The 112,329-nt window shown below is 37.0% G+C and overlaps 2 protein-coding genes across 4 annotated transcripts; both read right to left on the bottom strand.

Annotated features, from left to right (window-relative positions):
* Window positions 1-14,987: 14,987 nt before the first annotated feature.
* Window positions 14,988-24,285, bottom strand: LOC139129048 (uncharacterized). The gene is made up of 4 exons (XM_070694722.1): window positions 24,253-24,285; window positions 23,781-24,054; window positions 22,591-22,742; window positions 14,988-19,816 (listed from the first exon to the last, which is right to left on the bottom strand). Exons 1-4 carry the CDS (start codon window positions 24,283-24,285, stop codon window positions 19,655-19,657), a joined length of 621 nt encoding a protein of 206 aa, XP_070550823.1. The 3' UTR covers window positions 14,988-19,654.
* A 21,778-nt stretch (window positions 24,286-46,063) lies between these two features.
* LOC139129820 (granulocyte colony-stimulating factor receptor-like) lies at window positions 46,064-109,352 on the bottom strand. 3 transcript variants are annotated; one of them, XM_070695502.1, is made up of 14 exons: window positions 109,051-109,352; window positions 87,313-87,475; window positions 86,302-86,559; window positions 85,575-85,715; window positions 84,771-84,964; window positions 83,850-84,019; window positions 83,079-83,227; window positions 82,366-82,451; window positions 57,473-57,596; window positions 56,706-56,804; window positions 55,972-56,107; window positions 52,350-52,495; window positions 50,151-50,329; window positions 46,064-46,300 (listed from the first exon to the last, which is right to left on the bottom strand). In XM_070695502.1, exons 2-14 carry the CDS (start codon window positions 87,392-87,394, stop codon window positions 46,079-46,081), a joined length of 1,986 nt encoding a protein of 661 aa, XP_070551603.1. In that variant the 5' UTR covers window positions 87,395-87,475; window positions 109,051-109,352; the 3' UTR covers window positions 46,064-46,078. The 3 variants fall into 3 exon arrangements, with proteins under 3 accessions (XP_070551603.1, XP_070551604.1, XP_070551605.1); XM_070695503.1 differs by having other exon boundaries at window positions 87,313-87,470; window positions 109,051-109,186; XM_070695504.1 differs by lacking the exon at window positions 46,064-46,300 and adding an exon at window positions 47,490-47,669.
* Window positions 109,353-112,329: the final 2,977 nt, after the last annotated feature.

The raw sequence follows: 112,329 nt of genomic DNA, 5'->3' as shown, positions 1-112,329 counted from the left end.
ACATACATACATACATACATACATACATACATACATACATACATACATACATACATACATACATACATATATACATACATACATACATACATACATACATACATACATACATACATACATACATACATACATACATACATACATACATACATACATATACATACATACATACATACATACATACATACATACATACATACATACATACATACATACATACATACATTACAACATACATACATACATACATACATACATACATTACATAATACATACATACCTACATACATACATACATACATACATACATACTACATACATACATACATACATACATACATACATACATACATACATACATACATACATACATACATACATACATACATACATACATACATACATACATACATACATACATACATACATACATACATACATACATACATACATACATACATACATACATACATACATACATACATACATACATACATACATACATACATACATACATACATACATACATACATACATACATACATACATACATACATACATTACATACATACATACATACATACATACATACTATGTCAAATGATTATGTTTTCCTTTCAATCTATTTTCCTGTATAAAGTGAAACACACGACTTATTCTGCATCCACTTGTCTTAAATCAATATTGCTGACTCTGCCTCCACAGAAATCACATTGGATTTGGCCTTCAATACGTTAAGTATTTGGATTAAAGTAGCGTATGGTTCATAAAATGTACAATAGTCTACAAAAAGGCCAGACGGAAATCTCTTATAGAAATACAACATAAACATTTTTATCCCGGCACAGTAATCAAAATTATCAATTAAACGTTTTTCTTCCGGCCATTTTTGTTTTCATTTCGAACGATTGTGTATTCAAGTGAGGATGTCAAATTGGTCTCATCATCTTAACTGTCGACTTTACAACGACAAATATAATTTCATTGAATTATTCTGTCTTTAAAGCGTTTAGGTTCCAAGACAAGAAACGGCTGTTTAAGCTAACAATTCTCTAGTGGTTAATAAGTTCAGAACCCCCGTAAATTATATATTTTTCGGAAAATCTAGATATAGGGAAACATTTGGTTACCATAGCGTCACCATTGTTTGCATAACTATCACTTGACAGACAATTTACATAACCTTTCAAAAATCGGTTTTCTCTATGTTTTGTTAACATGCTTGAGATACAATGCTGAAATGATTGTGAGTGCAATCTGTCCTAAGGATCTTCAAAGAGTGTCTCACAGTATTTTTAAGCCTTCTAAAACAATTTTTATGCCAGAAAACTTTCCGAGCGGTGAATATAATCCTACTTGATTTCTTTAAAATTGGGCTCCAAAAAGTAAGCAAGATATAAAACATCTGAGACACGTTTTGGAAGAATGTTGCAACAGCTTGCATTCCAGAAAATTTGAGTCATATATTTTGAAAAATTTGAAACAAAACATAGGGAAAACCGATTTTTGAAGCTTATGCAAGTTACCTGTCACGTAATAGTTATGTAAACAATGGTGACACTGTTGTTACCAAAATGTTTCCCTATATCCAGGCTTTCAGAGCCTTTTCGGAGCTTTATGAGCTTATTAACAACCAGAGAATTGTTGGATTACAGAGATCAATTTCTTGTCTTGGAAACTTAAATGCGAACGAGTTCTTTCATGTTGAGTGCATCCCCTCGATAGTGAGCAATGGGCTTTATTCGTAAAACACACGAATCGAAGCGGTATCCTCCACGCCAATTACAACACAGGACTACGTATCAATTCAAAGTCATGACAATATGCAGATTTGGAAACGATTAAGCTGCAAAATGTCTGGGCACTTCGCAGCTCTTCGCACTCTCACTTCGCTCAGACACAGATATATAGACACTATGAGACTTTGACGAAAAGCCCAATCCGTTTGACAGTGATAGACCACATATTTGTAGACATGCCTTTCTTGCATTGTAACCACGTCAAAATATCGTGATTAAACTATTCGAATCAGGGTGTATTACTCGCCTATCTGTGCGTTATTACCAGGTCCTTGTAGGAAAGCAACGGCCGTCAAAAACAATTTACTTGAATGTCCGGACCACTCCGATAAGCCACGTGGCAAAACACTCAATAGCGGGTGTTTAAAATCTGTAACGGTTGTTTGCGTTTACACTATGTGGAGCCGATGTGTTGTCAATGTCGTTCCGACCTGACCGATGTTTTCGCTGCCTTGAAATATTAGTCCATATACGAGGAAATACGAGAATTTACTACGGCGTAATAACATAAAATTTTATTCAGCAGTCTGTCTCACATTTAAGAAGTACATAACTTAGGATTAACAGCAGGGTCGATTTTGTTTGATATCTATATGTTTTACAGAGTGTTTTAATTACTTATTGATTGACTTGTTAATATTTTGCTATTTATTGTAGGCATCATTTGGAGTCTTGCAAACTACGTGTGCTGGCAAGCTACAATCGATAAGTGCAAACATAATTACTGCTCTGAGCATGAGTAGAAATCAAAGGTTTTTTCAGGCGAAGCGACAGGCGACTGATCGCCTGAAAATACATGCCGGTTTTCTAGGCGGCGTTGCCTGACCTCCTCGGCGACGCAACGTTACTCATTCACTTCAGTAACTAATGCCCCCCCCCCCAAAAAAAAGTAAAACTGATCAAGGAAGTCATTTTTTATAGTATGTAAAGTTCTGTACATGTTCTTGACATTTTGTAGACTTGGTTCAAGTGTGTGATTTGTGAATGTGTGAGTGGGGTGAACACGATGATTTGTGTTCTGTTTCCATATGAAACGCCTGAGTGGGGTGACCGCAACGAATTGGGTGAACGCTATACAGGGGAGTTTCTCCCGGAATCACAGACTTGGCTTTGTTGCACGATCTGCATTGCTGTAAATATTGATGAGATGACGTTTGTATTTACTGATCTATAATTCATTAGATCACATCATCGTATTTGGCATATTGGGAGGAGTTACCTCTCGATCCCCCAAGATATGTGCATAAAACTCACATGGCGTTGTTGATAAAATGTCGAGTGCGATCAGTCAAACCTAAGTCAGCATGGCCTCTGTTCATCAGCGAAAACATAATCGGACCAGCCTTCCACAGCGCAAGTCATATCAACATTCTGGTCGCTGATGTAGCCTACGCAGTTTTCATTCTGTCTGTTCAGTCCTTTTTCGTTTAACTTTTAGGCTTCTTATTTCCCCGACTATAACTTCCGACGGCTTTTCTCTTGTAATATCGCATGGTTTGCAATGGTCAACCGACCAGTTTTAAAACGCGGCCGATTTGCGAACTTTATGCCATATTTGCTGAACGCGTAACATACTTGATGTTGATCTGGACGCCAGAACAACCGGGGAAAGGTTGTCAATCATTTTTTATTTGCCTTACGTCACTGTGTGCAAAGTCCGTCTGGCCACCGGTACTTTGCAAGAAGTACTTTGCAAGAAGTCCAAGTCGGTGAATCCGGCTGAAACTAACTCACTATACTGCGCAGACTCAAAGGTAACGCGTTCAATTAATCCCCAGGAAAACTGGCCTTGGCTGCCAAATTCCATATAGGTTTGTATGAAATAGGAGAGACACACGACAATCTATTACAAAAGGTTTTTTTTAGAAATTCATCCACTTGAACCAAGTCTATACATTTCAGTAAGAATTGCTTCAAAGTTTCCGCGAATCATAATTGCTAGAAGTATCAATTCATAAAGACAATTATGCATTGATAAAGGAGATTTTGGCTTACACATTTTACTGTGAGAAGCCACGCTCCCCCTTTATAAAGGGTATAAAAGTTGTTGATATCATCGCCTTTATCAATATTGAAAATCAATGAGCTTGGGAATTTCTGGTGATATTGCTAATTATCAAATAAGCATGGCTTTGAGACCTGTCATGTTGGTGCTGAGGTCAGGATCAAACAAGTGCACCATTTTCAGGCGTTCTCCCTTTTATAAAATTCAGCGTTTCATTTCATGATCAGTGCACAAAAATATGTTTGACATTTCAACACTATGGTAACTTTTTTCATTTGTAACGAATACTTGCTGTGATGAGAGGCTTATATATATATATATATATATTATATATATATATATAATATATATATATATATATATATATATATATATATATATATATATATATATATATATATATATATATATATATAAGAAACTGTAGGAATTCAGGTGATCCCCAGTGGAGCGTGGAGTGGGGTGAAGATAGAAGAAACTTGGGTTGAAACACACTACCACACCTGGTTGTTAGGTTCCAAACGTATTTATTATACCTCAAACACAACGTTTCGCTCTAAATTTAGAGCTTCTTCAGGTGTTTTCTACAATAAGAAGTACGAACATGAAAATTACAATGGTTGAATTGTGTCGGAAAACGAGCAATGTAGAGTTATAAGTCTGTAAAAATCTGGAAATGTACATGAATGACAGGAGAGACTAAAAATTACAATGGTTGAATTTTATAGAAAAACGAGCAATGTGGAGTTACAAGTATCTGAAAATCTGTAAATGTACATAAATGAAAGGAGAGAGACTAACCTCGAGGTTGTGACTACGGTCAAAACTGTCTGGACCTACGCCGAGAGCTGGAAATTGGCGCGCTGAAGTCCAGGAGGGGTCCCTTAAATACTCAAAAGCTGGTATGTGGGGGCGCTGTTAAATGCTATGTAAATTTTGGGCGAATGTTTAGGCCAGCTGGAGACAGTGTGTCAAGTTTTTTGATCCATTGTGATTCTAAATGTTTGCGTAGTTTGTCATCCTGTTTATTGACTTGGATGATGCCAATTATTGAAACATCACTGATACTGTGTTGATCAGAATTAAAATGTATGGCGACCGGGGTATCTTTTTTATGACGCACTGAGGAGAGGTGGTTATTGAAACGAAGTCTGAGAGATGTTTTAGTTTCCCCGACATATTGTTTATGGCAGCGTTGGCATGTGAGGAGGTATACGACGTTTTTGCTGTTGCAGCTGATGGCATTTCTGATTGTGTATGTTTTCTTGTTGACTGTGCTTTGAAACTGTGATGTATTAAAGGTATATTTGCAAATATTGCAACCCCTCGTAGATTGACATTTGGTGAAACCGGGGCTGGATTCACCGGCGTTGTTAATATTAGAGCGGACAAGGAGGTCTTTGAGGTTGACATTGCGTCGATATGATATAATTGGCATGTTAGGGATGGCTTCTTTACATCTTGATGACTTATGGAGTGTTGGGAGGTTCGAGGACATGATGAATTTCAAGTTAGGGTGACGGGGATTATAAGTCGAGACTAGTGGGATTCGACAGTCTCCCTGTTTGTTTTTGTACTGAAGGAGAGCCGGCCTGGGGATTGATTTCGCTCTATTTATTTGTTCTTTGACGAGGTTGTGAGGGTAATCCCGTTCAATCAGCGATTGTTGTAGAATGTTGAGGCGTGCATCACGCCATTCTGGCTCCGAACAAATGCGACAAATGCGTATTGCCAGGCCGTAGGGGACACCTAGTTTCATATGTCTGGGTGTGCTGACTGAAAATGTAAATATGATGGGTATCAGTTGGCCTTTCGTACAAGTCTGTCATGATTTTGCCATTGTCATCGGTGTGGACTCTAACATCTAAAAATGGAATGGAAGTTTGAGAGTACTCCATGGTGAATTTTATTGTTTTGTGGAATGAATTGATGTAATTAAAGAATTCTATGATAAAGTTCAGATTTGCCGTAAACAAACTGTAAATATCATCAATAAATCTATGCCAAAACCAGGGTGACACTGTACTGGATGCCTCCTTAAGTAGTTTGCTCTCCAGGTCACCCATGAAAATGATTGCATAACTGGGGGCCATTTTCTGGCCCATGGCTGTGCCGTGAATCTGCAAATAATGTTGACTGTTGAACACAAAGTTGTTGTTATATAGAACAAGTTTCAAAAAGCGTATTATAGTGGAAGTTGGTGGAGTTTTGTTTTCTCTTTGATCGAGTGCTCTTTGACATGCCGCAATGCCTTCCTCGATAGGTATGTTTGGGTACAGCGATACAACATCGAAAGTAACCATGGTACTACCGGGAGGGATTTGTTCCAAATTTGAAGTAACTGTAAAAAATGGGTAGTATCTTGACATATGATGGTAAATTAGCAGCTAATGGTTGCAGATGGTAATCGATGTACTCAGAAATACCCTGTGTAGGATGGCTTATTGTAGAAATAATCGGTCGAAATGGAATACCCTTTTTATGAATTTTAGGTAGCATATAAATGTTCCTGGGCGAGGGTCACTACAAATTAAGAAATCACGAGTCTGTTTGGTGATATTACCTTGTTGATACTCGTCATTTATAGCAGCTTTGATAGCAGTGTTGATCTTATTTGTTGGGTCCGATTTGAGTCTCTTGTAGTGTTCTTTATTGTCCAGAATCTTATTGGCTTCTGTGATGTAATGCTCTTTATCCATGATCACTATGGCTGAACCCTTGTCGGCCGGTTTTATTACCCAGTCATTCCTGCTTGTGATGGATTTGAGGGCTGTTCGTTCAGATTTGGTGAGATTGTCCTTCACTTTGGGTTTGTAGTTAGAGTGATCCGAGATTGCTTCGTTTGTAGTGGTGATAAACATTTCCAGAAACTGGTCCCGATTAGGTGGTGGCATGAAAGAGCTTTTTTTGTGAAATGGATTATCATCGTAGGTAGGTGTTTCATCATCTCCGTCGCTATGGAAAAACTCTGCCAGACGGAGGCGACGATGAAAAGTGTTCATATCAGTTTCCAGTAAAGTCTTGTTTATTTTTGTAGGGTTGGAGAGAAGGACATATGAAACTAGGTGTCCCCTACGGCCTGGCAATACGCATTTGTCGCATTTGTTCGGAGCCAGAATGGCGTGATGCGCGCCTCAACATTCTACAACAATCGCTGATTGAACGGGATTACCCTCACAACCTCGTCAAAGAACAAATAAATAGAGCGAAATCAATCCCCAGGCCGGCTCTCCTTCAGTACAAAAACAAACAGGGAGACTGTCGAATCCCACTAGTCTCGACATATAATCCCCGTCACCCTAACTTGAAATTCATCATGTCCTCGAACCTCCCAACACTCCATAAGTCATCAAGATGTAAAGAAGCCATCCCTAACATGCCAATTATATCATATCGACGCAATGTCAACCTCAAAGACCTCCTTGTCCGCTCTAATATTAACAACGCCGGTGAATCCAGCCCCGGTTTCACCAAATGTCAATCTACGAGGGGTTGCAATATTTGCAAATATACCTTTAATACATCACAGTTCCAAAGCACAGTCAACAAGAAAACATACACAATCAGAAATGCCATCAGCTGCAACAGCAAAAACGTCGTATACCTCCTCACATGCCAACGCTGCCATAAACAATATGTCGGGGAAACTAAAACATCTCTCAGACTTCGTTTCAATAACCACCTCTCCTCAGTGCGTCATAAAAAAGATACCCCGGTCGCCATACATTTTAATTCTGATCAACACAGTATCAGTGATGTTTCAATAATTGGCATCATCCAAGTCAATAAACAGGATGACAAACTACGCAAACATTTAGAATCACAATGGATCAAAAAACTTGACACACTGTCTCCAGCTGGCCTAAACATTCGCCCAAAATTTACATAGCATTTAACAGCGCCCCCACATACCAGCTTTTGAGTATTTAAAGGGACCCCTCCTGGACTTCAGCGCGCCAATTTCCAGCTCTCGGCGTAGGTCCAGACAGTTTTGACCGTAGTCACAACCTCGAGGTTAGTCTCTCTCCTTTCATTTATGTACATTTACAGATTTTCAGATACTTGTAACTCCACATTGCTCGTTTTTCTATAAAATTCAACCATTGTAATTTTTAGTCTCTCCTGTCATTCATGTACATTTCCAGATTTTTACAGACTTATAACTCTACATTGCTCGTTTCCTACACAATTCAACCATTGTAATTTTCATGTTCGTACTTCTTATTGTAGAAAACACCTGAAGAAGCTCTAAATTTAGAGCGAAACGTTGTGTTTGAGGTATAATAAATACGTTTGGAACCTAACAACCAGGTGTGGTAGTGTGTTTCAACCCAAGTTTCTTCTATCTTCACCCCACTCCACGCTCCACTGGGGATCACCTGAATTCCTACAGTTTCTTATATAATATATATATATATATATATATATATATATATATATATATATATATATATATATATATATATATATATATATATATATATATATATATATATATATATAAGCCTCTCATCACAGCAAGTATTCGAAACAAATGAAAACAAGTTACCATAGGGTTGAAATGTCAAACATACTTTTGTGCACTGACCATGAAATGAAACGCTGAACTTTATAAAAGGAAGAACGACTGGAAACGGTGCACTTGTTTGATCCTGACCTCAGCACCAACATGACAGGTCTCAAAGCCATGCTTATTTGATAATAGCAATATCACCAGAAATTCCCAAGCTCATTGATTTTCAATATTGATAAAGGCGATGATATCAACAACTTTTATACCCTTTATAAAGGGGGAGCGTGGCTTCTCACAGTAAAATGTGTAAGCCAAAATCTCCTTTATCAATGCATAATTGTCTTTATGAATTGATACTTCTAGCAATTATGATTCGCGGAAACTTTGAAGCAATTCTTACTGAAATGTATAGACTTGGTTCAAGTGGATGAATTTCTAAAAAAAACCTTTTGTAATAGATTGTCGTGTGTCTCTCCTATTTCATACAAACCTATATGGAATTTGGCAGCCAAGGCCAGTTTTCCTGGGGATTAATTGAACGCGTTACCTTTGAGTCTGCGCAGTATAGTGAGTTAGTTTCAGCCGGATTCACCGACTTGGACTTCTTGCAAAGTACTTCTTGCAAAGTACCGGTGGCCAGACGGACTTTGCACACAGTGACGTAAGGCAAATAAAAAATGATTGACAACCTTTCCCGGTTGTTCTGGCGTCCAGATCAACATCAAGTATGTTACGCGTTCAGCAAATATGGCATAAAGTTCGCAAATCGGCCGCGTTTTAAAACTGATCGGTTGACCATTGCAAACCATGCGATATTACAAGAGAAAAGTTGTCGGAAGTTATAGTCGGGGAAATAAGAAGCCTAAAAGTTAAACGAAAAAGGACTGAACAGACAGACTGAAAGCTGTGTAGGCTACATCAGCGACCAGAATGTTGATATGACTTGCGTAGTGGAAGGCTGGTTCGATTATGTTTTCGCTGATGAACAGAGGCCATGCTGACTTAGGTGGGACTGATCGCACTCGACATTTTATCAACAACGCCATATGAGTTTTATGCACATATCTTGGGGGATCGAGAGGTAACTCCTCCCAATATGCCAAATACGATGATGTCATCTTATGAATTATAGATCAGTAAATACAAACGTCATCTCATCAATAATTTATAGCAATGCAGATCGTGCAAGAAAGCCAAGTCTGTGATTCCGGGAGAAACTCCCCTGTATAGCGTTCACCCCACTCATTGCGTTCACCCCACTCACGCGTTTCATATGGAAACAGAACACAAATCATCGTGTTCACCCCACTCACACATTCACAAATATATATATATAATATATATATAAATATATATATATATATATATATATATATATATATATATATATATATATATATATATATTTGTTTGTTATCGAATACTTGCTGTGATGAGAGGCATATATATATATATATATATATATATATATATATATGATATATATATATATATATATATATATATATACATATATAGTAGATGCTATTATAAAAAAGGTTTTGGAAAACAAAATGAACAATGAACAATGAAGTTTTGTCAAAGTTACTGTAATAGCAGTTCGCGAACTTAAGACTGCATTTTCTTTTAACAAAACGTCCAGTAAAACGTGTATGTTTCTCCTTGAATGCAGACGTAGCAATGTTGGCATCGAATCAGTCAAAAAGGTCATTGTGAAATTGAGATTAAGTACATATGTTTTGTACTGTGCCAAGTCATGTATCTTACGATGTTTAGCAGCCGTCCATTGTTCGCAGTGTTTGTAATATTTCCTATCAACTCTATCGGCCAAAAGCTATGCAAAATCGACAACATGTCTTGTATGTCATTGTCCTCTTTCCAAAGACGGGATGTAGGAGGAAAATCACAGATTTAGCCTTGATCTGGCACGGAGACTAAGTTATCCATGTAACTACCGAGATCATATATTTCGCTACAATTGTGAAACAACACAATTCCGTTCGAAAAACGGCTTTCCGTTCCGACAATTTTGTCAGATAATCCCAATTTCTATCTCGCGCTGTGCTTCAACCGACATAAAGACGAAGCAGTCGGAAATTCTGAAGGTGGCTGAAAGAAATTGGGCGTTTATTTAATTTTAACGTTATTAGTTAGTCAATACGCAATCACAAGGCGTCTGTGTTTTGCGTACGGCGATTTTGACGTCATTATATCTTTGCCATACCTCTTCTACATAGTATCCAATAATTGAACCAACTCTTGCGCAATACAACTTAAGTCAGGCGATTCGGTTGGAAGTTTAAGTGTAATAAAGTTACTTTTTTTTCAATTGTCAATCACGCGATATATCGCCTCGGGTACCAGTTGGTCTCCAGTGGAACGGCAACGTTTACTTTACCTGCGTTCGGAACTTCATGATTACGTTTCGCTGTCAAGCCAGCATTAGATATTTACTGCTATGAGCAATGCTGGTATGTATTACCTCTATAATACCTAATACCCTCTCGCACACTTACTCAACATTCCAGCCCCGCGCCCCACAAAAAACGACCACTTTGGGATTATGGCCCGTCAACTAATTATATTGTTCCCCGACGTTTTTTCACAAATGTTGGGCTACTCCGATGTACTTGACACCTTTCGGGAAACTTATACCTTGTTGGTCTAAAGGGCTCTTACGATAATTTTGTATGGCCCCCTGTGCTGTGTTTTATTGATTTAACAGTAGCCAAATAAATCATTCAACGGACCCTATACGGAAATACCGTATTCGTCGTATTTGGCCTTCGTCCGGACCAAGGCCGAAACCGACGAATAGGGTCTAGGCTAAAACAGAAACTGTTCGAATTACGAACAATATAATTCTCGCCTCACTTGACGTTGTTTCTATGAACACAAACACTATGCACGATGAAGCAATGAAACAAAAACGTTTACAAAATAAAAAGAACACCCACGGAGCATATGTTATCTATGCTAACACTCATAATCAAAGGTAACTATCAACAAATCCTCGGATGGGCTCCCCACCATCCCAAGAAATAGCCGACATTACATTCTACGATCTGGAAAGGAAAATCATCCAGCAGAACGAGACACGAAGAGCTCTCTGGTACAGATGCAGAGACGACATTTCCATAATCTTTTACGGAAGTCAACATGAACTAGTCGAATTCATTGCCAAATCATTAAACTACACCTGACATTCGAATTTTCGTATGAAAGTTCGACACAAGAGATAACATATCTTGATCTAGTCATTCTCAAGGGCCAGAGACAGCAAACAAATTCTTGACACTAGAACACACTCAAAAACACCATATACATTCCAATTCATACACAAAGATTCATGTCACCCTATAGCCATGTGATGTCGTAATTATGTTAGTACCTAATGTGACAGTAGTATAACAGTAGTGTAATAGTTTACAGCTTGCCATTTGCAAAAGTTAATGCTTTTTCTTCCTTACAGATAGTTAAATACAATGGGATTTTCTTACTGTCCTCTTAATAAGTATCATTTATTTTCTAACACGAGACGGGACATGAATATGCTATAGATTGGGTAGTCCTCTGTTGGATTTATTTATTTATTTATTTATTTATTTATTTATTTATTTATTAACGAACTAATAAATTAATTAATAAATCAACGAATAGAGGTTTTTTAATATGTCTTGCATATATTATCGCTTTGGTTTGTGGAGAAAAAACAAGGAAAAATCCCGTTTCTGTTATTAGGACTGGTCAATTTCTAAACAGCAATTTTTATTGTTTATCACAAAATAGAGTATGTATTTGATTTTAATTTCGTTTTTTTTCAACAAAGTTGCCAGTCTATAAAATTTACTTATCCGAAAGCGATTTCCTGGCTGGCCGACGGGTAATATTTTGTTTTGGTCGGCTGCTCAGCGAGTGAACTTGAATCGCCAAAGTGGGCAGGCAGGGTTGATAATTAAGTCGCTGATTGTTCCCGTACTCTCATGAAGCAGAATTTATCCAGATTTTCGTCAGACAGATAAAGGTCTCTGTCGCTATAGCAGCCAACCTGACTTTCAGGTATATAGATGGTGTCATTTCTTTAAATAATTCTAGGTTCATGATCAGCTTACTGATGTATCCCCTTGTATGAGAGTAAAGAAATAATTACACAATCAGATTCTGCAGCTTATTTTCTGACTAATTAATTTTCACTCTAACTGCCACCATTCTACTAGGCTGTAAAATAAGAGAGTTGATTTCAACTTAACTATCATCGATGTTCAGCACATTGACAGCCATATTTCACAGTCACCCTCCTATGGATTCTGTGGAGAGATACGACCATCTCTCTCGCAAGCTTGAAAATCGGGGTTAATAAAAAATGTGTTTCTATAAATTCAAGCGCTTTTTTGCAGGTGCCATGAACTGATAAATAAGTATGGTTTACCAGTTAATACTTCTACGGTACCTCTGTGGTACTTGTTTGTCCTGTAATTCTGCTACACTGTCTGTGTTTCTTATATCGAGTTGTCACAATTGAACTTAATGACTATGATGTAAATTATGCCCTAGTATTGTCGTTCTGAATGGTCGCTTACGATGTATTGGTTTACGATGTATTATGCGCTGAGGACAGTTAGAGCTTTTGAAACCAGGATTTGAACTATATGTAGACATTTACAATTTGAAAATTAGAAAGGTAATTACTACAAGGTCTGAAGGCATTTATTGTGCAGGTGAGCTTAAATTAGCTTTTCTTTCCCTCCAAATATGTTTCGGTGAAAATATGTTTCAGATTTATGTTTACATGTATAAAACACCTTGAAAATTTATTGAAATTTATTGAGTTTACAAACTAAAGTTTACGTACTACGTGATGGAAATTTCATATTTGTAGCCAAGATGAAACTATCTTTTGAGTGTCATTTCCGAAGAAATATGAAAGAAAATGTGTCCGTTCAGACTTTACTCAGAGTTTCACGTTACGCTATGTGTCCTCTTGTAGCGACCATCAGAATAACTGCTTAACTAATCTTATATTCGGAAATTTCCGTTGCTTTCATCCTACCCCCGTCTGGTTCTGCGTATTCTTGCTTCCATGCGCGAGTTTCAACACAAGACAGGATTGCCCCATTCCCGATGAAGGGGCGTGGTAGTTGGAATGGCAGTATCTATTCCATGGCGGTATCAAAAATGATTGTTGATCGTTTGTTTACTAGAACGTTAAAAATCTTAAACATCGATAAAGTTTAGAAATCTTCACGAGGCAAAACAGTGCTCAATACACAAACAACTTTCCTAGAGCCGTATAACTTTCTATAAGGGGGGGGGGGTAATGAGCAATGACGTAATTGTTTTGAAGAGTGCCGCCATCGGCTCATACGGACAGGTTTTGCTTGTCTTTGAATCACGCTCGATTCTGAATCAACAACTGGCTGAAAAACATTCTGCAGATGCGCAAATAGCAAGACAGAAAGACAACCTTGTAAACAGTGAAAACCCGGTGAAATTCTGTAGTTTCTTTCGTAAGATACATATTTTTGAAAAGTCGCTCTCAAAAATTTGTGGTTTTCTGAAGTTTTCTGGGCATTTTTTCTGTCCTTTTTAGAGGACCTGAGAAGATGAATGAGATTTTTTCATGTGGAAACCGCTAATTCTTCAAATGACCTGAATACATCACCTAACATTTCCACTCACAACCAAGTCGAGAACGCAACTGTAAATGTAGGGAACGGGATTTTATGCATTGCCTATTTTCGTCTTTTGACATATAGGATTGGCTTGTTTGACCTAGGAAATGGAGGATGTGAGTGGTGATACACCCTCTGAGGAGAGGCATATCTCCATGCTGACATGTCTATGCCGTGTGTGTGGCACATAAGGCTAAAAAAGCCTGCAATGTCAACTTGTATGCCAATGAATTCATGAAGGTATGCCAGCGCCACCACCATGTTGATCACGTCCGCCCTCCCCCTGGCAGTACGTACGTACGCGTTCGGCAAATCGTCGGCATACGACCACAAAATTACCTCTGAAAACTGTTCCACGCTGCACAATTCGATGACCCTCTGCTGGGAAGTAGTTATCCGACTGCTACAGTCTTTTGTTGAGGCTTTCCGTTTGTTGTCTATTGTCTTTATCAATGGGACAACGCGAAATGTTTTGCCGTCGCTAGCCATTGTTTATACGTATTGATTTTGAAATTCGCTGGATATCGCGAGGTCAAGTCAGGTCGTAAGCCATGTGCGCATGAGCACAAAATTTACCCAGCAGCCTCGGCGAAAAGTTATACGGCCATAGGGCTCTATGGGGAATGTTGTTTGTGGCAATACCTGGTTGGCAGAGCATTTTACTTTATAAGTTTATGATAATCATGAGTTTGGTAAAGGAGACAAGTCCGGTATTCTACGGTTAAGCCTTTATTATAAACCAACGTTTCGACCACACGCAGGAGGTCTTCTTCAGGGTTTAAAACAATAACATGAGCGGATAAAAAGGATTAAACATAAAAACCAACAACGATAAAACACAGTAAAATGAAAAGAGAGATATTGCGTACAAGACATGTAAAAGTAAAGCTGGGCTTTGCGCGTATCATAGGAAATAATATGATAGGTTGACACCCACTGGGCTAATGGCAATCTACCATCGAGCCCTCAGCTAGGGCAGATCACATTGGAACCACATGTGATTTCAAACGCCATCCTTGATTTTCACAAACCAACAAAAGGGTGCCATGGACAGTAAACAGCGTATAGCACTTATACATTTCCACCTGTCCCGACAAAGACCTTAAGCTATTACCTTACAACTGTTGACTCAATATTTTGTGACTGATTTCCAAAGATTCTGACTCAAACTTCAGTCATGTGAGCTTCAAAATAGTGGTAATAAATAAAATTGCTATAGCTCTACGAGGTTCTCCCATAAGCTGATTACACACTTTCATAAATCAACAATTAAATGTAGACAGTTCTAATTATTCAGGGTCACATGGACCTAAATCTAGTTTGATTTTTAATATTACTGAGCTTCTTTCTTAAAGACACTTTATATCTGACGAAGAAGTTTGTTAACAGTAGACTTCAAAATATGGTGCATACAGTTGCGTTCACTTCGTTGTATGTGAATATACTCATCAAGTCAAAGATTCAAAAAATTCTGACTATCGTCATGAAAATATTTAAAAATATTATGATCTGCTGATTATACAAATTAGAGCAAATTATGCAAGCGGGTGGTCACCAATAACTAATAAACAGTAACTCCAGTATAGAAGTGGTAGGTACATAAGAACCAATTTAATGGCGACCTTTTATCCTTAGGCAGTACCTACAGAGTTACCTATCACAAACTTAAAAGATGCGCTATTAATTCTATGATGCCATTCTCACAAGGCATAGTCTCTATGTATTACCGATATGGCTCTCTACTTAAACACTTGAGGAGTGTTTGCGTTAAATACCTCGGGTCCTGTACTTTCGTCTGCGTGACCTTTGTGAGTTATGCACTCTATAGGTAAATAAATTTCACATTTACACCACTCTAGTCACATCATCGGTGCAACGGTCTGAATATAATTATGCGTTTTACTCCACGTTATTAATCCCCTTATAAGTATTTTTTTTGGAAAAAAGGCGACTTAAGCTCACGTTATCACGTGCCTTCATTATTACCGTACCCGTTTTGCTTAACTCATTTCATACATTTTGTTTTGGCGTTTACTTTGGGGTTATCAAAAATGCTCCTGTTAAAAGGGTCAATATCTGCAAGCGATTTACTGGAAGGACGACTGGTATTTGGCGACCATTTTGTTCTGTAGTTCAGCATGCAGCTGTGAAAGTGGGACAGACATGGAAAGGCATAAATCCTTTGCCATGGTTTCCAGGTCTTGTATGGGGAGAGGGGCGTCGATGTTATTATAACAAATCCATAGCCAGGGGGGAGTTTTAGATGTGACAACTAAAAGCTAGTAATGTTTCTATTTTGTGAGGAGTTCAACAGCTTTCCTCCCCTCAATGGTCGGAATAGTTCACTAACATAGCTTGGAGCGAGATCACTTTAAGCTTGGAAAGTCATAATAGCAGTAAAATATACAATAAGAATCAGCCAAAACATGAAAATGCATTAAAATTGAAGACAAGAACAAAGCCTTTTTAAGTCAAACAAGGACACTCCTTTGAGAAAGGGGGCGTAGTCGTCTTAAAAAAAATCAATTCTGAAGATAAATTCTCGCATAAATTATCTACTTGATCATTCCAGCTTAAAACTGTCTTCCATTTAAATACCAAGTACTCTGTGAACAGCAATACTGTAAATGAAAACATTCCAGCTTTTGGCCATACAAGTTTTGACGTGGGCACTATACGGTCAAGGCCCCGAGAGCCATCTAGTGCCCACGTCTATGAATATTCAGCGTGAATGGGGCGATAAAACTACAAAGACTGCTTCGGATAAGGCTGGCAGGAACGCAAACAAATTGTCTCCACTGAGTCCCAAATTCTACACTTGGCTCTTTAAGTATTTCTCTGCATTCCCACCTGGCCAGTCCACAGCAACTAGATTTTCGGTAGTTGAGAACGGCGACACCAAACGATGTGAGTTGAAACGGATACTAGCAAACTTTTAAAAGTGCATTTTATGTTGTAAAATACCAAAGTCACCATTTTTGGTCAAAAATGAAAAGAAATGCGTTGCGACACACGATAATTTCGAGTATTTAAGCTCCACAGTTCCTCAAACCACGGCCATACTGAACGCGCTCGCTTATGTCCGTAAGCTCCGAGTGCTACGCTTGCGATCGTGTCGATCGGTACGACGGTATGACATGTATCAATGGTCCAGTTCAAGTGACTTGAATGACTACAAAACTTATGTTTTCTCCGTTGTTAAGGATAAGGGTCTGGTATCCACAGACACAGAACATTTCGGCTAATGGATAACAATTAAACAAAAACTGACCAACTTCGCCTGTTTGTAAGCACTAGAGTTCCCGGGGACAAGGATTCGCCCAGCCCGTACCCGGGCCCGTACCTTGATCCCTGCTTTGTACTTTCTATCTTTTCTCTAGTGTAAGCCTAGTATATCCATGTGAGATATATATGTGGTCAAATTTTGATATACTGTAGTCTAATTTTGATATGCTGACTTATTCACTATATTAAATCACAGACAAACTGAAAAAATGCTCACATGTCGGCTAGCCCGTGTAACGTTGGGAACACTCGGAGGCTGTACGCAACTTACGGCTAACATTGCCGGTCAACTTCAAGAATCATGGCTCAATTTTTTCATTTCTCCTCCAATAAAGCCGAGACAATTTTACTGACGGTATTACGCTATTAATAACCAGTCTTGTTATGAGGAACTGTGTATACACTAAAGTTTTCGATTTCATAAACCAGAATTCCGATCTCTCTGTTCAAGTGACAAAGTTTCTCTTAAAACTCAACCAACAAGACTTAAATTATGATGATCGTTCTTTCTCATATGTCGCCGTAGCAGCAGCCATTGCTAGCTCTCGTACGTTGCGACGGAAAAACTTTTTTTTTTTCAGTTTCACGACTCGGAGTCTCCCTTTGCAATCCATATTCGTCCGAGAAAAACGAGAGCTACGACTACACAGATGAAAGCCGCTACTTCCTTATGGAATAGACTTTCTAGTCACATTCCTTCAGCATCAAAGACCTGCTTCTTTGAGAAAGCATAGTCATGCAACACTGTGTAAAGCGCCCGTGAAAATTTTCTTTATGCTCTGTCTAGAAAACTTAGAAAATAGCGTTTAGGACCCGATAAACAAAATGTTACACTGGTGGGGGTGTTCGTGATAAGTGGAACGGCGTTTCTATCCTATCACTGGCCATGCTTGGTTTAGGCGTCAAATTTAAATTCATTGCTATCAGTCAGTACATATTGACACACACACACTAAGTCATTAAGCTGGCAAACGCTCTCGCAGAAATTTGTATGGCAAATAGCTGTCATGAATATCATTGATGTGAATGTGAAATGAAATATCAGAGTTGTCTGAGCAAGACATTTTTTATGCAAAACAAATAATACTACTTTCTTTTTGTTGTATTAATTATCATGCTATTTTTGAGAATCTAGTTAGAGATGGAAACGAGATCTTCATTCATTCTCCATTCAAATTGTTCAATATCATCTCCGGAAACATAAAATTGGTTATCTGCAAACACTTCCCTGTAATGAAGATCAAATACTAAGTGGCCAAAAACAGATCCCTAAAAAGTTGAATGTACACCTAAACACTTATCAATACTGATTTCTTCCTGACAGATATGAACGAAACCAATTTAGTGACAAATCAGAAAGCCTGTACACAGAATGTTTGGTCAGCACAATGTATGATCAACAAGGTCAAAAGCTTGGCATAATCTAAAACATAATACACCGTTATGTAATCTGTAAAAGCTGGTTAGTTGACTTGACCAAAGCAGTGTCACAAGAGTCATGTTGTATAAAACCTTATTCTGGTTTGACAATAAAATTGCGTGTGTGCATAAAATTGAAAAACACTAAAATATCTTGCTTTTCTAGTATTTTAGAGAGAACGGGTTGAAGGGTGATAGGCCTAATTGTGTCTGACACCACTCTCGGAGCCTCACTTATAAATTGGAACTGCTTTAGAACATTTCAAACAGAAACGTACCGGTTTCTGCCATTGTAGTAATACCTTTTTTCCAAAAGCTTTGGTACAACAATGTCATTGCCAGCTGAATTACTTCATTCAGTAAGGAGAACTGCTGTCTTACAAACTTAACTGAATTGGGGAATGTGAAAAATTAGCCAGCGTATCACACATTTTGAACTAACCTAGTTATTATTGATCCATGTCAGGCGAAACATTGAGACTGAAACTATACCTATACTATGCTAAACTTATTGCCAAATGCATCAATTATTCCTACACTGCCTGGCATTAAAATAATGTCTTGAAGAGAGGTAATGTTAACATCTTCATATTGAAAATCACTGTTTTTGTTCATGTCACTTCCCGCTGATATATGATGTAACTTTCAAAGTCGCCCAAGTCCGAAGATTCATCAAACGTCCGTTGAGACCTGATGTGTATCTACAACAACATCATTACGACTAGCACTCAAAAATCTAAGTGTTGCATAGGCAAGCACGTCATTTGGACTGTCATTTGATGATCTTAAATTTTCACTACTGCGACCTAGAAAGAATACTTCTCTCATTTCTATATCTGTAGAGCCAGAGTTGTCAGCGGGAGTTGGTGGTGATAGCAGGATATCTTCCAATGGTAGTAAGGAAACATCTTGTGACGCTCTGGTCATGGTACTTGCAGGAGTGTGAGCAAAGTTATTGGTTTTACACTCTAGTAGTTGAAAGTGAAGACTCTGTTACACTAGCTACAGATACGCTTGCATTGACGTGGTATGTTGATGTTGATATTGATGTATTGTTGAGTGTGTCATACAGGAAAGATTCATCATAGGAGGGAACAGAAGGTCTGTCATTGAGCATACCATCCTAAAAAGACAAAATAAAGATATCCTTTACTTGGCATAAGCGGAAGAAAAGTACATTACACATAATGCTGACATTATCACTTGAAGGAAACGCCATGTTATTCGTGATTGCTAGTGGATATCAAAATAGGAGACACATTCAGATATTTGAAAAAGTAATAAACTTGAACACAACTAAAATATTCTCTGTTTTATAAAAACTACCCTCCGTTGTGAAATCACGTTTAGATATTCATTAACCATGTGACACAACCGTTGTCACTGTGAACATAAATTGCAAACAATGTAAAAATCCAATTAAAAACACTGCTATCGAAAGTTATCTGAGTTAATCTTGAGTTAAATTAAGGGATACCTACTGAAGGAAAAAAATAAGAAGACTGACATTAAACTTTATTCTGCTTCTATTCAAGTTCCTTCACATAATATTATAATAAAAGAAAGTTCAGCTGCTTTAAGGAAGGACTTAACAAGAGGACACTGTCAAAAATCTACAGACCAAAATAGGGGTGTTAGACGGGCAGCTTCGAAAGATTGTATTTTACCCTCTAAATTATAAAATAAACGTTAAACTTCATTATTACATCATATGTTTAACACCTGCACATTATTTAAAACTTCTTGTCAGGCGATTTCTAAAAATGAACTTTCAAAGTAAAATATATTTTTAAAAAGTAACGTCCTAAAGCTGTTTCTTATTTTGCTTTACTCTTAACAAAGTGAGTAGACATTCGATATTGACAACAATTATTGGCAGGTGGATTCCATAAATGAACCATGTTTTCAATATCAGCCAGAAGTCGGACAAACGTACCAGGTATTGAATAAATAACAGATCATTTCTCTCAAATGGCAATAGAACTCATTGTTGGTTTAACAGGGTATCCGTCTCACTCCATTGACTCCACCTAGATTTACATAGTCTTCGTATTTCACACATTGTATACAGTTTTTTATCAATTCACACTGTGTTTTTATCATCTCGTTTTCAAATAATAGACCCTAAAGAGGATAGCCTGTGTAGGGTTGAAACGTTGGTTAAATAACCATCGACCGAAGGGGACCTACTCTTTCCTTCAAACTCTCTGATTATTTAAGTCAATGTCTTTGATCAAATTCTTCCAAGTTTTGGTAAAGTCGTTCCTGACGATCATTGCTAAGTTCGATAAATAGTCAAAGTACTAATTGGCTGACATTACTGTTACATTATCAGTGCACAGTGTTATTTTCGTCAACTAAAGTCAGGTCCCAAACTTGTTATTTCCTTATAAGCAAGTTTGTTAAATATGAAAATTACGAAATACCTGATATGACAATAAGAAATGACCTTTGCAACTGTTATTTTCTGTATTTTCTATGTATGTACCACGCTCATTCGCTTTGTCAGGTCCATTCACACATTTACGCGTTTGTTTAAGGTTGTGATATAGGCGCCAAATGACATCAAAGTGCAGTATGCTTTTTCAATTCACTTATCAGTTTATAAACAATATCTGTATAAATTGTGAATTTGGAAATATATATATATATATATATATATCTATATATATATATATATATATATATATATATATATATATATATATATAATATATATATATATATATATATATATATCGTTTAATAAAATTTCGTAAGCCATTAATTGACAAAAACTGTCGGATGGTCGGATGTCTTTCTCTGGTATATCGTTTTGAAATGTTAATTACGTTAGAAACATCCACGAAAATCTAATGAGGTCTTGCTATTTGCTGCCGTTCTTAATGTTAACAGACAGGCATAACCTACAGGTATGAACAGTCAGTCGACTTCATTGAATTTGAAAACAATAATATTTTTCTGTTTGTTTTATATTACCCTTGTGCTGTTTCAAAAAAATTAGTCAAGGCATGTTTAAGGCACATATGAGGCGCATAAAAACATTTGGAATAACGCAAAAAAGGCCAAATTTACAAAACAGTGAATCATACCACGCAACCGAATACGCATCAAAATGTGGGAAGTATTTAATTGTCCATGTGCCGAGTCTGAACGAAATCGATGAAGATTCGCTTGAGTTATATTCGACGCCGGATGTACATCTGGATGAAACCCAATAGAACTCGATTAATATCTAAGCTTTTTCCGGACGTACAAGCCCACGTTATTTTCAGTACATAGTTCTACCTTTTGGATAGTCCCGTGTATACATAAACTCATTTTGATTCCAAAGTGTATACGTGGTACCGAGCAAGGCTTTTCTAGTGTAAGCACCACCTCTGGCAGATTACTGATGGACTTTGTTTCTTCAGACAATCGAAGTTCGGGCACAGACTTTGAAGTAATGAACTGCCTTGTTTTTCTACTTCATTCGCTACACTACTATCGCTTTCTGAAGCTCGCGATACAAGAAAGCATAAGATTTTGATGAATAGAGCATGTTTTCGCAACAAATTTTTAATTCGTACTTCTGCAGACAGCAATCGAGAAAGTGTGTTGCCCTGCTAACTTAATATTCAAGTTATTTCTAAAAAACAACTTCTTTATTATTTCAAAATTTCAAATTTGAATAATCACAAGTGACAGCCACCAAAACAGCAGTAATACAGCTGTCGGTTTTTGCTGTAAACATTGAAAGTAAAAAGCACTAGCCTGGCAAATGCACAATCTGACAACATAAATACAGTACTGCCAAAAGGTCTATAAGCGTTACATCTATTTTAATCACAAGCAATCTGTCATGCATTTTTACAGTTTTTTGATATGCGCAAACCATACAGAATAGCCTTTTCTCACCATGTGTTCTCTGAAATCTTTCTTCCGAATTGACTTGAAGCAATGTTCGTAGATCATTACTCGATGCTTACGACAGTAAAACAAAGTGGAGAGACACAATATCATCCAAGCAACCAATATCGCGGGCACTATGATAGTTGTCCGTTTCTTATCTGCGAAGCAAATTCAGAAAATTTAATTCCAACAAGATATCAATATCAAGGATTACCATTTAATGTGCAATCGTTGCAGAGTGTGATGAAAGTCTTGGGAATAGAAATTATTAAAAATTGGTGGTTAAGACCAATAATATACCCAAAGCATTAAAAGGGGAACCCTCTAAACTGATAATGTGTACATGTATTATTCGTGTTTTTTGCTTATCATACTCGAGATATCCTTACATGGCATCGGTCAATCTGTCTAGTGGCAGAGCTGAAACTTGTTACTTTGAAATAGTACGACACGTGACAGCATAAGGCAATGTTTCTTTTTAACAATTGTTGATCATTCTTATAACAAGCATGAGTGGAAACAGCAAAATGAATGGAAAGAGATTTTTCTCGGTATAATCATAGGGATCCAATGTCTCATGTCACTTCCAGGTCTAAAACGCGAACGTAGTAAAATTAACGTAGTAAATCGTACTTTAGAGTTTGTGAACAAAATTGAACTGTAGACGTTATTAATGATGCGCAGAACACCTTAATTGTAAATAACCAGAATGCCGACTGGTGCAACGTGTTGAAATATGTACGTAATCACAATGGTTCCTTGATGGAAATCTTATAATCAACTTAACTTTTAATATATATCAGCAGGACAATGAAGAATGTTAATGATAGGACGCAGATTGGTGAGCACAGCAGCAGGATGGTGCTTTTGCCTTCCTCAAATTCAAGGGGGTTATAGGGGCACAAATCAACGTACATATGTATGAATTGAAAACTTGAAAATGGCAGTGCTACAGGCAAATGTTACCACACGTGAGAACAACTTGTATTGAAAAGAATGTTATACACTACAGAAATATGGCACTATCATCCGGCATGTACTTGTTTGAAAGTGTTAATTTAAAAATATTAAAAATAAAATCAATAGTGATAAAACAATAACATTTGTCATCCTATAAACGTCACTAACGGAATTCAGGAAATTCATATCTACTGCGTTTTTCCCTTTTTATTCAAAGTCACTTTAAAATAGCTTACCAGGGAGTATGACAGTTGTTAACCTTGGTTCACTTTCGTCTGTGATGTCGTATCCTTTGTAAATGTTAGCAGAAAGTGAAACTGTGTATTCTGCGCCACTAGGAACTTTAGTAATGTGGGCGTACTGGTCAGTCACTTCTGTTTCACCTTGGTAGAACTCGCTGGTGTACCTGACATTATAACTCTTAATGCATTCATCATTGGCAGGTCTTGCCCACTTGACATAGAAGGATGACGAAGATGTTTCAAATGCTGAAATATTGGTTGTGCATCCCTAGCTGTAAAATAACACATATGTACGTAAAATAAATGTGGTTGAATAATCGTCGTTGTCTTATCTAATCTATGATCCATTTCTCAGAAAGTGATATAAAAATTCTCAAAAAACCAATGGAACGTAGGAGAATCAATATGAGTAAGTTTGTAGGGCATCAATCGCTCGCACTCGGAGTACAACACTTTTACATAATACCTTGATCATCTGCTGTTCAAACGTGAACATCATTTTTTATGATAAGCGTCCCACTTTAGTACATGGTCAACATACACAATATGTCACTTGCATGAAATAAATGCAAAATGAAAAGGCGAAATAGGTAAGAAAAATATTACAGTAATTAATCTGTTGGACCAATGAAAAACAAGAAGGAACGTGGTAAGGGATATGCGGAAAAGCCGAGCTATTACTGGCTGAAATGGTTATTTGGAGTTTCAAATGCCGGCAGGTATTTATTGAACATAAGCTATCTTTTTACACATTTAGAACGGTAAATATATGTAATAAATAACAGTGCCATGGTTGAACGATGATATGATTTGTGCGACTTTTCACAGTACAGTAATGAAAACAACTCTGGACTCCCTCTCTAGTATGCAATAAGCGTCGTTCACCATGGTGCTCTTTGAATAATCATCCGCCATACCGGGGACCAATATCAGTAATTTAAAATGTGAGCATTGTATCTCTCATTTATTATTATTATTTATAGGGCTAACATGAATGCATTGATACTATTTAGTAATTGTTGTGTTGTCAATCCGCGAAAATATTATGCATGAACAGAAGCATGCATGGCAGTACTTAAGGTTAAGTACGACAAATTCGGACGCGCACGCGTTTTAGACATTTTCTGTGCCATTTACCTCCGGCTTGCCGTAAATTTGTCATGTTGTAGCGCACATAATTTACATCACCTGTCATTGTTGAATTGCGCTTTTACCCAATTTGACCTAATTATCTCTAAGAAATAAATTTGACCTACGACCTCGTGACATTTTTACCTCTAGGTAGTTGATTTTTATTAATATTAGCAAAAGATGAATTATCCTCTTCCTTTTACGCGGCGCAGGTTACACATTCAACAGGATATAGGCCTATTTCAAAATTAGCGCGGCGACACTTATTTTTAATAAGGCAAACTGATCTGTACGATATCAAGATTTGATCGGCCACGTTGGTCAAAATGACACATTCAGAGCGACAGGAAGAAAGTTCGAAAATTATGTAATGATAAAATTTTGATATCGTCATTTTGTAGTCGATAGTAATTTTAAAAATTTCTTTGCAAAAATTATAAAATCTATACTTTCTCTAGATATGCTTCTCTTTATTTCTAAAAAATATCTAATTTGCTACGCGTTTTATAATTATTGATTTCTTTAGTTAAAGTGAGTTATTTCATTTTTATTTATTTATTAAAAGGCTACTTTAACGTCCGTTCCCATGGAAACGAGCGTGGCGACCCGTATTTTTTTTTCCATTTTTTGCACTTGTACAACTATTTCTTACATTGTTTGTACAAAGTTCCAAGAAAATGACATTACTTTTTTTATTTGACATAATTCGTCGTACTTAACCTTACGGGTATTCGTACTGCTATGTAATGAATTATTGGAAAAGTGTCACACATACCAACTTTGACAGCATCAATTCGGATTGGATTTACACTGGCTTTGCAGCCAGCATAATTGCAGGTGTACACATCAATGTGAAGGGACTTCCATCTCGACATATCTTCTAGTACCATCGAGGTATCATTAAGAGTCCTTTCAATAACAGTCGCATCGCAGTGAGTTTCTAGATACCAGAATTGAATTTCACATCTTCGTAGTTCACCACGCCAGTACTTTTTCTCTGCAACATACTTGAATTAGGCCGAGCATTTTAATTATTTCGGAATTCTGATTGCTGTAGTTAGGCATTTTGTTCATTAATAGTACCCATCATATATATTCCAATTAAATATTGATGTTCTGTATGTAGACTCTATAACGGTTTTTTTGTTCTCAAGAGCAACAGAAAAATGTTTGAGGGTTTACCAAACACAGTGACAGAATAAGTTATGATATCTATTGCAAAAGTAATCCTTTGAGAGATTGCTTAACTCAGTCAAGAATAATGATAATGTGAATGCAATCGGAATGCTTAGTCCATTTCTAGAACATCCATATAATGAAAACATGAAGGCAGGCAGCTTCATATGAGGAAATCATTTTAAGGGGGAAACGTTAACAGTATAAGTGAATGTGTGCCCATTTGACCAACTATCAAGTATGGGATACTTCCTCTTTATCTTTGGAGTTTTTCAATTGATCAATCTACGAAAAAGACTGCTAGATATTTTGCCATAATTGGTCAGGTCATTGGTAAACACTTTGTGGTTTCGCTATAATTCTGACTTTCAAGTAGTCTTACATTTTACATAAAAATTGTGCCAATAGATAATTACAAAGATTAATACAGCTAAATAATAATTTAATCAACAGACCACAACTTAACGCTCTTTAGAATAGATAGTGAAACTTAAAATTGCCGGGAGACTAGGACCAGCAGAATTCATTTAAAGCAGTACTTTGGACCAAAAACGTTTATAATTGTTTTAGGGCTATGTATGAGCTCATTCCAAGAAAACTTGCAAATACATGAGAGAAATGCTTTTCAAGAGTTTCGCGGAATTTACGTGTGAAATTTGTCATAAGATGTGCATATCTCAATAGAGTCATATCAAAATTCGAAAACTATCAGAATGTTGTATATGCGAAAACGCTTTTACAGATAAAAATAATATCACCGGTAGTTGTACGGTTAAATTATTTATAGTTGAAACCTAATGTATAATTGATCGAGAACTTAGCACTTACCTAAACAAAGTGTATCAAAGTTAGAAATAAATTAGAGCATGTGTAAATTGCATTATTCACTTCTCTAGAAGCTTCGCAGTAATATGAAATAGGCTGAGTTCGTCCTTGGACCTTATGTTTACTACATACCCTCCATGTACACAATATGGTTTAATGATATCAAAATCTAATCTCTTCAGATGAGAAAAAAATTGTCATATGCGACCGTGAGAAAGTTTGCCACTTAATTAACATGGGCAGCTTAAACGAGAACTAAGATATTTTTAAAGCTATCTAACTGTAACTTCAAAAACAGAATGAAAACAAATATCAAAATATTAAACAATCTGTATGCCAGTTAGAACATACCTGAATTGGGGCATCCATTGCAATATATACACTAAATATGAAAGGCATTGGATAGTGGTTATTTTTACTATTCAAGTATTTATTTTCACATATGAAAATAAAACACGGATTTGTGATAGTTTCTAAGTTATTGAAGCAATGGGAACAAAAAACTTATTTCCAATTACCTTCTAGGCACTTGAACTAATAAAACTGCACACAGTTGGTTCAAAATTGTTAAGCATCTACATAGAGGTGCACGGACAAATATTTCACAGACTGACTTCCACACTGACCCTAATGATATCGTCTGCAAAAGGGAGAGAAGTAGGACTGGAACTTAGGTTGGTTGATAAACTCACCTCCCATGATATGCAAATGTTCTTTTTATTAGGAGAATAATCACAGTCATGGAATTGCCAATCTTCACTCAGCGTCACCTCTTTTTACGGGAGCTGACAAAATCACGACAGCGATTGGATTAAAATTATTATTTCCCAATAATCTTCGAAGTTGTATGTTCTTTAGTACACTGTATTTAGAACATGTTGTGTTGACCTTGCGATCATGACTCATTGAGCGATAGAACATCATATAGTTCATTTGCACACGAATAGCTTTTTGAAGATTTTAAAAATAGCACAAAATAAATTACCGACATAAAATGGTGCCAATGACAAGTTGCTGTATTTGATTACAATCGATTGATATAGAAGTGACCATTTGTATAAATCTTCTAGTGACCTATAGTGTAACAAACTGTCTTATACCAGTTGAGATCACAGTCGACCTCTGTATAAATTTGCCATAATTTAGATTAAACAAATTCGATAGTGTCCTTATATTGTGAGTATCACCTTGAAGGCCACAAAGTAACTTGTTTCTTTTAGAAAATACGTTTTAAATCAAAATCGATTTTCGGGAATATAACGTTGCTAATTTCCAATTAAATGATAAAGTTATCTCTAGGACTTATAATACTAACTTGTTTTACTAGAGCTGAAGTACACATCGTGGTCTCTAACTCATAAAATGTTGTGGTAAAACAAACTAATGGTAAAGATCGAATTTGATAATAATTATATTAGAACACATCAGAAACATCGGTAGAGAGGTGTTGTATGTCGACTGTGCTAACCTTCCCAACAATGAATTATGTAGGACAATATTCAGGCATTCATTACTCTCAAAATTATCCTCATTAATCTATGTCAGTCATTTCATTTCCATTTCAAGATGTGTTTTACACCTGTAAGTTCTTGGCAATTTAGTTCCATAGCAATTCAATAGAGAGATGAATAATTTAATTCCATTAAGACATGCAAACAAACTCTAAAAGACTCGGGCATATAGGCCACAAGTTTGTGATAAACAACGGTAAGGAGGAACCAGATGTGAACCGAATGTGCTCACGTGGCTTACAACGGGTTCATAACAAAATTGTATCGTCCACAGAACAATCAGATATATGTCAGATCATTATGTGTAGCAGGTTTCATAAACTTTCGCACAGTACTCTTGGAGTTAACTCACAAATTTAAAGAATCAATTTAATGTTCAAATTAGCAGTTTATTAAGTTGGCACTCCTCAATGGTTCATCGGACAATAGATATCTATCAACATCTATCAACATCTGTAGCACGTTTCGTCAAATTTAATGCTGTGATTTCAGAGTTATATCACTAATTACAAAGTCCATGAAATATACAAAGGAACCTTTATTAATTTGACACTGCTCAGCTTCACCGCGACCATTGGGTATTTATCAGATCAATATCTGTAATAGTTCATTATCGGTGCCATAATTTATGATTGTAATCTCTCATTACAAAGTTCATTAAATATGCAAATGAACCCTTAAATAACTTCAAACTTCTAAATGCTCACAACACAGTTAGATATTTGTCGGATCAGTACCTGCAGCAGACTTCATTAAGTTTTGTGCAGTTATTTCGAGTTATGTGTCTAATTACAAATCTTCATTAAATATGCAAATGAACTATTTATTTATTTTACACTGCGAAAATCATATATTTGTTAGATCAATATCTGTTGCAAGTTTATCAAATTTTGTGCAGGAATTTTATAGTTATATCACTCATTACAAAAGTTCGTTAGATATGCAACTGAGTAGATAATGGACATGACACTCATACTATCTTATAGTAATCAGAGATTGTCATCTGTGAAAAGATTCATGACATTTGTGCTGTATTTCTTGATATAGGTCTACACTGCCTTTACTGTCTCAATAGGAAACCATTATAGGAAAAATGATAGCTTATAAATTCATTAATATACAAGCCACGGTCACCAAAATCTAATCAGTTCTTGCAATACGCATACAGGGCCTGTCTACCTAATCTGACTTGAATCCGTTCAGCCGTTTCTGAGTTATCGTGTTAACAGACACACAGACGACAGACAGACATACAAACACTAACAATAACAAACACAAACACACACACACACAAACAGACAGAAAGAAATAGCTACGACATTAATTAGCTCACGTGTGTGAACAAGTGAGCTAAAAATGGTTGATAAGAGAATAAGTCGTCGCGAAATAAGTGTTCTTCTCCAAAATGTTTTGCGTGGGAATCTCAACTCCAACTTAAAAAGACGAGCGAGCACAAACAAAGATTGACAGTTGAATTAATTGATCAGATAAAGTAAAATGTGGATGCTGCACTCTGATCGGACCAATAGCTGTCACAATTTTGTACAACGTACAAGTTTGCGACACTGACAGGAAGCGCGCAAAACTTTAGCAGGCAAGGTCAAACTGATCGGACTTTCCTTTCTGCGCAACACAATGGGTTGTTTTTATGTTCTTTCGATCCATGGAAACTGTCACAGTTAGGCCGAAGATAAATACTATTGGCTGCCACGCACAAAATAAAATAGGAAAATGAGAATTTTGCACTGGGCAAATGCTTGATATACAACAATATATACACATATAGTGATTCTATACATGTGTCAAATACGTTCAGTATAGAGTACGTATGCGAATAAAATGCAAAATTGCAGTGTACACTTAGTATGCAAAGATCTGCATTACATATACTCATGATTTGCATAGAAATACGCTACGTATATCAATGTATTGGAATGTTCCATATACAAAGATATACGCTGCATAGGCAATTATTATTCTGTTCCATACACATCAATATACGTAAATATGCTAAGCGCATATCAAGCTTTTTGTCTAGTGTTGGTAAATAGAAAATTTGGAACAAGAAATAGCGCATTGTTGGCAATAAGGTTTGTCAGAGGGAAATTTGGATTGCCGCAAAGTGTCATCCTCACAGCAGTACGTACCTATTTCCTATATTTGAATCTCAGACCAAAGATCTTAATTTGCAAATAGGCCTAAAATTTAGTAATCAAGATGTTAAAACAATTTGACAATTGAAAAAAAAACAACATTTAATTCTCTTTTTTGAAGTTGCAAATTGGTTTATTGGTTAGCCGAAATGTGCCATGAATTGATAATGTTGTTTTTTATTGGAAGCCAGACACAAGTGACATTATGTGCCTACACTCCAAAGTGACATTGTAAAATTGGAGATATAGGAAAATGCCGTTTTAGATCGCACTCAACCAAATTTTTAGCTCACGTGTGTAAACACGTGGTCTACTGTCATAGAGATGTCTGTCTGTCTGTCTCTGTGTGCGTGTGTGTATGTGTGTGTGTGTGTTAGTGTGTGTGTCTGTCTGTCTCTTTACACGTTAACTCAAAAACGCCTGAAAGGATTCAAACAAGATTTAGTAAACATGTACCATATGCTACTTGCAAGAACTGATTAGATTTTGGTTGGTGTGGCTTGAATATTGATGAAATTATGCAATATCATTTTACAATGGTTTCCCTATGGAGACGGTAATGACAGTGTAGACTGTAACAAGAAATACTGCACAAAATTTCATGAAACTTTTCACAGATGACAATCTAAGAACATTATGATGATACTGTGAGTGTCATGTCAAATATCTTCCCATTTGCATATGTAATGAACTTTTGTTATTAGTGAGATAATTCTGAAATTCCTGCACCAAACTTGATGATACTTGCAACAAATATTGATCTGATATATATCTAATTATACTTAGAAGCATTAGGCAGTGTCAAGTTAACAAATAGGTCATTTGCATATTTTATGAAGGTTTTATAATTAGTCATTTAACTCCAAAATAACTGCAACAAATGTGATGAAATCTGCTGCAGATACTGATCCGACAGATATCTAATTATGGTGTAGAGCATTTAGTTGTGTGAAGTTAATTAAGGCTTCATTTGCATATTTAATGAAATGTGTAATTAGGGATCTACTCCCAAAATTCAGTTTTTTAAATTTGATGCAACTTCTACAGAAGTGTGGTCTGAAAATATCCTATTGTAATAAGAATCATGAGCGTGTCAAGTTAATAATTAGCTCCTTTGCATATTTCATGAAGTCTCATAATTAGTTCATATAATATATTTTCTCCATTTCTTATGTGTTTACCTAGTTTGTTTGTTTTTCTGGTGGCAATGAAAAATTCTGTATTCTGCACATTCTCGACATAGTTCATAAAGTTTGCATTTTTAAACTCCTTTTTATTTCACCTCACAATATAAAATATATCTTTGCAACCAGCAGTAGTAGGAAAATTAAAAATCTTCAGAAACTGTGAATTTCCACGTAAAACAGTCTCGGAATTCAGTGGAGTCCGGAAACCTAGCCCTTGTCCGAATGTATCACTAAAATTCCTTCAAAACCTGTTGATTTCGATTACAGTGATAAAGCATATAAAGAAGGGTTTCCTCATTGTGTAAAAAATTGCAAGCGCCTGAGGGAACTCTGAATGGTGTCATATTAAAAAAGGTGACATTGTTACTAGAATATTATGTGTCTGCTTCCATTAGAATTCAATTTATTTCTAAGGTTAACTAAAAGGGTGACTGGTAAATATATTCCCATTCAATATGAATAAGTCTGTTCAAAGTGTTTATGAAAATGTTTCTGCTTTAAATTACCAGCAACAATACGCTTTGTGGCCAATGTGATAATGAATACTTCTGTGACGGTCTTTTAATAAAATGTCGAGCATACCTCATCATAACCTACTGTAAATGTTGACATATTAGCAATCTGTTTTAAGACAGCCGGTATTACAGTGATATTCTCGCATATGGTCCACCTTCCTATTCAAACTTGTTAGTCCTTGTACAGTTTCAGATGCTATGGTCTGGAATTCTTCTTCTTGGATTACCCATTCTCGAAGTGTTTCAACAGATTCAACCTTGTTTTTGTCAAAGACCCATCTATGATATTGTGCAAGCATAGACTCTGTCATCTTTTTCTGTAGCTTTGTATATAATGAACCATTTCCCAATTCTTTCAGTTCGACCAGCTTCTCTCAAGTTAACTACAGCAACGTCCAGTAAGTCTACAAAATGTTCAATGTCTCTACAATTTCCTGGTCGTATGGGTTTATCATTGTCCAATGCTTCTAAGTACAGTGCGATTGGATGACGTTTTGCCAACATATTTTCCCTCAAGTCTATCTTTTGCAGCTTTGTATGCAGTTGCAAAATGACCTAATTCTCTATCACTTTAAAGCTTCTCCTGACAAATACAGAAGAAGTTCGAGGAGTTTATATTCTGACGTCGCAGGAGCTTGATCAATACATGCAAAGAAGGCTTCTTTCCAACTTTTATAAAGTCTGTTGTCACCAGAGAATATTGGAATTGGTACTCTTTGTAACTGCTTCCATAAATCTTGACCTAATGCAACTGAATGTGGCACTTGATTTAAAGTCTGATTAGAAGTATGTTCAATATCGTGCCTTGTATGATATTCTTCTACTCTCTCTTGCTGTCGCTGTTGTTGCTAGGTTCAATTGGTTCACTCTTCTTACATTTCTAGCTTCATGTGTACAATGTCTTATTCCTTTTTCTTGACCTCTTCTAATATACTCTCTACTTGTCGACGAGCTTCCCTTTCTTTTTCATGACAATGACGGACGTTTGTAGACATACTTGAACTTGCACTTGACAATTCATCTTTTCTAGCACGCAAATACTCCTGTGCTTGATTCTGTGCTTCAGTATATTCAGTTTCTAATTTGTCCATTTCTTGACTCACTTTCTTCCTATTTTGTTTATCTTTTTGTTGCAAATATTCATTGGATAATTCAGTCATTAAGTCCGTGACTTTGTCAAGAGCCATGTCCAACTTTCTACTGACATCTCTCACCTGTTGACGGCTTGGTAAATCTTCTTCCTCTAGAAGTCGCAAAAGGTGGTGTCTCACTCTGGTAAACGCAGCCTTGCCCTGGACTTGCGCAGCAGAGTTGGGCAGCGGAAGCGTGCTGGGCCCATATCCTAGAGGTCGATGGATCGAAACCATGCTCTGCTACACAAATTGTAGCAAAAAAGTACAATCTCTCGATACTTCATTTCGACCACTTACTTTATTTCAACTGTTCCTCAAACTTACAAAGAGAATTATAACCTTTACAAAGAAAACTCTTTCTAGGGTTTTAAACACACTCTTATATTCAAATTCAGAGTGAGCTATTCAAATGCAAATTTTCAGTGGAGGAATGAACTGTCCTTTCTACAGGCGCAGCCCCGGCCATAATAACTGAACGCTCCCTAAGGTCGGTAACACGTTTGTCTTTGGCCTTTATGTTATTGTGCAATTCTTCCTCTTTTCGTCTGCGTGACTCAGGGCGTCTTCAAATTCAGCGTGTCCTTGCTCAACTTTTCGCAGTCGGTCGTTGACAGCCTTCTATTCACTGATTGTTTCTCACCAGTTTGTATGAGAAACATTAGTTTCGTTGTTGAATGTTTTGAACTGCGAGTTGGAAGTTGCAGAAACTTCGTTGTCCCCCCCCACTAGCCAAGGGAGACTGGATGGGGAACATGCTGTACCACTTGCCTTGCCTTCTTCGTAGGTCATTATGGTAGGCAACGTCTGTTGATTTTGTGGATGTCTTTGTTCTTGCTCTTGTCGGTGCATATTTGGTAGCAAACTCTTTCAATCGATAGAATAAGTTCATACAAGACGTTCAACACATTTCTGGCGTCTGAAACTGTGCTTTTGGCGAAAAATGTAGAGAAGTCGCAGAGCTAGCTCGCCAGAGAAACACATTCATATACCGTGACCTCTGACCTCCCTACACAACTCCCTTTCAGGGAACCTTGGCACGAAATTTAGAAGCAGTGCGGCACGCTTCCATATTTTTTTTTATTTTTTGTGATAACACGTTCTCAGAAACATTATATCTATCTTTTATGTGTGGATGTTATACAAACATAATATACATCGACATACATACATACATACATACATACATAACATACATACATACATACATACATACATACATACATACATACATACATACATACATACATACTGTTACGACAGAAATGCCCTCTATACTTTTTTTCTTGTGACCATGTGACATAGTTGGATCCTTGTGTTTGCTTTTGCTTATCTGCGTGACCAGGTGATGAGAATACTGGATTTTGTGCCGTTTGTTTGCGTGAACCAGGTGTTTTGTGAATAATTATTTCTTTTGCCGTATATAACCTTTACACGTGCCACGTGTAGACCGTCGTCGGATATCCACGTCCACGGAGCGGAGCCTCTCAGTTTTGAAGACAGAGCCCGGTTTGACTGGCTTTTGTCTGAGTCGACTTGCTGGTGCTGAAAACTATGACTGCGGTCTGGAAATAACTTTGTGTAGCTGTAGACGTCTAAAGAAGTTCTAGTAACTTTTTTTTTTTTATTATTTATTTAAACTGAGAAAACACAACGAGAAAAGGACAGAAAAACGCAAACAGGACAAAAAGCAAAAACAGACACAGGAGAAGAAAAGAGCACAAAACTAACATTTCCACTTCATTCTATGTTTTCAAGTGTTCCATTCTTAAAGGCTATATTGAGTTCAACTTCTTTGATTGTACTGACCACTCTCGTGTAGTTACTAATTGTTAATCTCTTTGGGGTTCTGACATTACAATGAATGTATGTTTCGCAAGGATGAGTAGATGTTCTAAAAGAATATCCTTTGCATTGAAATCATAACCAAAAATGACTGACATGGCATCGAGTTGAATATCTATGTTGAAAGCATCGAAAACATATAAAGAAAATTCTCTCCAGAATGCTTCTACGATTGGACAAAACCAGAAGCGATGTAAAATAGAGTCAAGACGTTCAAGACAAAAATTACAGAGCTCACTTTCCACTTTACCTAATTTCTTTAAAATGACATTGGTAAAAATATTTCTATGTAGAATGTGGAACTGGAAAATTCTACTTTTGATTCAATGGTGCACTTATATGGAAGGCTGAAAATTTTCTTCCAAGTTTTACATCAAACTCGCCAAATGTCCAGAAATTCATAGTCTTTCTGGCATAGAAACAAAATCTTTCATTATTAATTGATGGATAAATTCAAAACATTTCTTGTTAAATACATTGATATGAAATTCTGAATGGCATGTATATAAAGGGTAAAACATGCTTACATGATATTTCTTCTTGTATTCCATGATAGCTTTGACAATACCGAAATAAGTAATAAAATTAATTTGTACATTGTGTCGTAACCTAAAACTATTGTAATCTATAGCCGAACCTTCATTAATGAAATCTGTCAAAAAGTTAACATTACAATCATTGAGTTTCTTTGAAAAAATTGTTTTTCCACCTATCAAAATATCAGAATTGTTCCACACAATACAATCCGACTGAGGATTTACATTATTCTGAAAATTTAATTTACACCAAGTATAAATAATATCATATAAAAAAGGATAAGCTTTGAAAAAATTAGGAATATGACGAATGTGCAAATTACAATCAAAGACAAATAAACCACCAAGTGAGGACAAAAGATGGGTATAAATCAATTTAATTGGGGTATTGTTTTCCATCTGAATCAGTCTTTTTACCCATCGAATTTTCATGGCCATGCAAATCGCTCTGAAGTTTGGAGCTTTCAGACCCCCAAATTGTTGGCCATTCATAAGAATGGTCCTTTTATTCTATCACCTTTATTATTCCAAATAAATCTGAAAATAATACGCTCTAAATCTTGGAAAATATTGTCTGGAGGATTGGGTAACACCGAAGCAAGGTAAGTAAGTTTTGACAATGCAAGACTTTTCAAAATAGTGATTTTGCCATTCAAAGAAAGATTTCTGGCTGACCATATGTTGAGGAGAATCTTCATTGACTGGATTTTTGGTTCATAATTCAAAGCAAAGACATTTTCTTTTACACTAAGAGGGATAAGGACACCTAAACATTCAATTGGGCCATGTGACCAAGTGACAGAACATGTCGTCTTGTAATTGATAGTTTTTTGACGCAAGGTACCAATTTTATAAACTTTAGACTTGTCAAAATTGACTTTCAAACCAGAAATCTGTTCAAACTTATTCAAAACTAAAAGCGCTTCATTAAGAGACTGTTCAGTGCCATTCAAGTAAAGAATTGTATCATCTGCATACTGTGAAATCTTATGTTCACGATCACCTATCACAATACCCTGAATTGACAAGTTGGACCTTATTTTTGCAGCAAAGAGTTCAACACAAATAATAAACAAGTATGGGGACAGGGGACAGCCCTGGCGAACTCCCTCTTCAATAGGAAAAATTCGGAGGTCCATCCATTGTTGATTACACATGACATTGGGTTAGAGTATAAAAGTTTTATCCAATAAATTAAAGAATCACCAAAATTGAAATACTTAAGTGCTTTAAAAAGGAAAGACCAGTCAAGCGAATCGAAAGCTTTCTCGTAATCAACAGAAAATACTAATCCAGGAATTTTTTCCTTGTCCGCAAAGTTAATTATTTCCATGAGAGTGCGAATATTCTCTCCAATATACCGAGACTTTACAAAACCAGTTTGATCAGTATTGATAACTGACGGGAGGACCTTACGAATACGGAAAGAAATTGCTTTCGAAGCAAGTTTATAATCGGCATTCAGCAGGGAGATTGGTCTCCAGTTTTTTAAATACCATGGATTTTTGTCTTTCTTCAGGATAAGAGAGATGACTCCTCTACGTTGTGAGATAGACAGCTGGTTTCTTGAGAAAGCACAATTTAAGGAGTTCAGGAGAGGGTCAGAAATGGAATTCCAAAACACTTTATAGAAATCAACGGGAATACCGTCTGTACCTGGTGAACGCCCATTTTCTGTTGATTTAAAGCGCAGTGGTCGTCGCGCTGCGCGTGCGTTATTTTTTATGATAAACATAAATTTTGTAAACATAATAAGTCTTCTCAACTTCAATAGGAGTGAGATGGGAGCAGTCCCCCACTTTGTTAAGGCCTTTGTAAGACTCAACATCATGCAATAGTAAAATATTAAGATCGGAAACGAACTTCACTCAGACAAGTGAACAAAAAGGTTTGATCGCGCGCGATCACGTTGGTTGTACACAATGCTATGTACAGTACAGTGAAAATGCATAACTAAAATGATCAACATTGCCTATATATGTAGACCAGCAACAAGCACAATGCCTAACACAAAAATTACACTCAAGACCATGATCGGCAAGCCAGAGCAGGACACGGGAGATGTTGTGGAGACGGTCACCGCGTTGACGTACACGGATATAGAAAATCCGGTCCACACGTACCGGCCCGCGACGACTTGGCCCACAACCAACTGTTGATCACCATGTTACTTCTCCCAGTATTACGTGGTAAGAAATAGTAAAATGACAGGAAACAATAGACAAAACGAGCGGGTTTTCGCGGCATTGGCAGGAAAATTGCACGGCTATACACCGTGCATAGACGTATCGAGAGATCCTGTGCCCGGCCCTGTGCACGGTCATGGCAGTGATCCAACCGCTAGTACCGGTGCTGGGCAAACTTCGTTGTTGTACCTCCTGATTTGCGGTAGGTCTGAATCCTCTTTCAAGTGAGATAACCCCCACATAACAAGAAGACCTATGAAAGGTCCTTCGCTTGACTTGATACCTGTACTCGGAATTCTCGTTTGCACCCCCAAACGGGGTAAACTTTGTAGTTGAGTTGGATTCTCCACAGCCGAGTGTAGCGCGCCATATACCCGGTTTGACACGGACGTTCCAGACCACGGAACGGAACAGAGGCAGAGATGCTTCTTGCTGCAGCGGGCATTGCTCTGCGAGCTGTAGATTTTTGTAGTTTGGGTTGTTGTCTTTGTACTCCTGTCGGGCCTCTTGAAATGAAAGCTCTCGTCCTTGCTAGCGATGTCGAAAACTAGAGCCCGGTCGTTGATAGTCTGTTGGCGTGTACATGCGTACGTCTAGCTCTATGGCTCGAGCGATAACAGTAGCCGAGCCCCATTCAACTGATTCAAGAAAATCATGAGCAAATGTGATCTTAATCCAGCGTGCAATTATTGTTCAATATTCAGCAGATATTTAACTTAGATTAATTGACCTTTTATTGCGTGTTACATTTGGTTAGTTGGTATGCTTGTGACAGATCAGCCGCCATTTTAACAAGCGGCAATATCCAAACATTACAATCAACCCGCGTTCTTGGATTTGTTTACAACAGAGGGGGACCCCCTCAGGAGGATGCGCAGCGCGACGACCACTGCGCTTTAAGAGTAAACAACATTTCTTCCTTATTCAACAATACTTCACACCTTTTCTTGGCTTCATGATTTAGTTTGGGTATGTCACTAATATCTGGTTAAGAAATCTTCAATTATTTGGTCTGAACAGCTCTCCAAATTGCTATGTGTTGAGTAAAGCTTTTTATAAAAGTCTCTCTCTTCATTCAAAATTCCCTTTGGATCCGTTTATAAGGACCCATCATCACACAAAAGCTTTGAGATACACTTATTATTATAGTTACGCTTTTCAAGTGACAGAAAGTTCTAGTAACTTGCCTGTGAGTACATTCCTGTAATTAAGAAACGTCTTAGTGGTAAGAGTTTCTTGTTGTGACTTCCACGTGGATTATTGTCTGAACTTGTGCGTCAAACTGCTGAATATTGTCTGAACTTGTGTGTCCAGCTCTGTGGCTGTTTCCCGTGGACTGACGCGTCGCGGAACGGAGTGGGCACTGAGAACCAGCGTGACTACAGTGAGGAGAGAGCTCTCGTCGTCGGGTCTGTGAACATTCTGTTAATTTTCTAAAGTTTAAACAAGTTTTTTTGTTCATACCTGGTCACGCTCGTAGTACAAATAATTTCAATATTGTAAATAGTTGTTTCTTTTGCTGTCATTGCGAGACACTCTGTGATTAAATAAGGATAAGACATTTTTAACCATAATTATTGTGTATAGTTTCCTTTATTTGACCATCTTTTGTTGCGGCCAGCGGGTCTGTTTAGAGTCGTTTCCCCTGTTCAAAAAGCATTAGACGACCACTTTCCCTTTTTGCCTTGTTGACTGCTCGTGGTCGTAAAAAATTGGGGCTTGTCCGGGGTCCAGTTGAACTCCAGTTTCGTAATTCTGCGAAATACTTGAGTTTTGTTATTACTAGATGGTCAAAAAAAGGTTTTATCGTTATATCATTTTGATATTTTTCATTATAATGCCTACCGCGCAAGAGAGTGTAACTATTGAAGAATTAAGGGGATTGCAGAAAGCTAACTTAAAAAGTTTAGCAGATTCTGTCGGAGTTGAAGTCTCCCCATCGATTCGCAAAGCAGAAATTTTTAACCTTCTAGCTACCGAATTTGAATTAGAGTTTCCTGAAGCAGGGGTTGAGACTGAGAAGGAAACAAACAATGAGGTTGAATTGGCTAAAATTGCATTAGAAAGAGAGAAAGAGTTGCGTAAAAGAGAGCTAGCAATATTACAGGCAGAGAGAGAAAAGGAAAGGGAACAATTTGAAATAAGGAGGTTGGAACTGGAATTGCAATTAAGTCATGTAGATCCAAAGGAAATCTAAAGGTTATTAAATCCGAACCTACTTTTGACGTTACTAAATATATCAAACTTGTACCAAAATTCTCTGAAACTGATGTGGAAACGTATTTCTTGGCATTTGAGAAAGTAGCGAATTGTTTAAATTGGCCTGTTCGTTACTGGACCATTTTGTTACAGAGTGTACTGGTGGGAAAAGCCCAAGAAATCTTTTCATCTTTATCTGATGTTCAGTCTCAGGATTATGAAGTAGTCAAGAAAGCCATTTTATCAGCGTACGAGCTAGTACCAGAAGCGTATCGCCAGAAATTTCGTAATTTGCAACGGCAGTCCACACAGACTTATGTTGAATTCGCCAGAGAAAAAGAGCTCCTGTTTGATAAGTGGTATAGGTCTCTCCAGAAAGAGAAAGAGTTTGAAAACTTGAGAGAAATTGTTTTAATGGAGGAATTTAAAAACAGTGTTCCTTTAGATATTAAAACTCATTTAAATGAACATCAGGTGTTCGATTTAAATCGAGCAGCTGTGATTGCCGATGATTATGAACTAACTCATAAAATTAGCAATACCTCCTATGTTCCTAAATGGTCAAAAATGAAAGATAAGAATAGTCAGAAGTCTGCAATACAAACGCAGGGTGGTAGTGATAAATCAGCAAGGGCAGGGCAAACTAACCGTGAAAGCAAAAATAGAAATTCAGGATTTGGTAAAGGGCCCGTTTGTTATCATTGTGGTAAAGTAGGGCACATTAAATCCCAATGTTTCAAACTTAAAAGGGAGGAAAATCAAAAGTCTGCCACCAAGCCCATAGCCTTTGTTAACATCGCACCCAGCTGTGATAATCCACTTCCCGATAGATTACATGAGTTGAACACCTCTTCTAAGATTGCCGCTAAATACACAAACGACGGTCGTCTTGATGATATTGTACCTGAAAGTTATAAAGATTTTATATCAAAGGGAGAGGTCAAGTCCATTTCTGGCAGTGACGTCACACCAGTGGTAATTCTCAGAGATACAGGGGCAGCACAATCATTGATGTTATCAAATGTTTTACCTGGAAATACTGCCAATGTTGTTAGTGCTAGTGTGCTGATAAAGGGTATAGATGGTAATTATGCACCCGTTCCTCTGTATGATATTCACTTAAAGTCTGATCTTATTTCTGGTAAAGTAACTGTAGGGGTAGTTCAAAGTTTACCCGTAGAGGGCGTCGATTTCCTCCTTGGGAATGATTTGGCTGGGAGTAAGGTGTGCACTTCTCCTATTGTAACAGTGAAACCTAACACTAAAGATGAGACTGAAAGCTTAGACCATGAATATCCAGGTATATTTCCGTCCTGTGTATTAACCAGGTCTATGACGCATAAAGCAAAGCAAAATGAAGCCGAATCGGATAGTTTTTCTGAGGATGGGGTCTGGCTTGCTGAAACTTTCTTTAATAATTTAGACGATTCTCATGATGATTCTACAAAATTGACTTTTGATAAGAATTCTCTAATTAGAGAGCAGAGATCTGATCAAACATTACAGTGTCTATTGTCTACTGCTTGTACTGAAGCAGAGGCTGATAAACTTCCAGAGTGTTATTACATTAAGGCAGATGTACTGATGAGAAAATGGAGACCCCCTAGAGTTGTCGCCGATGACTTGTCTGTCAAACATCAGATAGTTGTGCCAAAGTGTTATCGTTCTGAAATATTGAAATTAGCTCATGATGTTCCCATGGCAGGACATGTAGGTATAAGAAAGACTCTAAGTAGAATCAGGGACCAATTTTATTGGCCAAAATTGCGTACTGACGTAGTAGAGTACTGTCGAACATGCCATGCATGTCAAATGATAGGTAAACCACAGCCTGCCATTAAGCCAGTCCCTTTGATACCAATACCAGCCTTTGATGAGCCATTTACGAAAATACTGATTGATTGTGTCGGACCCCTTTCGAAAACCAAATCAGGTAATCAATATTTGCTGACTATAATGGATATATCTACCAGATATCCCGAAGCCTTTCCATTGAGGAAAATTAATGCGAAAGCAGTAATAGAAGCTCTCACCCAGTTCTTTACGAGATATGGGTTACCAAAAGAAATACAATCTGATCAGGGAAGCAATTTCATGTCTGGTATATTCCAAGAAGTGATGCATCAACTAGGAATAAAGCAATTGAACTCGTCTGCCTATCACCCACAGTCACAGGGAGCCCTTGAAAGATACCACCAAACTCTCAAAAACATGTTAAGGGCTTACTGTTTGGAGAATGAGAGTGACTGGGATAAAGGAATTCCATTTGTGCTATTTGCTGCAAGGGATGCAAAAAACGAGTCGACCGGCTTTAGCCCATTTGAATTAATATATGGACATGAAGTTAGGGGCCCTTTGAAGTTTGTGAAAGACATGTTTCTTAATGAAACTCATGAGAACAATATTTTAGATTATGTCAGCTCATACAGAGAGAGACTTTATAAAGCTTGCGATTTGGCAAAGAAACACTTAAAGTCAACCCAAGAAACTATGAAGGCACAATATGACAAAACCAGTAAAGAGCGTACATTCAGACCAGGTGATGATGTGTTGGTTTTGCTGCCTATCATTGGTGATCCATTGTCAGCTAAATTTAGTGGTCCATATAAAGTGGAGAAGAAATTAAATGATGTAAATTATATCATTAGCACTCCTGATCGTCGTAAAGTCCGTCGGGTGTGCCATGCTAACATACTTAAAAGGTATTATAAAAGGGAGAGTGGGCCCTCCTTACAAAAGGCAAGTTGTGCCACAGTTGTGGTTGACCGAAGTGAAAATGAAGCAAATGAAGAGAATGTAGAAATTCAATCTACAAAATTGTCGAACTCTGACATTTTAGCTGATTTAAATGTGAAATTGGGTCATTTGTCGGATGACAAAAATAAAGATGTCACCAAACTTATTAACGATTATCCAAGACTTTTTACTGATGAGCCCGGATGTACATCTTTAACATCCCACGACGTTGATATTGGTGACGCTAAACCTATAAAGCAAAGTCCTTACAGAGTAAATCCAACAAAATTAGCACAAATACGAGAAGAGGTCCAGTATCTGTTAGAACACAAACTTATTGAACCAAGTGAAAGTAGCTGGAGCTCCCCTATTATACTTGTGCCAAAAGCAGGCGGATCAGTAAGATTCTGTGTCGACTTTCGTAAAGTTAACTCGGTAACACGTACAGATTCTTATCCTATTCCACATATCGAAGATTGTATAAATAAAATTGGGAAATCCATATATGTAACAAAAATCGACCTACAGAAGGGCTATTGGCAAGTCCCTTTAACTGATCGCGCCAAAGAGATTTCAGCTTTTGTTACACCTGATGGGTTGTATCAATTTCGAGTCATGCCTTTCGGAATGAAAAACGCACCGGCTACTTTCCAGCGTTTAATGAATAAGTTAATATTTGGTTTACATTTTTGCGTGGTGTATCTTGATGACCTTTTGATATACAGTATGTCTTGGAAAGATCACCTTAGTCATCTATCTGAGATATTTCAGAAGCTTGATAGAGCCGGACTAGTAGTTAATCTACAAAAAAGTGAGTTTGCAAAAGCCAAAGTTACATATCTTGGACAGACCATAGGTCAGGGTGCTGTGGCACCGCAGCAATGCAAAGTACAGGCCATTGTTCAATTCCCCGTACCAACGTCTAAGCGAGAAGTCATGAGATTTTTGGGGATGTCTGGCTTTTACCGTAAATTTTGTGCTAACTTTAGTAGCATTGTTGCCCCACTTACAGACCTTTTGAAAAAAAATGTAAAATTTGTATGGTCTGCAGCATGTCAAGAAGCTTTTGATAAAATCAAAGCACTTTTAATCAATGAGCCAGTCCTGGTAGCACCCGACTTCAACAAACAATTCAAATTGGCCATTGATGCTAGTGATGTTGCTGTTGGTGCTGTATGTTTACAAGAGGATGAATATGGTTTAGATCATCCTGTAGGCTATTACTCTAGAAAACTCAACAAACATCAGAAAATTTACTCCACCATTGAAAAGGAAGCATTGAGTCTAGTGTTGGCACTACAACACTTTGAAATCTATGTTACTAATGGAGTTGATGATATTATTGTGTACACCGACCATAATCCACTTGTCTTCTTAGACAAATTTAAAACGAGAAGTCAACGTTTATTTCGATGGAGTTTATTACTACAGCCATATCCCTTAAAAATTGTGCATATATCTGGCAAAGAGAATGTTATTGCCGATACTCTGTCAAGGATATAAAACCAGAGTTTTGCAATATACTTGTCATTTTCAATCCTTTTATAGCTATGTATGAAAATTAACTTATAGTAATTGTTGTAATTCTTCTAGAAAAACAAAACAAAACAAACGTCACTATGGCGACGTTTCTTTTTTTTGAGGGGGAGGTGTTACGACAGAAACGCCCTCTATACTCTTTTTTTCTTGTGACCATGTGACATAGTTGAATCCTTTTGTTTTCTTTTGCTTATCTGCGTGACCAGGTGATGATAAGAATGTATTTTTGCCGTTTGTTTGCGTGACCAGGTGTTGTGAATAAATTATTTCTTTTGCCGTATATAAACCTTTACACGTGCCACGTGTAGAGCGTCGTCGGATATCCACGTCCACGGAGCGGAGCCTCTCAGTTTTGAAGACAGAGCCCGGTTTTGACTGGCTTTTGTCTGAGTCGACTTGCTGGTGCTGAAAACTATGACTGCGTTCTGGAAATAACTTTGTGTAGCTGTAGACGTCTAAAGAAGTTCTAGTAACTTGCCTGTGAGTACATTCCTGTAATTAAGAAACGTCTTAGTGGTAAGAGTTTCTTGTTGTGACTTCCACGTGGATTATTGTCTGAACTTGTGCGTCAAACTGCTGAATATTGTCTGAACCTGTTTGTCCAGCTCTGTGGCTGTTTCCCGTGGACTGACGCGTCGCGGAACGGAGTGGGCACTGAGAACCAGCGTGACTACAGTGAGGAGAGAGCTCTCGTCGTCGGGTCTGTGAACATTCTGTTAATTTTCTAAAGTTTAAACAAGTTTTTTTGTTCATACCTGGTCACGCTCGTAGTACAAATAATTTCAATATTGTAAATAGTTGTTTCTTTTGCTGTCATTGCGAGACACTCTGTGATTAAATAAGGATAAGACATTTTTAACCATATTATTGTATATAGTTTCCTTTGTTTGACCATCTTTTGTTGCGGCCAGTGGGTCTGTTTGGAGTCGTTTCACTTGTTAAAAAAGCATTAGACGACCACATTCATTTTTGCCTTGTCGACTGCTCGTGGTCGTAACAATACATACATACATACATACATACATACATACATACATACATACATACATACACATACATACATACCTACATACATACATACATACATACATACATACATACATACAACATACATACATACATACATACATACATACATACATACATACATACATACATACATACATACATACATACATACTACATACAACATACATACATACATACATACATACATACATACATACAATACATACATACATACATACATACATACATACATACATACATACATACATACATACATACATACATACATACATATCATTCATACATACATACAATACTACATACATACGTTCATTCATTCATCATCATTCATAAGGTGCACTTTGCCCCACATATCCAATAAAGCCAATTAGCCGTTGTTCAATAATTTTACATAGAATGTCACAAATTGATCCCATTATCTCTGCATATTATTTGTGTACTAGATTGGGATCTAATTATTGCAATATGATGAAAGAGAGTACAAGTAAATATACACAGAAGCAGAATTAAATGGACCATACACCTTTGTTTACACAGAGTTACAAGTACACCTTTGGCGACATATGGCTTATAGAAATAACCTATTTTTAATGGTCATATAATTCTGCTTTTTTTAATTAAGCACAAACATATAGCCATAAAGGATGTTTTTCTTTTTGTTTCCTCACCTTCTTTATCCGTTGTTACATATACTCTTGCAAGGTCACCGTGACCAAAATGAAGACTGTTTCCCTGCAACGTTATTTTATACGTTGTCCATGGAAATATTTTATCACTGAGAGTCACAAATTCTGCAGAGCCTATATTAACATCAACCTATAAGTACAAAGAAAATGTTTCTCATTCTCACTTGCATCATTTACATGACTTGAACTAATTTGATACGATTAGATTGTTAAGTAATATTTGTTTAATTTTAACTGTAAGCTCATCTGCTTTTCTTTTTAGTTTTTTTTAACGAGTAATTTGAAATAACGTAACATTCAGCTATAGGACACCTAACACTTTTGAAAAGTATGAACATTGTGAAGATCCAAATCCCAAATTAGTTCAATCGCGTTCATTATAAATTAGCCAAAGAAATAATTAATAGATTGGTAATTGTCGAGCTCATTAAATCACAATATAACGTGAATTATATTTTCGGTAATATGGCAATGAGAAAGCAGCATTAATCTATTCAGTCATTCAGATTTTGTCAACAGCGGTAATACTGCAGAAGGTCCTAACATTTTGGAGTGAAATACTACTTACTTTCGACGTCTGCAAGACCGGTATCACGGCCTAATACAGCTAAACACATACCTATGTACTATATCAATAGTATAAAATATTATTGTTCAAATAATAATCTTAAACATTTAAATGAAAGCAAAATTGTCTTCAACAATCCGAAAAGGTACTGCTTCATTCCGTCGTTGATTGATTTGCATATGAAGTCCTTTTTGAAAGCGGCTACAGTGTCACTATAGCAGCGATAAAACTGTTTTGATTAAATCTTCACCATCCGAGAAATTGCATAAGCTAGTGTGGTTGAAACTTATTGCAGCGTGGCCTAGCTGTATATCGCTGCAGGCAAAAAAAACATATCAGCCCAAAGATTTTTGACCTTGAATGTGAATAGAGAAAAGGGATGACATCTATTTGGAAAAATATGTTATGAGGAAATCAATTAAGTAAACTTAATGGAGGTTATACCTTTGAACCTACTTTGTACTGGCCTTTGTCAGGACGACCCCGACGCAGGATGTCGATACAATTGGATCAGTAAACGTTGAGTTTTCAATGCGTGATCAAATCAAATTCATTTACATATCTTGGTAAATTCGCCTTATCACATTTACCAAAATTGAAGCTCTGTTCTACGTAAGATGCACGTACGCAGTGTATATCAAGGTTATACATGCAGCGTTCTTAAAGTGGCACTCCCATTGGTAACATTTTGAAAGACATTTTTAATACCAACGGTCGATATTTGACGTAGCGACTGCGCGCGGATCGCGAGATATCGATAAAAAATATTTCGTCAAAAAGGTAAAATTTGAATTCCGTTGGCCCACCTAAATTTAGCTTCCGAACATCGAACGTTCTGCACTGGGGCCGTTGTCAACTAAGCTATGGAGTATGAGCCTACGCTGACGCTGCTGTACACCACAGTACCACTTGCATCGGTGATCGTCATGCCCTATGAGAGAAAGCTGGATCTTACTGACTCAGCAAAAATTGGTTAAAAATATAATACAACTGACTGAGAATAATGAAACGACAAAAACTAAGGAGAATTTTTAACAAGCGACCTAGCGGCCGATATAGATCAGCTGTGTTTATGTAGAGAATAACTATTTTTGACACATGTGATAAAGGTGGAAATCTTTGATAGCTCAATGCAGTGGCCAGAAAAAAGTGGCTAAAATAAGCTTTAAAAATACACATTAAAGGTTTCATCATACTTTGAATATATCACATCGGATCACCCTAAGGATATGTCAACCAAAGCTATCTAATAAGTAGTTCTTTGATAATAAAATTTTCTGACCAAAAATGGCAACAATTGCCCCCAAAAATAAAAATTGCAGATTTCATCATAATTTAAAACTTCAAATTTAGTTCATATATAGAAACCTGTACACCAAATTTCAAAGCTGTTGGACCAGTACTTTTTTGAAAAACGCATATTTCGACCAAAAATGAGGAAATTGGCCCCTAAAATTCAAAATTGCAGATTTATCATTTTTTCAATAAATATCATTGAGTTCATCTACGGAAACCTGTATACCAAATTTCAAAGCTGTCAGATGAGTAGTTTGGAAATACACATTTTTTGACCTAAAATGGCAAAAATTGCCCTTAAATACAAATTTACAGATTTTATCTGAAATTCAATATATATCACCTATAGCTCATTTGTAGAAACCTGTATACCAAATTTCAAAACTATCAAACCAGTACTTTTTCGAGAAACACATTTTTGACCAAAAATTGCCCGAAAATTACAAACTGCAGATTTCATCATAATTTCAATATATATCATTTAGTTCATCTGTAGGAACATGTATACTAAATTTCAAAGCTATCAGAAAAGTAGTTTTGGAAAAAAACATTTTTGACCAAAGTGGGAAAAATTGCCCCAAAATTAAGAATTAAAGATTTCATCAAAAATTTATTATATATACTTAGTTCATCTACAGAAACCTGTATACCAAATCTCAAAAATATCAGACCAGTACTTTTTTAGAAATACAGTTTTTGACCAAAAATGGCAAATATTGCCTTAAAAATGCAAATTTGCATATTTCTGCACAATTTGAGCAAATCTGAAATAGATCATCCCTGGGGACATATTTACCAAATATCAAAGCTATCTGAGTCGTAGTTTTGAAGTAATAGATTTTTAAAGATTTTTTTTTTACCAAAAATGACAAAAATTGCCTTAAAAATACAAATATGCAAATTTCAACACCATTTGAACAAATCTGACTGAAGTCACCCTAATCAAATTTAAAAGCAATCGGACAAGCGGTTTCAGAGAAGAAGATTTTTAACCGAAAACGCCAAAAAATGCCCCAAAAATACAAATATGCAAATTTCTCCACAATTTGAACAAATTGAAGTGAAGTCACCCTAAGTGAACTGCATATAATATTTCAAAGCAAGGGACATGAGGTTTAAGAGGAGAAGGCAATTATTGACGGACGACGACGACGACGACGGACGACGACGACGGATGACGGACGACGACGGAAAATCAACCTAATTGATAAGCTCCGCGTCGCTGACAGCGGAGCTAAAAAACTTACCTGAGGTAAACGCATAATGCTGTATATAAAGTCTTCTCAGTGGGAGGTAAATTAACTTCGAACTTATTATGGACTTCCTAGAAAATCATTGACCAGCCCAACAACTAATTTTCGGGGGATTTCAGGTCATAATCAGAAACGATCGTAAACCTTAGGGATGTGAAATATACGCTCGTGAAATGACATGTTTCTATCGATATCTAGCGATCCGCGCGCAGTCGCCACGTCAAAGATCGACCGTGGCATTAAAGACATGTGTTTTAAAAATGTTACCAAGTGGGAGTGCCACTTTAAGTTTTGTCAGTGTACACATGATACACGACCATAGCACAAATCTGGTTGTAGACTGTGATTAATATTACAATATGGGAGAAAAGCCTGCATTTTCGCTTTTTCGTAAATACCTTGCCCATTGATAGATATGGTCAAGAGAAGGGGCGATTCAAAGGGTGAATTTACAATGAAATTAATACAAGACTTTATGAAATGTGAAACGGTGTTTTTGCCTATGCGTGGCATCCATGCAGGATTGTGACACTTTTGTTATTCAAACGCCAAGTGTTTTTTTTACATTTCCATATAGCCTGGCTAAAAGTGTATTTAACGGTAAGAGTTATTCTTCGATATGTATCTTTGATCTCCAGTGTGCTTTCACTATCATATAAGTTGAATGTACTCGTTGGTCATGATGTAATACGCATCGCCCCGAAAGGCATTTTGAGAACGAGGTTGATCTATTGCCTTTTGTCGACGGCTCAATGTAAAGCCAGAAGATTTCAAGGTAAACACATATTGCAAAACGAGACATTAAGATTAAGTGCCATAGTATCTTGTAACTATATGTAGCGGACTTAGCGTCGAATACTTACACATGAACTTGGCTCAGAAGGAATGCAGTATGTAATATTATACAAAATAGAGTAGTCGTCTGGCATGGGAATTGGATTCCCATTGTTACGAGAATGGAGTGTGTGGGGTGGCTGCCAACGAAGAGAAATAGATCGACTCGTTGCAGAGATATTTGTGATCTCTGCTGCTCCAAGTTTGACTGCAAGAACAACATTTGAATAATTAAAGGCTATACACAGTATTAATTCAACAAGAGTACTTTTAAATTTTCAGTGGTTTTCGCTCAAACCAATGCATGTTTAACGAGGTAAATCTTCATTACGGTTCATGTATTCAATTATCGCACTTGGTATGTTTACATCTTAAAGAAATGGTACCAAAGAGCATATGAAGCTACCTTGACCAAAATAAGGTATTTCCTTTTGCCGTTCGCATGTATTACATCTATATGTTTCTGAAGTTCATAGTTTAGACAAGCAATTAACCAAAAACAATTAAAACTGTACGCTATTTTCTAATAATTTGTTGACCCACCAAAGACGAAATATGAAAGCGGTCGACAAATATAAGCGCATTTCCCTCACATATTGAAAAGTTATAATAATTTTGCAGATGATGAAATTTGACATGTATCAAAATATATAGCCTACCACTTCACAAACACAGGGTACGAATTCGAAATTGTGGGGATTAAGGGTAAGCATGATGCGAGCAAAACGATATTACAAGGATAAACGAAAAAACCGAAAAGGTGCTTGCAATTCGTTAGTCACATTACCATTGAACATTCTATCAAACTTTTAATTTACATTACGTTATAGCTTGTCAATACCAGTGACTTTTGTGATGTAATACCCCCTGATTATTGCTGATAATATATCCCATTACAAAACATTGTGACCCCAAGACGAACGTAACAATACAGGGTTTTTGTTTGTAAACGAATAAAGGAATAGGCATTTAAAGACGCCGATTTGTTATAAAATACCGGATTACATAAAAGGACGCTCTTTTTATATACGTGTAGCTTGAACTGGGAGAGTCCATAGATTGCGTTTTTTGCATGCATTTTAAGAAAATTTATGAAATTGGTATGCTGTACTGCAGGGTAAATACCTGATCAATGCATTACGTACGGCGCGCCGATTGCTTCAAAATTATTTTAATATTTGTGAGGAATTACAAACAAAAAGCTCTGTGTTTTACGAAAAATGATGGGGTTCATCCAAGATAAAAAAATCGCCAGGTGTAAATAAAATATATAGAGAAAACAGATCGCCGGGGTGAATAAATAGGAGGGGTACGTCCACAAAAAATATGGGCGTATTGAAAAAACGAGGGGGGATGTAATATCCAGAAAAAAAGTTGCTTGGGTAAAAAACGGGGGGGGGTTTCTATTGTAGTGGTAGTTCCGATATAGAAAATAATTTGTGTCATAAAAAAGGGGAGTTAGCGTTGGTGTAAATAAAATGGTTTTGTTAGATATTTGTGAGGATCCAGAAAAAAGGTGAAGGACGGGAAAATAAAATTTCAAAATTATTTTAGATATATGTGGTGATCCGGGAAAAGGGCTAGGGCACAAAAAAATGGAAAAACAAGAAAAAACAAAACAAAACAAAACAAAACAAAAAAAACACGCATGAGAGAGATACCGGAGTTTATCACCATTCACTTTGGGAAACCATACGATGCAAATGATGCAAAAGTTTTCAGTGGCTTTATAAATGTCAGGAAAAAGAGGAGATATAAAAGGATAGTGAGAAAAAAACCGTGCCGCGCTTGTTGAAAATGTGGAGTACTTGTTTCGAGGAAAAAAATCAAGATACGGGTCGCTACCACTCAAAATGTGTGGAGTGGGTGGACTAAATAAGAAAAGTAAGGGGGTCTTGTTTTCCCATTTTTCTTCCATGAGCATTTCGCGAACTGAAAAAAAAACAAACAAAAACAATGGGGGTGGTCCTTCAGCTCTCTCATTATTTTTGGTCAAATAAAAAATTGAAGGGATGGTGATCCCACAGCTCACTCATTATTGCCAATGTAAAGTTGATGGTGTACTTCATAATGACCGAGGAAATTTACAACAAGGTAACCAAACTCGAAACAGCTAAATTCCTCATACTCTTTCAATAAATCGAACGACATCAGCAACTGCTCGTTTGCAACTATATTTGTGAAAAAAGGGTCAAAAGATAGCGACAATGTCCCTTTAATAAACAAACCTGCTTCCTTGGTATATTGAGAGACTGCCTGTGAGAGACCTCCACCACCATCAGCTCTATACGCCTGAATATAGAACTCATACAAAACATACTCTTGCAGACCTTCAACTTCATACTGTAGCTTATTGGTTGAACCATCTAAATTCCTACACAGAGAATAGAGATTGAACAAAAGAGTTAATATCATTATGTATATTTCTACAGCATTCCTTAACATGAAAAAACAGTATTTTGATCCTAATCTGGATATGTGGACATTCTGCTGCTGGAGGCTTATTTTAATAAATCACTTGTTAAGTAGTTTCAGTAGCTAATCAAGATTTCAGTATAGACATATTGACTGGCCGTGAGGGCAACAGCATACGTCTGTACCCCGAGAGACTGTGAGTCACACCCAAAAACAGACTGTTTCCCGAGGCTGTAGGCCGAGGGAAATAGTCTGTTTTTTGGGGTGACTCACAGGCCCGAGGGGTTAAAGACGTATGCTGTCGCCCGCATGGCCAGTCAATATGTGTTTTATAACACACCTCATCCGTAGCCATGCATAAGAACGTACTATACACAAAACTTGTCGCATGAATGATGTAATATGTTGAAGTGGTTCGGCAAAAAAAAAGTTTTCCCGTCAGGGTCGCAATACTTCTGCAAAACATTCAATGCACCTTTGATTATAGTTTTCGTTCGTTTCGAGTCCTTGTTGGAAACCAGAGCATTCAGTTCTTCTTCAGAAAGTAGGATAAACCGAGAAATTTCTCGACTATCGTTTCGCTCGGCCGCAGACGACATCTTTGTTTACATTCCAGTTCCGACAAATGATGCCTGATGACGTCGTTTACGTGGATCAGCACAAAAAGAACGCATCCCACGTGACTATCAATTGGCGAATTAGAACACAGACTGCGGATGAGTGTGTGTTATAATATATAAGGCCAAAGTAAGTAAATTCTTTGTTTTGCGTCCGCGCGCGGGTAGGTTTTTGGAGATTTTTCGGAAAAAAAACACAAACTTTCCTTTCAAAATTTCGCCGTTGGTGGCACTATTTTGTCGCAAAAGCAAGTCGTGGCTTTTAACTTTGCGATGAAACACTCCTTTACGGCAATCAGATTTCACTAATGGACAATGCGGTGACGTAAAACAGTACTCTCTACACATTACCCCTGTCTCACGTCGGGGCCTCACGTTCTCGCTGTCTGTTGTGGCTTTGCCTGTTGTGGCTTTGCCGTCACGATAAAAAATGGATGAAAGAAGGGAAATAATCAAAGTTACAAAACAGGAAACATTTGCACGGCAACTTGAAGGCATGGTCATTGCGAGCAATCGGGACTTGAACAGAGAGAGATTCAGTCGGCCGATTGGACTTGGGTACCACGACTCAGAGAATATGGCAGATGGAAAAATCGGAAAGTGTTGAAGCCTTTAGTAGTTTATCGGTCTTTCAGGTTTGCCAAAAATTTGGTTCATTCGTCCATTTTAACTTGAAACAAAACACAAGCCAGTGATCAGTCCTATAAACGAAAGGCCTTTACGTACTTTTTCGTTCAGTTTGGGTAAGGGAAAGTAGAAGCTTATTAGAATCCCTCTGTGAAAGTTCAAACTTGGTGGTCGTAGCTGCTCTTGAAGGAGGTCACACTTTCTGCATTAATGACATCGGCTGGTAATTTATTCCAGGTGTCCAAAAAACTTGCCGAAAAAATACTTCCTTGTGTTAAGTCGAACGTTTAGTTTATGAAGTTTGGGTACATTGTCATAGAGTTCTCGAGTCGGCTGCTAACTCAAGTGAAAGGTTACAGTGGTCATGGCCTTTGATAACTAATTCTAGAGTTGAATCATGTCGCCGCGAATTCTTCTTTGTTCAAGTGTTATTAAACCAAGCTGTTTAGGTCTATTGTGATAATTGTAGTGTTGGAGTTTAGTTTTAGGTGCCGTGCTAAGATTTTATGTCCTTTTGTAGCCATGGTGACCAAGCTTGTACTGCATATTCGAGCTGTGGTCTCCCAAGTTGCTTGTAAAGACGAAGAATGACATTTGTTTTATTTGATCGCCAATGATCGGTTAATGAGATCAAGCATTCTGTTTGCTTTTTTGCAAACTTATCACATTTGCTTGAAGGTTTTAAGGTAGAATGAAGTAGGACGCCCAAGTCATTTTCTTCAGTTGTAAGTCCAAGTGAAATATTGTTCATTGGCTATATATGGAAGGGGTTTTTGTAGCCAATACGCGTCCGCCAGTGTTCAATCATTTCTGTAGCTCATCCAAACCAGCTTGTAGAATTTCAGGATCACTACAATTTCGCAAGGGGTGATATGTCTTAGTATTGTCAGTAAATTTTTGAGTTCAGAACTAATTTCACCACCAGTGTGATTGATGTTGATTAGAAAAAGTACCGGTCCAAGAACTGAACCCTGTGGGACACCACTTGTGACGTATTCTCCATTCAGATGATGCTCCATTTATGACTACTTGCTGATTTGTATTTGTTAATCAAGCTTTGACCTACTTTAGAATATTTCCATTTATGCCATGATACTTCATCTTTTCAATCAATCCTGGGTGTGGTACTTTGAAAGTGCAAGGAATATAGATGTGAAGAGTCCTAAATTTGGGTCTGATGAGTCTGTGTCTGGAGACTGACAATTGCGAAATGATTTCTTTTATTTGATGGAAAGGAAAGATGTTGGTTTTACGGATGGTCCCGAGGAAGCTACAGGGAATACTTTTGTCAATCATATCATCAATGTCTTCTTCTGTCTGATGCCCCATCTTTCTAAAATTGAATGCAGAGGCTACAAGTTACCCAATCTGTTTGGTGTTTTCTTTCAAAACAGACACCTTTCAGCAAAACTATGACATTCCATCAGAGCATAAACATTACAAGAAACTTGAAAGGAACGTACAAGAACTTGAGGACAAAAGACTGCTACTGTATACTATTATAGTGTACCCATTCCTCAAACTGTCCAGATTTAAGTAATTTGATGAGGCTGTCAAGGTGCTGTGCAATGGTATTGACATGTGGACACTTTGAATGCACAAGAAAGAAATCTAAAACTAATAAGAGAAAAGCAAACGTCAAAGAATGACTGTTTATTTTGATCCATTTGTCATGAAAATGCATACAGTGATCACATAGTGTGTCACACTGTGACAGGAGTATTCATGTTGTTTGAGAAAAATCGTCCAATAAAGGCAAACAGATTTTGTGTTAAATTTTCTGTGTGTGTTTTTTAACCGCTTACCCGCGTACCTTTTAGGATTTTGAGTGGACGCAAAACAAAGAATTTACTTACTTTGGCCTAATGAGTATATGTACAGTACATGTATCTAAATGAATACATGTGATACAGAACTGAGATTTCAGTATATAACAAGAATACATGTACCTGAACAAATTTATGTGTATATACAGAACGTGTACGAGGTATGACATGGTAACTGCAGAACACAAAAATGCATGGTCATAGCAAAATTTGTGTTCTACATGCATCAGTCTACATATGAATTCAATACAATGTATTCTTGAAGACTGTTTGAAATAAGTTAAAAGGTAAATTAGATGGCCCAGTGCAAGTGTGGTGTATCGCCTGCGTTAAAGCATAGGGCCATCAAACTGCTTATAGCTTACAACTCAGAGCTGCTACTTCTCCAGTAAATCTTGTACTCTCTGATACGCCCTCGTGGAAATTCAGGAGGCTCCCATCCTACCAGAATAGTATTTTTGTCTATGGCGACAGCACTGACACGGAGCGGTTCACTTGGTGCTAAAATAAAATCAAATACGCCAAATCAAGGCTTTCATTTTTCCAATGCCAATATGCATATACCAAAACAATTTAAACTTATCTTTATGGTGTACACATGTATGCATATCACCTAACTCAAACCGTTAAATGCTTTATGGGTACTTGTTCATTCTTTATCATAACGGCAAACAGAAATACACTCAGAAATAGTTTGTGAAATTTAGAGTCAAAGTCATCACGAACGTTGTAATCAGAGGAAGATTTCGATGTTTTAATAAAAGGTACTTACTTATGACTGTGAGAAAAGCAAATTTCTGATAACTGCTAGTATCCCGTTACTCACAGCATATGTAGAATGAGAAAACTGATTTCTCGTCAATTGACTGCAAGAATACTGGTACGATATCCTCACTTGGTTAGTGTGAGAAAAAATATATTCACCCTCAAAAAACCGAGAAACTCTCCATTTCTTGCTATTTTCTCACAAAATTCTATACTAATGGTAGTAGTACACGTAGATGTTCTAAATCTGATTGGCATCTGCCATATCTTCTTTATTGTGAGGCCCTGCCATTGCAAATATTGGCAGCACAAATCAATACACAAAAAGTCTCACCTAGTGCAAGATCTAAAATAGTCAGTAGACTTGGTGGTGATGAGCCTGCACTGTTGAATGTTACGACCTGAATATCGTACGATGCATACTTCTCCAACCCTAAATGCAAGAAAAAAAAGACAAATTACAGGCCTCTTGTACATGTATTTTGAAAATTTTATTCCATCCAACATTCATAAATTTCTTCCTGATTATAGTTTTTGGCTTATCTGGATTAATAATCAAAACCTTGGCTAAAAATTTTAAAATGGACCTTGTAAGTTGGTATATACGAACTTAGACTTTGATGTTCTCTTAACGCGATTACAAAATAAGGGATACAGTTATGTCACAGAAGAATCTGTGGAAAGATGGCATACTGTGGGTACATTTTATACAATCAGAATGTTTATGTATTACGCACAGTATACCATAAATATGGTTGAATGAAAAGTTACAACATACCCGCAGCTCACAATATTGAAGCTCCCGTAAATGAAAACAAGTTTTGTCAGTGCTTTCGTTCTTTTTATTGACAACAGTTTGTGGAGTACATCCCCGACATTACACTGCACCCTGTATCTTGCTTGTCAACACACAGAGTTATGCACTGCGATTTAGAGTGCGCCCTCTAGTGTTTTGTGCATCAGTTTCAGAATTGGGGAGAAATAAAAGAATCATACAGTACCCTAAATCTGACAGCATTCTCCCAAACATACTCGGTAGACTACATCATGTATAAGCATCTTTATATATCGTTTTGATAAAGATGAAACAAGCAGCTTTACCTTGTAATACCTGAGACGTGGCGTTTGCTGATGCATTCCATGATATCGTGATATTTTCACCTTCTTCACTCATTGTAATGGTATATCCTAGCACTTCACCCTTCATTTGTCTGACGCCAAGTGGCTATGATAAAGTGACCATATATTAAAAAAAAATGTCAATCATTCCAACTTTTGGCCATACAAATTTTGACGTGGGCACTATCCGGTTCAGGCCCCGAGAACCGGATAGTGCCCACGTCTATGAATATTCATCGTGAACGAGGGCGATAAAACTACAAAGACTGCTTCGGATAAGGCTGGCAGGAACGCAAACAAATTATCTCCCTAAGTCCAAATTCTACATTTGGCTCTTCTAAGTATTTCTCTGCACTCCCACCTGGTCAGTCCACAAGGATTGGATTTTTCGATAGTTGAGAACGGCGACACCAAACGATGTGTCCATTGTCCATTGAATTGAAACGGATACTGTCAAACTATTAAAAGTGCATGCTATGTTGTAAAATATCAAAGTCACCATTTTTGGTCGAAAATGAAAAGAAATGCGTTGAAACACACGATAATTTCGAGTATTTAAGCCCCACAGTCCCTCAAACCACGGCCATACATAAACGCATACATTACACGTCAGCGACGAGTGCTACGCTTGCGATCGTGTCGATCGGTATGACGGTATGACATGAATCAATGTTCCAGTTCAAGTGACTTGAACTGCTTGAATGACTATATCAAAACTGTTTTGATGTTTTCTGCTCTGTTATGGATCAGGGCCCGGCATTCACAGGTGCAGAACATTTCGGCCAAGGGGACATAACACTAAAACAAAACTGACCAACTTTGGCTTTTGTAAGCGCTAGCGTTCCCGGGACAAGGATTCGTTCCGCCCGTACCCGGGCCCGTACCTCGATCCCAGCTTTGTACTTAGCCGGCGGTTAACTGTTTTTATCTTTTATCTAATGTAAGCCTAGTGTAGCCATGTGAGATATATATACGGTCCAATTTCGATATATTGTAGTCTAATTTTGATATGCTGACTTATACACTATATCAAATCACAGACAAACAGAAAACTCAACTCACTGCTAACATTGCCGGTCAACTTCAAGAATCATGTCTCAATTTTCTCCATTCTCTTCCAATAAACCCGAGACAATTTTACTGACAGTATTACACTGTTACAAACCAGTCTGTTATGATGGACTGTGTATACACTAAAGTTTTCGATTTCATAAACCAGAATTCAGATCTCTCCGTTCAAGAGACGAAGTTTCTCTTAAAACTCAACCAACAAGACTCAAATTATGATGATCGTTCTTTCTCGTATGTCGCTGTAGCAGCAGCCATAGCTCTCGTACGTTGCTACGGAAAAACTCTTTTTCCGTTGCATGACTTGGGGTTTTCCCGTTGCAATCCATATTCGTCCGGGAAAACGAGAGCTACGACTGCACAGATGAATAGACTTTCTAGTCTATTCGGTCAGCATCAAGTACTGAAGTTTTGAAATCTTGACTAAAGACCTGCTTCTTTGAGAAAGTATAGTCATGCGACAAGCGCCAGTGAAAATTGTCTTTATGCTTTGTCTTGAAAACTTAGGTGATTTTGCTCAGCTCACGTCTGAAGTTGCACTAAAATAGCGTTTAGGACCTGATAAACAAATTACACTTTGAGGGAATGTTCGTGATAAGTGGAACGGCGTTTCTCTCCAATCACTGGCCATGCTTGGTTTAGGCGTCAAATTTAAAATTCATTGTTATCAGTGCGTACATATTGACACACACACCCACCAACTCATTAAGCAGGCAAAAGCTCTCGCAGAAATTTGTATGGGAAAAAGCTATCATGATGATGGCTGGCTTCAAGGAGCAATATGTTGACACAAGGTTGTATGGAAAGTATTGACGATCTTCATTTTGGACCATTTAGAGTTCATATGGAATAGCATGACATGTTCCAGTACTTGTACAGTTTGCAACCTTGCAAACTCACGGTTTTTTTTTTCTTTTAAACATAAGTAATCAGGTGTTATACTTGCTTTAATTAGAAAAAGCCAGGCAACCTGGCCTAAAATATTCGGTGATTTTTAAGAAACTACACCACTAAAGATAAGCATGTATTCAGGTTAGTTTGCGGCTGTAAGGAAACATTCTTTTTTGAAATCAAGCATAAAATTCGGTTACTGTGCAAATTTTGCTGCCAGATAAACAAATGAGCTGAAATTTGTCTGTAGATATTTGAAATTCAAAATGGCCACTATTCCTGTGTTATTTCTGTGATGATTTTTTTGTTCATTTACAAAACTTAAAGGTATACCGGCACTGTCCCCTGTTCCAAATTGCCACAGTTACCATGAAAAGAGAAAATCTAATCAATCACAGATTTTAAGCGGGTGGCTGCTTTTTAAAAACTGCTCCCTCACAGTGGCATTTTTAATACCAAGGAACACCCCTTTGACCATATATGGGCATATTAGATTGCAGTTGAATGTATACCTTTAACACTTTAAACCCCGGTGCGGGGTATAAAAGACCGCTAACTCATCGAAAATTTATAATGGCGCTTGAGTGACAACTGGCAACAGCAAGGTAGACCGCTCCGTGAAAATCAGCGAAGCGATTCTCAAACAAACATTATTGGCATACCATGAACACAGACTGTTTCATAAACTCGTAGGCCATACAGGTATCCGCAAAGTTTCACAAAGCATTTTAAAAATTACGATGATTAGTGAAAAATCGCTTTCGTAACAAAAGAAATGGCCCCTGGGGAACAGCCGTTCAGTGATTCAAACAATTGTCAATCATTCCATTACGCGCAGAAGTGTAAACTGGTCAAACATTTGCTGTGCAAACGAGAACAATTACGATGTAAACAAACCATGTGTACGCTTATAGCTACATGTGTATTGGCACGCACACAGGATGAAAACTTCGTGGTTGTCATAAACTATGTTACTAACAAACATTTATGATGCAATAACATCGCGAAAGTGTGACTTAGCAAGAGATGAGTCACTACTGGTACGATGTATTCTTGCGAAAAGTGCATACACTGTTCCACAAAACTGTAGGCAGAGTCCATAGTTCGCATTGACAATGACATGGAAACAACTAAACATCAAAGCATGGCGGTAACCTCGATGATCAATTTAATTACAGTCAGTCAAAGAGAGCCACTTTTTAAAACAGTCCCCCGAATCTACATTTGAAAGTACTGGTACGCTACAGTCGCTTTTGATATAAATGCTGGCCCTGAAAATGGCCGTATGGTTTGTATGTACATGTGTTCTCACACATGGCAATGACAGGTCGTGTTCGGAGGGTTGGTAAGGTTTTGACATACCGGTTGCCCCAGTAACGTTTGAACTTCTGTTATGAGAATTAAACAAAGTTTGTAAGACATCAAACATGTATTTGTCAGTTGAAGGTGAGCAGGTGAGTGTCATCACCCGATCTTCCTTGAAAGGCTTAGGCCTAAGAGGATACGTTTGTCTAAGATCGACTCATTGAGTTGGCACTACATCGTAAGATTTCGACAAAGGTTGGTCTACAATATTTCTTCAATAACGAAGATATCTATGAACACAGTCCGTGATTCATCCCAATGCTCCGAAAATAAACATAGCTCGTGATGAGCTGTCCGGGGTGACCTTCAAGCAAATGAGCAGCCGACTTTGATCGCTTACAGATATCGTGGTACACGAGATTCATGGAAATCTCGATCCTTCCGTGATGTAGTGAACTTATTTTTTTAATTTGGCGAGCGGTCGTGACGTCGCGTCGTTCACCTATTTCCTTCCATTTTTCTAACCATGTTTCTCACTCATGTTCAGATCGGTAATTCGTGATTTCAACATACCAAATTGCCAGCTTCGGATTACTTTAATATAATGTTTATGTTTACTACTTTCTTGATGATTATTTCCACTACGTACGGCGCCAATTCCGTATTAAGATATGGCGGTCAGTAGCCGAATCATTTTCGAACGATGACATGACCCCGAAACTTCAGTAAATCAACGCAGCAAAAACTTCAGTAGATCAACTCAGCAAGCTCCTGTTTGATGAAATTGATATTTTTTCGTTCTATCCTTTTTCGTTCGAGTATTGCGAACTGTACCTATAGTACGAGCGTGATTTGAGAGCAAAAAGATCACGTAGATAAGTCAAACGATAGCAACCGTGGCCAACAGACTCATTATGCAGAGCCATGCCCCCAAACGCCCACCCAAAACTTGGCATTAATCCTGATCCCGGTCCATTTCGCGTCTGCCTTTAAGATAAAAATAGTGTCAATGACACTGTCCTCCCATTTTACAGAGATACTAAGTACTAGTACACACATGACATTGCATTCTTACAGGTTGACTAAGAAAATTCCATTGCAAGTCCAAATTAATCTTATACCCCAGCAATATGAAATGTTCCATCTCATAATGACTTTTACACATCTGACAGAAAACAACCCTAGGATCAAGACTATCATGTTTTACAGCAATCCAACAAATACTTTAGGAGAAAATGATGTTTTGTCGAAAAATGGGAAAATTGCCTCAAAAATACAAATATGAAAATTTCACAACTATTTGAAAACATCTGACAAAGGCCAACCCTAGGATCATACATACAAGTTTTCAAGGCAATGGGATGAGCGCTTTCAGAAAATAAGATTTTTTGACGGAAAAAAAAAAGAAAAACACCCAAATAATTCAACTTTCAAAATTTCACCACAATTTGAAGAAATGTAACTAAAGTCACTATAAAGAGCCTGCATACCAAGTTTCAACCAAATCTGGCCAGTAGCTACAGGGTTTTAGCAATTTGCAGGATTTTTCCTTTCTTTGCCTTCATTTGCACATTTTTGACTTTGACATGTTTATTTCCACAAATTTACATCTCCAACCCTGGGTGCACCTGTCCACCAAATATTAAGATGTTAGGTGCTGCAATTTTTGAGTTTTTAATGTGGACAGACATACATCCGCACATACTAACTAACATACATACATAAATACATACGGACAGACAGACAGACAAACAGATAGACATGCATACATGCATACATTTATTTTTACAGCTTTTAACCTCCAACAGCCGACCAACCTGTTCAATATCAGCTTGTTCAACTTGATACTACTGCTTATAATAGTATAAACGAGGGTTAATTACATTCTAATTAAAGTAAACAAGACTTGCTTATCAAGATATACATAGTAAAACAGCATATCTGTCAGGTTATAAAGAATCTTCAGCTGGATATCTTTATCAGTATTTTCATCCTATTAAACAAGCACATTTTAACTTTCAAATTAACATTGCAAGAAAGTTCTGATGAATAAGTTGAGCCTGTAGGTACTCAGAGAAAGCACACAGAAGAGACAAATGTTTGAACTTAAGAAGTTCAAGGTCATCAAAAGCATAATAAGGAATATTGCTATAAATAGCAATGAGGAATCTTACAGCCCAGCTTTACCATAAAAACCCTATCACTTCACCACTCTTTTAATTGACCACTCTATTTTTTTCCTCAAAAAGTAATTTTATTTAATCGTTACCAAGTCAACCATAGATGGATATTGGAACTTTCTCTATCTCTATTTATTTGACCAAGCTATCATGACAAACCATTATGAGCAATTTCTTTTAGATAACATACAGAGCACAATATATGACGGTTCAGAATATGTCAAAGTTTGGATTCAGGAAAGTTGCCTTTTCCTCCAAAATGATAACTAGTTCACAATGAACTGTCAAAAAATTGAACTTTCTAATAATTCTACACTAACGTTATTTTGGCTTTGTTGATTTCCTAATTAATCCAATTATTTAAAATCATATTAATTATTTTTTTCTGGGTGAATTGATAGAGTTTATACAGTACAAGAGTTACATACAATATAAGTCAAATTCAGATAAAACATCAATTACTGTCTAACATTGCATCATTCCTACAAAAAGCACCTCAGCCTGGAACAGCACAATCATAATCTGCTCATTTACACAGGCAGTACTTGACTTTGAATGAATGACCTACTACATTTCACCTATGTACCAAATTTGAAAGCATGGCAAAAAGTACCACAAAATTTGCAAATTTCAGCTTGAGTTCACAGAGTCATCTTCAGGTCACTCCTATGAACTTTCACACCAAATTTGAAAGTAATGGAATAAACAGTTTCAAAGAAGATTTTTTTAACCAAAAATGGCAAAAATTGCCAAATGCCATAATTTTGATGCATTATATTTTGAGTTATCACATGTCACCTGCACGCAAAATTTCAAAGCGATCTGACCATTGGTTTCAGAGAAAAATAGTTTTTACTAAAATGGCAAAAAAGAGAGGAAAGAAATCATTAAAAATAGAAAGCATCAAATATTGACATCAAATCTATATGTTTAAATGAGTTGGGCCTAAGGTACCTAAAACCCAAATATGACAATGATCAGATGAGTAGTTCCTTAGTTATTGATTTTTGACCATTTTTGCTGTTTTGTCTACCTCAATTGCATATCTATGAGACTAAAAATTCATTTTAATAACGGCACACCTACACCATGTACGGCATCACTACACCAAAAATCAGCTCAATACATGCAGCGGTTCGTGAGTGTTTGCGTTGGACGGACAGACATCCATACACAGACACTACACATACATTCACATACATACATACATACATACATACATACATACATACATACATACATACATACATACATACATACATACATACATACATACATACATACATACATACATACATACATACAGACAGACAGACAGACAGACAGACATCTCACATACAGACTTTTTCAACCATATAACCTCCCAATTGCCATATATGTATGGCAAATGGGAGCTAATAAAAATTTGTCTCACTCTAAGAGCTTTAAAAGGAGCCCCAGCAAGGGGTAGATCACAAAAGAATTGTAAAAATTTTAAAGACAAAATATCTTTTCCTAAGGTGAAGAATTTCTACCTTATAAGAGTCCATCTATTTTCTTACATTTTCTGACATACCGGTACTGGCACAATAATGCATGTGTAGACATTGTACTGATTATATGTATGGATATGCAAAAGTTGTAAACAGGGCATAGGAAACAGCCACATGCACTGTGCCAAATGTTCCGTATCTATCAAAATCCACCAGAATATAGTTTGGTGGATTCTACCAGTATACAGCGGAATCCATAAGGGAATCCATTGCTATCCAGTTTAGAGAATATAGTGGTAGAATACACAATGGATTCTATTAGTATCCAGTTAAACACTCTTAGAAGTTGATTTAGGAATACATCTCGTAATCCTTATGGATATTGCTGGATTCCCTAACCATAATGCATTGCAGATCTGCTGGGGTGTAAGAAGTGCAGGTATAGAAAATACACTTCTGTATCCATTATGGATACTGTTGAATTCTATTACAATGATTAATGCACTGCATATATAAATATGTTAGCGGGTCCCCGAACTTGATAAAATGAGATAGGATATTGTCAAAGCTTAGAACTGCTACAAACAGAGCTTGAAAACAAGCATACAGTTATAACATCATAACTTCGAGTGTGCACTCTGACAACAATGCAACAAATGCTACTGACTAGGTAACTCCTCGTGCTATCGGTCCCACTAAATACTCCCTGTACATACGCGGGGACTACGAGGAGTCGCCCGGTGCAGAAGTTGGCCAAACTGCAACTATTTCAGCCCAAATCTACTCGATCCAACCGAAGTCAAGCACCAATGGAAACAAATTGTAACATGTTTCATAAGGTAAAACCATGGAGGTACCTCTGCTACCTCCATGGTAAAACAAACAGCTGTTTGTTATCAAAACGGGGGAGAAAGTGCCAGATCAAGATAAAGCTGAGTTGTCAAAAGTGTAGGTCAGGCCCAGATCATTCAGCTATATCATGGCCGTGGTGTAATCGACCTAATGCCTTCCTCAAATGTCCGGAAGAATTTCTGAAAAGCGCCGTTTTTGAAACTTTCCTTTGACATCAAAACAGTGCGATCGGAATTCGTCCGATCATTGCGACGTCAGAACTACTAGTGATAAACAAATGATGGAAAGATAACTTTTTTTTCAAAATGCAGAAAGCCACCGACATGAAAAATTATGCAACAAATGTAGATCGTGTAAAACGGGTACGCTTTTGCCGCAGAGGAAGTCCTTCAAACGTTTCAAATCTAGCGACCAGCTGCAGATGGTTAATACATGAGATGAGCCAAACGGTGTTTTTTGTACAAAACGTGTCAATGAAAGGTTATCAGTCGAATTTGTTATCAGACATCGCCGTCTCAGCTGCCATTGCATCAGTAAACTCTCGTAACAATCATGAAAAAAATATTTCAGCTGACAAACATTGATACGAAGTCAGTTCAATGCAGTACAAAAGTGAAATAAATGTCACAGGTCCGCATTTCGTGGCCCATATATTCTCCGGAGAAATAACTCGTTTTAGAGGTTGTCGGACAAGTGTGTCGAGGTATCGAGAGAACGGACAAGCTTTTCGAAGAGAACGCCGCGTCGGACATCAGAGGTATCGAAGATAACATCGGACAAGTGTGTCACGGGTGTCGATCGACTAGATGGCTTTCGATTCTACTGGTCGACTCAGAAGGGAAAAAATCACAGAAAAATTAGTCAGAGGAAAGCATGAACGAAATTTAGAAAATCACTGTATGTCTCATTGTACTTGTCCGCGTAAGTTTATTTTTAACCACAGGCTTTGTTTCTGTACATGGGTTTACTGTCGGACAAAAACACCGCAATGCTACGCTTAAATTATAGAATTGCTTTCCTTCCCAGAGAACTTTTTCATATTATGATACGCAGATCGATTGGGAAATAGTTTAATGCACCGTGGGTGGAGGGGCGGTGTTTAATGTTTGGTATTCTTAGAAGTCGGCAGTCCTTTGTTTGATATACTGCACCCTTCGTTCATTTGCATCTAAATGAAGCCGGCTTGGCTTTGGATTTGCACATATGCATGTGAAATGAGATTTCAACCAGTCGTTTTCACGGGTTGAAGCACGGTCCCTCCACAATTTTGTGGAGGGACCGTGGTTGAAGCGATGTTGTAATTAATGGTACATTGTGTATGGTGCGAGTACTGTCAAAGAGGTGAAACGACAAAGGTGGTGACATTTCGGGCTTTCTCCAAAACAGTCGGTTTTCACTGAAAAAACAGCCTGTAATTTTAGGGGCGGTGAAGATCGCTCTGGTCGTCCCCTGCTTTTAGCCATCGTTCACTGAGCACTGTTGATTGCGACGATTTAGCTCCGCACCGAAAACTGACGCATCAGCAATACAGTATTTGCATCAAAGCACGTGTTTGCATGAATTTGCGGTCCCATGACACGCGCCAGTACCATATATTTATAAGGCCTTGTTGTCGGAAAAGGATCAACAAAACGCAGCTAAACTTCTGTAAGTCAAAACACAGTCCCTCTATCCACATAGAGGGACTGTGGGCAAAACTAGATTCTAACGCCTCCCCTTGATGATAAACAAATAAATGAACAATATCTGATTGGTGAGAATGTGACGTAACATGACCAGAAAATCTTCTCAGTAGTCAAAGATTAATTCTTAGAAGCAGTTGTTTAGTCTCCAACAGTCCCATCCCATGGGTGAGCTTGTCAGTATCTACTCAAAAGTTTTAAAACCTGAGTTGTCTGCCTCGGAATCCAAAGTTACACAATTTTGTGATTTGTTAATTCATGGCCACTCCATTTTGTGGGGTGACGGAGGTTATTCGGGTAAAATTCCATGGCCTGGGGTCCATTGGCGCAATGCAGTGTTATTGTTGTCCGTACTTTAGTGACAGTTGAAAGATTCAGGTTCGTCGGCTAGCCAACGGAGCTGTTCATCGAAAAGGGGCAGGGGAATCCTTTTATTTTTTGAGGACAGTGGATTTTTTAAGGGCAGTGAAACAATATTTTAACTGCATGGTGTGTGGCAGATTTTGTTTGTGGGCTGGGTAAAATCACATGATTGGCGTTGGGAACGGGTTATTAACGACTGGCGAGAGGAAATTGCTCGTAAACTTATACAGGACAAGAACTTTTACGATATACGGCGGAAACCATGAAGGCGACTTTGCACAATTTTTAAATATCGGATATTTACAATCTAGTATCTAAGTTTGACATATCGACGATTTCGGAACTAGTATCGATACTAGACGATACTAGAATGAACTGCGGTTGTCCCATGGGAAGCCGCGTCTGTGAAATCTCCGATATTTACCCAATATTTTTCGGCGATTTGGGGACTCTAATATCGATACTAGACGATACTAGAATGACTTGCCCTGTGCCTCGGCACGCCGGATCTGTGAAATCGCCGATATTTACCCGATATTTCTCGGCGATTTGGGGACTGTAATATCGATACTAGACGACACTTGCATGAATTGCCTTGTGCCTCGGCACGCCGGATCTGTGAAATCTCCGATATTTACCCGATATTTACCGGCGATTTGGGGACTTTAATATCGATACTAGACGATACTAGAATTACTTGCCTTGTGTCTCAGCACGCCGGATCTGTGAAATCTCCGATATTTACCCGATATTTTTCGGCGATTTGGGGACTCTGATATCGGATACTAGATGATACTAGAATGACTTGCCTTATGCCTTGGCACGCCGGATCTGTGAAATCTCCGATATTGACCCGATATTTATCGGCGATTTCGAGATTCCAATATCGATACTAGACGATACTAGATTCAGTCAAATCGCGCGTAAATATCCGATATATATCGCAGATTTCACCACCTCAGAGTTCTAGCCAAACCCGACTTCAAAGGACTGACTCTAGCTTCGATATTAGACGATACTGAGATTCTGTCAAATCGCAGTAAATATATGCGATATATATCGGAGATTTCACCACCTCACAGTTCTGGCCGAACCCGACTCCCAAGGACTGACTCTAGCTTCGATACTAGACGATACTAGATTCAGTCAAATCGCAAGTAAATATCCGATATATATCGGAGATTTCACCACCTTACAGTTCTGGTCAAACCCACTTTCAAGGACTGACTCTAGCTTCGATACTAGACGATACTAGATTCAGTGAAATCGCGCGTAAATATCCGATATATATCGGAGATTTCAGCCCTTTACAGATCTGGCTAAGCCTATCTAACTCCCGATATTGTATAGTCTAGTAGCCGTAAATATCGGATATCACATAAAAGTGCAATGTCGCGGTGTCCTCATGAAACGCAGTGATGTGTCTCGCGGTAGCTAAAGAGTACACCTACAACCGCAGACCATTAAAAATAACAGGCCAAACGTAATAAAATTAAGGAGAGCTGATGTACAGAGTCTTTCATCTGTTTATAATACGAATAAAATGAATTATGAGGATTCAAAGTTTTTTTGGGTTTTTTTTTGCGGGACAGGGGATAATCAATTTGTTTGTCATCGGACACGAAAGCTTACCTTACGGAGTAGAAGCAGCATAAATATGTCGGGGACGTTAAATTGAATTTAGTACGGGTGGGGGAAGCAGAATTTTTCCTAGGGACGGCACCCCGTGAAGAGCTATGACCCTTTGAACTTAAAATTGGCCTGTTAATATCTATAGTCCTATTTAATATATTCTGTCATGTGAAGAAAGCTGTTTTTAAAGTGAACTGCTTGTTGGCTGCCCCTGAATAATGTGTTTTATATAACATCATTACCTATGAAAGAAACGAAGTTCAGAAATTACCACTATGATAATAAAACTCATCAGAATTGCGTCGGATTGATATTCACTCCGGTTATTTTTTGGTATTGGTTGAACAGAGATGTTTACAAAAATACGATGTTGCAATTTCCATGCCAGTTTAGTGTGTGTTTATGTGTGTATGTTCTTACAGTTGGGTCAAACCTTAGTCCCTTCATCCAGGGACTGTGATCAAAAAAAAAATTTAATCGCGTTTACGCTTAGCATTTTTGATCATGTATAACTACTTGCATCACCGAATAATCATCTCGATCCAAGCATGGAGCTCTACTACCTCAATAATCCAAGAAAATGCGACTTTGTCCAGACTTTTTAGGCATAGCTGCTTGTCCCTTCAACTGCTCTGGTCTACGCTAGTACTGAGGTTGCAACCAGCTTTCATTTCAGTTGATACAGATACGCAATTGATGCCTTTGTTTCATGTTACAGGACTATCCCATCCCGCTTTCCTAAGGACTCAAACTTCAATACCGGACGATTTTGACGATTGATACCTATCCTATAGTTCAACTCCCCCCCCCCCCAATCGTTATATATAAATCTTTCCCCGTCATTTAAAAAAAATCCCGTGAGCAAAGCTTGAAAACAAACCATTTGGCCAAGAGCAGAAAAAAAATAACTTTTTTTTTTCATTCTAGACATCTTCCACAATTGATGCGCTGACGCATTTTTTTATTTATTTTCTCTATTATTTTATTTATTCTTCAACCGCGTACTCAGCTTGGAATCGAAACTGTACCGGTGGTACTAGATAGACCGTGTAACTCCAATGAAATTTAACACGCATGCGCGTATGTTCCAGTTCGAGTTTAAAGGTTAGGGGTCATGTGCGTACCATTTCAGTTAGTGACTCGCACGAGAGTCGAGACCACGTTTATACGACCACGTCGGACGTCAGTTTTTCCGAAACCAGAACACCCATCAGAAGCATGAGCAGACTTGGTCAATTGCTGAATTTTACTACTAATGATGTACTGCAACTTTGTTTGAATGGCAACTCGATCCGTGTGAACACCGGCCGGCAGTTATTGTCAACCATACGTACTCACTTCCACTTCCAGTCCCGACTCGAAGCATTACGTGCGTAGGCTACCATAGTTGTTGAACAAGGTAAGCTATTTACCAACTCCATGTTATGTCGTAACGTGTCAGATATTCACAATTGCACTAGTCCATCTGTTTTCACACAAATCCACAACAAATGTAACTTTTGTGCGTTGGTACAATGCAGTGTTTCAGTCAGAGGCGAATTTTGAGTCATTTGACCCCCTTTTTTTAAAGGTTTGATCCTCATTTCTGAAAGCAATGGGTCATAAATGACTCGCTCTAGGCATTCTTTGAGCTCTCACATGATTTGCTGTAAGTTGTTTGGATTGACACCCTGTTTTACTCCCTTCTTTTATTTTTTGTTTTTACTAAATTAAAGATTAATCTTTTAGTACAGTCTCCTAAAGTTCTGCAGTGACCCTCAAAATCTGAAGTGAGGGGGCATTAAGTCCAAAAATTTGAAGCTGGCTGCAACACTGGGTATGAGAACGGCAAAATTCCAGGGTCTCCAATGTGTCGATTTGGACACAAGGGCGTCGATTAATTGTTCAACATTTACATCGTGTCAAACATCCCATTGTAGTATTGAGATGATACACGAAGATACAGTTTGCGTGTTTGTTTTTCCCAAGCTTTAGGACAATAGTTTGGTGAAGTGTTAATCACCTAATGGTCATGTCCTGTTTATTATGTGTATCAAATGTCCAAACATTTAGAACAAAGGCTTGATCACAGTTTCTCCATCACTGACCTGCTGGAAACATACATATAGTTAGATATAATCTCTGCTTTGTGTGATAGATGTTGAGGCTGAAAACCTAGAGTTTATTTCATCTTGACATTTGTTCGTTTTGTGAATGCCATCATATTGGTCACAACTACCACCACCTTCATTGTTTATTTAATGCCATGGGTCAACATGTAGCAAATGCCAAAGGTGAACACTATTGTTTATGTAGTTCCTTGGGGGTATTCACACCTGGATCCCCTGATCAGCATACAATGTGGGGGGGAAGCGTGTTGTCACATGGTAAGGCCTTGTCTACTCTGATCACAGGGAACAGATGAAAGGACCCTGGGGTGGGGAGGAGGTTTTTTGTGCAACGGTTTACCTTATTTGATTTTATTAATTTTGACTGTGATATTTCAAATAAAGAGTTCAACTCCACACCGTCTGACTGCTTTATATATTACCAACAAGTCCTTATCTCCTCTCCAACTTGTGTATACACCACTGTAATTGCTCCGAAAACATTGCCAACTTACTAATCCGCTGTCCATATCAGCGGATTAAGTGATTAAATGATTAAGTGGTTGTGTAATTTGTATATTTGGTAGAACTCCACATTAATTCTAACACCAATTCTATTCTCCAGGATGTAATCACAATGAGTGTACCAGGTGTTTGCAGAAATGTAAAAGAAGGTTGAGTATGCATTGGACCTGATTAATGATGATCAAAGCATGTTCTTGGATCACATTGAGCAAAAGTTTGTTCACAGAACAGACTGGCAGCTACTTGACCACAAGGAAATCTCAGGACTCCTGGAGAGCTAAGTGTAAGTATATGTACATTTGTGTCATTTCTACTTCTGACAGTTATCCAATTGGTAAATTCAAAATCTTGTATCACTCTCAGAGGAATAAATTTGCTGGTGTTTTCTGCATGACAACTTTTCCCCACACAGACTTAGACGGGGTGGCTGTGACCAATCTTGAATGAAATTGGTCTTAGCCACCCCGTCTATTAAAATTCATGAGTTTACTTTTCTTGTGTACGTACATACTTATATCAGATGGAAATCTGAGGATTTGCGATTACATCAGGTTGAGAACCCCCCACACGCAATGAATTAAAATTACTCTTTACAAAGCATGCGGACAAATTTGTTGGTTCCACACATGTCACTTACTCTTTACAAAGCATGACAAATTAGTTTGTTCCACACATGTCACTACAAATACTACACTAACGTTCATTGGAAAGAGACAATTTGAAGCCGCCTATTAAAGCTCGTGCCCGTGTGCAGTGATATGTTCGTCGGTAACGCTGTGAATGAAACATGCACACAGCGGCCCACACAACATCATAAGCTTACTATCGTGGTATTTGTACGTGCGTGGTACGTCCGTGATCGTATTTGATTGCATAAAAAAATAATCGCAATCATACCAATCCATAATCCAATGACATTAGGTCGGAATTCGGAAGACAATAGTTGTAAACATAGTCACAAAACAGCACAGAACAGACAGTAAATAGACGGTGCACAAACAAAGTCACATTCATGAAAGAAAGATAATATGGACCTCTGGCCAGAAGACCAAGAAGTGATGTCAGGTGTTTCGACAATAGTAAGCGCATCCTGCCCCACATGTGGCACCCGCCATATATCAATCTATAAGTCAGATAGGTAGTGGTCACTAACTAAGGCCCAATGTCACCGATGCCATCAGTGATTACCGCAGGCTACCACTACCAGTAACTCGCGGTTACTGGAAAAGCCGAGGGTAGCCTAAACTGAATTTTCTTGTAAACGTCTTAATTTTTCTTAAAGTACATCACAGCAACTGGACTGCGAGTCTCCTCTTTGAAAATACATTCTATGTATGTAAACAGTGTGAAAGAGGCTCCCCACCTAACTATCAAAATGTTTTTGTGTCGAGTTGTGTTTGATTCGTGTTAAAACTGTGTTCCTACATTCTTATCCGATTGTTTGTGTTAATAAAAATGTTTGTTTGGCCTCGGATATTTGTAGGGAAGTTTGGATTAGTGTGTACGGTAATGTATTGTTTGTGTGGGGAAAGCTTATGGCGAGACGCAGCCGGACCTATTGTGTTACAAAGTTGATAGAGTGGCCCTTTGACGCTCGCGTTTCGAAACCCGAGTGTGGTTTCTCATCAGTCGCAGTGTAGATTCTTTCCTTAGTTTGTGTTTGTGAAAAATTATTTTAATGAATTTTAGTGGTCTTGCTCTTCGAGTAGCAAGGCAAGTATATTAATGTTTGGGTCTCGCTGTGAGTCCGTTTAGTGGTTCAGTTTGTTTGTTCTATGTTTCTTTACTTCAGTAACTTTTGTTTTGATTAGTGTGTCTTTCAGATTTTTGCCAAGGTTTGTGAATTTTTAGGCAATAAGTACCACATCGGGGTACGGATTTTATGTTTTCTGGATCAAGATACTTACAAGTATCATGATCGATGTGTTTGTTCTCGTACATTGTGTTTAATAGTTCGTGTGCTTTGTTTACTGTTTGTTCTGTGTTGTCACTGGCTAGTTGTGTATAATACTTAGTGTTGCGTAATTGCCTTTCGCATTCGTGTACGTAATCTTTTGTGTTGACCAAGACGAAAACCCGACCCTTGTCGAAGGGTTTTATGGAATTTGTCTTCTGTTTGCAAGCTGGTTTATCGCGATTCTTTGGGCACGCGACATGTTTTGTTTCCTTGTTTGAAAGGGTATCTCTAGAAGTGCGAGTTTAGCAGCTTCAGATAGCTTTCAGGTTTTTGTATTTTTTGCTGTTCGTGGAGTCCAATTTGACTTTTCTTTGAATTGGTGTTGTTGCGATTGTTTGTGTCTCATGATGTAGCGTAGTCACATTTTACGACTATATTTGTTGAAATCCTGAGGTGGTTTTAATCTGTTTGGTTTTGTTGGTGTCCGAATGAATGTTAAGGCTTTTGCCTAGTGCTATTTTCATCGACAATTCTGTCCCATTTTGCTGACCAACCGTTGAACCCGACAAGATACTGACACCATCCTTCTTCAACTGCAACTATTTTCTTCACTGCACCCTTTGTCCACCAGTAACAGTCATCGAGGGCCTCAACTTTTTCACCTACTGAGAACGCGTAATGAGCCATGTTTTCTGTGTTTTCCGGTGTTTGGCTTAATTGCTAATGAAACTTTTAATTTTAATCGTTTTCCAAGTCAACTATCCAAGCATTTTAAGAGGGGTGATCAAAAAGGCCAGAACAGCCAATTTTGACCAACCGGGTTCAAGATCCCGGGAAAGGTGTTAAAAGTGTGCGATAGATGTGTTTACGACATAAACATTACGAACAGTAGGATTAAGATAGGTATGAATAATCCAAACTGCCCAGTTTCTGTGTGGGGAAAAGTTGGAATGGTACTTTGTGCAGCAACAGTGTACACCTAAGTGTTCTCCCCATAGTTTTCTGATAGAGTAGAGGCTTACTTGAATAATAATAGATGTAATTGATTTGATAATGAGTTTTTATTGTTTAAGAAAAAATACAGTGTGTATAATTATTTTGACCACGGAACCTCCGAGAACACTGCACCAATTTAGGGTACAGTTATTGGCAGCTTATAGTTAGTCTACTAAGCAGCAGATAATATATGTTGAAAAGTTCCCGTTCAATTGATTTTTGAATTTCTATGCAAGGTTTTGGATGAAAGTGAAATTCTAGTCTCTTTCATTAAAAATGACGATAAATCAACCAAGTTTCTATCGAACTCCTCTGCCATCCTGCCAGCCAAGATTGCGGAAAAGTTTGAATTTTCGATGGAAACTCAGTTGATTTATTTGCATTTTTAAGGGAAGGAGGAACTTTATGTACAATATTATATTTTAGGGCAATTTTGGCCATTTTTGTCGATGTTCAAAAATCTTCTCAGAAACTAATCATCTGATTACTTTGAAATATTGTAGGCAGGTTGCTTGGGATGACGTTTTTTCAGTTTGTTGAAATTGTGGTGAAACTTGTATATTTGTATATTTCGACATTTTGGAGCAATTTTTCCTGTTTTATTGTCAAAAATCATTTTCTCTAAATCATTTTTCAGATTGCTTTGAAATTTGATAAGCACCTAACTAGGGATAATATTAATGAGATTTAATCAGATTCTGCTGGTATATGCAATTTGGTACACATGCTCTATTTTGGAATGACAAGAACTGAGAAGTTTTTGATGGGTGTGACTAGAAAATTATTTGAGTTATGAATATAAGAAAATTTGTCAATCATTTGTATGGCGATATATTGCAACATCCATGCTATAGAGCACCCTATAGTTGATCATTGAATATTGTCCTCTGGAAAATTCTTGCTCAGGCGCCTGCATGGGGAGTCTAAAAACACGATGAGTCTGAAAGACACGGTGATGAGTCTAAAAGACACTATGGCGAGTCTAAAAATCATGATGAGGAGTCTAAATGATATGATGACTTTTCAACTGGTTTCGCAGAAGTAAAGTACTATATCGGCTACATTGGCCGAGTCCATGATTGTCACATTTCATCTGCCCTATCAATCGATCTTTTTTGTTTGACTAGACAGGTTCTTCAAGTATCTCTGTTTTACTTCAAACTTTTCTGTATGGCTGGCTATGTAATTTCTTGAAAATTATATAAAATGTATATGCTTCCTCTAAATAATGCATGATATTTAAAAATCATTTGAAATGGTAATTGACAATGAGTCTCCTTCAAAGCATGTTTTCAAAATTTTTATTTAGTAGTCTACAGTTTTCTCTACACTGGCTTGACTAGGGAATCTCTGTTGGTACAAATCAGAATGAATCATGGGATATTTGTAGTACAGGTTGGGATCTTTGCACAGTTTGCACAATCTACTATTAGATACACAAAGTCAACAATTTTGTCACAATAAAACTTAACAAATAAAACTTAACAAAGCAAAACTTGCTTTAGTTGAGTGTAATATAAATTGACAGTTCCATTCTGATGTGCTCAAAGGTCTTTGGACAAGGGTGCCAATGTTAAAATGATACATGAATTTCCTTATGTTCCTAAGCATAGATGGAATGGAAGGCAACATAATGATGTTCAAATCGGTAGTAAGTCATGTTACCAGAGTTGATCTTAAAATATCAAATGTACCATATTGTTAGTTATGACAGTGACCTGTAAGTATTATACCATCACAATTCATCTCACTCTTTGCATTATTTTAAATAACCATCATTTTTCATTTCTATCTACAGATTTTAAAGAGGAGAAGTTCAGTGATCAATGCAGATGAGAAGGGTTTCTGGAATGATGTAACTGCAGACCTGATGTCTGATGAGGAGGTCCCACCAGGTAGAAGGATAATTGCCTCCAGGCCTTTTTGGCAATCTGACAAGCTTAACGATTTGATAGACACACCCAATCAGTGAATGCTTAATGACTCTAATTCAAGACACTACATACTGCAGAGGAAGTGTGGCAGAGCCAGTGAGAGACCACCTAATAAAAACAGTTCAGTGACAATTGTGTGAGACAGAACATTGATGCATAGCTTTTCTGAGTAATTATCAATCGTCCCTCTGTTGGTCAACAACTGATTTGTTCTCTATTATAATTGCTTTACTTGAAAAGTAGTACACAGAGCTGGTGTTGTAAGTTCAGTGAAATATGCAGTCATTAGCTGTCACAGGTCAGTTGACACCAAGCAAAGTTTAGTATAACCAAGGCATAAATTACAAATACTTTACAAGTACATCTTTTGAAGTACTGATGAAATTTGTCACTTTGACGTATCTGGATTTTGTGTCCTCAAGAATTTATCAAGGTGCAGATACAGTGTTTAAACATGCTGAAACAAATGTGAGGCACTCCGTGTTATTATTGGTATTTTCCTGTTGCTTGTCAAAAAGTGTCTCTGAAATTGCTTGTCAGATTGCTTTGAATCTTATATGCAGGTCTCTTAGGATAATATAAGTAAGCAGTAATCAATTTGTCCTGATATATGTAAGAATGTGTTTTTCAAAGCAATTTTTCCTAGCTTTTAAGATTTTGATGAGTTGAACAAAAGCTACAATTTAACAGTACACAAACATGTATGTGATAAGTAAGAGTTATTTAAACATACATTGCAAAACAAAGTCACCCCGCGACAGTTCCTGCACAGGCCCTGATACAAAATGTGATACAGGTCTGCGTCAGCAAACACAGAAGGAGTTGTATCCAGTACTGTGAACACATGGCTGTATTTCTACCTGTTACAGCACCTGTACACAGTGCTGTGAACACTGATCTCTAACAGGGTCTGAAATTTTTCAATGTTCAAACAATAACGCTTCTTTCTGCTTCTATCATCAAAATTTGCCAATTTTACAACAAATTTACACCCTAAAATCCATCCAAATTTTCAGGCCCTGTAAATTCAAAGCTGACACACCACTGTACACACACCGGTGGTTCAGTGCTGTAATCATAGGTCTTGATACAGTCAGAAATTACAGCATTGTATACATTGCTGTACCACCATGAATCAGGATTTACACACAACCCTAAAATCTGACAGATTTTTACTGGTCTTGCAACAAAGGTTATTTCTCTGGGCCTGTCACAGGTACTGATTAGCCTCTGTTACAGGCATGTGTCTGCCTTTTTTTGCTGTGTAGATAGCTTGAGTGCTTCATTTTCAATCAAGAAACTCTTGACATGATTTTTTTATTCCTATATTTAAAGGTACACCTAGTTGGTCTTGTAATTTGGTGAATTACACAGTCATTAGCTGGCACATCTCAATTGACACATAGTAGAATGTACATAAGTTAGGAATACTAAACATGTATATCTTTTAACATATTTCCAAAGTTTACAACATACTGTAAAGAGAATTAATTTTCACCAGGATCTAATTTCATTATTTTGCTGTTTGAGTCACATAATTCACTGGGTTTTATTTTACAGATTTTGCCGTGAAACAATGAATTCTATTATAATTAAAATTGTCTCAGGGATTAAGCAGATTTTATGTTGCTTGTTGTACTTTGGGTTATTTTCCTGTTATTTTCAAAAATAATTTCTCTGAAACAGGTCAACAGATTGCTTCAAAATTTTGTATATAGGTCAATAGGGATGATGAACCATATTTCTCCCTGTTAGGCCCAGGCATATCTAAAGTGACTGCATTAAGGTAGCTTTCCACCTTTGCGTCGACCTATTTTCAAACGTGAATTTTGCCATCAAGATGTGTACTTTTACCCAAGTATTATATATCACCTGAAAGCTATTGCTATGAATTTTTTTGTTTTATCAAGAAAATTAGTGTGCGATGAATTTTTTTGAAGATCTTAGTGAAAGTGTAAAGAAAATGGGTGGTCTCACGTAAAAAAGTTTAAGTCTGAGCGGAGAGGGGCTATTCTTTAATTGATAACGGGCATTGGTCTTCAGAATACTGGCTACAAAACCGTGTCTCAGATTTTTGAAAAAGGCCTTAGTTTTTTCACATCGTTGAGTCAAAGTTTATCCACCGATTAGTCTTGCAACGCCGCCTAATTAAGCAGCAATAACTCGACTTTAAAAATCTTCATAAAGAAACTGAGACAAGGTTTTGGAGACAACCTACTTGACAAACGTCTGTGAAAATCTGGTGAACTTCCGTTCACGCGTTCTCGAGTTAAACTCTTTTGAATGTGCTGCAATGTGACAAAATGCCGAACTGAGAAAAAGGCGATTTAGTAAATTGGTTCGGTTTTTTCCTTTTGAATGGCAATAAACAATGTACTCAACCGACAAAACACTAAAACCAGATAGTGAAATCAAAGTGTTCAACTTCAACAGTATATTCACTCATTGAAATCAGTGTCAACGGTCGAAATGAGGCTAAAAATGGTGAATTTTGGGAGCGTTGTACTCTTTTTAGAGCGCAATCTACACAGTAGCTGATGAGTAAATAAACTTGGGGAGTGCCAGGGAAGGGATTATGCATAATCTGTTGACTGATTAGTTGTAAGGTTTAAATAGAGTATTAACTGTTCGACCTAACTGTCGGAACTGCTACGGCATCTCGATGCCCTCAACACGAGCGCTTGGACTAATTACTTCCATGACAAGCGTACACTACAGTGTAAGTTTATGGCAGCATTCGATTCGACCTCGGAAACGTCTCACTGCTGAGGAATGAAAGCGAGCCCGATGAGTGATATAGGGAAAACAATATTGGATGACAACAAAAACATCTGCGTTTGTATGTGGATGTACATTTGCGGTGTCTGTGATCATGGAGATAAAAAGAACAGCTCCATGCTGTGATTCATTACGGTTAGAGTAACCGAGGATTCAGTGAGCAGCCATTTTTTAGATCTTCACGCGCCTTGAAAACCGATTAACACTAATCAAACTACGAGCATTTCTGAGACAATAGTTCGTCCTCACTCTGTACAGCATTTCTGTGGGTGAAGACCGTTTCTGGAGTCATGAACCAATCGCCTGTCGGTGGCATAAAAGTCAAAGGAGAGAAGTTGAGAAAACATGAACATAGAGAAAAGTACGTCATTTCATCAAGCGCAAGTTGCATGCGATAGACCTCTCGTCAAGCGTCATACGTCACAGCATGGAGGTAGTAGTCTTCCTACCTCCATGGTCACAGATAGATAACTCTCTGCTGTTGTTCGTATCCAACATGAGTACCATCGATTCAGGCGAATATGATATCAGACCCGTCTTCATTACATGTAAATCTCAGGATTAGGATGGTGTTTTGCACTGTATTCAAGTAGTTAGCCCGTAAGCGTCTCATTCAATGGTTTGCCGACCAATGATGACATGTTGATGAAAACTCAGGGCGATTACGTTATTACGTTGTGACGGTCAAATTCATATTGAAATTTGTCTTCGGTCCTGCAGCATTTTGGCTACTGCCATGATAACTGATAACAATGCTGTCGTGTCCATTCCCATAAAATCATTTGATTCACATTCGTCCGGTGTACGATGAACATTTTTTAGTCGACGTATGTTTTTACCTTGTCAAGGTCGGTTTCTCATTTAGTGGTAGGGTGGTTGCATTGTACGATTATTGGGTAATAGCGCGGTCCGGAAACGAAATGGGACAAGGAAAAACGGGACCGCGGGATTGAAACGACTTCGACATTATCAGTTCACTGCCATTGTGCCAAAACGTCTGCAAACCAAAGCAGCTATTGTTTTGTGGCGTGGGATTTCTGCATCGCTACGTATTTTGCCTTGGGAAAATTTGCTGTCGCTCTCTTGCAGCCCATGCAATTTGTTTCCACCTTGTATTTTCTAATCCCAAGTAGTTCCAGTGCCGCGGCTTCTGATATTTCATTTTTATTCATAAATTGTTCAACTCACTTAGTATTCTCATCGAACGGACAATGTCGGGTTTCTAGACCTTTTGGCGCAAAGTCGTTTCGTCCGCACAATTTCCGACCCCAAGACGTTTAGGCAACGCGACCAAAGACGTTTCGGCACTATCTGGTTGGGGAACTGGTGCCAAATGTTACAAAACACTGAGAAGTATAGTGTCAGCATTCACATGCTTTAAAGTTTGTGAGAACATGGTGAAAAACCGTCGAAAAGAGTTTCATATCATTTTCAATAGCAATAGCCGCCGACACTGTCAAAGTTTGAAAAGCGGCGCCTAAACGGCACTGTAAAAGTCATACTGGTCAAAACGCAAAGGTCACGCTTATGAATATGACTGGTCTGTCAGTTACTAATAAGTTTGAAGGGGAAAAAATAAATCGTAACGGGGGTGTCGAAATGTCTTGGGGCCAAAAGAAGCCGAAACTTCGGCCGAAAGAGGCCGAATGTTGCTTGAATGTTGAAGATGTGAAGGGTGTCTGTTGCGGTATTCAAGTGTTCCCGCTGTCACTAAGGCCGCCAGTGGAACGTACCATTTATGTATACGGGACAGCCTCTTCAAAGATGTTTAACATTACGAAACTTATCCACCACTCCTGGTGCTTTTACAAAAGCACAAAAATGTCCCAGATAAAACATTTAGTGCGTGGGCCATTTGTGTAATCTGAAATTGTACCGTCAACAATGTCATAAGTGTGACCTTGTCCGATTGTGTCGATAAATTGTGATCTTTTGGGAGCGGCCACCCCTATGAGAAAAACGGTAAGACCCACCTTTCGACGCCTAATTGGTCTTGACCCACGCAGTGAACGGTAGGTGTTAATGGGATTTTCACAGCGGATGTTGTCTAAGTGCATGTGAACACTGTGACGCTGCTTGCTTAGCGTAATCCCTTGTCAATCAAGACTTAACGGTAGTCTCAAACGCCAAAATGTACACCTGTGCCTCTCGTACATTTTTATTCCAAAATTTCACCCAAAAACAGGAACTTCACGACCAAGATATTCTACACACAAGGAAGATCAATATTATAGGAATACTTTTAAGGGATAAAAGAAAAATCGTGTTTTTGACTCAAAATACCAAAACAAAGGCGGAAAGCTACCTTAATTGATATTAGAGTTATCAAGGTTATGGAAGTTCTATTTTGACAGTATTGAAGATAACTTTGAATGTGTCTCAGGAAAATTGTTCTGAATGGTTTTTTTGTGTGTATTTTTAATCAGTGTAGTTTACTTCATGTTTTATATTGCCCTTTATTTATTTACTAACATTTACAAATTCCTTTTGAATAAAGAAAAATCATTTACAGTGATCTTGGATTTGTGTATCTAAATTGCAGTAGTAGTTTTCAGATGCAATCTGTACTCTATTTTGCTGTAGAAAGCATCATTACATTGGTGTCTTCACTTGTAAAAAGAGTACTCGTTGTGTTGATGTGTTAGTGTGAATATATATATATATATATATATATATATATATATATATATATATATATATATATATATATATATATATAGTGTATGTGATGTGTGTATGAGTATATGAGTAGAATTACATGAATCAAAAGCTACAAAGCAATAATGTTATTTGAGGAACCACCCCCACCCCCCAGTTCCATGGAAGCCAGTGTTGGATAATTATGTAAAATTGGTTAATAATAAGTATGAATATATGCGACAACTGTCCCTCCCATTATTATGTAATCAATCAAGCCAAAAGTACTGGTCCCTCGATTCTCTATAAATTAGAGAATCCAGCGGTATCCTGAAATATACATATAATGGATTACACGTGAATCCAGCAGAATCCTGCAATGGATTTAAACAATGGATTCTGTTCCGTATCCGACAGAATCCATTGCTTGATTGCCAGTGGATTCCGGTGGAATACATAATGTATTTTGCAGTATTCTGGTGGATTCTTGAAGTATCCAGAAGAATATACAGAAGAATCCTCAATGGATTCTTCACTTTTGGCACAGTGATGTCCTTTACCTCAAGCAATAATTACCTTCCAAAAAACTGTTACGTCTCTCTTGCTAGATTCATCTTTGTTGTCCAAATTTTTATAGCTCATTTCCAAGTGAGATATGGGTGCTAATAAAGGAAAGAAAAAACAGGTATAGAGAATGACGCACTTATTGGTTATCAATATCATATTAAGGTACTTTTTTACAGTAATACGCAGAGTAGTGCTACCTGTATAATTGTGCACACTGTGACAAGACCACATAATACGATGCTTCTAGAAATGGAAAAGCTGCTGCAAATGTCTGTCACACTGTATACAAATTTTGTGATACAGATCTGGCATGGAAAATTGTGATCGGTGATGGTGGGTGACTAGGTTTTATCACTGCTTGTGACAATGTGTGTAGAAAACATTCACCACTTGTAAAGCAAGGATATGATTGGCTACTGATATACGTACATGGATAATTACCTGAAAGACATCAATAGTCATTCTCCATACAGACATTATAGCATAGCGTAGATGATTCTAACCTAGGCAGACAGTCTCTGATTTGTTGACTGCGTGCGAAGTGTGGCTATTGGTAAGACTCCCTAGCTACACTTGTAACTTATATTTATCGATGCCAGGCTGCAATTTGTGTGTGGAGAATGTTCAATACTGTTATCTATTGAATTTTTTGTGACCCTAGAAACTACCAACGGATTTTCAAAATGCCTTCCTTCACGTATGGTAAAGACATTATTGCTCACCTTGTTCAAGAGTCCTCACGACAACAATATCCGACCAATCACTCCAGTATTTTGTCTGTCCTGTGAGACCAGCAGACAGCTGAATGCTGTATTGGGTATACCCTTCAAGTGTGCACACTCTTTTTGTTTGTAAATCTTTGTGATATAGGCTATTGTTGGGAAAGAAGAGGAAATGTCTACTGAATGACAAATCACACAATGTCAACGTCAGTATAACTAGAATTACTGTTTATGTATCGGTTTACACTATAATTAACAGATCTGAACTGCACTCCTATGGACTGTATGATTCGCCTAGGGGACAGATATTTGGACTCTCAAACTTTTTCACTTCTTTTGTGATATACCACTTGATGGGATTAATTTTAGAGCTCTTAGTGTAAGACAACCTTTACTTTCTTTTTTTTTTTGAATTTATAATAAACATTTAATTTTTCTCCCTTGAGTTAACACAAGGATGGCGGCCATTTTGAATTATATTTGTAAAGCTTGGGTTTTTTTTTTTCACTTGTACCAACATTTACACGCTAATCCCAGATTTCTATTCTTGACTTTAAAGGGTTAAAAGATTCCTCACGGAAAGTTTGAGCAAAAGTTTAAGTGTTTCACTTTCAAGGCGCATACTACTTTAATTCATATTGTCAAACACAAAAAAAATCATGGTATCGCGGCGCTACACAATTCATAGTGAACTGAATCCTTTTGTTGAGTTGTACCAATGCCATTATTACAATTAGAGGGTATACAAGTTTACCAGGTTTACATACTTACATGTGCCCATTCATCTGCGTCCCACTCTGACTTATATCGCAGTCTATACTGCAGACTGAAAAAGCCAAAATATTCTGGATGCTCCCATCCACAGGGATAGTCCCAGCTAACATCAACACATTGTCCACTCTCAGCAACAGCTTTGATGTTACTTGGAGCAAATGGTACAGCTGTAGATAGAGGTATCCATATTATTTACTCATTTCATGGACAGATAAGAAATTCACACACGCAAATGATGATTTCCAGTGAACGTATCTAATGAATGGACATTGGGGCAGACAGATACATTTGCATGATGTACATATTTGTATTTAGCCATATGCTATATTATACCTCTGATGGTACTTATATACTGCCACTGGTGTGCAAAGTATGCAAAATGACACATGCCACTGACTAAGGAGTGTTCCTCTTATGCTCCAGAAAAGTTCACTCTCGTATGTAGGTAGGGCTGCCACGGAGCTATTTCAAAAAATTCCTAACAATAACAAATGCAGACTACAAATAGATAGGCTGAGTTGAAAAGCTGAACACTGTGTACATGCAATCTACATGCTGAGGGAAGAAGAACAAGAAACTGTAGTTGACATTGAAAACATAAAATGGCATAAAAATCCACAACGGTTTACAGCCCTTAACTTTGGAGATAGCAAAATAACCCATAGCATATTACTGACTGCATTGTTAATTCATACATTTACCATGTTTTTGTGAGTTGCCACATCATGAACAGTCATGTGTGTCTGATTTTCAGTGAATAGGCCATTTGCATTACAAACTTGACTATTGAGCTAGCAACTGCTATTTTAAAAATTAGAAGGGAATTCACAATCACTAGTTTCATGGAAAAAACTGCTAAAAATCCCAAACTAGTCACTTTCATGACAGAAGATTTCTAATTAAGTTCTGCCACTCTACCTTCTGCTTCTGGATTGAAGTGGATCCAAGTTGCAGAAGTGCCCAGTGCATTTTCTGCAATAACTGTGAAGTTGTGCCTGCTGCCGTAGTGGTGATCATAACCGTAAATAAAGCAGGAATGGGTGTAACTATGGAGATCAGGGCAATCCACAGAGGTGCTGGAGTCTGGACAGGCCGTCCAATCGAATCCAGGACTTAAAAGACATGATAATAATGCTTTAGTGAAGATACTTTGAATATACCGGTTACTCTTTTCTTACAGCGGTCAGCTGTTTAGAAGAACTATTTTTAATCAACATTCATAACAATTATGGGACTTTCGGAAACCACTTTATTATGCAAGTTACATAAAAATATAATGCAACTCTTCTTGTGTTTTTTATCTACTCAGGTAATTATGCCTTTGAGTCATTTACGTGATTACTTTTTCAATCGACAGTCAGTCCTTTTCAATTTATGGGCATTGGCATGTACGTGTATGTTTGCAACAATATTGGAAAATGTTATGTGCCAAGAGTGGCATTTACTGCAAAATACACAAAGCTGTTTACACATACTGCTATGTCTTGAGTGTGTGTTTATTTAAGTCTTTTTGAATTTGATATTGACAGTGTTCACGGTGGTTTTGTGTCGTGAATTTTGATGAGGTGTATCTCCTTACTGTTTTCTCAAATGAAAATGAAAATAGCAGAAGTGACGTGTCTTCTCATTTCAATGTGCACACATAATGGTATAGATACACTTTGTAAACAAACAAAAAACAAAATCCAAAGATCATGCACCGTTTTCAATCTGGCAGCTTACTAAGATGGTTCTGCATAAATGCCTTGTACATCAAAGTACTTGTGGTTGGAATATTAGTTAGGCCACCATCGTCCCATGTGCACAATATGTCAATTCCATTAAATGAGAAACAGTTGAAACTGCTTACAGGATGTGGCTTTTCTGTAGGAAGAAGAAAGTAAATAGACATGTACTAGCTGGTATATCTATATAGAGGCTATAAGAAAGAACCATGTCATTTTGCATTATGATGATATTTTATTTTATTTCATTTTGGAACAAAGGTAAGACCCACATGTATTTGTCAAGGCTTCACTTGTAACATTTACTAGGAATAAATTTATAATCATTGATTTATTTCAAGACTCTTATCTTGACTTAAAATTACATAGTACCGCAACTCTGTGTCTTATCAGTCTGTGTCTGGGTTTTTTTTTTTGTTTTTTGTTTATCTTGTTATCCTTCTAGTGGTGTAAGTTTTACCACCAAAATTTCAATGCAAATTTTTTCCGTAATTTTTCAAATAATTTCAGACCAAACAGACATCACATTTCATTGAATACGGTTTTTCATCAAAACGTTTAGCAAAAATCTTAAAAAATGTCTAGGGTACATTTTAAAATGCAACAAAAAACGACTTTGGTGCTCAAAGAGTTAACTGTATTTGTGTCAGTACCTATAAAGTACTAAACACTACGGGCCTCAGCATATCTTACCATAATATACCGTACTGAAGGGTACCACTTACCTCCAACCTGTATCTGAACAGTTGCAATCTCTTCAAGCAACGCTTCCAGTAAAGCACAGGAATAATTTCCAGCATTGCTAAAATTAGATTGTGGAATGACCAGCTGGGACAAATCTGCCGAGATTACAGTGTATTGCTTTTCAGGAATAGGATTCGAGTTGAAAAACCACTGAACTGACTGCGCTGAGTGAGAAACAGTGGTACAGTTTATTACAATGGTGTCTCCTACTTCAAATGTCGTTTTTTCCGATACAATATCTGAAACAAGAACGAAATTTACAGAGATCAATAAGACTGTAGAGGTGGGCATAAGTCTGCCATATTTTGGATGCGGAACATGGGTATTGAATAATTCCACATTCAACAGAACTTGTTTAAGGCTATTTAAATAAGTCATTTACTGTAAATGTATTCACATTATCGCCGAAGAAGATCACGTTTTGTTCAAGCAGATTTTAATCTAAAATACTGTAATGTGATATCTGGCATTTATGAGGAAATCACATTAAGCCATACTATCATTAAATTATATACCTTATAGAAGCAAGTTTATTATATAGTTTTGATAATGATTATGATTGACAGAAAAAAAAAAAATAATGACCAAAATGCAAACTATAATAAACATGCTGTGGTGATATACTGGTGTCTGCCAATAAATCGACACGGTGTCATCAGAAAATTTGAAGCTGTTCACTTTGTACAATGAAAATACAACAGCCCAGCAAAAAGTAAAATATTTTTGCTTACACTCGGCCACCCTGCAGAATACCAAGCAAATACATGATTAACTGTTCAGTGCTTCTTTGACAGTGATTAATGAATTCCCCATGCTCCTTTGTGCTTTACCGGTAGTGCTTCATTTTGGAAGCATCAACAAATACACAACTACATTTTGACTATGAGTAAACTGAAGTGCTAGTAAGCATAGTGTGCAATTCTTAATTATTGTACCAATGGTAAACTACTGTGCGACCACTTGCCTTTGTGATACATTTGGTTCATACTTACCAAGGCTTGCCTCTGCTAATACGATAGCATAAAGGATTATCAAGGATATGTGTATGCTGGTAGATAGAGTACAGATAGCCATGACCGTGATTGTGCAGGATAATCCTTGAAATGCTCTATGGTCTCACATTACCAGAAGTTGTCTACAGAGTGTAGGGCTTTACTGAAAGATAGCAATTGTGAGAGTGAATTCGACAAGCACTAGATACTTTGAATTATTTACCATTATGTGCCCGTATATAGAGTATGTCACTCAGTGAAATTTGCATCAATGCCTGTAATTAGAATTCTTACAGGTTGAAAAACAAACCATAACCACCACTTTACTGGTATCCGACATAAAGGTCAATAACGACACTGACTTCCCGGAAAAACAAATGCCATAAGATCAAGAACATTAAAACAACTCTGCATGAAAGTTCCATGAAAACTATCTAAGCTATGATGAACTGTGGTTCAACAGTTACCTCAAGTTGTCGCATAGATACAAGCTAAGCAATACTTATACATATAATGATTCAATTAGGTCTCTTCATCGTATGATACCATAGATTTAATACTGGTAACAGTACAGAATTTATTATGATCAGCACACGTCAAGTTGGTACAATACAAATTACCTGTACTTTACCAGAACACAAAAAAGTCAAAATTAAAAGAAATTTCAGCAATGTCAATTTAGAGTGAAAATATGCACACACAGAGTACTGTTTAAAACAGAAAATTAGAAGATAGTCAATACGATTAAATTTGCACATATTCAACAGAAAAGAATTATTTCCTTTGCTGTGCTTGAAGTGTGTTTCAAGGTCATATGAAATCTTTTGATGCTACAGCAGTGATTTGCATCACCTCGAGATCAGTAAAAGTCTTAGGCACATATACTGATTCATTCAGGTCTCTTCATCGTATGATACGATAGATTTAATACTGGAAACAATACAGATGTAATTGTGATCATTCCACGTCAAGTTGGTACGATACAAATTCCCTGTACTTTACAAGAACACAAAAAAGTCAAAATTAAAGAAACTTCAGCAATGTCAATATAAAGTGAAAGTATGCACACACAGAGTACTTTGTGAAAAAGATGTTCTTTCCAGGATTTCATTAATACATTTTTCAAAATTTTAGATAATCCCTTCTTGCAAAAGCAATGTGTCATTCTGCTGCTCCCCTTTGAAATGACAATTTTTGATTAATCATTTCTCATAAGTATCTTTACAAAATCAGATACGCCTGATGCTGTCATTTTCTCTTACCATTGGAGATATTACCCCACTGCGGCATTAACGTCTTTATATAGGAGGCAATATGTACCAGTACATGTATCTTATCGGGTGAAATAATGCCTTTCATATTTGCCTTTATTTGTAATTTCACATACATTAGGGTCGGATTATTTAATATATATGATTTATATGTATTATATTTATCATCAATACATTAATGGAAAATATCCATTACTTCATGACATTTCCTTTATTTTTGTAACCAATTACAGAGTACATCTTTTTTCATACTCCTCCCTGCAATTTATGTTAAGTTTCCAAGACAGGAAACCGACCCTTTTAAGCTAACAGTTCCCCGGGTTTAATAAGCTCAGAACCCCAGTAAATTATACATTTTCTCAAAGCCTAAATATAGGGGAACAGTTCGGTTACCATAGTGTCACCATTATTTACATAACTATCACGTGACAGGTAATTTGCATTATCTTTCAATGGTGACACTGTGTTTACCAAAATATTGCCCTATATCTAGGCTTTCAGAAAATGTATAATTTATGGGGGTTCTGAGCTTATTAACCACCAGAGAATTGTTAGATTAAAAAGGTCATTTTCTTGTCTTGGAACCTTAAGTGGAAATGTAATTCATCGCAATACACAATGTTATCTTTGACAAGTGAATTCTAGTCCAGATTAAAATTAACAGAATCCATGGTGAAAACAAAAAACCAATATAAGCCGCCATCCTAATTACGAAAGGTTGAATCACTCAGTACTTAATCGACAGAATGCTGCCAAAGATTTCTGCATCCTATCCTAACACTGACAGATTATCACAGGTACCATATTTTATAAAGTTTGATGCAGTACTTAGGACATTCACACTAAAAACAAAAATCAATTGTGTAAATGCAAACTAGCAAGCAATTTTTATAATAAATGGTCTCACTAAGTGTCATTGATTTGCATTTACAACACTATAAGATCAAAATCTGTACCAAGTCTCATCAATTGTGACGCAATATTTGTTGAAATATAACTCTAATAAGGAAAGTTTATTACATATGCAATTACACATTAACTAACTTGACACTGATAAATGTCTTTTTCACTGTCAAAGCATTGTCAGCCTAACATCTGTACCAAGTCTCGTGAAATTTGATGCAGTATTTATTGACATATCAGACTAATTACGAAAATTCAATAATTGACATAAAACTGCAACATGCCGTTAAACAAATTGATGTGCACATGTATGAATAGGTCAATGTTCTTGTGCCAACTCTGAATGATACTGGTGGAAATATGTCTGAGTTATAGCCCTGTACATGAAAAAAATAATAAGAAAATGGCCACCAGGCAGCCATTATATTGCATTGGACTATGAAACCAATAGACATGCATATTTATGACATGATAGGTCAATGTCCTTGTACCAACTTTGAAAAAAAATCAGTTGATACATATCCAAATTATGGCTCAGGACAAGACAAAATCATAACAAAATGGCCTCAAGGCAGCCATATTGCATCAGATTGTGAAACAATTGACATGCATATTTATGACATAGGTCAATGTCCTTGTACCAACTTTGAATAAAATCAGATGATACATGTCTGAGTTATGGCTAAGGACATGAAAAAAGTGTAACAAAAGGCCACCATGCGGCCATATTGAATCATATCGTGAAACAAACGGACGTGCATATGTATGTTATAGGTCAAAGTCCATGTAGCAAATATGATAAAGTTGGTTGAGATGTGCCTGAGTTGTGGCTCCATACATTAAAAATTGTAACAAAATGGCTGCATTGCGGCCATATTGGATCGTATAAAAAAAATCAATATGCATATGTGTGATATAGGTCAATGTCCTTGTACCAACTTTGAATAAATTGGTTGGGATGAGCCTGAGTTATGGCTCCGTACATAAAAAAATCGTATCACAAAACTAATTGACGTGCATATGTATGACGTATGAAGTAATCATTGTACCGAGTTTGAATGAAATAGCTCCAAGCATCTCTGAGATATCTGCGTGAACGGCCGAACGCATGCACAGACGGACATGACCAAACGTATAAGTCCCCCACGGACGGTGTCCGTTGGGACTAAAAGACTACAGCTGGAGGATCATTACTATTAGGGAGTCCACGTCAGGACCACCTACTGAATGTGTGACTGAGAGTGAAGTGACATGGTAAAAGAATAGTATAATGATAGGAAATACACGCAGTGAGTCACGCTTTGCTGTTGGCACAACACAGTCAAGCCCATTAAACAGTCATCTTCCTACACTATAAAGTTCCCTAATGTAATGTACAGCTAATGAAGTTCTACCAATAATCAGTGGGACAATTTTTTCAACTATTTGCACTGAGATACAACATGTACATCTGATGTTTATGATAGCGTCACAACAATCCAAAGGAGCCAACATATAGTTTTGTTTTTAAGTAAGGTTTACTAACAATTATTACATGTTCTTGAAATAGATTCGATCCAATTTTAGCCTAGCAAAACCCTTCTGTATCAATTCTCCAGAAATGCGGCTGTAAATTATGTAATAAACAGTACTTAGGGACTGGTCAGTTTCTTCGGCCTGGGGGGGGGGGGGGGCGGTGGATTATTTTTTGCCGACGTCAAAAAGTGGCTGACCCCCCCTATTCCAAATTTTGAAAACAGGGTGACCCCCCCATTCCAAATTTTGAAAACAGGGTGACCCCCCCCGGCGCGCGACATAGGTAAAACAAAAGGTGGACATAAATTATATATATATATATATATATATATATATATATATATATATATATATATATATATATATATATATATATATATATATATATATATATATATATTATATATTACATTTTACATATATTTATATTTTAAATAGTCATTCTATGTTTTAATGAAATTGTTGACATGTCAGTTGTAAGATAGGGATTTCAAAGTGTCAATCTTAAAGTTTGAATACAGTATATTTTTAATGAGCTGTATTTTGAATGAGCTGTGAATGTATTTCACACTTTCTATGCTTAACCAGATGTCCTGAACTGTTGTACAGAAATGGATGTCAATCATTAATATCAAAGAGGAAAAAGCAGTGAATCAAAAACTTTGATGGGTGTTAAGACTTGCCAACCATCCAATAAATCTCCTGAGGAGCCACAGAGAGCTTTTTTAGCCAAATCTGATGTGTACAGTGTCTGAGAGGACCTTTTCTTGTAACATTGAAACCATAAAAGCACAGCTAATAATGACAAAAACTGCCCCTTTTAACTGTTATTTTGTTCATAAAAAAGCATCTTTCTACAGAAAACCTGTGACACAAAGGAAAATAATTGCATCAATGAGAAGGAAAGATATCTTGTCATTTTTCTATCTCTAAAATAAGTCACTGTATCACATATATATTGTGAAATATTTGTGCATGTTGCTTTCTCATACTGAATTCTCATAGAGAGAACAGAAAAGTATCAGGAATTTGTCATCCTTTTCATATGAAATGCAGATTTCATAATGGTACACTTTCACTTAGCAAACATAAAGATATCTCTGATTTATTAAAGTATGGCGCCCGAAGGGCGGGCCGAAAAATATGAAACATCCTGATATCTCTGATATACACGCATATGCCTTGTATATTAAAGTCATGCACCTGAAGGGCATGCTAAAAAATGTCTGATATTTTAAAGTAATGAGCTTGAAGAGTACGCTGGAAAAATATTGAACATTATACAGATATCTCTGATGTATGTATGCTGGATATGTTAAAGTTGGGTGTGCTGAAAAATATGACTGATTATTACAGTTACGCGCCCGAAGGGCGCGCCGAAAAATACAACTGAATGATGAAATTTGTGGCTGACACTAGCATTTTAGGCAATGATGAGCCTGTGTCAAAATTCAAAAACACACTGACCCCCCTATTGGGCATTTCAAAAACATGGTGACCCCCCTATCACCAAAGTCAAAAACAGGGTGACCCCCCATGAATCCACCGCCCCCCCCCAGGCTGAAGAAACTGACCAGTCCCTTAGAACACATAAAGTTCAACGAACCTTTACCAGTACAGTGAATCATTAATATTGACTTATCACAAGCCAACATTATTTCCTGTATTTAAAGGAAAAATAGCTGTAATTAAGCTGTTGATAATATTTCCATTAATCTTATTATCTATGATAATTATATTTTCAGATTATTATTCTAACTAATTATAGGTAATTGTGTATTGCAATACACAACATTCGGGTTGCCAATACAAAAAATAGCATAAACGTCATTACTGATGATTAAATTCTATTCCCAAATAAAAATAAAATATGAATAATAATCTAAAACATTAAAAACATACGGATTGATACTTTTGGGGGTTAACATATTATTGACCTCAAAATTGTAAGACTTTTGCTCAAACTTCCCTTATGGAAACTTTAAACCACTTATTTAAACATGAAAATCCTAGTACTGGAGAAACACATTACTGTGATTACCAAGAAAATATTCTTTGTCAAACTGAACATGGCGATGTCTTTCCAGCTAAATTGAAAACCTGCTTGTTGTAATAAAATCCGAAACTGTTAAAAAACAGCAGCTAAATCAAAGTATCTTACAGTAATCTCTTGAAAAACAAGTTCATTAACCAAAGTGGATGTACATTATAATAACATTGAGGAAATAATCCAAATGATAATCGGTAACAAAACACCAAAACAAACTATGCAAGCGGTATAGGAGGAAACAAACAAGATATCCAAATAAAGAAATTGATAACCACACAGATAACCAGAAAGTAAGAGTTACTTTAATACCCCTGCAGAACTGCAATGTACTTTTAAAACTTTGATGAATGAAAGAAAGTTTACAGTAGCCATCATATCAATTTTCCTGGCCGTTTACGTGGACAAAACATCAAATTACTTTATCATTATCTGATTACACTGAGAGTTGCTGAGCGGCTGCGATCACATTGACGTCGACGATCTACATGCATTGATGTATGGGACATGATCAGTAATAATAAGTCTCTGCATACCCAGTGTTATGTGACATATTACATACACAGGGCATTCATCATGTTTGTATTATTACTTTGTTGTTAGAACCCGATAAATGCACATCCTTATGAAGAAAACAATACAGTGTCATGTTGCAGGACTCAGAATGCAATCTTATATACATATACGGGGGTGTGCAATATAATGAATGATCTTGTAGGCGCAGGTCTTTCTAATTAAAGTGCAATATAGAGATGTGTCTTTTATGCATTGATGTTCATGTCTTTATTTCTACGGTCCTCTCCTCTCTACTACTGAAACCGTAAAAACATCACGATCGCGTTAATGTCAGACCCATCTTTTAAGCGGATTTTAATCACATTGAGTCTTCATTGTATATTAAGAATGATGAAACGGTGTTTAAAGTGATATGACAAGTTTTCACTTGAACAATCATTTGTATCTGCTGCCCTCTAGGTTTCAAAATTTGTTGAGCTGCATTTCTACAGTTGACAAAGTTATGTAAGCATGTACATACAGTTTCAAGGTTTTCGTTTTCTGATTTGCATATGTCAATAGTTCCCATTTTACCTGTTCGTCTAGTGCCATGCTGACAACGTACCTGAATTACTTAATGCAATGCCGAATGATTGAGGTACTTGCAGGGATGAAACTGACCTGACTCATCAGGCTATACGAATACACATGCCATAGCAACAATCATAATGATGACACGTATTTCACAGCTGGCTTGTCTATCTCTGGACGACCAAGTCAACCAAGAGCATTGCCGTCGTGGCAGTACATGCATAACCCCGAATTTCGGCCAAACACTTGTCTCCGTGTCGTTCCTTTGCGTTAACGGGGTTATATCGGTATAACAGTAGTGTAAGAATAATGAGGTTAGAATACGTAAGTTGACAGTAATTAAGATTACAAAATAATAACTAAGCTAAGGATATCTGGATGAAATAAAGGTTGAAAGTAGTAATTGACACCCAGATAGGAGTAAACTGAAATTACTACTACAACTTTGGTAGAACGTCACAGCAGGAATTGGTTATTGCATTGGACCAGTATTCTAACTTTCAAAGCAGTCAGATGAATATTTTGGGAAATGATTTTTGACAAAAAATCACAAAAATGGTCTTAAAAATGCTACTTTACACATGCATTTACAATTGTAAATACATTAAACATTTATTTACAATTTGAACACACTCACAAAAGGTCATCCCGTGCAGCAACTGTGCAAGATTTCAAGACTTTTGGACAAATAAGACTTCTCAAAGAGTAAATGGTACCCATCTCAATAAAGTGATTATATTTGGATAGAATTTGTACGATGTACCTCTGAACAAAAACTTAACCAAATCTGGCCATCAGTTCTAGAGTTTCAGCATTTTGACAGAGTATGCCCTTTTCTTACCTAATTTGCATGTTTTAACATGAATATGTTCATTTGAAGAGTGTCACATTTCCACCTTATGACGGACCAGCAAACCAAATACTAGGACAGAAGGTACAACACTTTTTCAGTTTCTGATGTGGAAAGACATTTACAGGTACATGTATATACTAAAAGACAGACACGTATACAAATACACATATGCATACATACAGACGTTTGACATTTTCTAGTCCAAACAAATACCTCCTACACTGCCATATGGGAGCTAAAAATGTAAAAATTTACATGACAAGATTCGCTCTGAGGACTCCAAACAAGCATACAAAAATGAAAAGATCGTGTTGATGGTAACTTCAAAATACACTACAATTGGATTTTTTGGGGGGTTTGGGGTTTTTTTTTAAATTGCTTGATCGTAATCTCAAGATAATATATTCTTTTCAGTGAGCATTTGACCTTTGACTTGCCTGAGCTCGCGCATGGAGCTCGCGATGACCGGAGCAAGCTCGCTCGTGACCCGTACGAGAGCTTTAAAATTGAGATGCTGCCAAACATTTTTGCACCCTATCCTAACACTGACAGATTATCACCGGTACCATATTTCATCAAGTTTGATGCAGTACTTTGGACATTCACCCTTAAAACAAAAATCCATTATATAAATGCCAACTAGCAAGCAATTTATATCATAAATGATGCCACTAACAGCACTATGAGATCACTATATGTACCAAGTTTCATCAATTATAACGCAGTATTTGTGGATATATCACTCTAATAAGGAAAGTTTATTACGTAAGCAATTACAAATTAATAAACACGACACTAATAAATGTCTTTTTCATTGTTAAAGCAATGTGAGCCTAACATCTGTACCAAGTTTCATGAAATTCGATACAGTATTTCTTGACATATAAGACTAATTACGAAAATTCAATAATTGCCATGATATTGATAAATGGCGTTATCAAAATTGATGTGCATATGTATGACATGGGTCAATGTCTTTGTGCCAACTTTGAATGATACTGGTAAAAATATGTCTGAGTTATGGCTCTGTACATGAAAAAATCGCAAAACCAGATATGAACTGAAAATGCTCACGTGTTTCATTATATATTGCAGTTATGTGTAAATTTGAACCTTTGCCACATGTTTGCAACTTCATTGAAAGTGTTATGATCAACATAACGAATAATATTCACCACAGATTAATTCTAAATCTAAGTATATATCCCCAATCAGGAAAGTTCATTAAAATATGCAAATAAGGAATTGACTGAAATGTTCTCATTAAATATGCAAATTAGGAATTGGCTGAAGTAAAAATGTTAAATGACTTTTAATAATATCGTATCATAGTATCTTTAATGTACAAAGCAATTTGTCAGCTTTGGTCTGGTCAAGACAGATAAATATCCTTAATTAGGAAAGTTCATTAAATTTGCAAATAAGGAATTGGCTAAAGTAAAAATGCTTAATGACTTTCAATGCTGTATCACAGTATCTTTCATGTACATAGCAAGTTTCAACAAATTTGGTCTAGTCAATAAAGATAAATATCCCTAATTAGGGAAATTCATTAAATATGCAAATATCCATTACATTTTATGTTACCCCTTAACATCTTTCAGCGTCACAGCTGATATATCTTGGTGTGATCAACATTTGTAGCAAATGTCATCAAATTGTGAGCAGTCGTTGTCAATATATAGTTTTTTTTCTAAAATCACTAATTATGCAAATGAGCATAAAGTAAGCAAGCCACCAAAAACTAATCAGTTCTTGCCATGTGCATATTGAATCTATGTACTAGATTTGATTCTGATCTGATGAGCCGTTTTTGAGATATCGAGCACTCAGACATACAGACAGACGCCGATGGACAGACACACAGACAGACAGACAGACAGACGGACAGACACACAGATAGACAGACATCGCTGCAACATATGCTCACGTGCGTCAACACGTGAGCAAAAAATGGCCACCAGGCAGCAATTATATTGCAATCGACTTTGGATCCAATAGACATGCATATTTATGACATGATAGGTAAATGTCTTTGTACCAACTTTGAAAAAAATCGGTTGATACATATCCAAATTGAGGCTCAGGAAATGACAAAATCATAACAAACTTGCCACAAGGCAGTCACATGGCATCGGATTGTAAAACCAATTGACATGCATATTATATGACATAGGTCAATGTCCTTGTATAAATTTTGAATAAAATCCGATGATACATGCCTGAGTTATGGCTACGGACACAAAAAATGTAACAAAATGGCCACAATGCGTCAATATTGGATCATATTGTGAAAGGAATTGACGTGCGTATATATGATATAGACCAATGTCCTTGTATCAACTTTGAATAAAATCGATAGGGACGAGCCTGATTCATGGCTCCGTACATGAAAACATTGTAACAAAACAGCCACCATGCAGCCAAATTGGATCATATCGTGAAAGAAATTGACGTGCGCATATGTATGATAAAGGTCAATGTTCTTGAATCAACTTTGAATAAAATCGCTTGAGATGTGCCTGAGTTATGGCTCAGTACATGAGAAAAAAATCATTGATAAATGGCCGCAATGAAGCCATATTGAATCATATCACAAAACAAATCAATGTGGATATACATGACATAGGTCAATGTCCTTGTACCTACTTTGAATAAAATCGGTTGAAAAATGCCTGATTTATTGGTCCGTTTATGAAAAATTTGCAACAAAATACCCGCCTTGCGGACATATTGGATCATATAGTTAAACAAATTGACTTGCGTATTGTGTCAACGTCCTTGTACCAACTTTGAATAAAATTTGAGTTGTGCCTGAGTTATGGCTCCGTACATGAAAAAATCGTAACAAAACGGCCGCACGACGACCATATTGGATCGTATCACAAACAAAATCGACATGTATATGTATTACATAAGAAGTAATCCTTGGACAAAGTTTGAATGAAATCGTTCCAGGCATCTCTAAGATATCTGCATGAACGAACGTACGGACGCATGCAAGCACAGACGCACGGACATGACCAAACCTATCAGTCCCCCCGGTCTTAGTCCGTTGGGACAAATAAATGTTATTATTATTATTATTATTATTATTATATTATTATTATTATTATTATTATTATTATTATTATTATTATTATTATTATTATTACAAGTTTAGGGGCTATAAGTATTATATAGAAATCTAATAACAGTTCATTGAAGCTGTGAGAATTCTGAAAAGAGGTGTTCGAATGCAGGCCCATCGTGGCAGTCGTGGGCGCGCACAAAACAAGGCACAGCGACTGTGGAGAGTCTATGCCAGTGTATTTGCTGCAAATAAACATTCACGCAGGCGCACTCGTTTGCCAGTATAGTCTGCCAATATGAGCATGCGTAGTCTGTACACTACGTCTCGTGCTATAATCTGGTCGTTGAACTTTGAACTTGCATGTTCACAGAAACTGGAATTACTGCTGAGAATACTTTCCAGGACATCACAAGTGAGTCCCTAAGGTAACAGGTAGGATGTTTAGGAAATCCTTTCAGAAAGTTCACGCAGCCTGTGGCCATTTTGTGGAGTATAAGCTTACACGTACCTGGAGCGACGGCCACGGTATACAGAATTTCTACTGTACATATTGCCAGATAATATGCGATGGAATTTTGCGTTTCACGTCGTTCAATCATTCAGATGGAAATGCCGGCCTTCTCCAAACTTTGAAATAAATCAGGGTGACAGACTTTGGAATGCTAACTCTTTTATAACAATGACGTTAAAAACATTTGTATTCGAGCTCGGCAACATTTTTTGATTTAAAAACTCTTATCATGGCGGATTCACTGAAATAGTGAGTATTCAACAATTTTTTCCTATGTCCATATAGCACTTGTGCAAATATAAGCGATTCCATGGGCCTTTGGCGAATCACTAAATGCGGTTTTTCACCACGCTGAAAGGTTGAAAGATGCGTCTGTCACTTTGGGACAAGCTAGATAAATGCAGTCAAACCCAGCTGGGCATAGAAATGTGCCATAGTATGACTTTGTTCTGGAGACGGCCGGCCGTGCGGTGGAACTTTGCAACAAAGTTTCCATATCTGAACTGACGCACTTGAATGACGCATTCTCGTTGCATTTTGATAATAATGTATCAATCTAAATGACACGGAAATTATGCCTCCTCCAAACGGAAGGGCCATGGTCTATTTTTAGCCCTGCTACAGTATGTCTCAATGCTGAAAAGGCCATATCGTTGTCATGTTGTCATGGCGACTTTTTAAATTTGCATACAACTGTGAGAGTGAAACGGGTTCTTTACAGGTCATAAAACTTTTGACTTCCACTGTCGTCCATTACACCTGTTTCCTGGGCATTACACTTGTGCAAGTATACACATCAAAAGACTAGAAAATTCACTTCATGGGCAGAACCTTTAAAATAACCCTTTCTTGTCTGGTTAAATAAAAAGATACCCCTGATCTAAAATATGTATGTGCTACCAGCCAGTGTCACCGGGCTACCAACTTCAGAATATGATTGCCAAAGTGGACTACCAGGGAAAAAAGTTAATTTCGAGCCCTGGGCAATATTAAACATGAAACATTTAACATGTAATATTTCCCCTTGTCTTGACCTGCTGGGTTAAAAAGATGTTTAAAGGTATACAGGGACCATCTTCAAATTTAGCCATTGCTACCATGGAAAGGGGTGATCTACCTAATCATCAGAATCATAGAATTTATTGGGTCAAGCCAGGTCATACAAAAAATGCACCGCTACATAGCCATAATCTTACTTTAGTTAAACAATCAGAAATAATTTGTCTTCATTATTCTTCCTGGAATGAGGCAAAGAAATAAAAATAAATTATTATAAATAACATTATTATACATCGTTTATTTTAAATCCATAAATAAATAAGTACCAGTGAATTATGTTTTAAATAAAACAAAAAAACTGTTACTGCTTCTAATAAATAATGGTACATTGGGTTATAAGGGGCATTGGGTTCATAAAATTAATTTGAGATACAAGTAGAATTAATTTTAGGACATAAAAATAATTTGAAGGCATAAAATTAATTCGATGAATGCATAATAAGTTGGTACTATACTTTAAGACTTATTTGGAATGACTGCATGAAACACAATTAACTATACTTTAACACTTATTTGGAATGACTGCATGAAACAAAATAAAAATGCTTGAAAAATTATTTCTGGTCTCTATAAAATTAATTCACACACACTTAAATTAATGGAAAACAATTTTGACAAGAATGGCCCCAGTGTACATTATCTTTATTATTCTTCCTAGAATAAAGGCAAAGAAATTACAATTATTTTTGTTATTATAGAACAAACGTTATAAGTCGTTACTTAGAAATCCATTAAATAAATAAAAAACAGTGAATTATATTTTAACACAGACCCTTTCAAGATTCTATGGTTTTAAATAAAAAAACTGTGGTTCCCAAATAGGTTACCATGGCAACATAAAATAAAAATGAACTTGGAGTTCATGCTGTGATAAATACACTTAGGAGAGCATGTGCATAGTTGCTGGGATTACTTTTAATGGAATTTTGAAAAAAAATAAATTTTAAAACGCAAATAGATTACTATGGAAACATAGGACAGTAAAAATGGATATCATATTTTGTCTTTCTAGCCTAAAATAACCCTTTGGTATAATATTTCTGTTGATTAATGGATTTTTACACTGGATATTTGATCTTTCTAACTCAAAATATCCCGTTGATGTAACACATTCTGTTGATTACTGGATTTTAGGTGGAATCTTTTAAAATCTGGTAATTTTTACTCCTAAATGGTTGCCATGTAAACATCTCACGTTAAAACGAGTTTGATTTTTATGGGTTAATTTGGTGTGCTAACCAGAAAAACTCTTGTAATCATTTTTTTACATCAATCAACAGTTCTTTAATAGGAATTACGGGAAAAGTAACATTTCAATCCCAAACTTGTTAACATTGCAACTCGAAACATTAAAATATGTCTAGTTTTTTTATGTTGTCTGACCCGAACTCCCCCACTAGGTAATTTTCATATCAATCAAAGTAACTTTTTATTGGATATTAGAAAAACTGAAATTTTCAACCCCTAAAATGGTTACCATGGAAACATGGGGCAGTGAAATCGATATCATATTTGGTCTTTTCGACACAAAATACCCTTATGGTGAAATTTTCACGGAAATTGAACCTATTATTATTCGCGTTATTATTTCTATATAATACTTATATTAATTATTATACACATACAGCGATTTTATTGAGTGCTGCTCCACAAAATGGAAGCTCAACCTGGATGAAATACTAAATCAGTTTTAAAGACATAAATGTTTCTAAATTACAAATTGTTATTTTTAATAATTACGAACATAATATTAGACTTTTAGACTATTTACTTCCAGTTTGCCTGTGACTATTCCAAGGTCACTGATTAGTGTCGGTCAAACAAACTCACCATCAATGTTGAGAAATAATACTTATATAAATTATTATACACATACAGCGATTTTGTTGTGTGTTGCTCCTCAAAATTGAAGCTCAACCTGGATGAAATACTAAATCAGTTTTAGTGACATAAATGTTTCTGAATTACAAATTATTATTTTTAATAATTACGAACATAATATTAGACTTTTAGACTATTTACTTCACGTTTGCCTGTGACTTTTCCAAGGTCACTGATTAGTGTCGGTCAAACAAACTCACCATCAATGTTGAGAAAACCAATTACATGATAGTAACATGGGGCAGGAATTGGGGTTTAAGAATTAATAGCCATAAATTGGATTGGGTTTCATCAGCAGCATACCTTGGAGTTGATCTTGACCACAAAATTATACTGTAAAACCCATATTCAGTGAGTCGTCAAAACTAAACACCCTAGAGTTGGTATACCATTGGTATATCATTTTTCAACTTCACCATATGTTCTTAAATTCATTCTATTATTCTTCATGCAACTCACTCATCCCTCCATATTCATCATACTAAATTGAGATCTGGGGTAACACTTTTAAGACTTCCTTGATCTAATACAATTATTACAGAAGAAACGCTGCCAACGCTGCCACTTATTTTGAGACATATCAAATGTGTAAATATGTCATGTATTTTTTTTTGTTTTTGATTTACTAAATAACCAGTATACGGTATACCCCTGATATAGACCGGTTTATACATATTACTATCCCTTCTGTTTTTCAAACTGACGATAATTTTATGTGCCTAAAATGAATTTATCACAAAATAAACATCACATAAAATATTCAGCAACCAACACCTTGAATTCTCTCACAATTTAAAATAAAAAGAGATAATTAATTAATAAATGAATAATGGTACTGTAGCCGATAGTCGAAACTTTTCTAAAGAATTTTGTTTGTCATCTATCACTTTATTGAAGGTCCTGTTATCTATTACATTTTCAAACTTGCAGTTGTCAATATTTGTGTATTTATCAGCAAAGATAATATTGATCTTCTCCCCATTAGGTATTGTTTGTATATTTCTTTATCACAAAAGTCTATGTAGATTTTCCTCCAAATATTTAGTGATTTCCTATGTGCTGGTTTCCTCGGTTTTGTATCTCCTGTGATTGTAAACATCAATATCTTGTCTGTCTCATGTTCGTAATCTCTGGTGAACTAGGTGTGCAGTTCAACACAATACGTTCATGTGTGATATTGTGAAAAATTCCCATATACCCGGGGGTACATGTTTTATTAAATAAGTCTAAAATGTATTGTTTCATGATATAGAAATTCACACACAAAGTTAGCATGATCTGTCTATCACAGATGGCAATTATAGCCCTCCAGCTCATGAATAATAACCCTAACAAAGGTTCTCAAAATACCAAATAAAATTACCCTGAAACTCACATGGTGCTTTTGTACAGTTGCCATATGCTCTTCAGAAAATACTCATTTCATCAACTAAAAACTCCACAAGTCAGAAAACAGAACAATGACACTCTTTGCTGAAATAACATGTTCATGCATATCGGTGTCTCATATTTTTTGTTACAGTCATTTTTACTTCATGTTTCTCAACACACCCACACAGTATCAATTTTTTTATCAAAATATCCCAAAACACCATTCCTTTATGTCTTCAGGCTAGATGTAATCAATGCCTTTAATTTGTAAATGCAGGTTTATGCCTTGTTCAAAGAAAACCTGGGTTTGAATGTCAATTGGAAATAAAAACGTAAGAAGTTGCAGTACCATTATTATTTTTTTAGGAAATTCACTATGAATATCGTACAATTAAAGACCTACAAGTATTTTCTTGGATTACGCTGGGGTTACACAAACCCCAAGCAATGTACCCCAGAATCTTTACTTTCAGTGAACCAAACTTATAATGTTTCCTTTTGTTGGTACTTTTGGGTACTGAAGCTACGGAAAGATTCTGAACAACAATAAAAGCAGTGCATCTTGGGGACAGCTATTAATTCGGACCTTCAAACTTTTACAATTCTTTTCTTTTCTACCACTTGTGGGGGTCTCATTTTCAAACTCTTTGGGAAAGGCATTTTTCTGTCTTAGTTTTTTTTTTAAATCGAAAATTGCATTTTTCTCTATATAGTTAACACATGAATTGCAGCCATTTTGAATCTCAAATATCAGTATATCTTCGGTTATACATTTCTCCAGAACCAAAATATGCAAAGTTACCCCTGATTTTTATAATTGATGTTGAAAGTGTCCGGTTGAAAGATTCCTGGAATGAGGAAAGTTTGAACAAAAGTATAAGTATTTCACTTTCAAGACGCATACTACCATGAAATATTAAAGGCAGCAATATCAAAAGGAATGGCCACCAAGTACATTGTGACAACATTTGAATAGATAACAAATTTTCAGGCTTGTGTCATGTATAATTTTATGAAACAAGGCAATCTATGAGAAACCAAATTAAAGTGTCCAATCAGTCAGCCTTCCATTTACATCTTATATAAATGTTTTTCTTCTCTCTGAACAATTCACATTTAAATGGAGCACCTGTTCAATCATTGAAATGATAGGAATTACATGATGGAATAAAGACCAAATTTAGTCAACACATATGTAATTGTTTAATCCCTGTTGATACCCTCAACGTTTTGAGAAATGACAATGAAATGTACTATTACATGGGAGCTTTATTTACATGTATTTCTTGACAATTACAGACAATATATAATCCAAACCAAACACTGGAAGTTGAACTGTAAAATAGAGCATTTTAAAATCACAGCAATTTATTTGAAGGTAGATGCCATATTTGATAACACAAGTTAAATTGAGGGCTAGGAAAACAAATACTTTCCACTGAATGGTATCTCAATAATTTGTCAAAGCCTTACTGCATAACTGCATTATCTGCTAACAGGAAACGGGCTGCAACCTGCTTATTGTAGACCAGAAACTACTACCATGGCTACACAGAATCTCCACTGAATGCTGGATGAACAAGCAGACAGGGATTGCAAATGGTGTTGTTAGGAAACGAGAAAATGTAGGATGGGTAGAATTTTTCTTGTCTTTAATTTTATGTTTGCATTAAATTCTAGCCAGACGTAGTGGTACAGGTATAAACAGTATTGAAAGTACTGGCAAATTGAGTCGGGCAAGTCTTTTTATTTAGAATATTAATCTCCTGCAAATTCCATTGGCAAATTTCGCCAGTGTAGCCCTCCTCAAATTACCAGACCAACCTCATCCCTCATTGACCATTTATCCTTGAAATGAACCAGACTAACAGAATAAACAAATCAGATCAACCATTCAGCCTTTCTATTCAATTAAGTATATTTGCAAAATTGATGGAACGGATATTGAAATTCCTCTCACTCATTTAGTTTTGGTGCTTGCAACTTTGGTGAATGTTTTTTCTTAATGCTTTAGTCAAACAAGTGGCCATATTTGACTAATATTGATGAAACTGAATTGATTTATACAGATAATATACTTACACTCTGTGAAGTCAATTATGTGCAATGGGAAGATAAGTCACGCTACAAGAAAGGCAATTAAAGTCACCAGGAGGAAGGCCTTGATGTCGATAATGATGTCACACGCCAAACTTGAAAAGCTTTGATTGATAATAATGGTGTTTGACATGAAAATGAAAGATCTACAGAAAAGCTATACAGCCGGAAGAGACTCCGAGTGACAATGGGAAAGCCTTAAAAAGCTTGAAGATAAGGAAAGTTTCCAATGAAGTCGAGGATAAGAGGAAAACACGGGAGGCTGAGGCACCAGCTGGAAAGGAATAACATTGTTCATAAATGCTGAACAAATTTATTGGCTTTCGGCAGTTGAAATTGAAAACGACGATAACCGTCAACACATGCAACAATAAACACAAACTGTCCCGGACATGGAAAACAGGAAGTGATAAAATTGCAGGGTAAACTTTCTCCTAGGCTATATTGGTTACATGTAAACCCATAAAACAGTACAAGGTCACCGTGCCCTGACCTATCTGTGGAAGTCATAAGCAAGACATGCATGATGGAATTACGGAATGGTTCTTCTACATTCAGCTCTTTTTAACCTAATGAATACATGCATGGGTAGTGGAGGATAAAGTACTTTTTGAGACTACATTTTGGCACAGTCTGTTTTACTTAAATTCAAGATTTTAAGCACAATGAATGCAACTCATCTAATCAAAGGATGCTTCAGTCTCTGAGCCCTTGCTCTATATTCCCCAGTGTTTTAAAAGGTAATGGTAATACATCACCCCAGCTTTGAAGTTAAATATACCTGGCAAAAGCTTTTTATTTCCCACAGACAAGGGTATACAATGTAGTGAAAGCCAACACTACATGTAGGATTCAGCATGAGTCCTCACAAGTAATTTTAGATCAGAAAAGAAGCCAAATTGTTAATCAAGGCATAAGTTTTGAAGTCTGACCGAAAGGTATACACTCTCCATGTTATATCAGCTCTCACCTAATACCAGCAGTACACATCCTTGGCCTTTCTATTGCATTCGTTTAAATTACAAATCCATGCATATATGGGGACACCTTGCATTCTGGGCGAGTCCTTCTTTTCCTGTGATTTTGACTAGATATGATACATTATTAATGTCCACATCCTCCACATCAACTGCAACAACAACAACCAAATAGATAAATAAATAAATATACTGGTAGACTGCATGATTATTAAGTTGAGTAGTGAAAAAATTCAACTAGTAAAGTTTCTTATGTCAATGAATTATTGTTACCTCCATAACATCTTTAGTTTTTTAGTCCTCAAAATATGTTCTTTCAAGTCCATAACATCTTTTGAAGCACTCTCAGAATTATACGGAAATTTCCGTTCTCCCCATTTCAAAAAAGTATAGAACATATAATCAATCAGAAATTAGGACAGGAAGAGGACGACTTAAGGTTTAAGGGGAGGACCACTCAGTTTCTGGGGAGGGGCTGGTGGACTTCTGGAAACAAATGTACACAGTTAAAAAAAAGAAAAAATGATCCAGTAATGTCTCAATGTCCGGTTATGACAGAAAATTAAAAAAAAAACATTTCTGCCAGGAAGGCAGGGAAAAAACTACTGCCTTACCAATTTCCTCCAGCCCCACCCCCTCTAAACCAAATCAAATGATTGTCCCGTAAAACAGCTAATCAGGTACATACAGAACCCCCCCCCCATCCCCCACTGCTTATGTTGCTGCAAACAATTACAATCTAGAATTCAGATATAGGTAACCATCTTAGCCACTACAGATTGTAGTTTATCAAAAGCCTCAGAGAGCAAACAATTACATTGGTGATGATTCATAGGAACAGAAAACGTGAAACTCCCTGTATAAGTGTAAGTAAATGTGAACTTCAATGTCACAATAAAGACCATGAAGATCGTGTGGGACTATTAAAAACACAAAAACACGATGATGCAAGCCTAACTTATGCTCTTGCTAAAAGTAATTAACACAGAGTATTTTATACTACCTCAAAATGACAACACATACCAGTAAATGTTCTGGTATACAAGCCAACAGTAACATGATGGTATTTCACATTTCCGTGGCATCGCCATGATCAGTAAGTTACAGAGTCTGAACAAATCGGGGGTTTTGTTTGTCATAGGTTTGACAAAGTAATTTTGGTAGCTCAGTTTCAATTCTCTACCTGCAACTTTATAAAGTAACACAAATATTGGTTGAAATTCACAATGCCAAATCATATGACACTGTACACTGTACACATGTGTTATACATTTACTGTGAACACACATCATTCACAGCCTGGCAGTTAAACGATACTGATATATCGGGTTTCAAAGACTTCATGACCTTGTTTATTACATACACATGTCAAACTTTCTGAAAAGTTAAATTTGTTTCCTCCTCCCTTGGTACCATTATTTTTAAACTTTACAGTTGCAGCTTATACTATATTTCGAAGTACACACTCTGCTGTCAATAGTCTGAAACTTGATATTTTCCACCATTAGAATGTCATTAATTGTACACAGAGAACTAAAGATTACAGCCCTATTTCAGTACAGGAATGGTGATATTTACATCAACAATGTAAAATATCAAACATAAAATATAATGCCATTATCCTGCTAATCCAGGTCATGGTCTTCAATCGACGGTTTCTAGGCTGCAGAGCTTTAGAACATTGTCACATCTGCTCTTCCAACTGTGACACGACCTACGCCTACGCTTACTTTAAATGTAACATGTTTGTTGGAAATTGCCCAGCATCCGCTTCCGTTGAAGTATCAAAGTTCACTATCATCCTGCTTCATATTCTTCACTTTTCAGAATTTTATGCCCGCAATGTTTACAATGCTTTACTTATAATACTTTGAAAGAAAGTACAGGGTAGGGTCCAGCAGTTCTACAGCATCGTCCTAAACCTCACACATCCCTCTATGACAACAGCTTGGCGCTTTTGCGTGCATTCCATGGAGCGAAATTAAATCATGCCCTGGCTTGCCAGAGTGCCGAACAGTATTGAATAATAACACAGTTTCTTATTGTCAGAAACAGTCTTATCTTGACAGTTAACTCAGCAAATGCTTGACATTTCAGCTGAAAATGTACAGATTTACAAGAAGCAAGTTAAGCTCTAGTAGTTAACCTGGATGTTCATCTATAGTCACTGTGTACCATGAGAAAATCTTCAAACTGGTATTTTCAATTATTCCAGCTACATACATGCACTTCGTTACAAAAAAGAAAGTACACTGTACGTGTAAATGATACTATATAGTTGCATTCTTTTCTTCTTTATTAACTGTTTGTATCCCAGTATTCAGATATGCAGTAACAATATGAAAGCTATCCAGCATAGAGTGATCACTTAATTTTACTCATCATGTAGCAAAATGCACCCACCTGTAGAATATTTTACATCATAAGCTTGCTGAATAATGCATGGTATTAATCTTGGATTCCAAATATTTGCCCCAAGAAAGCTCAGCAACTTTGTTCAACGTGCGCCCAATCTCTAAACCTATATCCCGGCTTATCACAGGGTTATCCACTCTCTCGATCAATGATAGCCCTCATCCGTCGAACGAACTTACATGTGCTATACCATAGCCACACTCTATTCTTTTTTCCACGGTAGTACGTTGCCCCGAACGAGACGGAATCAGATGTTGCACCGCGGCGCACCATAGACTACTTGGCCGCACTGTGCGGTAGTTTTCATGTAAACACGAACCGTAATCCGTGATACGTGTAACCGGTATGTCTTCCGCAAGACCATGCCAGTTTTTATCTAATTTGTGTTTAGCAAACATGCTATATTAACCTCCCGAGAAAACAATCTGAATTTGCGAGAAACAACATACTTGACTAGACTTGTCTCGAGTCTGGGCTTACAGATCAGAGTAATAATTGAAAGCAAATTGGAATACTAGTTTACCAGACTGAGTACTCTGGCACGGCAGACTATTCTGCAGTGAGGTACGGGTACGGTAAATGCCGCCGAGAAAAGCCAAGCGACTGAAGCCGGTCTATTATTGACCTGATAAGACATATGAACGAACGAACAGAGTAATACTATGTGTCATGTACTTACAAAAAACTTGTACACTTGGTCTAGCCTTGCCTCATGATCAAGCTATCTACAGCATTCTCACTTCAATCCGGTTAGTCGACAAACTGTCTGTCATCATAGGGCTTGGGCCAACTTCGAAGTCGTTCTCTGTTACGTCGATTGCATGTTATTGAATCACTGAGTGATAACCTCTTAGACGACCTTCCTTCCTTATATGGTGGTGCATACATTTGCATTAATCGGCTTTACTGTTGTATGGAAATTTGAACAGTCAGTCTAATCCAACATGTTTGGTGGTGTCCGTGTGGAGTGGATGTGAAAGGCAAAGATAGGACAACACCACTTGCCGTAATAAGTTTCGGCTAAAAAGGAAATGGGGACATTCTTTCAAGTGAAAGTTCCCACTGATCGTTTGACACAACGCACGCCCATGGACCACAGGGAACTCCGGTTCCTTGTTTGTTTCTTTAATACCGTAAAGTGCGTTTATGTGTTACATATGATATTTCCATATACAAAATAGAAAAAAATAAAGAATTGTATTTGTGTTCACGTTTTCAATAAAAATGTTTGTTTGTTTGTTTGTTTGTTTTTCTGCTTGTTTGGTTATAGTCCACAAATGATACATAACAAAGATTCTGATATTGATGTTGTTTTTGTTTTGTTGTCGTTGTTGTTGTTGTTTTTACTGGGTAACGAAATTTAATAAAACAAGTATTTTCGTTTTGTTGATTCATTTCTACCTTAACCTTCTAAATAATTGTAGAAGAAATTAATACAATTATAGTAATTGTAGAGCTTCCAATGCAATGAGTTGCAAAGAAAATAAGGTACAACTACACAGCGCCGGTGTACGGTCTACAGGGGAGAATACATACATAATACTTTATCTTCTTATATATTAGAACCTCATCGCCGTGGAAACTCCATACATTATTATCTTCTAGTGATTTAGGAGCGTAACACTGGAAACCAACCAACAAAAAGTATATACTGTTTTCTTACAGTAATTTTATTACCAATATAACAACATTATAATATAACACTTAGATTACTTCATCTCTACTCCTGTGGATAATCACAGTGACTTTATGGGCGGTGTTCGGAAAAGTTCTGGAGACGACACATACAAGGCCTTTTGGTCTTTTTATAAACATCTGTTGATTGATACTGATAGATTAGCGTCCCATGAATCCGACACCGGTGAAGTTCCTATAAGAAAGGAAGTGGGCGTCGACAATTCTCAGAATCCGTGACGTGTCATAACGTGAAGGAAAGAAGCTGGAGTTGACGACGAGTGCTGATGTATAACTGGAACTTATCTATTGAATACGGAACCATGACTAGGCCTTTCGACCCAGCCGCTGATACATGAGTCTGTCTGAGTCCCAGTTCCTAGTTTCGGTCAAAGTTCTAGTTTCGATCAAAGTTCTAGTTTCTGAGGGAATGTCCTGTCTCGGTCACTCCACAAGAGGGTGACCGTGGTTATATCGGTCCTTCTTAGTCTCTGAGTTAGTGTGTCCATTTATACAGTATCTTGACTATGTCGGATGCCGACGCCATAAAGCATATAATAGACAATACTTTGATTTACCGACATTAGAAAAGATTACAAAAGTAGAAATTATCACACGCCCGTGCGTGGGTTGCTACAATTATTTTGTTTCAAACCCACGTCATGAATAAATTTAAATGATAACAACGGCTCAATATTACGATTGGTTGAAACACAATAGAACATGGGGGTAGTAAGCATAATACCTCACTGAGAAAAATTAGTTACTGGGTAATTCTTTCAAATGTGTAATAGCGAGATCATGTTGTCGATACTGTGCTGGTATTTCGTGGCGTCAGCATTGTAAGAGTCCAAACAACGAAACGTCAGCTTGATCCTCGCGTCCCAGTGCACTAATGTATTGTGAGCGTGAATATTACTATTCTGTGCGCCAATTTGGAAGATGATGACATGGGCCAATTTCGAAATAGAAAATGACCTCATTTTCAAAATAATACGCCTGTTCCCTCTGAGTTGAGAATATGACAAAGTACATTTCTTTAAAAGAAAGTCTGAAACACCTGTGATTTATAATCATAAAACGCATGGTCACTATTAACCTAAAAATAATCCTCGCGTCTTTGGCGAGTAATAATTTGGCTCGTTTGGCCTCGAAGAATAATAGTAAAGAGCGTGTAGGCTATTCATTCTATATGAAACCATAAACGGCATATTATAAAAAAAAGAAAAAAACGCAAACTACGAAAACTATGACATATATAAGTAAATAATTAACAAACATACAGACAACATAAACAAATGAATAAGCAAACATACAATTTCATCGAATGTTGAATAAATAAACACAAACAAGTAAAGCTATACACACACGCATATATTCATTATGCGTGTGTGTATGCTGCCTTCCCTCTTAACTGTGTGCCACAACAAGGCACTTAATCTCCAAAAAGCGGTTTTCCATCACCGAGATCGCATGCGACAGGGTCTGTCCATAGAGGCATGGAGTGTTCGGTTTAAGAGTAACGTAATTCTTCCTGCTTTGGCAACTCCAAGTGCCTGTTAGGCTGGCAATATGCTTTGGAGGAGGGCAAAGTTTGTATACGGATTGGACCATTTGATTTCTGGGAAGGGGCTGGAGAACTTTTGTAAAACAATGTTGCTTGCCGTTTATAGGAAATACTGTCTGTCCAGCAGGCCGGGAAAAAGACTATAAAAATGTTTTGATGTACCCTGAGACAGTAAACTGTGTCTTCAGGAGTCTCTGGAACGCCACCTACAACGGTTTATTGTTGCTAATAGTCATATAAGCTCTTAGGTGATAATTTATCTGCTGCATAGGATTATATGGCATGAATGGGGAAAAACGTGAGTATATGCATTTATGTGTACTTACTCGTGTACTCTGTTTATTTGCAACTTGTTTACAAATTCAATACTGCTAAATTTTCTTAAAGCTAGTAAAGCTAAATGTACTTCATGAAAAGTTAAAATAAATGTTTTTGTTGAAAATATTGCTTCGACGATACTGCACTAAAATGTTTCGTAGTGTGATCTATGGGGAAAATGCTGCTGTATTGGCCAAATTGTTGCAATACCCATTTCCTCCAGCCCCCTCCGAGGGAACCAATGTAGGCCACCCATAATCTCATCGAGGTGTGGGTCCATACCTGCGCTGTACTGTGTTTCGTGAGTGGCGGTGCTAAAGTCGTTGAAGTCAAATCAGCAAAATCCACCAGGAAACCCCCAGCACAGCTACGGTTTCACAGTTTTGTGTCATCTGACAC

This window comes from Ptychodera flava, chromosome 3 (genome assembly GCF_041260155.1).
Source record: "Ptychodera flava strain L36383 chromosome 3, AS_Pfla_20210202, whole genome shotgun sequence".
Classification (NCBI taxonomy): Eukaryota; Metazoa; Hemichordata; class Enteropneusta; family Ptychoderidae; genus Ptychodera; species Ptychodera flava.
The sequence above is the reverse complement of the archived record's forward strand: the minus strand, read 5'-3'. Positions and strand labels throughout refer to the sequence as shown.

What these genes read in the sequence shown, in the direction of transcription:
- LOC139129048 (XM_070694722.1), bottom strand. Translation starts at nt 24,285, where the DNA reads ATGATGTTCACGTTTGAACAGCAGATGATCAAG. An exon ending in TTGAACAGCAGATGATCAAG is followed by an intron (nt 24,055 to 24,252) that starts GTATTATGTAAA and finishes TTTTACAGCTAG; the next exon opens with GGATGCACAACCAATATTTC. An exon ending in AAGATTTCAGAGAACACATG is followed by an intron (nt 19,817 to 22,590) that starts GTGAGAAAAGGC and finishes TTGTCTTTTTAG; the next exon opens with GATGGTATGCTCAATGACAG.
- LOC139129820 (XM_070695502.1), bottom strand. Translation starts at nt 87,394, where the DNA reads ATGGCTATCTGTACTCTATCTACCAGCATACACATATCCTTGATAATC. An exon ending in ATTAGCAGAGGCAAGCCTTG is followed by an intron (nt 86,560 to 87,312) that starts GTAAGTATGAAC and finishes TTCTTGTTTCAG; the next exon opens with ATATTGTATCGGAAAAAACG. An exon ending in CGTGAGGACTCTTGAACAAG is followed by an intron (nt 82,452 to 83,078) that starts GTGAGCAATAAT and finishes TTCCTTTATTAG; the next exon opens with CACCCATATCTCACTTGGAA.